General features: G+C 42.2%; 8 protein-coding genes and 2 long non-coding RNA genes across 22 annotated transcripts in view; 7 read left to right on the forward strand and 3 right to left on the reverse strand.

The window, feature by feature from the left end:
- Window positions 1–17102, reverse strand: part of LOC148890621 (neuron navigator 1-like) — a 63097-nt gene extending 45995 nt beyond the window's left edge. For 5 of the 10 annotated variants that reach the window (XR_016116621.1, XM_089010182.1, XM_089010184.1 and 2 more), the window contains exon 1: window positions 182–880. Coding sequence is in view for 9 of the 10 variants with exons in the window: in XM_089010182.1 (XP_088866308.1) it covers window positions 182–842 (661 nt within the window). In the remaining variant the exon portion in view is untranslated. Of the gene's footprint in view, window positions 1–181; window positions 881–10372; window positions 10462–12665; window positions 13257–16698 lie in introns of those variants that run through there. The other 5 variants (XM_089010187.1, XM_089010185.1, XM_089010189.1 and 2 more) reach the window with 4 other exon arrangements.
- Window positions 587–10373, forward strand: LOC148890622 (uncharacterized). The gene is made up of 4 exons (XR_016116623.1): window positions 587–728; window positions 871–940; window positions 9246–9309; window positions 10253–10373. It is a non-coding gene; the product is annotated as an uncharacterized LOC148890622 (long non-coding RNA).
- A 5532-nt stretch (window positions 17103–22634) lies between the features above and the next one.
- csrp1b (cysteine and glycine rich protein 1b) lies at window positions 22635–30190 on the forward strand. The gene is made up of 6 exons (XM_089011303.1): window positions 22635–22776; window positions 23629–23738; window positions 26960–27128; window positions 28130–28259; window positions 28342–28435; window positions 29912–30190. The coding sequence occupies exons 2-6, from the start codon at window positions 23630–23632 to the stop codon at window positions 29986–29988; spliced, it is 579 nt and encodes a 192-aa protein (XP_088867429.1). The 5' UTR covers window positions 22635–22776; window position 23629; the 3' UTR covers window positions 29989–30190.
- A 7058-nt stretch (window positions 30191–37248) lies between these two features.
- Window positions 37249–40568, forward strand: tnni1b (troponin I type 1b (skeletal, slow)). Its single transcript, XM_089009614.1, has 6 exons — window positions 37249–37271; window positions 37462–37503; window positions 37619–37750; window positions 38568–38657; window positions 38725–38901; window positions 40342–40568. The coding sequence occupies exons 2-6, from the start codon at window positions 37495–37497 to the stop codon at window positions 40441–40443; spliced, it is 510 nt and encodes a 169-aa protein (XP_088865740.1). The 5' UTR covers window positions 37249–37271; window positions 37462–37494; the 3' UTR covers window positions 40444–40568.
- Window positions 40569–43279: 2711 nt separating this feature from the next.
- Window positions 43280–54601, forward strand: LOC148890625 (troponin T, cardiac muscle isoforms-like). 2 transcript variants are annotated; one of them, XM_089009814.1, is made up of 12 exons: window positions 43280–43394; window positions 43464–43509; window positions 47539–47559; window positions 47643–47661; window positions 48737–48800; window positions 48876–48992; window positions 49071–49148; window positions 50062–50163; window positions 50239–50348; window positions 50417–50507; window positions 52930–52970; window positions 54444–54601. In XM_089009814.1, the coding sequence occupies exons 1-12, from the start codon at window positions 43317–43319 to the stop codon at window positions 54481–54483; spliced, it is 807 nt and encodes a 268-aa protein (XP_088865940.1). In that variant the 5' UTR covers window positions 43280–43316; the 3' UTR covers window positions 54484–54601. The 2 variants fall into 2 exon arrangements, with proteins under 2 accessions (XP_088865940.1, XP_088865941.1); XM_089009815.1 differs by lacking the exons at window positions 43280–43394; window positions 43464–43509 and adding an exon at window positions 44902–46128.
- Window positions 54602–57351: 2750 nt separating this feature from the next.
- On the reverse strand, window positions 57352–69490 carry LOC148890626 (macrophage colony-stimulating factor 1-like). The gene is made up of 5 exons (XM_089009817.1): window positions 69443–69490; window positions 64880–64993; window positions 60159–60221; window positions 58057–58227; window positions 57352–57902 (listed from the first exon to the last, which is right to left on the reverse strand). Exons 1-5 carry the CDS (start codon window positions 69473–69475, stop codon window positions 57678–57680), a joined length of 606 nt encoding a protein of 201 aa, XP_088865943.1. The 5' UTR covers window positions 69476–69490; the 3' UTR covers window positions 57352–57677.
- A 2152-nt stretch (window positions 69491–71642) lies between these two features.
- Window positions 71643–77850, forward strand: optc (opticin). Its single transcript, XM_089010386.1, has 7 exons — window positions 71643–71767; window positions 73575–73793; window positions 74320–74466; window positions 75492–75651; window positions 75736–75938; window positions 76008–76103; window positions 76433–77850. Exons 1-7 carry the CDS (start codon window positions 71765–71767, stop codon window positions 76625–76627), a joined length of 1023 nt encoding a protein of 340 aa, XP_088866512.1. The 5' UTR covers window positions 71643–71764; the 3' UTR covers window positions 76628–77850.
- A 2053-nt stretch (window positions 77851–79903) lies between these two features.
- LOC148890628 (dihydropyridine-sensitive L-type skeletal muscle calcium channel subunit alpha-1-like) lies at window positions 79904–114026 on the forward strand. 2 transcript variants are annotated; one of them, XM_089011301.1, is made up of 39 exons: window positions 79904–80160; window positions 80345–80450; window positions 83644–83783; window positions 85051–85193; window positions 85405–85557; window positions 86265–86470; window positions 86602–86705; window positions 86789–86934; window positions 87504–87582; window positions 89511–89671; window positions 90771–90996; window positions 91867–92074; window positions 92773–92893; window positions 92976–93090; window positions 98977–99079; window positions 99963–100032; window positions 100114–100246; window positions 101615–101744; window positions 101839–101898; window positions 101998–102104; window positions 102520–102607; window positions 102701–102808; window positions 102926–102978; window positions 104071–104217; window positions 104697–104898; window positions 105736–105894; window positions 106678–106788; window positions 107710–107793; window positions 108560–108607; window positions 110281–110304; window positions 110390–110515; window positions 111099–111164; window positions 111275–111366; window positions 111952–112111; window positions 112214–112341; window positions 112718–112814; window positions 113246–113348; window positions 113601–113702; window positions 113835–114026. In XM_089011301.1, exons 1-39 carry the CDS (start codon window positions 79973–79975, stop codon window positions 114005–114007), a joined length of 4770 nt encoding a protein of 1589 aa, XP_088867427.1. In that variant the 5' UTR covers window positions 79904–79972; the 3' UTR covers window positions 114008–114026. The 2 variants fall into 2 exon arrangements, with proteins under 2 accessions (XP_088867427.1, XP_088867428.1); XM_089011302.1 differs by lacking the exons at window positions 111275–111366; window positions 112214–112341; window positions 112718–112814; ... (1 more) ...; window positions 113601–113702; window positions 113835–114026 and having other exon boundaries at window positions 111952–112098.
- On the reverse strand, window positions 79920–80520 carry LOC148890629 (uncharacterized). The gene is made up of 3 exons (XR_016116757.1): window positions 80410–80520; window positions 80092–80167; window positions 79920–80026 (listed from the first exon to the last, which is right to left on the reverse strand). It is a non-coding gene; the product is annotated as an uncharacterized LOC148890629 (long non-coding RNA).
- A 27433-nt stretch (window positions 114027–141459) lies between the features above and the next one.
- klhdc8a (kelch domain containing 8A) overlaps window positions 141460–144179 on the forward strand; it is a 39778-nt gene continuing 37058 nt past the window's right edge. For both annotated transcript variants that reach the window (XM_089010771.1, XM_089010772.1), the window contains exon 1: window positions 141460–141592. The gene's annotated coding sequence lies outside the window, so the exon portion shown is untranslated. The remainder of the gene's footprint in view (window positions 141593–144179) is intronic.

The following is a 144179-nucleotide window of genomic DNA, read 5'->3' on the forward strand; positions in this document are numbered from 1 at the left end:
CCACTACACTCCCATCAACAGAAAAAAATCCCATCCGTTTCATACCCCTGAATCTTTCGTGAGTCAAGTTGCAAAGTTACTGTGGTCGGATCTTTCAAGGCGGCACAAAAGTTAGCTATGTGAAGCACTGCATTACCGGACCACCCTAAGATTTCCTTGAACTTGACCCGGCTTCACTCACCTAACATCTGGCTGAAGAGCAGCTGCTCTAGGTCTCCCAGCACTGTCACCACAAGCTCAGGGTCCACCTTCAGGAAGGGTTTGTCCCCCCCTTCTTCCTCCTGTCCCTTGGATCCCGAATCCCCTCCAGCTCCCATTTTCTTCGGGGCTGCCTTGGCCTTGCTGGAAAGGATCTCATCATCAGACCGACCATCCTCAGGGGCCATGCTGAGGGGCTTCACCTCCGCGTACGGAGCCCGAGGGATCCGACTTTGCTTGCCAGGAGTTGCCGCCAGCGGGGCAAATGGTTTGTGTTTGCCTTGGAAGAGAGAGTGCTCCGATTTGGAGAGGTTCCGAGAAAGGGGGGCGCCACCACCCGACACTTTACCCGTCGGCTTGCCCGTCTTTCTCAAACCACCCACCCCTGGTTTGGCCATGTCATCGCACCACTTGGGCTCGTAAAGATGCAACTTCTTCTCGGCGTCGGTGAGCACGGCCAGGTTGGTCATGGACCTCTGTTTGCGGAGACTGGACGCCACAGGCAGTCTACCCTCGGCGCTACCTGCCCGGTAAACCTTGAGTTCGCCCCGCTGGGTGTTCTGAGACACTCCAGATTTGGGTCTCTTGGCCCCAAAGCTAAGTCCTTTGCCATCTGCTTGGCTGTACGTTTTGGAGCTATCCATGTTGAAATCTCCTTCCTTTGGCTTTCAGACTAGTTCCGACCAGGCTTGCGGCATCGGGTCCAAGAGATGAGCATCAGCGGGCAAAGGAGAAAAATGAGGTTCCACGTCGTAACCTTCTTCCTGACACAAAGAGATCCTGCATGAAAAAAGGGCTTCCGCTTGCAGCAATCTTGAGACCTCCTCCTCCTCGCTTCCTTCCCCTCTCGTTCTCCCGCTGCAGCTGTTGCAGTGCTGCCCAGGCGCTCCCTTCCCTAACGTCCTGATTTTTCCCCCCTTCTTTTTTTCTTCACCCGTTCCTCCAAACGGACCCCTCCTGCGGCAGCAGTGCGCAGCAGCAGAATGACAGCGGCGGCAGACGCAGCGATGCTTGCTCCCCTCCTCCTCTTCTTCCTCCTCCTCCCTCTTTTACCTCCCGCTGCCCTCCCTTCTGGTCTTCATCGCTTTTTCCCCTGCATTTGCACATTCTCGCCCTTTCTAACTGTGAAAGACAGGAAAAATAATGGCAGCAAGCTGATGCAACGTAGCATGTAGCTTCTGGTTGGTCAAAAGCCTTTGTTCTTCCAAATGCCGCCACCCAAGCACCATTGTCTCGCCTCTTGAGGCGGTTTCTCAGCATTCAGCCTTCATGAGCTGACGCTGTTGCCTGTTGATATTGATTCGTCAATTAGGGGCAGGACACATATGGAATTTTCATGATCTATATTGTAGAAATGTACCGAATGTTGATAGTTTTGTACACCGCCTGTGTTTTTCCTCCTATGATAAAAAAGTCATAGAATTGAGGGAGAATTACAATATCCAAACACAAGATGGAAAAAAAGATTCTTGTTGAAAATGATACATACACTGATAACTCAGTGTATTTCAGTATACTCTTACGAACTCTTTAGCTCACAAACTTTTTGCCTCATGAACATTAAATTTGTGCGAATATAATCTTGGCATACATACTAGTTTTCGGTGCACGAACAAAACCACGGTGGCTGGCGGATTAGTTTTCATCACCACGTTTCTTTGAGTGCAGACGTGGTTTGTTATCGAGTGGAGTACTTTTGCAATCATGGGACCGAAAAAGACCCCACCGCAGGCTCGCATTAAGCCGAAGAGGACACAGAATATATAAAAGACATAAAATGACGGTCGAGCAGAAGAAGGAGATCATCGAAAAACACGAACGAGGTGTGGGTTTGTGTGACTTAGTGTCCCAGTACCAGTACGCTAAGTCGACCATTGCTACGTGTGGCTAAGGGTGTTTCTGTAAGCAATGGTCTCAGGCAATAGAAGAGGTTGAAAAACTTCTGTTCTCTTCTATTATCGCCAAGAAAGCACGGCAACTTCACTCGGATATCATCAAGAGGCAACTACATCGACCATCACAAAAGTAAAAAAAAATGACTTTATTATAAAGTACAGTTTATTTATTGAATTACAATACAATAGCACATTTGTTCTACAGAAAATAAGGTATATTTTGTGTAGTTTTAAGGCTTATTTAGTAGAAAATTATGTTTTATGGGGACCTGGCAACAGATTTTTAATGGTTTCTTATGGGAAATAAATGTTTGGCAGACAAACTTTTCGCCTCACACACACTTTTGGGGTAACCAATTAAATTCGTAAGCTGAGGTATCACTGTACAAACATAATGCACACTAAATCCACCAGCGACAGAAACCTTACCAGGGGTCGGGAACCTATGGCTCGCGAGCCATATATGGCTCTTTTGATGATTGCATATGGCTCGCCGATAAAACTAAATACATATTCTCGCTTTTTTGCCGTTCATTTCCTGTTGGGGCTGCAGTTGGCGGAAAGCGCAATTTTGATTGGATGACACTGACCTAGGTTGGCGGAAAGCGCAGGTTTGATTGGATGATACTGGCCGTCAGTTGAAGCAGGTAAACGCCCCTTTAAATCAAACCGACAGTAAAAAAAAAAAAAAAAAAAAAAAAAAAAAAAGACGAGTACGCTCCAGCTTGAATGCATCGGAGGATTTGCGATTCTAATTTGCAATGAAACAATACCATCGATGAAGCAGTCGAATGTCAGTGATATTTTAACAAGCCCCATGTTAACGTTTAGCATCAATATACTTCTGCGAGAAATATATTGCAGATGGCAAGTGTAGAAGCTAATGAGCCGTGTGCAGGCGAGCTAGCAGTAACTTTGCCTATGGACCCGGCATGTTGACTTTTATTCCGATCGTTTGCCTGGATTTTTACCAATCACGAGGAACGGAAAACCATTCATGTTAACGGTGAGTACGGTCACAAAGTTATTTCAAATACATTCTGACATTTTGTTGAAAAGTGGCCGCACGTGCGTGCGTGTTTGCGTGCGTGCGGGTGTGTGTGTGTGTGTGTGTGTGTGTGTGTGTGTGTGTGTGTGTGTGTGTGTGTGTGTGTGTGTGTGTGTGTGTGTGTGTGTGTGCGCGCGCGCGCGCTCGCGTGTGTGTGGCTCTCACTGAAAAACATTTCTATATATTTCACTTTTATGGCTCTCTTAGTCAAAAAGATTCCCGACCCCTGCCTTACACCATTCCCTTTTGAATGTTTAGTCTTACGGAATCAAAATAGTCCCACGATGGGGAAATTTGCATTCTAGGTTATGTGAGAGTCCTGCTGAGCCTTCCTAATTTGGTCTGAATGCATTTGTTTTCGACCAACTTCTAGGATCTGAGACTATGACACAATATTACGACACACATTTCCGAAATGTAGGATCGGGTAATGCTAATGTTACGAAAATGCCCATACCAACTCTAAATTCTAAGTCACTTATAGTCTCACACACACACACCAAAAGACACAGCAACAACTGTTGAGGCTTCAGTCACTGGAACAACTGGAACAACTGCATTCAAACCTTAATGCTAATCCAGATCCTTCGTCTAAATTACAACACTTGAATGTGCTGAAATGTTCACTGAGGATTTGTTGTTTTTTATTCCTTCTTCTAAAATAAGTAAATAAAGGGAAATATTTAAAAATGTCCGCTGTTGGAGTCTGAGCAAGTGACAAGTGCCAATGAAAGCAAGTTAACGCGCCCATAACCGCACATAAAACAGTGCATACGAAACATGTAATTATTTACTTGCAAGTGTGCACACACACAACACACAAAGCAGACACACACACACATGCTGTCTTTTTATTGACACGTGAGACTAATCCGACTTGAAAATATTCCATCTTTCAGATATCATAACATTCCACATGTCACAGCGAATCGAGGGGGACTGACAAGAAATGCACTATGGGAACCCCCCCCCCTGTCTCTTCAACCCAAGATCTCATCACACACACAAACCGCAGCACAAAAATGCATATACTGTACAGCGTCCAGTTTGAAGTAAATGCTACTCCTTGAAAATCTCAGACGATATGAAAAAAAGGTAGTTTGGATTTTGTTGACAGATAAATAAACTGTTATATCTTGGCCTTTAAAAGTGTATTTGAACAGGTTCCACATGTTGGAAGTGCTTTAGTATTGTGGGAGGGAAAAACATTGCCAGAGGTCTGACCAGCGCTTCAACAATTGAAAATATGACGTCGATCACCATTCCCAAATTAGTTCAGGTTTTGTTTTTTTCTTCTTGGGTGACTTTTTTGTGACTGATGAAGCTGGAAAGCTTCAGGTGTTGTTAAAGCGCTATATAAACCAATATGTATGTATTGTATTTCCAGTTTATATCACTCCAGACCCAAATAATTTAGGAATTAAGTATTTCATTCTGATGAAAGAAGAGAGTCGAAGATTTCTAACGCTGCATTGAATGTTTATGTAGTCCTAAAACTCAATATTCTGTGGGTCCTGGAATTCGTGTGACAATGACAAAAACCCTGGCACTGGAGTGGACACATTTTTCACATCGTCTGGCAGTGAATGAGTTAAGGTAAAGTGGAAAAACAACAACAACTCAGTGGGCTTCAAATATTTTCAAGCTTACAAACTGCTCCTGGGATTTTTCATCATGGATGTCGTAGTACTTAGAAGTCAAAGTCAATGTGTTTCAAGGGCGTCGTCCATGATGTCAACCGAGTCCATGGAGCAAAGCTAAAGTCCAAGACTGACACAACAGGCTCCGAATCCACACCAGTGCTTTTCTGAAAATATGACAACCTAAGTAGAGACACGGATGACTGCATTTGTTCTGGCAATTAGTTTCTGGGACCAGGTTCAATTCTCTTCCAACTTGGTCTGACGAGCCCACGATTGGCACAATAGTCTGATTGTTCTGAAGGACAGAATGTAAAATAATCTTTGGCTGACTAATTTCCATCATGCTATTTTCCGCAGCGTATTTGTGTTGTTTGTTTGGGGGATGAGCTCTCGCTATCACGAGGAAGGAAGTCATGTTACGCTTCATTTGAGTCTGTAAGGACACCAACACAACAATCGCCTGGAACCTTGTTGACAACATTATCAATGTTGCCCCAAGCAATTTGTCCATAAACAACAATGTTTGTGAACTCGTTGAATAAAAACTAGTCATGAACATGTTTCACCTCTTTTGCACTGATAATTAATGATCACGACCACTATTAACTCATTCACTGCTGGAGATGTGAAAAAATGTGTACACTCCAGTGCCTGAAAAAAAAATTCTTAGAGAATGACTTGAGCCATTAAAAAATAATTATTAATTATCATAATGATTGAGATGTTCCCCAAGGGAGATGGCAGACCAGAGACTAAGTGTGTCTGGCAGGAGTCTGGACCAACGCGTACTATAGTGCTTTGAAGAGCAGATCAGATTTCATGTCGCTTTAGTGTCTCACTGTTTTTTTCCTTTGTTGTTGTTGTTTTTTGTGTGTGTCTCTATTAGATTTACAAAATAAAAGCATCAGCATGTGACATGAGGCTTCATCAAGAAAAAAACAGGTGGCTGCCATGTCTTGTGACTAGCCAATCATAGATTGTGAAAACTGCTCTGATCACAAGCCGCTTGTGTCAAGAGAATTGGCTAGTCATAGATATGCTAGTCACTAGCCAATCATAGTATCGCGAGTTGCTAGTGATAAGCGCATACTGGCCATAGCTAGCACAGTGTATTGGTCCCGAGCTGCATGAACAAATATATTGTGTTGATTTAATAGCAGTTTTGCCAACCCACAATAGCTGAAAGAGAAGAAATGGATTTGGTTGGAGATTTACTCTTAAAGTGATTTTCAATACGTACTTTTCAAGAAAAAATGGACATCATTAAGGAAGGTCGGTCAGTTATTTCCTGGCTAATGCTACCTTCTAGTGGACTTGTAATAAACCCCACCACATTTTTTTCTCGTTTGGATTGATTCAGACATAGCACTACTGAAGGCCTCGCCATGAAATCCACGGCCCGCCACACGATGGCAATTCAGTTCCCTCCCACATTGGAGCAAATGCCCCTTTCCACCTGCGTTTGTTTACCGAAAAAAACTAAAAGAAAGAAAACTCCTCCTTGGTGTGCCAGCATTTTGAGCTACACTTGCGCTGAGTTTGAAGTTAGGTCCCCTAAAATCTCATCTGGTCCAGATCCACATGTTGAAGCCTTGTCTGTAGTTTGTGAGCGCTTGAAACACATTGTTTCTTTGTAGATTTAATTACCCTTAAAGGACAACCGACATCAGTTTTTTGTGTCCTAACTGACATCAGAAAAACGTTTTATAGCATCTAAAATACCCAAAACACGCAGTATGATATTTTTATTCAAATGCAAAACACCAATAAAAATTACTTAATGTGTCCAAAATCTGCCAAAAATTGAGCTGCGAATTGGGCATTTTCAGAAAGTCCCGCCCCCAGTTCATGATGTTACGCCAAGACGTCTTGCATTGCTGGAGAATCAAAACAATGGCTTCAGATTCGGAGAGTATGCTTTCTTGTTACACATCCAGTTATGAATATGATTCATATCGTTCTGAAGAGGAAAGCATACATGTTTGCAATCGATTAAAGAATTTATTCCGTGCCATTTTGAGGTAACATTGTGAGGAAATGTATCACCCAAAAAGAGGCAGACAATGGCGTCCAAGCTCCTCTGCGGAATTAATCAGCCCGTTTCCACAGGCTGAAAAATTCCTTCCATGGAGCTTGGTCGCCCTCTTCTGGCGGCTTTTTGGTGCAACACGAGGTTTTCAGACCAAACAAGTACAGCAAAATTCATTGACGTAATGGAAGGACTGCTACAATGTGTCTTTTTTCGGTCAGGGGCGTTCCTTCAGTGACGTCACGTACGGGCTCGTCACCAACTCAAAAACAAGACTTCCTGAATATTCAGTGTGAGTCTTAAAACATAAAATATAGCTATATGCGTTGGAATCTTAAAATACGCTCAGTAGAAGTCATTTGAAGCCATTTTACAAATTATGGACACTTGTCCGGAGAGGCCGGTTGTCCTTTAACTCATAAACATATTTTCAACAACACAAATAGGCCCTTTGGTTTTAAGCCACAATGTCGTCAATTTGGGCATCATCCGAGCAGCTGAGCAGTTTTAAAATCTGATGGACGTAGCGCAGCTGTCGAAGAGTCCGTCCCTAGAAACATGACGATGCACTGTGATGGTTGCTTGGAGAGTGAAGGAAAGCCAGATGTCGGATTTAATGTTTTCCATAAAGTGAACTTGTGTGTGTGTTTTGCCACGGTCCTCCTTCCTTCCTTCCTTCCTTCACCGCTTGCCTTCATTTGGTCTGGACTTCATCAATGATTTAGCATGTTTACGTGTTCCATCGCTTCATTTCAGCAGATGTACTGATTTTGATGCTTGTTAACTCATTCACTGCCAATTTATTCGTGAACTGAAAATATGATGTAGAGTGCCATTCTTGAAATTTTTCGGGTTTTGTTTTTTTCTAGACCTCTGGCATTTTCCCCATTTCAAAAGGGCGCAGCATTTCCATGTTAGCGCTTTGTACCAGCTCCAGCTGTTGTCCAAGTGCTATATAAACCAATGTGTATTGTGATGTCATGGGAGGCTAGCTCTCAGTGGGGCAGGACAAGGAGTACAATGGGCGACAGGTTTGAATGCAAACAAAGATTTTAATAAGGGGTTTCAGGGGGAAATCACAGGCAAAAAAGGCAAGAATAGTGTCCCTTCCAATTCTTAAATTATAACAAAGTCTCTTTTGAGGTGAAACTGAATATGGGGTTCCTTTCCATATATTTCTAGGCCCCACCCCTATTGATGTCATTCCTAGGTAGCCTAGCCACCATTAGCAAGGTTCCAAATCCGGTGCTCCGTCCTATGGTCCCAACTGGGGATGAGTCCCATGCAGCAATCCGCGTCTCGGTATTCCTCCACAGAGGACAACAATGGAGCTTGTCTCTCCCCGGTTACAACTCAGAGGCTCTCTGGCCTTAAAAGCCTTGCATGGCAATCAAGCCATGATGAGCCAAAGGTGTGGGGTTTGCACTGCTGCCTTCCACCAGAGGGGGCCAAAACTCTCGCTGGGTGGAGCTATTTTAGGGGAATATATTTCCCCTCCAGGATCCAGCCTCTCGTGACATCACAGGATGTATTGCATTGTATTTTGTACAACCGCCCCCCCTTTCAAGCTCAGATAACTCCAAATCCATATAATTTAGGCATTACCGTATTTATTCGAGTATAACGCGCACATGTGTATAACGCGCATCCTTAATTTTCAATTAATAATCGGTATAAAATTTTGTTTCACTTTTTCTCGGCTCAGACCAAGCAGTCAGTGACAACATGCTTCAATGATAAAAATCATTAAATCACAATGTAAACTCTGGATATTGGTAATTGTGCAAAACACCAATGTTTAATTCAGGTTTCAGTGTGGGCGAGGCGAGGTCAGGGAATGAAGTGTAGCTAAAAAAATGGTTGTCAACAAATAAAAAAATGGAATCCATGTTACCCGGGTCTTTCTAAGAATCGAAACTGAAGGGTGAGAATAGCCATGGAGATGCTGCCCCCTCCTGGAAGGGATAAAGCATTAAATCTATATGAGATTTTTTTTCCCAGGCCTCGTTTATAACACGCATCCAAATGTTTTGTTATTTTTTAGAAAATTGTGCGCGTTATACTCGAATAAATAAGGGAACTCATTTTTTTCTGATGAAAGAAGAGAGTCTAAGGTTTGATGTAGTCCTAAAACTCAATATTCCTTGGGTCATAGAATTCGAGTGACAATGATAAAAACCCTGGCACTGGAGTGGACACAATTTTGCAATTTTGTATGGCAGTGAATGAGTTAATATGCTCCTGAGGACGGGAAATTCCGTGTATGTTAATACATGCACAAGCGAGAGGCAAAAAAGGGGCTAAGCACAGTTATTTTGACAATTTTTCAGCTCCAATTATGACATTTCTCAAGTTTTACACAGTGTGGAAATTGACTTGAGTGGCGACCTAATAGGCCCCCAGACACCAAAAAACTATGTTTGTGTTAACAGTGGAGGAAAAAGTCAAGACTCTAAGGAACCAGTGGAGATGTGGAACAGTTGATGCACAAAACAGGTGTGGGTCGTGCACAGTAGCGTCAAGCCTTTATTGCCAGTTGTTCTACTGTGACATCATGCAACCCGTGTGCCATGCAAAAGCTCAGCTGGAAAGATGCCCAACAACCACATTGAACTTTGCACACAAACTTTGTTTCTGCTCATGCTTTTAGAGCAGGGGTCAGGAACCTATGGCTCGTGAGCCATATATGGCTCTTTTGATGATTGCATATGGCTCGCCGATAAATCTAAATACGTACATTCTCACTTTTTTCTGTTCATTTTCTGTTGGGGCTGCAGTTGGCGGAAAGCGCAATTTTGATTGGATGATACTAGCCGTCAGTTGAAACAGGTAAACGCCCCTTTAAATGAGCCCGACGAGTAAAACCAAAGTACACTTCTGCTTGAATGCACCGGAGGATTCACCTTTGTGGAGAGAAAAGGTTCTGATTCTAATTTGCAATGAAACAATACCATCGATGAAACAGTCAAATGTCAGTGACATTTTCACAAGCCCAATGTTAACGTTAGCATCAATATACTTCTGTGAGAAGTATGTTGTATGTTGCAAGTGTGGAAGCTAATGAGCCGTGTGCAGGCTAGCTAGCGATAACTTCGCCTATGGTCCCGGCAAGTTGACTTTCATTCCGATCGTTTGGCTGGATTTTTACCAATCATAAGGAACGGAAAACCATTCATGTTAACGGTGAGTATGATCACAAAGTTATTTTAAATAATACATTCTGCCATTTTGTTGAAAAGTGGGCGTGCGTGCGTCTGTGTGCGTGTGTGCGCGTGTGTGTGCGCGTGCGCTCGCGTGTTGTGGCTCTCACTGAAAAACATTTCTAAATATTTTATTTTTATGGCTCTCTTAGTCAAAAAGGTTCCCGACCCCTGTTTTAGAGGATGCAAAACCACTAGAGGGAGACAAATTCTGTTTTGTTTTTTGTACTTCGTTATAGATGTCCCTATGAAGTTGAATGGTGGTTTTTGCTTCTGGCCTTGAGTACAACTGGCATAGAATCACTTGCAACTCGACTGAAGATATTTACCGAGACATCACATGACCGGATGGGACTCACCAAGATTGTCACAGCAGACCTCCATGGAATCGGAGGAACAGTCGCTCAAGTCCTCAAAGGTGCCCCTTTGATCCTCCTGATCCCGACACCTACAGTAAAATAACATTTTTAAAGGATGCCATTTTGCATATGTTTTAAAAAAATTCCTTCATAAAATGTAATAAATGTTCAAGGTGGCCCGGTAGCCAAGTGCTTCGCATATCGACTTCATGGTGCAGAGGTACATAATAATAATAATAATACATTTCATTCATACGCGACTTTCAAAAAACTCAAGGTCACTTTACAGTCACAGGATACGTTTTTCTGTGGGTGAGCAGCGACCGCCCCACGTATACATATAATCAGTGGCGGTCCGTTCATTTCACACCTAGGCCTTCAGTGAAGTCCTGCTTAGTCTGACTTGAACAAATAGCCCTTGTAATACCATAATTTATGACACAATGGCTGGAGATATCATTTACAAAAGCACACGCACACAGTACTGGGCGTGGTATCACCTTAATCTTCTACAACACAAGCCATTTTCCGGAGCAATTACACATCAATAAATCTGCATCAGCAATTAGAATTTGTCACTATACGTGATACTGCAAACACTTAAAAATAAAAGGAAATTTAAAATCATTTATCCACAAAGTTTTATGAAGTCCACCAAGAATATGCAATCTTTAACAAGATTTTACGCTAAATTACAAAATGTCAGTTTAATATAAGAAAAACAACAAAACGTTTGCAAAACGAACTATTTGTTGAAAATAAAAGTAAACAAATATTTTGCATTTGTTCTTGAGAATAGGCTTACCTACATGCGACAGCGAGTTGTCCTGTCCTTCAGCCATTCCGGGTTAAAAAAGCGAGTAGATATACTTGGTTTTTCTGCTAAAGTTTCCGGGGTTCCGGGCTGAGGTAAAGTGAGTATCCAATCACAGTACGCGTACGTCATGTTCAACGCGAGGCCCTCTAGCTGGCCTTACTGTGCCAACTCGTGATCTGATTGGCTATCGCAACTGTAGATCAACTACATGTGCCCGTTCATGTACAGCGCACAGACGCCCTCACTGTTGATTCTGAAGGCATAGGTCAGATTTCATACAGCCTGGCGACACAAACTAGCTGAATTCTGATTGGATTAAAAACTCTGACCTAAAACTACAACACGGAAAGGAGCATAACCAAATAGATATAATATAACATCAAGAAAACAGTAGGTAGAATAATTATATATATATTTAGAAAAAATATTTTTTAAATGAAATTGACTTTTATTATAATTCTGATAATGATGTCTGATTATGTTAGGCCAGCAGAGAAGGCCTTGCTGGCCCTGACGGCCCACCACTGCATATACTGTTCATATATACATACAGTGTATGCATATATACACATACTCTACATATAAACTGTAATGTCATGAGAGGCTGGCTCTCAGCGGGACAGGACAAGGAGCGCAATGGGTGACAGGTTTGAATGCAAACAAAGGTTTTAATGAACGGTTTCAGGGGGAATTCACAAGCAACATAGGCAAGAATAGTGTCTCTTCCAATACTTAAATCATAGTAAAGTCTCTTCTGAGGTGAAACTGAAGACAGAGTTCTTTTCCATGTGTTTCTAGGCCTCACCCCTCTTGATGTCCTTCTCAGGTAGCCTATCCACCTGTAGCAAGGGCCCAAATCCAATGTTCTGCCGTATGGTCACAATTCGCGATGAGTTCCATGCGGCAATCAGTTTCTCCACAGAGCACAGCAATGGAGCTTGTCTCCCCCGGCCTCCACACTCAGAGGCTCTCTGCCTTAAAAGCCTTGCTTGCCAATCAAGCCGTGATCAGCCACAGGTGTGGGGTTTGAATTGCTGCCTTCCACCAGATGGCGCCAAAACTCTCTCTGGGTGAAGCCATTTTAGGGGAATGTATTTGCCCTCCAGAACCCAGCCTCTAGTGACATCACAATACATATATGCATATATACATATACGGTGCATATATAAATATATATACATATACTGTACATATATGCATATATACATATACAGTACATATATAAATATATACATATACATATATAAATATACGGTACATAGGGTAAACATATATATACAGTAAAGTCTCATTATATCAATTTTCTCCTTGCGGTCATAGAAATAGTATTATAATAAGCGGCACTATCGATATAACGAGACTTTAGCTTTATATATATATATATATATATATATATATATATATACATACATACATACATACAAACATAAAAATAGTTAACTGTTGTAACAATAATCTGGAATTTTTCACCTTTACCTAAATGGGGCAACAGCAGCCACGTTGACGCTTCCAGGAAGTTTGGAAGGCCTCCTTCCCTGATCAGCGATGCTCCTCACATCTCCATGGAAGCTCCTTCCTCCCCTCAAAGATTCCACATTCCGATTGTCTCCTTTCACGTGATGTTTCTGGGAACACGCAGCATCGTCCACACTGTGAGCATTGTCCACATTTCTCTGGCGGTATTTGCCAAAGGTCCAGTTCTTGTTGGTGTTCCTTCTAATCTGAGAGTGTCGAATAGTTCCTGTGTGAATGTCCAAGGTGTCCTTTGAACGAAAACTTTCCCTCTTGGGAATGCGAGGGCTGGTGTATGCTGAGCATGTTCCATCACTCCGCTGTGTCGCTGCTGACGGGCTTCTTATGCTGGAACTTTGGTGTAGCAGATTCCTCAGAGAGGAACCTCTCAGCAACAAATCAGAGGATCCAGAGGAATGGGACGGAAGTTGTTTTGTGGAATGTTGTAAGTGCGTGTTGGGATTTTGGAGGACACCGTATGGCATTTTGGGGTTGGCTTTCGAGAGAGGCATCCTGCGTCGACGCTAACCACTTTCTGCTCTAAGATGGCTATGCCTGCAGAGATAAAACGTATTCATTACATTCAGAATCATCCACATTTTTTGATTGGGGATACAGTGGGATCATCATTAGCACTAAAACGTTGAGAGATTTGGGTTTAGATCTCAAGTCAAGCCTTTGGATGTCGTGTTTGCATGTCCTGTCCTGTGCTAGCACAAGATTCACCTTTGTCCAATCAGATGTCAATTGACGTGTAAAAATGTCTAAACTTCCGAAGACATTGTGGAACGGGCTTGCTAACTGAATTAGTTGCTCAGTGAAGAATGAAGATCCACCATGTGCTCATTAAATCCTTCAATCACAAAGATGTTATAAAATGGAATTACAGTAAAGTCTCGTTATATCGATATCGGATATATCGATAGTCCCGGTTATATCGATACTATTTCTATGCACGCACGGAGAAAATTACATGCAAACAGGGTCGGATATATCGATAGTCCCGGTTATATCGATATTTTTTCGGACTCCCTTGAATATCGATATAACGAGACTTTACTGTACTTTGTTTTGCTGTTTGCATGCACGTTGTCTGCGATGAATTCATTTTTGTTTTAATGTGCGAGCTTGACCCATTTACATTTCTAACGGCATCCCATTTACTTAACTTTAAAACGTATGCTGATTTTGACTCATACTTCAAAAGACTGGACAAAGTGGCAGCATGTCAAATGGTGGCTGTTGGAATATTTTGGGACAAAGTGGCAGCATGTCAAAGAAAAAAATGGCACCAGAATTATTATTTACTCATAAAAAGGATGATGGTCTCCCCACTAATGGCGGCAGTGCAAAACGTGGCGTCTGGACCACGGACGGAACATTTCTGACCACAGACTTGCTGACGGAATGGGACAATAAAAGACAGCCACGGGCCAAGTAGTGTGGATGCTTTGAAAGAGTCAGAGCCACAGAGATGTGACATTCTATGTACCGAGAGCTGTCTACACCAAATTTTGAATTTTGCTGGGTATTCTGGTTTACCATCAGGTTCCAACCACAGCTGGCAGGTTCATTGGCGACTAAATCACGGTCCACAAAGGGTCGCTTTCATTGATTGAAAAACAATTTTAAAAAAACAATAAATAAATAATAGATAAATAAATAAACACATAAATAAATAGAAAACAAACAAATACATGAATACATAGATGAATAAATAAGCAAATAAAAACATTCCGAGTAGAGTGAACGGCGGCGCGAATGGCTGCCGGTGCTCACCCGCACAAAAAAATTGCGTGACTGTAAAGTGTCCTTGAGAGTTTTGAAAGGCGCTTATAAATGAAATGTATTATTATTATTATTAATCTTCTTCTTTGTTTTAATTAATAATTTTGTATAATATATATATATATATATAATAAATACATTAAAATCACAATTAAATACATAAATAAGTAAATGAATAAGCAAACAAACACACATAAAATAATATATTGAAAGTAAATAAATAGATACGTGAATCAATAAATACAAAATACAAATAAAAATTAATTACATAATTAAATACATAAATAAATGAGAAAATAAACACATGAATACAAAAATCTAAATGAATAACAAATAAATAAGCAAACAAAACCACATAAATATAACAAAATACATTAAAAATAAATAAATACAGAAATAGGTACGTAAATAAATGCATCCATAAATACATAATAAATAGATAAATAGATAACGCTGAACACAGGGGCCCCCCAGGGGTGTGTGTTGAGCCCCCTCCTCTTCACTCTGCTCACACATGACATCATCACCCAGCTCCACCGTCTTCATAAAGTTTGCGGATGACACAACTGTGGTTGGCCTCATCAACAACGATGAGGAGAAAGCCTACAGGGACGAGGTCAGCCGCCTGGCCACGTGGTGCAAGGACAACAATCTCCGTCTGAATGTGGAGAAGACGAAGGAGATCGTTGTGGACTTCAGGAGAGTGCGCCCCCAGCATGCTACACTCATCATCGACAGTGCTGCAGTGGAGAGAGTGAGCAGCACCAAGTTCCTGGGAGTGCACATATCCCAAGACCTGTCCTGGAGCTACAACACGTCATCACTGGCCAAGAAATCCCACCAGCGCCTGTACTTCCTCCGCAAGCTCAAAAGAGTTGTAGCCCCGACCCCCATCACGACCTCCTTCTACCGCGGTACCATCGAGAGCATCCTGACCAGCTGTATCACCGTGTGGTACGGAGCCTGCACAGTGTCCTGCCGTAAGACTCTGCAGCGCATCGTGAGGACAGCTGAGAAGATCATCTGTGTCTCTCTTCCCCCCCTTCAGGACATTTACAACACCCGCCTCACCCGCAGAGCCATCAGGATCGCTGGCGATCCCACCTACCCCTCCCACAGCCTCTTCAGCTTGCTGCCATCGGGTAGGAGACTGCGGAGTCTCCGAGCCTAGACCAGCAGGCTCAAGGACAGTTTCTGCCACCAGGCAGTCCGGAGACTCAACTCCCTCCCAGCCCTGCCCACCCTGCCCCTTCCCACTGCCACACTCACCGAACTATGAGTACACGCTACATGCTGTACTATCATCCTGAACTCTATTTTTTAGTTCTTTCTCATTTTTTTCTGCAAGACCTCACTTCAACCCTTTCTTGTTTGTTTTTGCATTACTACATTACATCACTTTATATACGTCACTTCCTCACTTTACATATGTCACTACCTCACTTTACATACGTCACTACCTCACTTTCCAGATGACAATACCTCACTTTACATTCAGAAATTACATGTATTGTCTGTTGTCAATTGTATGTCTTTTTAGCGCCGTTATAAGTGCCTTGCATGCCTTGCACGCTGGGTCCGAGAGGACATTAATTTCATCTGTGCTGTATGTCATGCATATTAGCATATTTGACAATAAAGCTGACTTTGACTTTGACTTCGATAAATAAATAAATAAATACATAAATACATATACGTAAATACTTGGACTACGATCCACTCACTGCAGCTCATCATGCTTCAGAGGAGTGACTCCATTTTCTCAATGCTATAAAAAGCTCTTGTTATAAAATATAAATGACCAAACTTAACAGAAACATTTTTGATGGTATTTTCCTTTTTTGTCACCAACATAAAGTGAGGCTGTATTCCAATTTGGATTTTTATTTTTGCCTTTTATATCAGGTATTAGTTTTATGACATACAGTCTTGCAAAGTATTCTTGTTTTTGTGGGCAAAAGCTATTTCACAAAAGTCATTGACAATAAAACAATGATTGCAATAGCGGTAATTCAAAATGGTGGTAAAATTAATAATTTAACATCGGTCAAAATATGAAAAGCAGATTATTAGTGATTTATATTAATGCCCGCCAAGAAGCCCAAATAATATATCAAAATTAAGCATCATAATTTTTGCAAAAGGCAGATTATTTTGAAGGTCAAATATGCAAATGAAGAAAAAATATATATCAATCAGTCGGACTCACCCTTTCAGCTCACCTCTTCCTCTCTTATCTCTCCTCATCTTCCAGTTAAATGGCAAGCAGGAGAGAAGCCGCCGAACGCCACATCCTCCTTGCGCCTGCTGCCTTTTTTCACGCCTCACGCCTCGCCTCCCATCGTCTTCCTCTTCCCTTTGGATGAATCCACCAAGCGCTTGTCACTTGCTTCTCTGTCTCTCTCTAGCTGTTTCTGTCTTTGTCTGTCTCTCCCCTTATTTAATAGATGAGTCCAGGCAGCGCTAAAGTGAGGGTGAGCGCTGTCCGAAAGGGTTGGCTAAAAATAGAAGTCTTGAGTTTGTCGCTGTCTCTTCGTGTGATGTCTAAAGCGAGCGGGAGGAGGACACAGACCGGGTCAAATCACGCCGCCGCAACATCTTGTAGCGAGAAGAGTGGAAGCTGTTTTACAGCTGTGAAATAAGGGGACAGAATCTGGGAGGGGGGGGGGTAAAACTCATTCCATTGTGAGACAGCAAAGTTATAATCTTATAAGAGAAAATCCACAATATTACTCCAAAAAATCATGTTGACACGTTACAAGAAGCCATGTTACTGTCACATCCTGATTGGCGTCAGGTGCGCGCCCCTCCCCTCCCTGCTCTCCGGGCTCACTCACCTGATTCCAATCCCATTGATTGTGCCTTCTGGCTATAAAAGCAACCCGGTTCCTCTGGGTTTTCGCCGATGTATTCATCTTTTCATGACACTGCCACCCAGTAGTACGCAGGTTGGTCCGGCTCTGCTGTCGTACCTCTCTGTTCGGATGCCTTACCTTCTGTTTTTCCCTGCGAGTGTCAGTAAAAACCCTTTTTGAACTATATTGTCTCCATCGAGTATTTTGGTTCCAGCTCCCCTCTTTTTTTATTGAAAAGAAAGATAAGTCCCCCCCCCGCACTACGCGCTGAGGTGCTGCACTGGGGACACGCATCCAGGGTCGCTTGTCACCCCGGGGTCAACAGGACGATGCACCTCATCGCCCAGCGGTTCTGGTGGCCGGACTACAGGAGGGACGTCGCGGACAACGTGAAGGCATGCCCCGCCTGCACCTGTGGGAAGGTCTCCCAGCAACCCCGGCGGGACTTCTCCAGCCACTACCAGTCCCCTCCCGACCCTGGTCCCAAATCTCCCTGGACTTCGTCACGGGCCTCCCCCCTTCCCGTGGCAAGACGGCCGTCCTCACTGTGGTGGACCGCTTCTACAAGTCGGCCTACTTCATTCCGTTAACCAGGTTGTCGTCCGCCATCGAGACGGCCCAGCTCCTGGTTAGCCACGTTGTCCGTCTCCACGGGATTCCGGCGGACATCGTGTCGGACCGGGGACCGTAGTTCGTGTTCAAGGTATGGAAACGTTTCTGTCGGTCCATCGGGGCATCGGCAAGCTTGTCGTCTGGCTAGCACCCTCAATCCAACGCCCAGACGGAGCGCAAGAACCAGGATATGGAAGCAGCTCTACGGTGCGTGTGCCTCCATCGTCCAGCGGATCGCAGTCGCCGCCAGGCACCAGTCTACCAGGTCAGGCAGGAAGTGTGGCTGTCCACCAGGGATCTCCGGTTGGCCGGGACATCGACCAAACTGGTTCCACGGTTCGCGGGTCCCGTCCCCATAGAGGCCGTCCTCAGCCCGGTCTCGGTCAGGCTTTGGCTGCCACCCACGTTGAAGGTACATCCGGTCTTCCACGTATCCCCCCTCAAGCCGGTGGAAACCAGCTCTCTAGCTCCGGCACCCACCCCCGCCCCCTCCCCGGATGGTGGATGGCGACCCAGTCTACACGGTGCGGGAGATATTGGACTCACGGCGCATGGGCAGGTGCTTGCAATACCTGGTAGACTGGGAGGGCTACAGGTCGGAAGAACATCAGTGGGTCCCCCGCTCCTGGATCCTCGACCCATCACTCACCCGAGCGTTCCACTCGGTTCACCCCTCCAAACCGGGTGGGCCGCCAGGGGGCGTCCGTTGAGGGGGGGTACTGTCACCTGATCGGTGTCAGGTGTGCGCCCCTCCCCTCCCTGCTCTCCGGGCTCCCTCACCTGATTCCGATCCCATTGATTGTGCCCTCTGGCTATAAAAGCCACCCGGTTCCGCTCGGTTTTCGCCGGTGTATTCATCCTTTCATGACACTGTCACCCTGCAGTACGCAGGTTTGTCCCGCTCGGCTGTCGTACCTATCTGTTCACTTGCCTTACCTTCTGTTTTTCCATGCGTGTCTCAGTAAAAACCTCATAGAGTATTTTGGTTCCAGCTCCCTTCTTTTTTTCCGTCCGCCGAGATCTGTCGCCTCCCCTTGTGCGGACGTGACAGTTACGAATGATTACTTAACTTCTATACAATAGTTTTAAAATAATAAGGGAGAAAATAGGTGGACAAGATTTTCAAGAACATATTGCAGTGAAACTTCACTTCTTTTAACTGGATTGTGACAAGCCCCTCCGTAAGATCTTAACTTACTGGATTTCATTGCTAGGCCTTCAGTAGTGGTGTTGTAAAAATGTGCAAATAGCTCAACAAAGTTTGAGAAATACTGTACTGGAGGAGAAATGTTCTAGAAAAACGTTTTATTTATCTAGCTATCCAGCTACCTAGTTCACTATCAAGCTCGCTACCTAGCGAGCTTCCTAGCGAGCTTCCTTGCTACCTACTTGCTATCTAGCTAGCTAGCTAGCTACTATCTATTCGCTATCTATTATATCTATTACTATATATTAGCTATCTATTAGCTATACCATTTCCTTTTTTTAGTCTTCTTTCAAAGGTATAAAGGATAACTGACTTGTCAGCCGCTGTCTCTTCCAAACGTAGTTGTTGTGACAGCAAATATTTTGTAAATGCTGCCTATCTTCAGTCATTGACGGGTTTTAATGTTAGCAAATACAGTGGCGATCCGTGCATTTCACACCTAGGCCTTCAGTGAAGTCCTGCTTAGTCCGCTTGAACAAATATCCCTCGTAATACCATAATTTATGACACAACGGCTGGAGATATCATTTACAAAAGCACACGCACGCAGTACTGGGCGTGGCATCACCTTAATCGTCTACAACACAGGCTATTTTCCGGAGCAATTTCACATCAATAAATCTGCATCAGCAATTAGAACTTGTCACTATACGTGATACTGCAAACACTTAAAAATAAAAGGAAATTTAAAATCATTTGTCCACAAAGTTTTATGAAGTCCACCAAGAATATGCAATCTTTAACGAGATTTTACGCTAAATTACAAAATGTCAGTTTAATATAAGAAAAACAACAAGACGTTCACAAAACGAACTATTTGTTGAAAATAAAAGTAAACAAATCTTTTTCATTTGTTCTTGAGAATAAGCTTACCGACATGCGACAGCGAGTTGTCCTCTCCTTCAGCCATTGTGGGTTAAAAAAACGAGTAGACATACTTGGTTTTTCTGCTAAAGTTTCCGGGTCTGATCTGTTGTCAGCTTGGTTGATTTGCATAGCACTGCCTCCGCTGAGGGCTGAGGTAAAGTGAGTATCCAATCACAGGACGCGTACGTCATGTTCAACGCAAGGCCCTCTAGCTGGCCTTACTGTGCCAACTCGTGATCTGATTGGCTATCGCAACTGTATATCAACTACATGTGCCCGTTCATGTACAGCGCACAGACCCCCTCACTGTTGATTCTGAAGGCATAGGTCAGATTTCATACAGCCTGGCGACACAAACTAGCTGAATTCTGATGGGATTAAAAACTCTGACCTAAAACTACAACACTGAGGAGCATAACCAAATGGATATAATATAACATCAAGAAAACAGTATGTAGAATAATTATATATATATTTAGAAAAAATTATTTTTTAATGAAATTGACTTTTATTATAATTATGACAATGATGTCTGATTATGTTAGGCAAGCAGAGAAGGCCTTGCTGGCCCTGACGGCCCACCACTGTGCAAATATAATATTCTGGATTTAAATGGGCTGAGGAGCTTCATGTGCACAAAAGTAGTGCTTGGAGTGTCTTATGGTGTCTAGCTGCCTATCTAGCTAGCTACCTATTAGCCAGCTCGCTAGCTTGTTATGTAGCTGGCTATCTATTAGCTAGCTAGCTTGCTATCTATTCGAGTGACTTTCAGGTTGAGTGAACACTGGAGCGAACACTTATCTTGTGACTGTTAAGTGACCTTGAGAGTTTTGCAAGGCGCTTATAAATGAAATGTATTATTATTTATTACGATTATTATTCTGACTATTATTACGATTATTATTTGAGTATTATTATTATTATTATTCTGTGTGTCTTAGTCTGAATCAATCCAGAATGAAAAAAAGTGTGGTGTGATTTACTGCAAGTCCACTCGAGGCTACCATTAGCCAGGGAATAACTCACCAACCTTTCCTAATGATGTCCATTTTTTCTTGAAAAGTCCATCTTGAAAATGGCTTTAACAGTAAATCTTTAAACCAAATCAATATCTTCTCCTCCTTCACCCGTTGTAGGTTGACAAAACCACTATTAAACAATGAATTTTCTTATGCAGCACGCTACTGATACAGTGTGCTACCTCTACCCAGTATGCTCTTATGACTAGCCGCTAGTAGTGATGTGTCGTTCGCGAACGAGCCAGTTCTTGGAGCCGGATCGCTGAAGTGAACGAAGAGAGCCCGCGACAAACAAGGAGCCGGAAATGGGAGCCATTTTTTTGGCCAGTCTTCGGTCAAAGCCGCATGTCATTGGTCAAGATCCGTGGTAGAGGAGGGAGGGTGGAATTACAGACACACAAATAATCATACCGGAATCATATATGACAAAGAATGCTGCTAGACATCCCAAAGCACGACATCCTACTTGTCACTTACATGCCACTTGATTCAAAATTTCAAAGTGGGGATATGTCTGCTGGATTGTTTTGAGTTCAATGAAAGACACATTTCAGAGAATTTAGCAGAGGAGCTGGGAGGTACTACAGGATGCATGCACTGTTTTGGAGCAATTTAAGCAGGTCACTGGAGATCAGTGTAGACAAGTACAGTGGACAAATGTTATCACATTATGATATTATTATTATTATTCAATTATTATTATTTTACTAGTTCATATTATAGCATTATTAATATGAAAAGCAAATTAGTGACAGGTGATCATCAGACCAGAGTAACCACAGGGAAAATGAAAGTTAGTGTATACTCTCTGCACATCAATAAAGCCATATAAATAAAGTTATTTGATATAGTGTATTTTTTACATGTGTAATTTATTTTTCACACAATTTTACATGATTTTTGGTAGTTAATTCAAGCAACCAAAAAAACTGAGGAGCCATTTAGGAGCCAAAACAGCCGAATCTTTTTCGTGAGCCGAGCCAAAAGAACCGGCTCTCTGAAAAGAGCCGGAATTCCCATCACTCGCGACTCGTGATACTATGATTGGCTAGTGACTAGTCAAGTGTGAAACAGTTAGGAAGGGAATCTGTACTGCAAATCTATTGATTGAGATCCTGCCCCGAACCCGAAGGGAGGACTTCAATTTCATCCAGATCTTGCACATGGGTGAAGGAAGAACGGAGCAGGAGGTGGACAAGAAGAAGTGATACAGGAGCTGATCTTGATCTTGATTCTATGACTTACAGTCATGAGCTTTGGCTTGTGACCAAAATGTTATTCTTCTACAAATTTCTCTTTGAGATGAAATGAGAATGTTGGTCTACTAAGAGGGACTCAGAGACAAGTGAGGTGTATTGGGGGGCCTTGTTAGTATGTATCCATTATGGACTGCAAATTTCCCCATTGCGGGACGAATAAAGGTATTCTGATTCTGATTCTGATTCTGGGGACTCCTCCCTGGTGAGCTGTTCCGTGTAGGTGCTTCTGAGAGGAGGCCCCATGGACAATTAAGGAATTGCAAGGGAGACCTTGGGATGACCCAGAAAGAGCTGGATGAGGTGGATCGTAAGAAGGGAATGTTTCCGTGCTTTAGACTCATGAACACACACTCATCTAACTCCTCCCACTGATCACATCAGTGTGCTACGAGCTGCTCACTATTTGCCCTCATCATCACAGTGGCGATCTTGACTGGACGTGAACTACCAGAGACAACATTCATTCAGGTACATATATTTTTTAAATCTCAAAATACACTAAATGTAGGGATATTTTTGCCTTTGATGTGTAATTCATGTAAAATGGAAAAACTTTACATTACAGTTAAAGAATGTTTTTTTTTTACTCTGCTAAGTTTTGGTCAAGGCGTTTGTTCAGAGTAAATTTGCCAATTGGAAATAACAGAAGGTAATAAAAGCCTGGTTTGAATTCTGCTTTTCTTTAAAAAAAAAAAAGCTCTTCAAAGACAAGAAAACGTTATCTTCAACTAATGTTGCCGGAAAGGAATGTCCTGTTTACAAAGACCGATCCAGAAGATTTAGGCCATTGATATTCTGTCATTTGAGCCGCTAGGAGTGGCTTCAAGGTACTCGACTGAGACTTTCTTCGCATATTTCCACGTTGAAACTGTTTCTTCTCCACGTGATGGACAAAATCCGACTTCAACGGACAGTTAGGTCGGCGGAAAATAATCATTGGCACAGCCCTACCCACTCTCGAGGACTTGCACACTGCAAGAATCCAAACAAGGGCGCGGAAAATCCTACTGGACCCTAGGCACCATGTCGACCACCTTCTCCAGCGCCTCCCCTAGCTCAGGCAGGCACTACCGATCCATGCGCACCAAATCCAGCAGACATTTAAACAGCTTCTTCCCCCGTCGCCAGTAATTCTCCCAAATAGAACTGTATATGGCCTCAACTTTTCTTACGATGATACTAGTGCAGCGTCTTCTACCCGAGTCAAATTCCTTGTGTGTTCTACATACATGGCCAATAAAGATTATTCTGATTCTGATGGTGTTCTGTGGTTATACTGAGACACTCAATGAAGGTTTAACTTGCATGTACCGCACACAGGATGCCTTTCGGAGGAGGGAACAAGTGTGGCTGCTGCCAGAAGACGGTCTACTTTGCAGAAGAAGTACAATGCGAAGGAAAGAGCTGGCATAAATCCTGCTTCCTCTGCAGTAAGTCCATCGACTTAAAAAAAGAAGAGACCTGTCAAGTGTCAATGTGGAATGCGGAGGATTCTGGCAAGCAAATTGGTGCGTTGACGCATCGGTGCCTTATATGGATGCGCTGTAAACATGTGACAAAGTTGTCCTTTTATGGATAATAAGGGGGGAAGGCGCACACACTCAGCCTGGAGCTTAGTGTTTATCTATGACACACAGTTGTTTGCTTTTTTGAAGGCCACAAGACGTTTGGAGCCATTTTCGCTGGGCATGACCTAGTTTGAGGTTGAGAGACATAATTCATTTCTTGGCATAATCGGGGTATTTATCAAGTAGTGTCAACAGAAGAAAAATCAAGATGGCGTCATCCAAATAAAATCCAGTCTTCTTCTTCTTTTCTTTTCGGCTTTTCCCTTGACGGGGTCGCCACAGCAAATCAGTGTCCTCCATCTTTAGAGGTTTGATCCGCATGTTTGTTTTGGCTAAGCTTTTACGTCGGATGCCATTCTTGACACAACCCTCTGTATTTATCCGGACTTGGGACCGGCACAAGAAGACTTATGTCCCTTTATGGCTACAGAACAAGCAACTCACTTAGTAAAAGGCTCCCAAACACAAAATGTCTTATGACAACTCTAATATGAAGACTGTAATACATATCAGATATCTGTTTTTTTGTGGATACTAGTGGTGGAAAAATGAGGCCTTTTGAAGCAAATGAGGCTTTCCATCCAAATATAATTAACAATAATATAATTATATAAAAATAAGATCTCTATTTGCTATCTACCTGTCTATGTATCTATCTAGCTGGCTATCGATGAGAAGGTTTCTTCAGCCGTCATCTGTACAAAAGTGAAGGTTTCGGACGTTTCGCCTCCTATCCAAGAGGCTTCGTCAGCGAACTAAAGTCTGACTGGTCGTATCGGCCCCATTTATATATCCCTAATGTCCAGACATGGTGGCGCCGGACACAGCTATGATAGGTCCCTACTCTCAGGTTGCCCCCCCCCCCCCCAACCTGAGAGTAGCCCCCCCCAACCTGAGAGTAGGGACCTATCATAGCTGTGTCCGGCGCCACCATGTCTGGACATTAGGGATATATAAATGGGGCCGATACGACCAGTCAGACTTTAGTTCGCTGACGAAGCCTCTTGGATAGGAGGCGAAACGTCCGAAACCTTCACTTTTGTACAGATGACGGCTGAAGAAACCTTCTCATCGATGGACCACTCCTGTACGACTGAGAGCTTACACAGACGTATCTAGCTGGCTAGCTATCTAGCTAACTATCTATTAGATATCTATTAGCAAGAGTGACTGTAAAGTGTCCTTGATATTTTTGAAAGCCGCTTATAAATGAAATGTATTATTGTTATTATTATTACAATAACTATAACTATAATAATAATTATTATTATATTATTATTATTATTATTATTATTATTATTATTATTATTATTATTATTATTATTATTAATTTGCTTTCTGGCCAATGCATCATGAGGCCTCATTTGTTCTACTGCGCCCGATTTCGGTTTGCCCGACGAAGAGGCTCCACGGGTTCAACAACCATCCTTCTCACGTAGATCCACTGTGAACCATTTCGGGGTTGGCCTCCCCTGGGCTGATAACAAACCCGTTATATGTGCAAAATAAATGTCATGACAGGGAGAGTGATTGAAATGCTACCATGGATTTGATGGGGGTCAAAATGGACGGAAGAAGATTAGGGCAGAAGAAGAAAAATCAAATCAAGATGGCAGGTTCTTACTTTAAGTCACACATGAAAGTGAGTATCCTCACTTTAACTCATTCAGTGCCAGACCATGTGCAAAAACGTGTCGACTTCAGTGCCAGGGTTTTTGTCATTTTCACTCAAATTCCAGGACCTGCAGAATATTGAGTTTTAGGACAACATAAACATTTAACGCACCGTTAGATACCTTAGACTCTCTTTTTTCATCTGAAAAAAAGTTTGTTTCTAAATTATATGGTCTGGAGTGATATCAGCTTGAAATGAGGGTGTGTGGCGCACACAATACTAACTAAGAATGTGAGACAACCCAAAAGACACGGACAGTCATTCAACTCACCATACAAGTTCCAGCTTGATGTCATCAAAATCCAGCAAGTAGCCATTTTGTCATTCAACGGATTATGAGGGCCACCCTAAACAGAAATGAATTTTAAATCCGAGTCTTTCAAGCACAAAGTTGTCATTCTAAGATCAAAATGTTGGGCTAAAAGTAAATTTCATTCCAAGAACCATAGTCATTGCTTGTTGTCCATGTTAAGGGCTTTGTTCCAGCTTCAGCTGTTCTTAAAGGACACCGACGTCTCCGGACAAGTTTTGTCCGTAATTTGTAAAATGGCTTCAAATGACTTCTACTTAGCGTATTTTACAAAGATTCCACCGCATATAGCTATATTTTAGGTTTTGAGACTCACGCTGAATATTCCGGAAGTGTTGTTTTTGAGTTGGTGACGAGTCCGTACGTGACGTCACTGAAGGAACGCCCCTGACCAAAAAAGGACACATTGTAGCAGTCCTTCCAACCCCTTCAATATATTTTGCTGTACTCGTTTGGTCTGAAAACGTCATGTTGCACCAAAAAGAGCCAGAAGAGGGCGACCAAGCTCCATGTAAGGAATTTATCAGCCTATGGAAACGGACTGATTAATTCCTCACACAGAGCTTGATCGCCATTATTTGCCTCTTTTTTGGTGATACATTTCCCCCCCAATGTTGCCTCAAAATGGCACGGAATAAAGTCTTTAATTGATTGCAAACATGTATGTGTTCCTCTTGAAAACTATTTGAATCATATTCATAAATGGATGTGTAACAAGAAAGCATATTCTCCGAAACTGAAGCTATTGTTTGGATTCTCCAGCAATGCAAGACGTCTTGGCGTAACGTCACGAAATGGGGGCGGGACTTTCTGAAAATGCCCAATTCGCAGCTCAATTTTTTGGAGATTTTGGACACTTTAAGTCATTTTTATTGGTGTTTTGCATTTGAATAAAAATATCATAATGCGTATTTTGGGTATTTTAGATGCTATAAAAGTTTTTCTAATATCAGTTAGGAAACAAAAAAGTGACGTTGGTTGTCCTTCAAAGCGCAATATAAACCAATATGTATTGTATTGAATAAGCCTTCAATCGGAATTTGACTCCTGGATCTTCTTCAGTGTAAATACATTTTTTAACAACCCTCTCATCGCAAGTGGTGTGTAAGAAGAACCTGGACAGCACGACGGTGGCGGTGCATGTGGACGAGATCTACTGCAAATCGTGCTATGGCAAGAAGTACGGGCCAAAAGGTTACGGCTTCGGCGGGGGAGCAGGGACCCTCAGCATGGACGCGGGAGAGGGTCTTGGAATTAAGCCTCCAGTGTAAGAGCAAAACGAAATGCATTGGGTGTATTCTTGTTTTTGTGTAATGAATAAGAAGCTATTGTTTGTATTTGGAGGGGTTCTAAATTGATCTTAACTCATTCACTGCCGGACGTGCGAAAATGTGTCCCTCCAGTGCCAGTGTTTTTGTCATTGTCACTTGAATTCCAGGACCCACAGAATATTGAGTTTTAGGATGACATAAACATTTGGTACAGCATTAGAAACCTTAGACTTTCTTCATTCATCAGAAAAAAAGAGTTAATTCCTAAATAATATTGGTCTGGAGTTATATGAGCTTGAAATGAGGGCAGCTGTCCAAAATACAATGCAATACATACATACATACATACATACATACATACATACATACATACATACATACATACATACATACATACATACATACATACATACATACATACATGCATGCCTTATCTGCACCCAAGCATGAAAAAAAATTACAAAAAAAACAAAGCCCGAACAAATTCGGGAATGGCGCTCTACGTCATATTTTCAATTCCCGAATACATTTGTGAATGGGTTAACTTAATTTAACATAACAAATTATAAAGTAGCAATATTAAGAGAGAAATTGCAATAATAATATTAATAATACATTTAATTTATAAACGGCTTTCAAAACTCTCAAGGACATGTTACAGTCAAAGGATAAGTTTTTCTGCGGGTGAGCAGTGGCGGCCACACGCGAATAAAAGTTACATAAGATAGGACCAATGATCAGAAAATCAAAACATAAAAAATAACAATATAATTACAATAAAATTCACATTTCATATAAAAAAGTACTTTTAAATTTTCATTGTAAAAGTAAAACACAAATACTTGAAAATGTATCTGACAGATTATAGGAGTAAGAAAATGGCATTCATTATTTCAACAATTTCATGACAATTGAGTCATATAATAAAAAAAAAAAAAAAATTAAAATACTAATATTTAGACGATTCTCTAAATATGACCCACTATTTTCTTGACAGAGAAACTCCGCACCATCCCACCAACAACCCCAATGCCTCCACGTTCGCCAAGAAAGCTGGCAGCTCCGATATTTGTCCACGCTGTAGCAAAACGGTCTATGCGGCGGAGAAGGTTATCGGGGGCGGTAATGTAAGAACAAAAAAAAAAAACTTATATTTTATGACAATTAAAATGTTCGGTAGAAGAGTTGACAATTTGTTTCTTTCCCAAGTCATGGCATAAGGCTTGCTTCCGTTGCGCGAAATGCGGCAAAGGATTGGAGTCCACTACCGTCGCAGACAGAGACGGCGAGATCTTCTGTAAAGGTATTACGACATTACTAGTCCATTCTCTGAGTTTTTCCTCTTTGTATATTTTGCGTGGCGGGCGGAATACAAAAGATAATTTTGAATTTAGCTCAAAAACTGCTTGTCAAAATATGGATTGGATTAATATTTATTAGTCTCGCAGTGAAGAAACCTACATTTCACAGCAGCAAAGTGGTGAACGTAAGAGGAAAGGAAGAAGTAGAAAAACAAAATACAGTCTCGCGGCGCCATCTTGAAGTCCAAACAACAACAAAAAGCTAAATACAGTGATACCTCAATTTACGAATTTAATTCGTTCCCATGTGTGTGTAAGGCGAAAGGTTCGTCGGCCAAACATTTATTTCCCATAAGAAATGATTAAAAATGAGAGTAATCTGTTACCAGGTCCCCATAAAACATAATTTTTGACAAAAAAAGCATTACAACTACACAAAATATACCTTATTTTATGTATAATAAACGTGCTATTGGATTGTAATTAAAGAAATAAATTGTGCTGTATAATAAAGTTGTCTTATTGACCTTTGTGATGGCCGTTAATGTAGTTGTCTCTTAATGATATCCGAGTGAAGTTGCCGTGCTTTGTCGGTGATAATACCGTCACTCACACTGTGCCCTGCTAGCTGCTTTTCGTTAATCCAAATCAACAGAAGTTTTGCAACCTCTTCTATGGCCTGAGACCGTTTCATAGACAAAACAGAAGCACCCCTAGCCACACGTAGCAATGTTCGACTTGGCGTACTGATACTGGGACACTAAGACACACAAACGCACACCTTGTTCGTGTTTTTCAATGATCTCCTTCTGCTCGACCGTAATTTTCTTTTGTGACCCCACCACTAGCCCGTGGTGGGGTCTTTTTCGGTCACATTATAGAAAAAGTACTCCACTCAATAACAAACCACATCTGCACTCAAAGGGGGGGGGGAACGCGTCCACCAGCCGCCATGGTGCGGTTTGACCATGTTGTTTGGTGTACATCCCACGAAAACTAGTTTGCCAGCCAGCGTGACGCTGTGTGGTTTGGTTCGTATGCCAAGATTATATTCTCGCAAATTTAATGTTCGTAAGGCAAAAGGTTCGTGAGCGAAAGCGTTCGTAAGCTGAGGTATTACTGTAACTAATAATGTGAGACAACTCAAAAGACACAGACAGTAATTCAATCTTAAGCACTTTCTTCAGCGGCTCTGTTGCATGAAGCAGTTCTACATGAAACAGGAGAACATCAAAGCATCTTTTCAACAGTGGATCAGGGACGTCATGGTGAAATGTGCACGTCTACTACAAGATAAATGTCGAAAGCAAACACGAAGCTGTAGCATTCCATTGGAAAAACCAGATTGTCTCACATCTACGATCCCATGTAAATCTGCTTCAATTCCAAGCCCATTCCAGGCACAAAAAAGCACAAACCTTATACGTCTGTCAATGTTTTGAATGGATGTGTACTAGTGACCTGCTATGTGTTCACAGGTTGCTATGCCAAGAACTTCGGACCTAAAGGTTTTGGTTTTGGTCAGGGTGCAGGAGCGCTGGCTCATTCCCAGTGAACTTCAGTTTGTCGACATCATCAGCTCAACTGCTTCTTTCCGTTCATCACACGACATCATCAGACAACTACACTAAGAAAAAGCACATTTTGATTGTCACAAGTGTACCCAAATATTGTAAATATTCATGTAAATAATGAAGTCATGCAAACCCCCAACCTCAAAGCAGGGATATATATATATATATATATATATATATATATATATATATATATATATATATATATATATATATATATATATATATATAGGGCGGGTGGTTAGCACACCGGCTTCACAGTACAGAGGTCGCCGGTTCGCGTCCCGGTCTGGCCTCCCTGTGTGGAGTTTGCATGTTCTCCCCGGACCCGCGTCGGTTTTCTCCGGGTCCTCCGGTTTCCTCCCACACTCCAAAAACATGCATGGCAGGCGGATTGACCACTCCAAATTGTCCCTAGGTGTGAGTGTGAGAGTGACTGTTGTATGTCTTTGTGTGGCCTGCGATTGGCTGGCAACCAATTCAGGGTGTCCCCCGCCTCGTGCCCGAAGACAGCTGAGATAGGCTCCAGCAACCCCCGCGACCCTAATGAGGAATAAGCGGTACGGAAAATGAGATGAGAGATATATAATGTATCATGAACTAGTTTTTTTTTTATATATATATATATATATATATGCGTGTGTGTGTATGTATGTGTGTATGTATGTGTGTGTGTAGATATAAATAGAACTACCAGCAAATTTGTAGTTCACACATGAAACTATTTGGATGAGGAGCGAAACGTCCGACACCTTCAAAGAAGTACAGATGACGGCTGAAGAAACCTTTTCATCGATGGACCACTCCTGTACGACTGAGAGCTTACACAGATGGATTTCCCTCTAAAGATTACCCTCTCGATAGTATGACTTCATTTTTGTCATCCCATGAATATGTTTACTATTTTCTTCCTTTTTTCAAAGTGACCCAAATACTCTCATGTCATAATGGACCGGTCGCAATGAACCTATACAACCTCGGCAAACAAGTAGTGACGGGAAAATGATGCTTCACTTGGTTTGATGAACCGTTGTGTTTTTCTCCTCTAGATGTCACTGTTAGTTGAAAGATTTCTGTAATATTCATTCAATCCTCCATGAAGCGTCTCCAGCTGGTCCAGAATGCTGCTGCTTGTCGCTTGACTGGTACTCGTAAGAGGGAGCAAATAACTCCTACTCTTTGGCATTCGACTCAGCATGATTCAGATTTGATCTTTATTTTACCCCCTTGGTGCATTCTACTATCTTTGTGACTCTTTTATTTACTGTATAGGATCGTGGTCCGTGTTAGGTGCTTTGTTCCCAACATACCAATCAAACACAACTGCTTCATGATGCATATTGAAGCTTCATTTTCCCCATCACGAAGCAGCGAATAAAAAAACTACAGCTTTTGAAAAATTACCAATTTGATCACTATTTCTTTCAAAGTGAATATAACTTCACTACCAGCATGTGTATGAGAAGAATAAGAGCAAACCTCAATAGATCAGCCGCCACATACAAGCTCACTTGAATTGGATAGATTTTGACATCGCCGCCGCTTTATTGAAATGCCGCTTTATTGAAATGCAAAGAGATGCATGCTTGGTGAAATGCAAAATAAAGATCCAGTGCCCCCATCACTGCTGCCAGCATCGTTTGACCAACATTGTGTCCTTTTCTTATACATATAGCAGAATAGAAAATATGCCAAGTGTATCATACTCAACCCGGAATAACTCAACTAGATAGAAAGCGAGCTAGCTAACTAATAAATTTTGACATTTTGATAAATAGCGAGCTTGCTAGATAGCTAATATGTTTCCTGACTCAAATAGCTAACTAATAGATAGTGAGCTAGCTAGCTAATAGATAGAAGGAAAAACACATAAGTAATCTTCCTTTCCTTTTGGCTTTTCCCCTCAGGGGTCGCCACAGCGAATCAATGTCCTCCATCTGTACCGGTTTTGTGCATCCTCTTCTCTCACACCAGCTACCTTCATGTCCTCTTTGACCACATCCATAAACCTCCTCTTCGGTCTTCCTCTCGGTCTCCTGCCTGGCAGTTCAAGGCTCAGCATCCTTCTCCCGATATCAGAATCAGAATCATCTTTATTGCCAAGTATGTAGGACACACAAGGAATTTGTTTCCGGTAGAACACGCTGCACTAGTATCGTTGTCAAAAAAAACTGCTAAGTGGCACTATACAGTTCCATTTTGGCTACTGTTGAAAGAGTTCAAAGAGTTAATGGCTTGGGGGAAGAAGCTGTTTAAATGTCTGCTGGATTTGGTGCGCATGGATCGGTAGCGCCTGCCTGAGGGGAGTAGCTGGAAAAGGTGGTGGGCAGGGTGCGGAGGGTCCAGTAGGATTTTCCGCGCCCTAGTTTGGATTCTTGCAGTGTGCAAGTCCTCGAAAGTGGGTAGGGCGGTGCCAATGATTTTTTCCGCCGTCCTAACTGTCCGTTGAAGTCGGATTTTGTCCATTTTTGTGGCGGTCCCGAACCAAACGGTGATGGAAGAACACAGGATGGATTCGATGACAGCCGTGTAGAAATGTTGCAGCACCTCCTGTGGCAGGCCATGCTTCTTTAGCAGCCTCAGGAAGTACATTCTCTGTTGGGCCTTTTTCAGGATAGAGTTGGTGTTGACCTCCCACTTCATGTCCTGGGAGACTGTGATTCCCAGGAACTTGAAGGTCTCAACGGTTGACACCAGGCAGTTGGATAGTGTGAGGGGTAGCTGTGATGATGGATGTTTCCTGAAGTCCACGATCATCTCAACTGTCTTGAGCGTGTTCAGCTCCAGGTTGTGACGGCTGCACCAGAGCTCCAGCTGCTCCACTTGTTGTCGGTACGCAGACTCATCGCCGTCTTTGATGAGACTGATGACCGTGGTGTCGTCTGCGAACTTTATGAATTTGACAGCTGGGTGCGTTGAGGTGCAGTCGTTCGTGTAGAGAGAGAAGAGCAATGGAGAGAGGACGCATCCCTGCGGGGCTCCAGTGCTCGTGGTTCGTGTTGTGGATGATATATTTCCCAGTCTGACCTGTTGTGTCCGTCCTGTCAGGAAGCTGAGGGTCCACTGGCAGATCGTGGGGGACACACCAAGCTGGAGAAGTTTGGGGATGAGGAGTTCTGGGATGATGGTATTGAACGCAGAGCTGTAGTCCACAAACAGGATCCTTGCGTAGGTTCCTGTGTTGTCAAGGTGGTCGAGGATGTGGTGCAGTCCGATGTTGACTGCATCCTCCACAGACCTGTTTGCCCGGTAGGCAAACTGAAGAGGATCTAGCAGAGGTCCGGTGATGTTCTTTAGGTGGTTCAGCACGAGGCGTTCAAAGGACTTCATGACCACAGACGTCAGAGCGACAGGTCTATAGTCGTTCAATCCCGAGGGTGCTGGTTTCTTTGGAACTGGGACGATAGTAGACTGTTTGAAGCAGGATGGGACTTCACATAGTCGCTCTCTCTCCTCTGGACATGTCCAAACCATCTCAGTCTGGCCTCTCTGACTTTCTCTCCAAAGCCTCTAATATGAGTTGTCCCACTAATGTACTCATTCCTGATCCTATCCAACCTGGTCACTCCCAAAGAAAACATCAACATCTTCAGCTCTGCTACCTCCAGCTCTGCTTCCTGTCTTTTCTTCAGTGGCACTGTCTCCAGTCCAAACATCATGGCTGGTCTCACCACTGTTTTCTACACTTTTCCTTTCATCCTAGCTGAAACCCTTCGATCGCACATCACACCTGACATTTTTCTCCAGCCGCTCCAGCCTGCCTGGATACGCTTCTTCACCTCTTTTACACACTCTCCATTGCTCTGGACAGTTGACCCCAAGTACTTAAAATCCTCCACCTTCTTTATCTCTTTTCCCTGTAGCATCACTCTTGCACTTGGATCCCTCTCATTCACACACATACATTCCGTCTTGTTGCGACTGATCTTCATTCCTCTCCTTTCCAGGGCATATCTCCACATCTCTAATTTCTCCGCCACCTGTTCCCTGTTCTCGCTACAGATCACGATGTCATCTGCAAACATCATGGTCCAAGGAGATTCTTGTCTAACATCGTCTGTCAGCCTGTCCATCACCATAGCAAAGAAGAAGGGGCTCAGAGCTGACCCCTGGTGGAGCCCCACCTCCACCTTGAATTCCTCCGTCACACCGACAGCACACCTCAGAACTGTCTTACAGTCATGATACATGTCTTGCACCGCTCTGACATACTTTTCCGTCACTCCAGACTTCCTCATGCAATGCCACAGCTCTTCTCTGGGCACCCTGTCATACGCTTTCTCCAGATCTACAAAGACACAATGCAATTCCTTCTGACCTTCTCTGTACTTCTCTATCAGCATTCTTAAAGCAAACACTGCATCTGTCGTACTCTTTTGTTGGCATGAAGCCATACTGCTGCTCACAAATGTTCACTTCTGCTGTTAGTCGAGCTTCAACTACTCTTTCCCAGAGTTTCATTGTATTTATTCCTCTGTAGTTAGTACAACTCTGCACATCTCCTTTGTTCTTAAAAATGGGCATGAGTACACTTCGTCTCCATTCTTCAGGCATCTGTTCACCATCTAAGATCTTGTTGAATAACCCAGTCAGGAAAACCACCGCCACCTCACTAAGACACTTCCATACCTCGATTGGTAAATCATCAGGCCCGAGTGCCTTTCCCCCCTTCATCCTCTTCAGCGCCCTCCCCACTTCATCCTTGCTAATGCTTGCTACGTCTTGGTCCACAACAGTCACGTCTTCTACTCTTTGTTCCTTCTCATTTTCCTCATTCATCAATTCTTCAAAGTACTCTTTCCATCTTGCCATCACACTACTGGCACCTGTTAATGTAATGTTAACATTGCCATCTCTATCCTTGATCACCCGAACACACATAAATAATGCGATGGTGAATCGTTGATTGTTGCACCACGACTACTATTTGGTACTCGCTGACACAAATTTCCAGTAGACAAATCAGCCCATTTCCAACGGAGCTTTGTTGTCAACGCTACATTGGTGTCATTGACGGCTCGAATTGATATGTGAGGACTCCTTTAATCGATTGCAAACATTTATGCTTTCCTCTTCAGAACTATTTGAATCATATTCATAACTGGATGAGGAACAAGAAAGCATCTTCTCCGAATCTGAACTCCCTGGGTCCATTATTTGGTTTCTTGAGCAAGACAAGACGACCTGGCGTGACGTCACGAACTGGGGGCGGGACTTTCTGAAAATCCCCAGTTTCGAGCTGAATTGTGGCAGTTTTGGGACACTTTAAGTGATTTTATTGGTGTTTTGCATTTGACTAAAAATATCAGGCTGCGTGTTTTGGGTATTTTAGATATAACGTTTATAAAACGTTTTTCTGATGTCAGTTAGGAAACAAAAAAAAAATGTGTCGGTTGTCCTTTAAGTATGCCTTTCTTGATACTTGCACTATGTACAGTTTTTTATGAAACGATTTTGCACATTTACAGTATACAGTCGACATTTTAGTTTGCTATGCTTAGAATATCTTGTTTCTATCCATTCACCCCCCCCCCACCCCATCCTCTTTCAAATTGCTGCTGTGGACTGCAAATTTCCCCATTGTGGGACGAATAAAGGTTTTCTGATTCTGATTCTGATTCTGAAAGGTGTGTATAATAATAATACATTTAATTTCCAAGCGCCTTTCAGAACACCCAAGGACACTTTACAATTAAAAGAACAATACACAGAACAATAAAACCATAAATGATAAATAATAAAATAAACTAAACCGTGAATGAAAACTAAACCGTAAGTGATCCGAAAAGTGGTCCTCAGAAAAACATGAAAATGTGAATGTGTGTATGCGCGCGCGTGTGTGTGCGTGTGTGTGTGCGTGTGTGTGTGTGTGTGTGTGTGTGTGTGTGTGTGTGTGTGTGTGTGTGTGTGTGTGTGTGTGTGTGTGTGTGTGTGTGTGTGTGTGTGTGTGTGTGTGTGTGTGTGTGTGCATTCAAATACTAGAGTGAAAGAGGAGGGACAAAGGCGCCTGTGAGATAAATATCCCCTCTGCTCTCCTTCCCCACATCACTTGCTGTGTCACTTCATCTTCCAAATAAGGTATGTAAGGGCTAAGCAATTATATACTTCTTAGGTCAGTTTAACAGGGCATTTGATTAAGATTGTTTGTTAATATTAAAATATTTCAGTCAAAAAACATCCAACTGTTTACTTGTTGCATTTCATTGTGACGATGGAGTTCGGGATTGTCTCAATGTCCTTATAACTCATTAACTCATTCACTGCTGATGACGAATTTATTCGGGAATTAAAAACTATAACGTAGAGCGCCATTCCCAAATTTGTTCAGGTGTTGTTTTTTTCATGCTTGGGTGTCAATAAAGCACTGGGCAGACCAATGGCAATGCTTTTCCCTTCCACGTGGGGACAGCATTTCCCTTTTTTCCATATTCCCTATTTGTTCCAGCTTCGGCTGTTGTTAAAGCGCTATATAAACCAATATGTATGTATTGATTGCATTGTATTTTGGATAGCCCCATTTCAAGCTCAGATAACTCCAGATCCACATAACCTTGCAAAACTCTTTTTTTCTGATGAAAGAAGAGAGTCTCAGGTTTTTTTACGCTCCTTTGAATGTTTATGTAGTCCTAAAAGTCAACATTCTGTGTGTCCTGGAATTTGAGTTACAATGACCAAAACCCTGGCATTGGAGCAGACACATTTTTGCACATCGTAAGGCATCGAATTAGTTTTTTTGGGGTGATTGAGTTATCTATGTCATCTAATGTCCTCGTGAGTGACTTTTTACAAAGCTTGAAGCATTCCTAGGAGAAGGAATATTGGTTAAAATTGGTAGTAATTGAATCCATGTTGTTGTGTCATGTCTGCCATCACTTGGCTGTTTTTGGCTAAGGTGAGAATGCAAAGCCAAGAGGGGCTGCTCCAGGGAGGGGGCAGGGGGAAGTTGACAGTTTGATGTTATCCAGCAGGCCTTTTTTTACAAATAACACACACTAATGCGAGCTTAGCATATACATAAAAAACAACTAAATAAACAAACAAAAGAATCGCACATACACTAAGATGTGAGTAATTCAATAAATACTTGTTGGGGAGACAATGGGGGGGGGGCAATTCCATTCCAGGAAAAGCCAGACACTCATCAATGCGGTGGAATGTTGCTGGAGTGGAAAGGGTATTAAGATCCCTTTGGGGCCCCTCACCCCAAAAGGTGTTATTTTTGTCTTTCAGGGTCAACTCAGATTGTCAAGATGCCGGAGAAAGTGTAAGTGTCGTGTTTGACGTCTTTCAACTGTGTTTATTTTGAGATTATGATTAGCAAAAATCTCTGTCATGATGCTATCTATTCTTGTTGTCATTTCCGATGCTTCCATGATAGGCCCGAGGTAAGACTTTCAAAGCTGCGTTGGATGTGTTCAAACGCACCGATTTGCTTATGCTCTTGATTTCTGCAGAGGAAATCGAAAATTTCGGCTTCTCGCAAGCTCATGCTGAAGGTGAGGGTTCAATCACGCAAATTTGAAAGAAGTCAAGGATTTCCGATTGAGTTTTTCTGTTGTTAAAGCACTATATAAATCAATATGTATTGTATTGTATTGTATTGTATTGTAGAGTTTGATGGTGGCCAAGGCCAAAGAGGATCTCGAACAAGAGCTGGTGGAGAAAGAGAAGCAGAAGGAAAAGTACCTGGAGGAAAAAGCGCCCATGTTAAACATCAACTCAATGAGCCTGGAGGAGCTGCTGGTACTGTAGTACAAATGTGTCAAGATCCTTTTCCATTATTTTTAGTTTTGTCTTTAACTCAAGAAGAAGATTTGGGGTTTGAAAATATGACGTGGAGCGCCATTCCTGAATGTATTTATTTATTTATTTATTTATTTTTGAGTGCCGATGAACTGCTGGTCACACCTCTGGCCATGTTTTTTCCCTTCCACAAGAGGGCAGCATTTCCCTTTGTTCCCCTTTTACCGTTTTGTTCCAGCTTCAGCTGTTGCTAAACCGGTATATAAACCAATATGTATGTATTGCATTGTATTTTGGACAGCTGCCCCCATTTCAATATCATATAACCCACATCATTTCGGAATTCACTCTTTTTTTCTGGTGAAAGATGAGAGTCTAAGGTTTCTTACGCTGCATTGAATTTTTATGTCACCCTAAAACTCAATATTCTGTGGGTCCTGGAATTGGAAAGAGTGACAAAAACCCTGGCACCAGAGTGGACACATTTTTGCCCATCTGGCATTGAAAGAGTTAAAATTGGCGAGCCATCCCACAATGTTTCCAGGATGGAGCTGGGATCGAATGCACGATCTCTGCACTGTGAGGTCAACATGCTAACCACTGAACATGTCAAATAGAAGTGTCAAACACATCGGTAAATCTGGTTCCAGGAGCTCCATTTTGGCGTGGAATTATGAAGTTAGAAGTTTTCTTGAGATTCAGTAAATTTTTCCGCAAATTTCAAAAGAATCCAAAGACAAAACTGATTTAATGGCAATTTTGTGTCATGTCACACACCTACTGAATACCAAAATACGTCTTTCTAATGTCTTTGTAGAAGCTATGTGAAGAACTACACTCCAAAATCGACGTGGTAGATGAGGAACGATACGACATCGAGGCCAAAGTCATGCACAACACCAGAGAGGTAAACGCCACACAGACGTTATCAATCGTGATCTGTAGTTCATACTTCTTCTACTGTTCTGGTTTAGATCAAAGATCTGAACATTAAAGTTCTGGACCTACGAGGGAAGTTCAAGCGACCCAACCTTCGGAGGGTGAGGGTCTCGGCCGACGCCATCTTACGTTCGCTGTTGGGCTCCAAGCACAAGGTCTCCCTGGATCTGCGAGCTAACCTCAAGTCGGTCAAAAAGGAAGACACGGAGAAGGTCAGTGGACGAGAAAAAAATATATGCCGTATTTTCACGACCTAAGGGCGCACCGTGTGAAAAGGCGCAGTCTCACTTATGTGTGCCATTTCTGTATTTAACTTGGACATTGAGCGCACCGGCTGATAGGGCGCAAGTTTTATATACCGGTACATATCCTCTACTGCCATACGTACGTCCGCCTCACAACAACACACAGGCATACAAGTGTGCGTATTTAAAAAACAGATCTGGAGCAAAACAGACTTTGGTAGTACTTTATTTATTAATTACAAAGGAAGAACATTTTGGAATCATCACTCAATAGGCGTCGGCATGGTAAAAAATAGCACATTACCGGTACCGACTTTTCCGAAAGCTCGAACCGCCGTGCCAGCAGACACGTTAGCCCAAGCATCCACAATCCATTGGCAAACTGTGGCGTAACATCCAGCCCTTTTCGTTTGCCTTAATAATGACGCCTTCTGGAAATGTCTCTTTAGGCAAAGTCTTTCTTTTAAAAAATCACAATCGGGAGTTTCCCTCCGTTAGCATGGCAGCCAAGCACAACAGGAAACAAAGCATTTTCGCGAGCTTTTCAGAATAATTCCCCGGCTGTTGCTGCGCTACCGCAGGACTACGGTAGCCCGGTGAATTATTCTGAAAAGCTCGCATAAATGCTTTGTTTCCGGATGGAAAAATGGCACAATTTCATAAAACGCCAGCACCAAGACGGACCTCCTTGGAAAAGTTCAATTTTTATCTAATACGTCCGCACTACAGGGCGCACCGCACATTTTGAAAAAAATCTGAGACGTCTATATGCGCCTTATGGTCGTGAAAATACGGTAATAATAATGTCAGAGATATTCGGTCAGACACTGTGAACAAAGGCTCGAACACAAGAAGATTGTCTTTTACTGCCGGCAGGGGACGTAGCCATTAATGAGCGACGCCCAACCTCTGCAGCCCTCTGCCAAGCTATTTATTGAGACTATATGCAAATTTAAGTGAACCATTAGTAAAACATAGTCTTATTGATTTGAATACCACGGCCCAGGACGTCCAAAGCACTATAAAACAAGAGAACATATACATTTTAATTGTATTTCCATTCCATGAACTGATAGGTTTGTAACCTGGCTAATGACGTCTAGATGTGTCGGAGGGACAAGTCCTCAATCACTCCTCTGAAGGAGTTGACCAAGTCCTAACTTGTGTCCTGTGAAAGAGGTGACCAAGTACTAAATTAGTCCAAGGCTAGATCTCCTACATGAAGATGACAGGTTACCGGGTTGTGTCTGTTCACCTCAGAGTGACCCCAGCTTTCTCTGGGCTTCCATTGTGGGCTTGGTGTTCGTCGGCTAACTAACCTTGAAACTTTTAGATATGATAACTTCTATTCTGTCTATTGTCTATCAAATAATGAACAAATTCCCTGGCTGACTGTGTCTTGTTCAGGAGAAGACAACAGAGGTGAGCGACTGGAGGAAGAACGTGGAGGCCATGTCGGGCATGGAAGGCCGCAAAAAGATGTTTGACGCTCAGGGTCCTCCTCAGTAGATCTTGTCACTGAATTTTCAGTTCATCGGAAGACAACACAAAAATACTCAACTAAAGATGTGTCAGCATTTCTGTTAGTATAGTCTCTTCCATTGCCTTCCCAATAAACACGTAACACAAACTGAGCTTGTGTTTATGTCAAGTCATTCACACTCCACGACAAAAACCAGAGTTGTTCACAATATACAGTTGCTCATTTGTCTCGTATACACTGCGTAGAATTGATGAAAAGGTTTCTTCAGCCATCAAAGAGTCTGTCAGATTAATTTCGGTCTTGAGGCTGACTTTCAAAATCAAAGAGAACTTCAGGAAAATCTGGAAAAAAATAGGAGTCTGTCACAACAATGCTAGTCAATGTATCACAGTATGTAACAATAGGATTGTGGTTTTTTTGCAAAACGGTCACAGCAATGCCAGTCAATGGATCATGGTGTGGTTTTTAGCGAAATGTGTGTTATTTTTTCTTCTTTATTATTAGCATTCCGACCAAATGTAGGTCAGTTTTCTTCTTGACCACATGGAGGTGGTGTTAACTCACTATTTAGATAGAGTGATGCTTAGATAATTGTTCTTCTGGAAGGATTCTTTTTCTGCAGATGAACGTTAGAGTTCTAGCAGATCTCCCCGAGCTCAGTCTCGTCTAATTTCTCATTTTAAACCAGCTAGATCAGGAAAAGGAATAATCCTAGTGGTCTCCAAGTTTGATTTTTTTCCACTTACAGATAATGGAGACCAATGTGGACCTTGAAAGCAACCATCCAGACCACCCTGACAAGTTGTCGAGATATTGTTGCTTTCTTTACGTTTGTTTTTTATTAATACTCTGTTGATAGTGGAACCTTATATAGACGGGTAAACTTTACAAATCATGTCCAAGCTACTGTGTTTAGTGCCACATGTGGGTTAGGCTCAAGCGGAGGAACCACTTCACAGAGAAACAGTCGAAAAAGGACGCACAACCACACAGTAAGGTTGCAAAGCCTTCTCTGCTGGCCTAAAAATATCTGAATTACGAACTGATGTTAACTATATTAGGTCCATATATTCTTATTAAATAATTCTAAATTGTCTTTCAGATTCCTTTCATGACTTTTCCCCTGTTGCGCTGGTTCCGTTTTTGTATTTAAGCATTTAAACAATCCCATTTCAGCCATCATTTGTTACCATGGTCAGTTCTTCGGGTCCTGTTGCATCTAATGTGTCAATCAAACGGTTGCTCTAACCAATCAAATTTCGAGTTGACAACCCAAAAGGGGTACCAAGGTCTTCTTGAAGGCGCTGGGCAAAGTCAGAGTTTTTGTAAACTATGATTGGCTAGTCACTAGCCAATCATAGTTTGCGAAAACTGCTCTGGTCACAAGACACTAGCATCAAAGGCATACTGGCCAGAGCTAGCTAGCACACTGTATCGGTAGCAAGCTGCATAAGAAAATATATTGTGTTTATTTAATAGCAGTTTTGTCAACCCACAATGGCTGGAAGAGGAAAATAAATTGATTTGGTTGGAGATTGACTGTGAAAGCCATTTTCAAGATGGACTTTTCAAGAAGTTTTCAAGAAGACAGGTCGCTCAGTCATTTCCTGGCTAATGGTACACTCTAGTGCAGAGGTCCCCAAGCCCCGGGTCGCGGACCGGTACCGGTCCGTGGGTCATTTGGTGCCGGGCCGCGCAGAAAGAATAAATAATTTACATAAAATCAAAAATGAAAAATTACCAGATTACATCCATCTGTGACTTACTCTTGACGCATGTCAAAACGCGTGTCTTGCTCACGTGATACATACCGCTAAAATTAGCCCACCGTAAGCTAGCAAAATGAGTAATAAACAAACATCTTTGGAAAGTTTATTTATCCACCGGTCCGTGAAAATATTGCCGGTCCGTGGCGCAAAAAAGGTTGGGGACCACTACTCCAGTGGACTTGTAGTAAATCACACCACACTTTTTTTCAGTCTGGATTGATTCAGACGTAGCACTACTGAAGGCCTAGCGATGAAATCCACGGCCTGCCACTGCAAAAAAAGAGTCTAGCCCATTTTACATTGGATTGGATTGGATTGGATTGGATTTGCCTTTCTTAGTCTCACAGTGGAGAAATTTACATTTCACAGCAGCAAAGTGATGAAAGGAATGAAAGTAGAAAAACAAAATACATGAGCTGCTGGAAAGGCAGCCACTCTCGGGGCGCCGTCTTGAAGTCAAAAGAACAAAAAAAGTAAATAACAAATAATATGACAGCATAGAGACAATATGACAAAACAAAGACACAGAGAGACATTCATTCTTCAGGACTTGCTGTACCCTCTTTGTGATGAGTTCTAGATGAAAGAGGAGAGGATCAAAGCATCTTTCCACCAGTGGATCAGGGACATGTCACATCCTCAGTTTTTATACGAGCAAACCTCGCACATAACAATGGTGTGTCGATAACCTAAATCAGTGTGTAAAAGGGGTTGCATCATCTGCACTTTTCTCTGGTACTCGCGAAATGTTCTTGTATGCAGCTGTGTTTGAGCGTTGATCAAAGGTTGAAGATGGTCCGTCGAGGGGGGCTTCACCATTGGATCATGGCTCCACTTTTGGTAGTGATTACACAACCGTGGCACTGGTTCAGGAGCCAAGGCCACAATAAATGTCTTCTTGCGAATCAAAGGAGCGAGCCAGGGGAGGACCGAGAGCCCACTGGAGTAGGTTTACACGTCTGGCTAAGCCCATCTTCTAATCTCCCCTCGACCCCCTATCGTGCCCACGTCCAGTTTTTTTTGTCGTGTAAAAATAGTCAAAGCGCATTCAGTGAGAATGGACTTTTCACTGCCTGTCGCCATCTGTTTGCAGGTATGCGCCCGCCGCCATTGTGCCGCCATGTGATCCCATGCTCGCTTTAAAAGCTTCTGAAGGATGGACAGCGGGGAACCTTTCTCATACTCCACCTCATCTCCAGAAGCGACCGGTGAGTCTGCAGTTGATGTGTTTAGGTTGTATTCATCAGCATACATAACTTTTTTGGGGCTTTGTAAAGGTGCTTTGTTGTGCAATATGTCGGATAACGAGGAGGCCTCGTATGAGTGAGTACATTGAAAGATGGCGATGCAGTGGCATGAGGGAGACATGGGTGACTAATGCATTGTTTTGTGTGTGTTGTCTTGCAGGGAACATCGTAAGTTGATTGGCTCATAGTAAATACACAATACTGCATGTCCTTACCAGAACTCATTCACTGCCATTCCCGACGTATTCGGGAATTTAAAATATGACGTAAAGTGCCATTCCCGAATTTGTTCGAATTTTGGTTTTTCTTGCGGGCGATGCTGATAAAGGGCTGGCCAGACCTCTGGCAATGATGTTTCACTTCCAAGAGGGGGCAGAATTTCCTTTTTTTCCATGTTAGCGCGTTGCTCCAGTTGTTAAAGCACTATATAAACCAATATGTATGTATTGCATTGTATTTTAGATAGCCGCCCTCATTTCAAGCTCATATAACTCCAGAACTATATGATTTAGGAATTAACTTTTTTTCTGATGAAAGTAGAGTGTCTAATGATTCTTATGCTGTATTGAATGTTAATGTAGTCCTAAAACTCAATATTCCGTGGGTCCTGAGTGACACTGACAAAAACCCTGGCACTGGAGTGGACACATTTTTGCAAGTCCGGCAGTGAATGAGTTAATATTGTGACAGTGTTCTAATTCTGACTTTAACAACTATGCTTTCAGACTAATGACTCACAACGATGATTATTTGTTTTATATTATATTATAATAATAATAATACATTCCATTTCTAAGCGCCTTTCAAAAATCACTTTACAATCACAGGATCCGTTTTTCTATGGGTGAGCAGCGGCAGCCATTTGCGCCAGCGTTCACTCCACCCGGAGTAACACATCAACAAAGTTATTAAAGGAAGAGGAAAGAAAAGAAAGAAGTAGACAAACAAAATACAGGAGCAGCTGGAAAGCCACTCTCGCAGTGCCATCTTAAAGTCTATTAGACCAATGCTAATTTCATACATTCAATTGTAAGGGAATGCACATAGAATGATACTTAGATACGTCCATAAATTTTCTAAACTGCTTCATCCTCACAAGGGTGGCGGACATGCTGGAGCCTATCCCAGTCATCATCAGGCACTAGGCAGTAGCTGGTTTCCCGCCAATCACTGGGCACACGGACACCCATTTCTACTTACGATCACAGCTCAGAACAATTTAGAGCGCTCCATTAAACTGCCACGCATGTATGTGGAAAATAGATTTTATATATATATATATATATATATATATATATATATATATATATATATATAAAATAAAAAAATACATTCTTAATTTATATTAGGCAAATAATAATAATGTTCCATAGTGTTTATGATCAAATATGCGGATCAAACCTCTGAAGATGGAGGACACTGATTCACCATGGTGAACACTTGAAGGGAAAAGCTGATAAGAAAAGAAGAAGAACTGTTTATGATCATTAAAATGTGCAGTGTTAACTACTGGAGTGAAATTGCAATAGCATGATGTCAAGTGCTCTCACGCATTGACTGTACTGTAGCTTGTACGGCCTCATTATGTCACATTTGCAACTTCCGTTTCCTGATCTTTGGTTCTCAACATGTTGGCACAATTCCTTCAAAGTGCTGCTCAGTGATTTGCGCTAGCATGTTGGGGGCTTTTGAGACGGCAAAGCTTCCCCTTGCCAGTCATCTGCGTCTGATTTTCCTGCCACTTTATTTGCCGCTTTGCCTACGTAAGCCCGACGCTTAGCGCGCCACGTGCAAAGCCGCCGGCTTCTCTGTGCTCCTTTGCTCTTTTGTATTTTTGTCCTGCTGCCACTGCATAAGCAGCTGTGCCTGTCCACCGTGCTGACCTTTATCCCCTCGTGGATGCATCCTCTTGGTTTTCATCCGCCATGTCGCATACTTTTCAGCATTAAAATAAAGCAGTGACGTTCAGTGCTTATAGTGGCTTGAAAAGTATTTGGCACTCTTTTTGACCTTTTTCTCCAATTCAATCTTTAAAAATCAAAAATATATACATACAGGTAACATCCGACTTACGACCGAGTTCCGTTCCGACCAAACGGCGCAAGTCAAAATGGTCGTAAGTCGAAGTCCATTCAAAATGTTGAATAGACTCGGAAGCTAAATGACTCGCAAACTCCCCCCCTCTGGTGCCATCACATGGTCTATTGCTGTGTGAGAGTGAGATGCTATCTGGCTGTCCAAAATTGTCGTACGCGTTGCCAACATGCGAGCGCGTTGCATTGCCAGGCGTAGAGATAAAATTTTAAAAATAGGGTCGGGAGGGCGTGGTCATAAGTACGGGTTGTCGTAAGTCAAGCTGGTCGTAAATCCGATGTTACCTGTATTTTAATTTGAAGAATCCCTACCACGTGGAAAGTGACAAAATTTCGGATTGCCCGATATAGAAGCATCGTGGTTCATGAAGTTGGATACAAACTAACAGTTTTCAATTTTATTTGACTCTTTAGTTATAAGCATTGTTGTCGGTAAAAATGGGTTTGCATTTTAGATTTGTTTTTATTCATTTCTTCTCAATGTCATCATCATCACCAAATAATGATGTCCTTTGCTGCTTTGTTTGCTGCTTACTCTTCATGCTTGCTTTGCACAGAAGAGGAAGAGGAGGGAACTGCAGAAGATGAAGGGGTAGATGGAGGTAGTTTCGCTGCAGCACTATATTTCTTCTAACACGTACACCGTGGGAAGAACCGTGGGCGGGGCATGTGGGTGTATACACATTGATTTTGTGTACTAATATTAAAATATGGCAGATAAGTATTCTTCACTTCTTATAAGATGCATCAAAGACGAGATAATGACAAATGTATGAAGCACATGCTAATTATATATCTCCAAACGATTTATTTATTTTATTTTGATCAGAAATCATATTACACGTTGACAAAAATTATGACGGGGTAGAAAAATAGATACCACTCCAGCTTAGAGCATTGATTTTCAACCTTTTTTGAGCGAGGTCACGTTTTTTTACGATGGATTTTTTTGTGGCACACCACGCACCGACTCGGCAGAATTGGACAATCAGCGACGTGTTGCCACACGGACAAATATTAAATTACACTCCAAGTCTTTACACCAGGCACACCAGACAATGGCATAATATTGGCAGACAAATATTAATAAATGTTCTTTTTATTTAAGATTTTTCAATGTCATTCAACAATTTCTCTCGGCAAACGTGGCGGTCTTTCACAGCGCAAAAATCACGGTGATATGTGAAAAGACAAACGTACTTGGGCCATATAATCTTATTACTATACTATCCCCTTGTGGATAAATCCGGAACACCAGAAATAATCATGATGCACAAACTGGATCATTCTTTTTTTTTTACTTTACATTAAAAAAAAATGTATATTTACTTGATATTAACGTATTAAAAAGTACATATTTAATTGTTGAAAACATAAATGTTTTTTAACTTCAGTATTCGTGTTGTCATTTAAACTCAATTTAAAAACAATGAACTTGTGTCATATAGATACAAATAAATGCCTCATGCAAATGCTGACTCTCCATCTATGATTTTGCGTCTATCTATTTTTGCAGAGATGTTTTTCCCTGGTTATTTTTAATGGCGTGCGCTTATACACACACGCACATCTTCATTCCATGACAGCCCTTGTCGACATGGCAGCTGCTTGCTTCTTTTCTCACTATACTGTTGTCTTCCCATCCCATCATCCGGGAAAAAAAAAAAACCTCTTTGTTTAAATGTGAAACATACAACACGCAAAAGGCAACTGCAATGTAATGTCTGTTTTAATAAAATCACCCCCTAAAGCTAGCAATTATCAAGTTTTGATTGTATTTTCATTGGCACTGGCAGCGCTTCATCATCAAAGCAACTCAATTCATTCTGTGCCTGAGAACTAGCAGATCCAGGCAGATGGTGCATGCAGAAAAAACAATATGGTACATGCAGGACTGGCAAACTCCTTCATTAACATGAGGACAATTCTACAAACTTTGCATTGAGCGCAACTAAACCTTATGAAATGTTTTAACCCCTTGTCTTTCGTGATGCTTGTGCTCCGTTCACTAGATGGAGACGAAAACGAGGACGGTAAGAAACGCTCACAATATAACGCACAATGTTTTTTTTAATTGATAATATTTATTTATTTTTATTTTTTTTGCATGGAAAAGATGCTAAGATGAAGTCAAGGTAGGAGATGTTTTATTCAATTATATGATTGAAATTGTATTACTATTAGTTTTTTATTTTACTTGTTTTTTTTTCTTCATTGTTTTTCTTCTTACCGGACCTTGCATATGCAGACATGCAAGAATTGTAAAACGTTTTGTTGACGTTGTGTGATCTATGTTCTGTTTTGATGTCCGGAACAGATTATGTCCAATGTACTTCAACATTTGACCATGTTTTCCCTTTTCTAATTGTTTTAAAAAAAGTTTAATAACAAAAAAAATGTATTACGCTACAGTGATACCTCAGCTTACAAACTTCATTGGTTCCGAGAAAGTGTGTGTCAGGTGAAACGTGTGTCTTCCAAACATTAATTTCCCATAGGAAACCATTAAAAATGAGAATAATCCGTTCCCAGGTCCCAATAAAACATAATTTTCTACGAAATAAGACTTGAAATTACACAAAAATATATCTTATTTTATGTATAATAAATGTGCTCTTGGATTGTAATTAAATAAATAAACTGTACTATATAATAAAGTCATTTTATTTACCTTTGTGATGGTCGATGTAGTTGCCTCTTGATGACATCCGAGTGAAGTTGCAGTGCTTTCTCAGTGATACTATTACCCTCACTCACACTGCCCCCTGCTAGCTGCTTTTCGTGAATCCTAATCAACATAAGTTTTTCAGCTTCTTCTATTGCCTGAGACCGTTGCGTAGACAACACAGAAACACCCTTAGCCACACATAGCAATGGTCGACTTAGCGTACTGGTACCCCGCCGAAAACTAGTCCGCCAGACATTGTGGCGCTCCGTGTGTTTCACGAAAACTAGTTCATATGCCAAAATTATATTCTCGCAAATTTAATGTTTGTAAGGCGAAAAGTTCGTTCACTAAAGCATTCGTAAGGCGAGGTATCACTGTATGTATTCTAAATATATTGTTATAGATTGTTGGCTATTTATTCCATATATTATTACAAAATACATATATAAAAATGCAATAGATAACACATTTTAAGACTTTCTTATACTGTATATTCCACTTTTTTTGTTGTTGTTGTAGTAATGATGATCATTTGTGTTCAGGCCCGGTTTTGTTACCAGTTTGTCTACCCCCAAAATCCCGGAGGGGGAAAAAGTGGATTTTGATGTGAGTTGAGTTTAATGATGGCTTTTCCAGGTCACGAGTGATTAATTGACGGCTCACAAATGCATATCATCTCAGGACATCCACCGCAAGCGCATGGAGAAAGACCTGACGGAGCTCCAGACATTGATCGAGGATCACTTTGAGAAGCGCAAGAAGGAGGAAGAGGAGCTCCTCAGCCTCACCGGCCGCATCGTGAGGCTCCCCGTTGCCTCCGGGTGACATCATCAACCAGCGACAAGCTTTCATTTCTCCTATTTTGTGATCCTTTAGGAAAAGCGCAGGTCCGAGAGAGCCGAGCAGATGAAGATCAGAGCGGCGAGGGAAAGAGAACGACAAAGCAAAATGGCCGTAAGTTGAGTCTTTCGTGATATGTTTTAACTCATTCACTGCCAAACGATGTGCTAAAAATGTGTCCACTCCAGTGCCAGGGTTTTTGTCATTTTCACTCAAATTGCAGGACCCACAGAATATTGAGTTTTAGGACTACATAAACATTCAATGCAGCGTAAGAAACCTTAGACTCTCTGCTTTCATCAGAAAAAAAAAAGTTAATTGCTAAAGTATATGGGTCTGGAGTCATAATAATAATAATAATAATAATAATAATAATAATAATAATAAATTTCATTCATAAGCATTTTTCAACTCTCAAGGTCACTTTACAGTCACAGGATATATTTTTTTTCTGTGGGTGGGCAGCGGCAGCCGTACGCGCCAGCGTTTACTCAACCCGTAGTAACTCAAATAGATTGAAAGCTAGCTAGCTAGCTAATAAATAGCTAGCTAGCTAATAAGCTAGCTAGCTGGCTTCACTCAACCCGGAAGTAACTCAAATAGATCGAAAGCTAGCTAGCTAGATAATAGCTTGAAATGAGGGTGGCTGTACAAAATACAATACAATACCATCCATACATATTGGTTTACATAGCGCTTTAACAACAGCTAAAGCTGGAAAAAAAAGCGCTAGCATGAAAGAATGGGAATTGATGTGAAAGACAAAAAACACTGCCAGAGGTCCTGCCAGAGCTTTATTGGCACCCCCGCAAGAAAAACCAAAACCCGAATAAATTCGGGAATAGCAGCGAATGAGTTAAAAAACTAATTTCTTTGATGTTGTTTGTTTTGGAAATAACCTCCAGAGTCAACCATAAACCAAAAAACTATCAGTGCTAAAAAATGCAAAAAAAAAAATTTCATAGTTAAGCATTTTAACTAACTTATGAATATGTGGTTTATTTTTTTTTTTTTTTTTTTTACTCAGGAGGAGAAAGCAAGGAAGGAGGAAGAAGAAGCCAAAAAGAAAGCTGTTGATGACGCCAGGAAGAAGTTGATCCTGAGCAACCTGAGCTTCACTGGCTATAAAGTAGCACAACATCATTATCATTATTTTTGATGTGTATTTGACGTTTCTCATAATTTTTTTTCGGTTGGGTATCAGCAAACACAGACGGGAACCAAGCGACAAACGGAGAGAGAGAAGAAGAAAAAGATACTCAACGACCGCCGCAAGGAGTTGGATATTGATCACCTGAGGGAGGACAAACTCAGGTGGAAATCAAGAAATAAATCAGTCCATCAAGCAATCAATCAATATACGTGTGTCGGGGTCTATGCAGGGAAAAGGCCAAAGAATTGATGGATTGGATACAGCAGCTGGAGTCAGAGAAGTTTGAACTTCAGTACAAATACATGAAGCAGAAATATGAGGTGAGGCAACAAGAGTCCAACATTCAAAGTACAAAATGGTGTACTTTGTAAAATGACTTACTTTGTGCATTTTGTATCTGATACATGTGAGATCTTTTATAGTCAGGAAACAATGCTGCAACACGTAACGACACCGGCGCGGGGAGATACGGGTGCCCCGTCGTCGAATTGTATTAGTATTTTTATTTTTTGTCATCTTCTGCGACGTTATTCTGTACTACACTTCCCCCATGTGGCCAAATCATGAACAACAGAAGTAGTGAGCAAATTTGCTTTATTATTTCCAAATCTATTTAATCGTGCCATTGATTATTTTTAAAAATCTGCTATTTTCTCTTTAAAAAATCGTATTTTTATTTTATTGGTTATTTTGGAGAAAGTAGGGGCGTAATAATCTCCATTCATTTTATTGGTAAAAGACGAGTTGACGGACGGGTGACATACGATATAAACACGGTCAAATTAAACCCAAATCTTATGGCACCATTATAATAAATGACGGTATTTTCTACCTCATAAATTAAGAAAACTAGTCTTTGTAAAATAATGTTTACATTGTGCATTGACTAAACAGAACCATCCCGACTACTCCATATTAGTGCCTTGTTAAACTGACATTGACAATAAATGTTCCGTTATCTTGGTCTTATGATTGGAATTGTCAATCAGCATATAAGTATTACTCACTATGTATTTTTTGATCATGTATTTATTTTTGATCGTTTATTTAAGAACACTGCAGATTAAAAAATACATTACACATAAATACAAAAAAATATATACAGTAAACAGTATCTTCATGCATCATGTAAATGTGTATAGTTGACGTGATATAATTGGCTTCGTAAAGTACATTCATCTTAATAACTGTATCACTGATGATGATTTTACACGATGTATTGCAATAGGTTATATATAATCAAATATATTCATAAAATATCGTCGTCGAAACACACAAGCGGAATAAACAACAAAAGAACAAGAATTTCCAGCGGTCAAACCCGGAGGCGTAGAAACCGAAACAAATAATCGTAATTCCGGCCGTAAAAAAATATCAAACTTTCCAATGCAGCCAGACCAGCTTGACATGGCTACAGTCCAACAGAAAAATGAAAGAAGCAAAGACACCGCTGTAATTGTAAGACTTAAACGTTGCTCACGTTGTTTTAACTGCGAACAGCAAACAATTGTTATTGCGATGCAGCAAAACACAAAGCGCTGCGGACCTAAAGCAGAGCAAACAAGTGATTGAATCTAAATGATTACTTCATGCAGCTTTCAAAATAAATAAATAAAAAACACTGAAGCCGAGACAATCGTAATTTACCTGTGGGCCATGCTGACAACCAAGTCATTGTTTGTTTGTTTGTTTGTTTTTCAATTGAAACAAACTGCGACGCCGCTTTGACCAGTTGAAGCAAACGCTAACCTGTCATTGTAGCTCCGCCCCTCTTCAAGCCCCAGGCCAGATCAATCCAACAAAGTAAAGTGAACGCCACACAAATGTGAACTGTGGTTTTTGTTGACCCTGATCAATCAATACCGGGCCGTGGAGCGGTACACAAGACTTATTTTTTTTGTAATATTTTATTTATTATATAGCAGTTTTAAAATGTTCTACATACAGTACAATTAGACCTCAGTTTTCGAATGTCTCTGTTCTTGACCAAACCGGTTTTTGCACAAAAACTTCGAGTTTTTTTATGCAGTTGTTAAAGAGCAATATAAATCACTATATATTGTATTGAAAATGAGTCGAACGGTCTTTAATTTTGAAACGTATTTTATTTTGACATGACCGGATTCTCCTCTCAGTTACGTCTCCTCATTTAGTGCCAAATTTTAACCCAGGTAAATTCCAAATGAGTACACTGTACTCAGTACAGTGTGTTCATTTGGAATCCACTGTGTACCCAGTACAGTGTTTACTCCATTTTATGACCAATTAAATTTTCCAGTTGGGTGTATTTTAAACATCGACATTGTCAAATGACCGATCTATAGAATTCTGTATTTTGTTGCATCTTGACAGACTGCCCCAGTCATAGGTTTTTTATACGCAGTCATTGACACATTTGCTGGGTGGGGAAACCACTTTTTGTTATTTGTCACTCCAAAAATGTCTGCTTAGCCACAATAACTAACAGGAAGCACAACTGGGAAATCAGCAAAATTTAGCATCTGGTACATGACAGATAGCAATATTCTGATATAACTAACATGAATTTAAGCAGCTTCTTCCCCCAAGCCATTAACTCTTTGAACAGTAGCCCAAATGGAATTGTATAGTGCCTCTTTGCAATTTTTTTGCTGATGATACTAGTGCAGCGTGTTCGACCGGAAACAAATTCCTTGTGTGCTCTACATACTTGGCAATAAAGATGATTCTGATTCTGATTCTGATGAAACTGTACACATTCAGGTGACTGTGCTGAGGAACCGTGTCAGTGACCATCAGAAAATGTAAGTCGAGTCAATATTTCTACTTTTCACGCAAATAATGAGTCACGATTTCGAGATGCTGATTGGATCATTTGATAATTTCATGGCCAAATAAACAGTGTGGGGGTTTTAACAAGGTAGTGAGCCTCATCACAGCTGCGATGGACAGCTGACACTCTGCTAAGTGGGGGGTACATGGGGGCAAGAGTGGACCACAAGTGGCAGACAGAGGGGGTCAAGTACAACAGCTGAGAGATCTTGAGTGCAACCTGATCATTTGGTGACCCCAACACCATCCAAATCATGCTCGACTCCCCCTGCAGACACCGCCGACTCACCTCATTGTGTCATTGTTGGATCTGAACGAGTATTAGATTAAAAATGACGCTGACTTATTAGCCGCTAACTATTAACAACTGTTAACTCATTCACTGCCATTCACAAATTTATTCGGGAAATGAAAATATGACGTAGTACGCCATTCCCAAATTTGTTTGTTATTTTCATTCTTGGGTGCCGATAAAGTGCTGCCCAAACCTCTAGCAATGGTTTTTTTACCTTCCACAAGGGGGTAGCATTTCCCTTTTTTCCATGTTAGTGCTTTGTTCCAGCTTTAGCTGTTGTTAAAGCGCTAAAGAAACCAATATGTATGTATTGCATTGTATTTTGGACAGCCGCCCTCATTTCAAGCTCATATAACTCTAGAGCTATATCATTTAGGAATTCACTTTTTTCTGATGAAACAAGAGAGTAAGATTTTTTACGCTGCATTGAATGTTTATGTCGTCCTAAAACTCAAACGTCTATGAGTCCTGGTGTCACGGTATGCAAGGTGGTGAGGGTGGTGGATCCCAAAAAAAGCAGGCAGGAGGGAGCAGCAGGTTGTAAGTGACAAATTGTATTAAAATAAAGTCGGCAGGAACAAAATCTAAAACATCAAAATCATCTGAACAGAAAAATACAAAGTATCAAAGAAACCCCAGAGTAAAAGTCTGCCAAGATGAAAAAAACTTGATAGGGTGCAGCAAACACAAACACAGCATACACTACAATGCAGTACACAATGCAATGACCTGACACCGAATGGTCGTGCCGGGAGTCCTTTTAACTGCCACTGATAAAGACAACCATCACCTGTGCAACTGAGGGCGGGGCCGACAGCACTACCCGTTGGTCGCCAACCAGAACTTGACAGTCTGCCACTGATCGGAACGACCAACACCTGTGCAGGTGCAGGCGGGGCCGACAGCGCCACCCGTTGTTCGCCAACTAAATCGTGACACCTGGGATTTGAGTGACTAACAAAAACCCTGGCACTGGAGTGGACCCATTTTTGCACGTCTGGCAGTGAAGGAGTTAATCACATTGATACATTAAATGTTATTTAGGTGGCATATTTAGTCAAAAACATCCCCCCCCCCCATTTCACTTTTGTTGCTAAGCAGAATTGGCCAGACAATGTTGATGTGTGCTGATTTGAACTTTGTTTGTCAGTTCAAAGGTCAGCAGTAGCAAGCGAGGCCTGAGGAAGTAACAACACAAGAAGAGTCTTCATGTTTCTTCATCGGTCGCCTTACTTTCTAAAAATAATAAATCATTTTCATGATTGCCTTCCAAGTCAAATTTCAGCATAAATAAAAGTGTCAAAATGACATAGTTTGTGTCTGCGTGTGTTTCTTTAACGTGTGAGAAGTAAAAAAAGGCTCTCATGACATATCATCGTCAACGTCATTCCTCTTAATAATTATTGTTGGAATTCAGCATCGCCCAGTTTAATGAGTGCCAATCAGTTTTTCTTTTGATATCTGCTCTCCTGTAACTTAACCGTTGGGTGTTGTACAGACTATGTGGACGACTACGTTGTAGGTTTACTGAATGTGCATTTCCTCTATTTTCAAATTTAATGTAATTTCATATAAAGGCTCTATATGACACAAGTTAGGTATCATCAACACAAATATGCACACATTTGTGATAATTTGTATTAACAAATTATCGTGTCCACCATGAATAATAAAGGCACACAACATTTGTTTCATTTGAGGTTTTCATATGAGAACCCTAAACGACTGGGTCTAACTCAGTTGAGGATTACTGTCCTGTGGTTGGTACAGGATTACTCATGGGACATGGGATCACAGTACAAACATGCCATCTGCCATGTTTGAATGCCATATGAAAGGGGAAATTATATAGCAGTTTTAAAATGTCCTACATACAGTACAATTAGACGTCAGTTTTCGGACATCTCTGTTCTCATGCTCTTGTTAAAGAGCACTTAATTGTATTGAAAATGAGTCGTACGGTCTTTAATTTTGAAACGTTTTTTATTTTGAAATGACCGGATTCTCCTCTATGTTACGTTTCCTCATTTGGTGCCAACATTTAAAGGACAACCGACACCATTTTTTGTTTACTAACTGACATCATTATAGCATCTAAAATACCCAAAACACGCGGGCTGATATTTTTAGTCAAATGCATAACGCCAATAAAAATGACTTGAAGTGTCCCAAATCTGCCACAAAATGAGCTCGGAACTGGGCATACCATATTTTCACGACGATAAGGCGCATATAAACGTCTCAGATTTTTTTGAAAATGTGCGGTGCGCCCTGTAGTGCGGACGTATTAGAGGCCACCATGAGGCGGACGTGGTAGAGAACATGAGGGGGGATGTGTGGGCGTGGTTTGTGTATACAAGAACAGGTATGTGCTTTATGCAGAACATTGCTGTTTTAACAACTCAGAAAATGGCAAAGAGACATGGTTATGAAGCTCAGTTTAAACTGAAGGCTTTCCAAGGAGGTCCGTCTTGGTGCTGGCGTTTTATGAAACTGTGCCATTTTTCCATCCGGGCCAGGACTACGGTAGCCCAGCAACGTCCGGCGAATTCTGAAAACTGGCGAAAAGGCTTCGTTTCCTGTTGTGCTTGGCTGCCATGCTAACGGAGAGAAACTCCCGCCGATGGTTTGTCAATGGATTGTGGATGCTTGGGGTAACGTGTCTGCTGGCACGGTGGTTCGAGCTTTCGGAAAAGCCGGCATAATTTCCGAGGAGCCGCACAGCACAGAAAGTGACTGACCGTGAGGAAAGCGAACCTGCCACGTTGGTTTAGCGCAGCTGTGTCGATTCTGAGACAGAGGATGAGGACTTTTATGGGTTTGATTACTGACTGTTACCGGTAATGTGCTTGTTTTTACCATGCCGACGCCTATTGAGTGATGATTACAAAATGTTCTTACTTTGTAATTAATAAATAAAGCACTACCAAACTCAGTTTTGCTCCCGATCTGTTTTTATAAATACGCACACTTGTATGCCGGTGTGTTGTTGTGAGGCGGACGTACGTATGGCAGTAGAGGATATGTACCGGTATATAAAACTTGCGTCCTTTCATCCGGTGCACCCAATGTGTATGTGAAATACAGAAATGGCACACATAAATGAGACTGCGCCTTTTCACACGGTGCACTCTTTGGTCGTGAAAATACGGTATTGAGAAAGTCCCGCCCCCTTGTTAGTGACGTCACGACGAGATACTCCTTCACAAACTGCCTTGCTCCAGAATCAAAACAATTGCTTCAGAGAGTTCAGATTTGGAGAAAATGCTTTCTTGTTACTCATCCATTTATGAATATGATTCAAATAGTTCTGCACAAAACCGGGATAGATGGTGGACATTGATTCGCTGTGGCGACCCCTGAGGGGAAAAGCCGCAAGGAAAAGAAGATTCAAATAGTTCTGAAGAGGAAAGCATAAATGTTTGCAATCTGTATTTTCCAGTGTATAAGGCGCACCCCAAGTGTGCATGGAAAAAACACTGTACATAGCATCACAAAGTATGTAGAAAGCAGGTACAAAAACGAGTCTTAAAGCTGAGCTGTACAAGTGGAAAACAATGTTTCAGCCAAAAAGAACTGTGCAAAAAAGTACCAAATATACACTGTGTATATATAAGAATATACGCAACCGTGTTTATTCTACAAAATGAACGTGTATTTAAAAGGAGGAAGAGTATCGCCTTTGGCCGCCACGGGGCGCTCTCACCCATTCATTTCAATGCGCAGGCCATTCTCACATTCATTTCCATGGAGTCGCAGTACCACCTCTGGCCGCCAAGGAGCGCGCTCCCCCTTTCATTTTAATGGCCAGGCCTCTTTCCCATTCATTTGCAAATTTCCCCATTGTGCGACGAATAAAGGTTTTCTGATTCTGATTCTACCAGGGACTGCAGTACCGCCTTTGGCCATTCATTTCAAAGGCCAGGCTATGGAGGCCCAGTATCGTATTCATACGTTCATATATTAACTATATTAACACAAGTTAGTATAAATCATGAAGAGTTACGCCGCCTGAGCTGGTGTGATCAAGCGAATTTATTATGCAAATGGTGCATTAAACGTACAGTGTTTTTTCCCTGCAAACATATCTTTGACGGTTCTAATGAAGAAGGCATGTTTATAGGCGAACCGACGCCATTTTTTTGTTTCCTAACTGACATCAGAAAAACGTTATATAGCTAAGGTCCAAAATGAGTGTGAAGCAACAAAATGAACGGATCCGATGCAACCAGAGCAGCTCTGTCCGAGACAAAAGGAGAAAGGGAAGAAGCTGTTTAAATGTCTGCTGGATTTGGTGCGCATGAATCAGTAGCACCTGCCTCAGGAGAGTGGTGGGCAGTGTGCGGAGGTTCAGTTCATGCGGAAATTTAGAGGAACTGCATTTTTATGACTTGTCAGCATGATTTAATTGCTTACCTGTGGTGCTTGTAAATGCAATTTGAGTGCTATTTAAATAATCTGCGACAGAATATTCAGATTGACAATTCCAGTCCACAGGACAAGTGCTTAAGGTCATCAGTCTCATGTACATCTGGATCACTTGTCGAGCTTTTTTCAGAGCTTCCTTTGGTGAGCTTTCTGACAACTTTGCTAATCTGGAAGGATTTTCCTAAAAAAAACACAAAGGCACACACACACACACACACACACACACACACACACACACACTCACACACACACACGCACACACACACACACACACATGATGTCTTTTTTTTTCTCGAATCCTGGAAATAGTCTTTTTGATTGTATGAAATTCTTACCTCAAGCTCTTCGTTTATTTCTGATATGCATCCATGAGAGTAAAGATGGTGAATGGTTTTTTCCAGGGTGTTGACATATCTTCTGTTGTCTGAATTCCTACCGTAATGGAATTGTGTTCTCAGAAGCTCGAGTACTTGCGGAAGGGCTGCTTTCACATAACAAACTTTACTCTGCAAACACGTGATGAACAAATACGCATCACAAAAAAAGTTTCGATCAAGGCACTTTGAAAGCATTTTGTTAGGATATCTGAACTGTAGACCAATACGAGTTCAATCAAACGGACTGTCAAAAGAAAAATCAACTCCTCATTGCATTTTATCTGTCACTGAACAAGTGGTCGTTTTGCCTCGCTCGATAAATTGTGCTGGGGAGGGGGGGCTTCACACAGAAATGTTGCACTTTGAGCAGTCTTTGTTGTGAGCTCAAGAACATGATAACAAATAAAATGTATTGTCTATTCACCAAAACTGTTTTTGAGCTTCTGGGTGATATTAGGACTGAATTTGGAGACAGTCATAAGAGGGAGGCATGTGATACCACTTATGACAAAACGCTTCTCGGCTCTCTATTTCACCATTCTGGGTCATTGCACCCGCACAATTGTGTTTGGTCTCAATAGTCTCACTGTAGCTATATATATATATATATATATATATATATATATATATATACAGTGAGACCTCAACTTACGAACTTAATTGGTTCCCAGAATGAGTGTGTAAGGCGAAAAGTGTGTATCTCAAAAAGAAATTCCCATAGGAAACCATTAAAATGGGAATAATCCGTCCCCGGGTATCCATAAAATATACTTTTCGACTAAATAAGCCTTAAAATTACACACAACCTACCTTATCCTATGTATAATAAATGTGATATTGTATTGTAATGAAAGAAATACACTGCACAATATAATAAAGTCACTTTATTTACATTTGTGATGGTCATTGATGGCTCTTAATTGACACCTGTTGCTTTCTGACTTGTAAGGTCTTACGAAACTGAGGTATCACATTATCATTCATCATGTTGATGATTCTCATAGTCTTTTCTGGATGGAACTGTTCAATAAAAGCCTGCACATCAACTATTGAATGGCCTGCTTCTGCTTGTCCTCTTGAAGGCAAATCAAATTCTCTGTGTTGATGACCTCAATATGGTCAGCAACAAGCTCCTCGATGTCATCTGCATTCACTTCGAGTCCTGTAGGTTCTGGCAGAGATTTTACGACAACAAAAAGCGCGAGTCCGATGATTCCACGGACGTGGAATAAAACGCGACAAAAAAAGGAAGGCGGGGCGAATAAAATGGCACACTCGCGTCTAACAATCACCTCATGCAGAGCAAACTATTGGATTTGCCAGCACAAGACATAGTGATGCACTTTCATCGTAATCAAGTCACTGGTGAGGTGACAGTTACTCGTTGAAATGAAATGAAATTGAAGTGTCGCACGTGACAATTTAGCGTGACTATTGACACGCTGTTCCGGTGTGTGTGTAAACACTAGCTCTGATTGGCTTACCATGACACATGACTCTACCCTGTAGCCAATCACAATCACTTCAGGGGGTGCGTTCAAGTGTAGCAACACAGAAACGTTGGCAAGTGTTTGTCCCTGCTCATTCAGTTAGACAATGCTTTCCAAACATCCTAGAGTCACAAGAAGTTGTCCGCTATTCTCGAACCCATCCAAGTTTTGGATGACAAATAAACAGAGCAGAGTAGACGTGTACAGCTGGTAGTTTCTTCAATTTATTCATAGTAACGAACCACAACTGAGGCTGAACACAAGCCTGTGGTGTTTATTTTCCGGCGCCATAATATTAAAATTATCAGCAAAAAGCTCTAAGTAGGCGATCGATGTGTGCATTCAATGAGAGGGGGTGTGGAAAGTAGCGCCGGCTGGAGCGCTGTTCGGTCGTGTGCTTCCGCCGAAGATCACTCCGCCAGATCCGAAGGTCGTGTGCTTGATGGACCGGCCGTGGTGGATGTGTATTATGAAAATAGTGCTTATTATAAGGCTTAATTTTCATAAATTTGACGTTCGTATGATGAAACGTTTGTATTATAAAAGGTTTAATCGGTCATGTCCACTTACCAAATTCAAACGTTCAGTAAACTGATAAATTATAATACACCCATGGTCCAACTGATTGTCAATCTGGAAAGGGATAAATGGATGTTAGTACTCGACGCCCTGAAAATCATTTCACAAACCCAAACTTGAATAGATACGAATAAATAAATTCTGCTTTATCTTGAAAGAACAGCTGGTAAATAAACTTGCTAATAGTTTCCAACTCATCACTGACATCATGCTATCCTTTGACAGCACGGATTAACAGAAAAGTGTTGTTTTTGACAATGTACAAAGTACGTTATACTACTTTAAGATGTATTTTCATTCTTCTTCTTGTCTTTGATTGGCATCGTGAAAGTCTTGTAGATTATAATCATCCTCACCAGTCGATTGAGGATCCAAAGGTGCTCCTGGGTTACAGAGTGTCGGCATGGACCAGGAACGCCACCCATGACCAGGTGATAGCACAGGATGGGAAAGAAGCAGAGATGCCAAGCCTAAAGGAGGAAAGGAAAAACCATCAGTACCATACGAGCTGTCTCATCAAATATAACCATGTATCAGTGGCCAGCCGTCAGGGCCTGCAAGGGCTTCTGTACTGGCCTAAAAATATCTGAATCACAGACTAATGTGAATTATATTTTGTCCATGAATTCTTATGAAATAATTCCAAATTGTCTTTCAGCTTCCTTTTCCCCTGTTACGGTGCTTCCAGATGTGTGTTTTCGTATTTAAGCATTTAACCAATCCCAAAACTTGACTTCTTGAAAGAAGTCCAGATGACGGCTGAAGAAACCTGTTCCTTCATGGACCCCTCCTGTACCACTCATAGCCTACATTGGATTTGGATTTGGATTGGATTCGCCTTTATTAGTCTCGCAGTGGAGAAATTTACATTTCACAGCAGCAAAGTGACATCATAGGAAGCAAATAACATGGCTTGGAAGTTGCATGCAAGGACGGGGGGGGGGGGGGGTATCTCAGTGGTAGAGTGGTGGTTAACCTAACATAAATGTCAAAATGTCCTTGAATTATAAATCCCAGTTGCATCAGTCGATGATTGAGAGAACAATGTAAAGTGCTTTAAGTACCCAATGTAGAAAACCACTCTAGAAACAAGAGCCAATTCGCCATTGTCCATCATACCACACGCATGTTTGAGGAAATAAAATGCAGGCAGACGCAAGCCAAAGTTTGAAGCAACATTTCAACAGAGGAAGCATTGCTGGACTTTTGTGTTTTTGTGCTTAGATCTGATTGAAATGAATAAACCATTGCAAAATGCTATTGAACGGCTGTCAATGGATCACATGTTGGATTTGCTACACTCTATACTGGTCTCCAACCAACCGCAGAACATTTCGAAACAAACAACCATCCCCACCTTTGGCTTGACATGTCGTGCATGGTTTTCAGAATGTTGATTACCTGGAGAAAAGCCACACAGCCACAGACAGATCAACGTAACTCCACAGAGGATAGCCACAGCCTAGATTTGAACTCACGGCATCAGAACTGTGAGGCAGACATGCGAACCAGTGCCGCCAGCTTCAATTATATCGAACACAGTATAATTGGCCCACAGCAAAATGGTGGCGAGTGAACATTGTTAGTGGTTAGATTTAATCTTTTAACAATTTTGAACGGAATGAAGTATTTACCTTATTGCGCAACGAACTGTTAACGCTAATATTAGCTTGTAATAATCTAACCTAACATGAGTAATTTTGGGAAATCTCTCACCATAAAAAAATCACATAGAACTCTGCACAGAACACATTTTCCGCCACTCATAACAAATTTGGGAATGGCGCTATTCCTGAATAAATTCCTGAATGTCAGTGAAAGAAATCAATAGTTCCTTCATGACGATGACCATAATCTCTGAATCAACTCTGGCTGGCTAGCAATCTATTAGCTGTCTAAAAGCTATCTAGCTAGCTTTCTATCTATTTAAGTTAGCAGCTAGCTAGCTATTTGCTACCTATTAGCTATCTGGTTGACTAGCTAGCTAGCTATTAGCTATAGAGCAATCAGACTAGCTAGCTAGCTATTAGTTATCTATTAGCTAGCTAGCTAGCTTTCTATCTATTTGGGTTACTTCCGGGTTGAGTGAACGCTGGCACGTGCGGCTGCCGCTACTTGTACAAAGTAGTTATACTACTTTAAGATGTATTTTCATTCTTCTTCTTGTCTTTGATTGGCATCGTGAAAGTCTTGTAGATTATAATCATCCTCACCAGTCGATTGAGGATCCAAAGGTGCTCCTGGGTTACAGAGTGTCGGCATGGACCAGGAACGCCACCCATGACCAGGTGATAGCACAGGATGGGAAAGAAGCAGAGATGCCAAGCCTAAAGGAGGAAAGGAAAAACCATCAGTACCATACGAGCTGTCTCATCAAATATAACCATGTATCAGTGGCCAGCCGTCAGGGCCTGCAAGGGCTTCTGTACTGGCCTAAAAATATCTGAATCACAGACTAATGTGAATTATATTTTGTCCATGAATTCTTATGAAATAATTCCAAATTGTCTTTCAGCTTCCTTTTCCCCTGTTACGGTGCTTCCAGATGTGTGTTTTCGTATTTAAGCATTTAACCAATCCCAAAACTTGACTTCTTGAAAGAAGTCCAGATGACGGCTGAAGAAACCTGTTCCTTCATGGACCCCTCCTGTACCACTCATAGCCTACATTGGATTTGGATTTGGATTGGATTCGCCTTTATTAGTCTCGCAGTGGAGAAATTTACATTTCACAGCAGCAAAGTGACATCATAGGAAGCAAATAACATGGCTTGGAAGTTGCATGCAAGGACGGGGGGGGGGGGGGGGGTATCTCAGTGGTAGAGTGGTGGTTAACCTAACATAATGTCAAAATGTCCTTGAATTATAAGTCCCAGTTGCATCAGTCGATGATTGAGAGAACAATGTAAAGTGCTTTAAGTACCCAATGTAGAAAACCACTCTAGAAACAAGAGCCAATTCGCCATTGTCCATCATACCACACGCATGTTTGAGGAAATAAAATGCAGGCAGACGCAAGCCAAAGTTTGAAGCAACATTTCAACAGAGGAAGCATTGCTGGACTTTTGTGTTTTTGTGCTTAGATCTGATTGAAATGAATAAACCATTGCAAAATGCTGTTGAACGGCTGTCAATGGATCACATGTTGGATTTGCTACACTCTATACTGGTCTCCAACCAACCGCAGAACATTTCGAAACAAACAACCATCCCCACCTTTGGCTTGACATGTCGTGCATGGTTTTCAGAATGTTGATTACCTGGAGAAAAGCCACACAGCCACAGACAGATCAACGTAACTCCACAGAGGATAGCCACAGCCTAGATTTGAACTCAGGGCATCAGAACTGTGAGGCAGACATGCAAACCAGTGCCGCCAGCTTCAATTATATCGAACACAGTATAATTGGCCCACAGCAAAATGGTGGCGAGTGAACATTGTTAGTGGTTAGTTTTAATCTTTTAACAATTTTGAACAGAATGAAGTATTTACCTTATTGACGACTAACATATTAGCTTGTAATAATCTAACCTAACATGAGTAATTTTGGGAAATCTCTCACCATAAAAAAATCACATAGAACTCTGCACAGAACACATTTTCCGCCACTCATAACAAATTTGGGAATGGCGCTATTCCTGAATAAATTCCTGAATGTCAGTGAAAGAAATCAATAGTTCCTTCATGACGATGACCATAATCTCTGAATCAACTCTGGCTGGCTAGCAATCTATTAGCTGTCTAAAAGCTATCTAGCTAGCTTTCTATCTATTTAAGTTAGCAGCTAGCTAGCTATTTGCTACCTATTAGCTATCTGGTTGACTAGCTAGCTAGCTATTAGCTATAGAGCAATCAGACTAGCTAGCTAGCTATTAGATATCTATTAGCTAGCTAGCTAGCTTTCTATCTATTTGGGTTACTTCCGGGTTGAGTGAACGCTGGCACGTGTGGCTCGTTACGACGAAAACTCGAGTGCAAGGACTGGCAGAACTCGAAGCGTACGGAATATCTTGGCATATAGGGATAGGACCCGATATATATCACGGCGTGACAGGCTTGGATGGATCATAGAGTCTTTACTGGATATTCATTTGCATCAAATCAATTAACAAACAGGGTATAGAGTGGAGGTTAAGATAACTAAATGACAGCAGTACCTGGCAACACGGAAGTGGAAACGGCAATGACCAAAAATACTCCGACGGAGACGGTAGTGAGCGACAGACAGATATAGGCAGAAGCGCATTCAATCAGTGAATGACAATCAGCTGTGGGAACCCAGGTGAATGATGATTGGAGGGGCCGTCTCCCAAGATTGGCGGAGGAGGTAGACAGTGAAGGAGGCGGAAGGCGCGCCCCGGATGGCAAAAAAACGAGATGTGACAGTGGCTGCACGCTACTCACCCACAGAAAAACGGTAATCACTGTAGACTGTAAAGTGACCTTGACAGTTTTGAAATGGCGCTTAGAAATGAAATTATTATATTATTATTATTATTATTATTATTATTATTATTATTATTATTATTATTATTATTATTATTATTATTATTTCATTTTACAATCAAACTGCCATATTTGACCAATGGGTTATTATGGATGCAGGCTTTATCTGATACAAAGTACGTTATACTACTTTAAGATGTATTTTCATTCTTCTTCTTGTCTTTGATTGGCATCGTGAAAGTCTTGTAGATTATAATCATCCTCACCAGTCGATTGAGGATCCAAAGGTGCTCCTGGGTTACAGAGTGTCGGCATGGACCAGGAACGCCACCCATGACCAGGTGATAGCACAGGATGGGAAAGAAGCAGAGATGCCAAGCCTAAAGGAGGAAAGGAAAAACCATCAGTACCATACGAGCTGTCTCATCAAATATAACCATGTATCAGTGGCCAGCCGTCAGGGCCTGCAAGGGCTTCTGTACTGGCCTAAAAATATCTGAATCACAGACTAATGTGAATTATATTTTGTCCATGAATTCTTATGAAATAATTCCAAATTGTCTTTCAGCTTCCTTTTCCCCTGTTACGGTGCTTCCAGATGTGTGTTTTCGTATTTAAGCATTTAACCAATCCCAAAACTTGACTTCTTGAAAGAAGTCCAGATGACGGCTGAAGAAACCTGTTCCTTCATGGACCCCTCCTGTACCACTCATAGCCTACATTGGATTTGGATTTGGATTGGATTCGCCTTTATTAGTCTCGCAGTGGAGAAATTTACATTTCACAGCAGCAAAGTGACATCATAGGAAGCAAATAACATGGCTTGGAAGTCATTGGCATGCAAGGACGAGGGGGGGGGGGGGGTATCTCAGTGGTAGAGTGGTGGTTAACCTAACATGAATGTCAAAATGTCCTTGAATTATAAGTCCCAGTTGCATCAGTCGATGATTGAGAGAACAATGTAAAGTGCTTTAAGTACCCAATGTAGAAAACCACTCTAGAAACAAGAGCCAATTCGCCATTGTCCATCATACCACACGCATGTTTGAGGAAATAAAATGCAGGCAGACGCAAGCCAAAGTTTGAAGCAACATTTCAACAGAGGAAGCATTGCTGGACTTTTGTGTTTTTGTGCTTAGATCTGATTGAAATGAATAAACCATTGCAAAATGCTGTTGAACGGCTGTCAATGGATCACATGTTGGATTTGCTACACTCTATACTGGTCTCCAACCAACCGCAGAACATTTCGAAACAAACAACCATCCCCACCTTTGGCTTGACATGTCGTGCATGGTTTTCAGAATGTTGATTACCTGGAGAAAAGCCACACAGCCACAGACAGATCAACGTAACTCCACAGAGGATAGCCACAGCCTAGATTTGAACTCAGGGCATCAGAACTGTGAGGCAGACATGCAAACCAGTGCCGCCAGCTTCAATTATATCGAACACAGTATAATTGGCCCACAGCAAAATGGTGGCGAGTGAACATTGTTAGTGGTTAGTTTTAATCTTTTAACAATTTTGAACAGAATGAAGTATTTACCTTATTGCGCAACTATTAGCTTGTAATAATCTAACCTAACATGAGTAATTTTGGGAAATCTCTCACCATAAAAAAATCACATAGAACTCTGCACAGAACACATTTTCCGCCACTCATAACAAATTTGGGAATGGCGCTATTCCTGAATAAATTCCTGAATGTCAGTGAAAGAAATCAATAGTTCCTTCATGACGATGACCATAATCTCTGAATCAACTCTGGCTGGCTAGCAATCTATTAGCTGTCTAAAAGCTATCTAGCTAGCTTTCTATCTATTTAAGTTAGCAGCTAGCTAGCTATTTGCTACCTATTAGCTATCTGGTTGACTAGCTAGCTAGCTATTAGCTATAGAGCAATCAGACTAGCTAGCTAGCTATTAGATATCTATTAGCTAGCTAGCTAGCTTTCTATCTATTTGGGTTACTTCCGGGTTGAGTGAACGCTGGCACGTGTGGCTGTTACGACGCTCGAGTGCAAGGAGGCAGAACTCGAGCGACGGAATCTTGGCAATAGGGAAGGACCCGAAATACACGGCGTGACAGGCTTGGATGGATCAAGAGTCTTTACTGGAACATGCATCAAATAATAACAAACAGGGAAGAGTGGAGGAAGATAACTAAATGACAGCAGACCTGGCAACACGGAAGTGGAAACGGCAATGACCAAAAATACTCCGACGGAGACGGTAGTGAGCGACAGACAGATATAGGCAGAAGGCACAATCAGTGAATGACAATCAGCTGTGGGAACCCAGGTGAATGATGATTGGAGGGGCCGTCTCCCAAGATTGGCGGAGGAGGTGACAGGAGGGGCGGGGCGCGCCCCGGATGGCAACGAGATGTGACAGTGGCTGCCGCTACTCACCCACAGAAAAACTTCCTGTGACTGTAAAGTGACCTTGACAGTTTTGAAAGGCGCTTAGAAATGAAATTATTATTATTATTATTATTATTATTATTATTATTATTATTATTATTATTATTATTATTATTATTATTATTATTATTTCATTTTACAATCAAACTGCCATATTTGACCAATGGGTTATTATGGATGCAGGCTTTATCTGAGGCTTAAATTGAAACGGATCCAGCAAGTTAATTGTCAAGCACGCATGAGAAAGTGATATTGACCACAAACCGCAGAACAAAACAAAAAGCAGACAACAAATCCGCAGCAGTCCTCTCGTCATTTAACTTTCAATTCCAAAACATCTCTTGGCTTATTAAGTTCACTTCGTGCTTGGGAACGTGCCAGTCCAAGTCAAGAGGAACATCACAATACAAGTTGAAAGAGAAAACAGAAAAAGCCCCACAGCAGGATACAAAAAAAACACAGCTAATGAACATAGGCATTGTCAACAGTGCGCCAAAATGAAAATGAGCAGGGTGAAAATAGCCGAACTTTTAAAACTATACAAGAAGTCACGCCTTGCCGGTTTCATACAATTGGATGTGGGCCTCTTTGAACTCTTTGACTGACACCATCTTCTTGTGCATAGATAAAAAGTGATAAAATGTACAAACACCCCAAAACCAATTGCCAGAGGACATTAACATCGCAAAGAGAACATCTCTGTAAGCTCTCAGTCGTACAGGAGTGGTCCATCGATGAAAAGGTTTCTTCAGCCGTCAACATTAGTTCACTGACGAAGCCTCTTGGATGAGAAGCGAGATGTCCGACACCTTCAAAAAAGTACAGATGACGGCTGAAGAAACCTTTTCATCGATCGTGAAGAGAAGCTATATGGAGATGCTGAAATAACAGTCTTCTGCTAACGACTCTGCATCTGCGTCTGGATAATGTCGTCAGCATGGTGCTGCACTATATCCTGGAGCACCTTGACAGCACACAACAGTCATCTGTCTCATCAAATACCAGTTTGCGTACCAAAAACAAGTGAAGCAGCTGGACCGCCGGTGCAGCCAACACAGCCTCAAACTCAACACACTCTAGATGGTGCAGATGATCGTAAACTTCAGGAAACATCCTTCGCCACAGCTGCCACTCTCACTAGCCAACTGCCCGGTCTCCCAGGACATGAAGTTGGAGGTCAATACAAACTCCGTCTTGAAAACGGTCCAACAGAGGATAGACGTCCTGAGGCTACCGAGGAAGCATGGCCTACCTCCCGCAGGAGCTGCTACCACAGTTCGACACAGTAATCATCCAATAAATCCTGTGTTCTTCCATCCCGGTTTAGTTTGGGGCCACCACACAAAAAGGACAAAATCCGACTTCTACGGAGAGTTCGGACGGCGGGGGAAAAATCATTGCACACTACTCATAATCGAAGATTTGCACACTGCAAGAACCAAGACAAGGACACGGAAACCATGTTAGGCACCATGTTAAGAGCGAGATTAGGAACACTGATTTTCCCCACAATTTTTGATCGACAGCAGCAAATTTGAGTGGGGTGGGATTGAAAAGAAAATCAAAGTCTCGCATGCACAACATAATGTGAAAAACACCTGTAAACAGAACAGAATGAAGTATCAAATATACAATTAGATATAGGGATCTATGCATCCTGTAACTTGATAACGTGATAAACAGTACACTGTAGTAACCTCTGTCCCTGAAAGGGTTAAAGTATTCCAGATTATGCTACATTAGAACCAGATTAGTCAACAGTGATTCACACATTCAAAAAATCCAGATGTACCTTTTATAGTAGACAACTGACCATCATTAAAAAAATTATAAAAACCTTAATGTGATATGAAATTAAATTAACACTTAGAATAGAATAGGATATTTGTCAACCCCGTCCGTTTTCCCCCCCAAATCACACATCACAATATTCCCATGTGCTATATTTTGAGGGGGGAAAATACATCATGTGAGGCTCGTCCATCAAATGCCAGGCTCTAGTTTTCTTTTTAACCCTCCCCCCCCACCAGACCCCTGTTAAATAGCACAAAATGAACATGTGAGGCTGGAGGACTCATTAATGTCAGTCACACATGAGGCAAATGTATTGTACTCTTGTAATGTAACTGGGCCTATACGGACACATCAGAATGTGTAATATAAAAAGCAATAGTGTGTTGGAGGTGCGTTGGAGGAACGAAATAAAACCAAACGAACAAATGCTAACTAACTAAATAACGTCTAATGACATGAACCTTCTAACATTTTTTTTACTTACAATCTACTTGTGTATGTATCGGTAGTCAAGTCCTTTTGCTTCAACCCCAAATCGCTTTACTCTGTACAGTATGTTCAAGGATGTGTATTTTCTTCATTTTTTTTTCTTAATAAGACGATTGCTTACCTTGGTTGCAAAGTCTACAGCGTGCGCGTACATCTGGCTGAGGTGAAAGGACAAACCAGTTTCAGCATCATTTGCCTAACGGTGAGGCCTCGGATCTTGGATTGTCCTTTTGGAATCTCTATCCAGATGTTTGAGTCTTGTTTGAGACCTGAAGAGACACTGAGGCTCCGCAAAGACCGCGTGGGTGGGAGGGTACTTCATAAAATATTACCGCCTCTCAAACCTTTCTCACTCTCTCACTTACAAATGACGCAAGTCAGCAAATGCGACAAAGTACTGATCATGAAGAAGCCTGTTTTAAATTCACATTTGATGCAATGCCACTCTTGATATTTGGACCGATTGGGATTCCAAAATTCAGTTATACCTCAGTTTCTGAACTTAATTGGTTCCCAGAAAGTGTTTGTAAGGCAAAAAGTTCGCCTGGCAAACATTTATTTTCCATAAAAAACCATTAAAATCAGAATAATCTGTTCCCAGGTCTCCATAAAAGATTATTTTCTACTAAATAAACCTTAAAATGACACAAAGGCTACTTTATTTTATGTATAATACATGTGCAAATGTATTTTAATTGTAATTGTAATGCCTCTTGATGATATTCGAGTGAAATTGCCATGCTTTGTCGGCGGTTCACACACTGTACCCTGCTAGCTGCTTTTCATTCGATTTTCAACGTCTTCTGTTGCCTGAAACCGTTGCTTAGACAACACAGAAACAACCTTAGCCACACATAGCAATGGTCGACTTAGCGTACTGGTACTTGGACGCTAAATCACACAAACACTCACTTCGTTGGTGTTTTTCGATAAACTCCTTCTTCTGCTCGACCGTAATTTTCTTTAATGTCTTCTTAGGCTTAACACTAGCCTGTCGTGGGGTCTTTTTCGGTCCCATAATAGCAAAAGTACTCCACACGATAACAACCCACGTCTGCACTCAAAGAAAGGAGTTGTGGACAACTAGTCCGCCAGCCACCGTGGCGATGTTCGACCGTGTGGTTTGATGTTCATCCACCGAAAACTAGTCCACCAGCCACCGTGGCGCTGTGTGGTTTGGTTTGTTTGCCAAAAACTAGTGCATATGCCAAGATTATATTCCTGCAAATTTAATGTTCTTAAGGTGAAAAGTTTGTGAGCTAAAGCGTTCTGAAACCGAGGTATCACTGTACTGCAATGGAGGGTTACTACTTTGGATGAGCTCAGATTAAAAAAAATGAAACAAAAAAAACCTTAATATCTCAACTTTCCAATTTTGAACCTAAACGTCATATGCAACGTGACCCAGTGAGTGATATCGGATGTCCGCCAGGCACCGAAAGAAAGAAGAATAAGAGCTTTGATATTAAGTCATATGCTCCATTGTTAGTTCCCACGCCTGTATTTTGTTGTGACTACAGTCCTGACAATATCTGGCTGTCATTGAACAGTATTGCTCCTTCAAAGCTGCGTTACGTCACGAACTGTGTTTTCACATCTCAGCAGTATAAATTGCAGCTTGTTTTATTTAATTAAACTCATATTCTGGTTTTAAAAAGTGATACCGAGCAATGAATAGAATCCTGACTAGTCTTGATCAAATTGCTTTGCAGTTTGTATATATGGATAATAAACAAAAAAGAACCAAGATTAAAAAAAGTAAGATTGGGAGGATGTATTTCTGTCTGTCATTCTGTTTATCAGCCTGATGGTCTCTCTCTTTCTGTCTGTATGTCGTTCTGTTTATCTGTCTCTCAATCTGCCTCCCTTTCTCTCTCTCTGTCTGTCTCTCTGTCTATCTGTCAGCCTATCTCTCTCTATGTGTCTAACTGTCAGTCAGTCAGTCAGTCAGTCAGTCAGTCTGTCTGTCTGTCTGTCTGTCTGTCTGTCTGTCTGTCTGTCTGTCTGTCTGTCTTTCTCTCTCTCTCTCTCTCTCTCTCTCTCTCTCTCTCTCTCTCTCTCTCTCTCTCTCTCTCTCTTTCTCTCTCTCTTTCTCTCTCTCTGTCTGGTTGTCTGTAATTCTGTCCGTCAGCCTGTCTGTCTCTCTGGACCATTGTTATTTCCACTCATTTCCTTGAATCTGTGTGTCTGTCAAGAACATGTCGACATTTGAGAAATGACCTGGATAGCCCTCCTTTCATTGGCTAAGTCATCAAGCCCCGCCGCATTCCCACACTCCCTCCGCCCCCTTGTCTTCATAATGAAGCATTGTTTCCCCCCCTTGCCAACAAGGCACGTGCAGATTCTGGGACCAGTGCGAGGTATCCTCAAGGGGTGAAGAGGAAAGGAAATCAGAGCAGGTGAACAACTGGACGTTTCAAGATCACGTACCGGGGGGGATAAAATGGTAAGGTCACCATTTCCCTAACAGATAAATGAACCCAATAAAAAAATAATGAAATCATACTGTAAATATGTCATACATGTTAGTCTTTAATTTGTTAAAACTCTTTTCCTCTTGAATTTTTCAATCTGTATTGGAATGTTAATCATTATACATGAGCAGACTTTGAGGATTAAGTACTTCACAAAAATTGGCCGAACAAATGAAAAACATTGCTGGAGGTGGCCGATTGCCAGCTACTGTTGAGGAGTGGACATGTAAAAATCATGGAACTGTGTTAACTCATTCACTGGAAGATGATGTGCAAAATTCTCTCCACACCAGTGCCAGGGTTTTTGTCATTGTCCCTCAAATTCTAGGACGCATAGAATATTGAGTTTTAGGATGACATAAACATTCAATACAGCGATGAGAAGGTTTCTTCAGCCGTCATCTGTACAAAAGTGAAGTCACTTTTGTACAGATGACGGCTGAAGAAACCTTCTCATCGATGGACCACTCCTGTACGACTGAGAGCTTACACAGACATTCAATACAGCGTTAGAAACCTCTTATTTCATCAGAAAAAAGAGTTCATTCCTAAAGTATATGGGTCTGGAGTTATATGAGCTTGAAATGGGGGAAGCTGTGCAAAATACAATGCAATACATACATATTGGAATACATGTATATAGCGCCTTAACAACAACTGAAGCTGGAACAAAGCGCTAACATGGACAAAAAAGGGAAATGCTACACCCTTGTGGAAGGAAAAAAACATTGCCAGGGGCCATGGCCAGCGCATTAACTCCACCCAAACATGAAAAAACAAAACCCAAACAAATTCGGGAAAGATGCTCTACGTCGTATTTTCAATTCCCAAATAAATTCCTGAATGGCACTGAATGAGTTAAGTATTCTTGTCGAATTAACTGCTCTTGCCCGGGTATAAATTATTTGCTCTAGGCATAGCATGTATATTCTAAACTAGTGGTTCTTAATCTCATTGGAGGCACAGAACCCCACCAGTTTCATATGCTCAGTCACTGAACCCTTCTTTCAATGACTACCCACTAACTGCAGACTCGACTGAGGGGTGGACCTCTGCGGCGGAGGATCCACCGAACTCCTGAGAGTGACTCACCGAACCCCTAGGGTTCGATCGAACCCAGGTTGAGAACCACTGTTCTAAACATATCTCGCCTGTCTTATATAATAAATCAATAAACCCATGTATTGGAGATACATGTAGATTGGAAAATGAGTTGCAAAACAGGGTATTCTGCTTTCATTTTATAATAAGTCCCACATTCCCAATATTGCAATAGATTGTGTAGTTTGTGTGCAAGAGACCAAGACTGTTCTCCCGGTCATAATACAAGACTAGATCTTCAATCGGGCTACTAAGCATATATTGTGTCAGTCCAAGTTTGGCTTGAGTCTCTCCTGCAGTCAAACAACATTCACAGGTTCATGTCACTTTCCAAGTAAACATTCCTCTGGCATTCTGACCAAACAGTTAAAAATACCCTTTTTAGGCTCAGAAGAAAGACAAAAAAACATGCAGTCACTTTGTCCTTTGAAGTTGTGGTCAGTAGGGGGATTGAATTGTAAACTAACTTTATAGACAACATTTATGGTGGACGATGAGGACTTGGACCAAAAGGTGCAGGAGTGATTTTGTGGCTGAGAGTAGGGGTTGTAAGTAAGGCAGGCGGCAAGTCTTTGGTGGGACTGTTGACTTCCACCGTTGAGATCTGACTGATACTGTTCTTAACAGTAAACACAAAGAGTCTATTCAGGACATTAACCCCCATTAATTTGTATGCAGGTGATCTGCAGGTTGAAGATGAGGATGTCTTTGGCATCCCCGGTGGCGCTGTTTGCCTTGGCCCTGGTCTTCCTCACCCCCTGCCCTGGCTTGACAGCCCCCCTAGAGGAAGTAGATCGTTTTGACCTAAACTACGACCTGAACAGCGTAACAGACTGGGGCAAAGTGGAACCCAATATTTATGGTGATAATTATGATTATGAGGACTTGGACCAAGAAGTAAGTGCAAAGTATCATTGTAGTTAAATGACGATATTCATGAATAGGGGTAGACAAAGGTACCATATACCTCACTCAATAATATAATACTATAATTAATATAAGCGGCCCGGTGGAACGCAGTGCAGAGGTACCGGGTTGAAACACAGCTTTGGCTTCCTTGTGTGGCGTTTGCATATTTTTCCTGTGTCTGCATGAGGTTTCTCTGAGTATTCCGGGTTCCTCCCGCATTCCCGCATGGATAGCTGATTGAAAACACTAAAACACGGGTTTCAAAATCAAGGCCCGGACAAAATATCTTTAATTAGTTTTTGATTGAGATATTTTTAGGCCAGCGGAGAAGGCGTTGCAGGCCCTGACAGCCCGCCACTGATAAATACATATTTTGCCAAAACACCACATATGCAGAGAGGTACTAAATACAGAACATAGCCAAAAATTAAAAGAATGTTATTTTCCTGTACCGTATATGAAAATATTGAACCACACAGACAGATCACTGAACACAATTATATTTGATTGACAGATCAAAGCTGAGACCGTCTCGGCAAACGATCACAGATTGACAAAAGTAAACCACCTCGAGGGAAGAGGGACTCTGCCTACTTTTTTGCCTCCTCCGGTGACATTGGACTTCAAAGGATCTGGCCTATTTGGACCTGAGACGGGAATGGTATTATTTCAAAACACAGTTGAATTGTTCTCAACTGTAATTGACGTGTCATCAGCGATCATGTTAAAGCGTTACATAAATGTATTGTATTGTATTGTATTAATAATAATAATAATAATAATAATAATACATTTCACTTTAAGCGCCTTTCAAAGCTCTCAAGGACACTTTACAGTCACAGACAAGCATTAATTGATTGATTGATTGATTGGATTGGATTTGCTTTAATTAGTCTCGCAGTGGAGAAATTTACATTTCACAGCAGCAAAGTTATGAAAGAAATGAAAGTAGAAAAGCAAAACACAGGAGCTGCATAGGTACTATAATAAATAAAATACAATCATAAATAGAATACAATAAATAAAATACAGTTATAAATAGAAACAAGAAAAAGAGCTACACAGAAAATGTGATTCTAAATAGGTGGGTTTTGAAATGGTATTTGAAGGTGGGAAGAGAATAAATGTTACGAATGTTGGGAGGAAGTGAGTTCCAGAATTAAGGGGGCAGAGCAGCTGAAAGCTCTTTCCCCCAGCGTGCTGAGACGGGCAGGGGGGCACACAGAGGTGGAGGGTGGAGAAGGATCTGAGGGAACGAGAGGGAATAAAAAATTGAAGAAGGTCAGATAAGTATGGGGGGGGCAATGTTATGGATAGCTTTAAATGTATAAAAAAATAATTTTAAAGTTGATTCTATACTTGAGCAGGAGCCAGTAGAGCTCTTGGAGGACGGGGGTGATGTGGTGAAAGGATGTGGTTCTGGTGATGATCCGGGCTGCAGAATTCTGGACGAGTTGAAGTTTGTGGAGAATCTTCTAAGGGACATCTAGCAGAAGTGAATTGTAATAGTCAATCCGGGAGGTGACAAGACTATGAACGAGGATAGTAGTGGTGTGAGGGGTGAGAGACGGGCAAAAACGATTGATCTTGCGTAGGTGGAAGTACGCAGATCGGGTGGGAGTGGAAAGATAGTGTGATGACACCTAAGCTTTTGACCTGTATCTGGCTGTATTCTAAATCTGTTCAGGAATGCCGACCTGCCTTCTGTGTGTCTGTATCGGAGGAAGTGTGTACTGTGACGACACGGGCCTGAATCAGATACCACCACTGCCAAAAGAAACCAGCCATTTTTACGGACGCTTCAACAGCATTCGACACATCAAGAACATCGACTTCATAAACCTCAGTGGGGAAAAAGTTTAACCAAAATACATCTGATGTGAAAGCAATGACACATTTTTTGAAAGCTAATTGCCATATTGATTTACAGGTAAGCTTCAATCGATTGACCTGACTGGAAACCAAATTTCGGAAATGGATGAAAATGTATTTGGCTCGCAACAGCAGCTCCGGGATTTATTGCTAGCAGGGAACAACCTGCAAGCCTTGCCACAATTACCGGTTACTCTGAAGAATATTGATCTACGAAACAACAGATTGAACAGCCGAGGGATCCATTCAGACTCTTTCAAGGTAGATACGAGGCAGACACACCAATGTCAAATATATTCTTTTGTGAACATATGTTTTTCATTTTCACAGGATATGAGTCAACTGGAATTTCTCTATCTATCTGATAATAACTTGGATTATATTCCAACACCGCTGCCATTAAGTCTCCGAGTTTTACACCTTCAGGTAATTGTACAGAAGGAATCACCTTTTTGTAGAGCTATTTTTGAGGTTACAGACCATTGGTTTTGTACTGCGTATGATGTCACGTCATCTGTTCGAATCAAACATTGATTCCCAAAAATGGTGAAATATCCACTCTATTCAAATGCCGAACAAATTTAGGACTGCAACCATAATTAAATTGAATAGCTGCTTTTAATAATGAAGGCACCACCGGCCCAACTGGTTTTGACCTTGAGAGCTCACAAGTCAGAGGAAAGACACAATGACAACTAGCGGGTACTCTTGTAAAGCTGTGAAAACAATAACATCTCTTTGTAACTTGTGATTAGGGCAACAACATCCAATCCCTGCACGAAGACACCTTCTGCGACAGCCATGATCGTTACTTCATCCGGCGCAACCTAGAGGATATTCGCCTGGATGGCAATCCTTTGAACATCAATCTGTTTCCTCAGGCCTACGTCTGTTTACCTCGTCTGCCTGTAGGAAGTCATCAATGGTCGTCGGGAAAAAAGTATGTATAGATTAAAAAAAAAAAAAAAAGAAAGGACAGAAACTTCCTATTGCAGCTGACAATGTGCCATGTGAGTGAAGTCCTCCGGCATGACTGTAGAGTTGTTTCAAACATACTGTTTATTATCCCTTGGTAGAAGGTTTCACAATTCAGCCTTTTGTTGATGCGACAAATTATTACGAAGAGAACCTTAACCTTAAAGGACAGCCGACACCATGTTTTGTTTCCTAACTGACATCAGAAAAAACGTTTTATAGCATCGAAAATACCCAAAAAATGCAGGCTGATATTTTTAGTCAAATGCAAAACACCAATAAAAATGAGTTAAAGTGTCCCAAAACTAGTCCAAAATGACCTCGGAGATTGCAAGTTTCAGAAGATCCCGCCACCTTGTTCGTGACATCACGCTAGGACGTCTTGCCTTGCTCTAGAATCAAAACAATGGCTTCAGATTCATAGAAGATGCTTTCTTGTTACTCATCCAGTTACGAATATGATTCAAATAGTTCTGAAGAGGAAAGCATAAATGTTTGCAATCGATTAAAGAAGTACTTGCGTATCAATTCGAGCCATCAGGACTCCAATGTAGCGTCCCAGAAAATGCACAAGATGGCGCCCAAGCTCCCTTGGAAACGGGCTGATTTGTCTGCTGGGAATTTGTGTCAACTAGTATCAAATAGTAGTCTTGGTGCAACACACAACGATTCACCATCGCGTAATTTGTGTGTTTTCCTTCTAATTTCGTCATCAACAAGGATCAACACGATGTTTTCAGACCAAACAAAGTACCCAAAATGCATTGCGTGTCGCTTTCTCGGTCAGGTGCGTTCCTGGCGTGACGGCACGTCAGGATTCGTCACCAACTAAAAAACAAGACTTCCTGAATAGTCAGCGCGAGTCTTAAACCGTAAAATATAGCTATATGCCGTGGAATCTTTGTAAAATATGTTCAGTAGAAGTCATTTGAAGTGATTTTACAAATTATGGACACAACTTGTTTGGGGGCGTCGGTTGTCCTTTAAAGTTCTGTCACTGTTTGTATCTCATCTAGTTTTCATCATTGTTTTTATCTGAATCCATGAGTCTTGATAATGCATATACCGGTCAATGAATGCAATAAATACTGGTGTTAAGATTAGTTGTGACCATTTCAAATATGCTCCGAATTTTAAAAAGGCAGAATCATATCTGTAAATTGATTGTTTCAAATGAATAAAGGTGTTGAACATGGAATTTGTCAATCTAAGCATGTTCTTGTTGATTTGCAAATTCATATAACAGGACACAATGATGCAAATGTGTATCAAGTTTCTGCAGTTGTATTAGGATTCTATTTAAACGACATGTCAAGCTCCTGAGCTGCTGCAGTTTGACGATCATGTTACGTAGCTGCAGCTGTCTAAAGACAAACTCCATCTGGTGCAACCATCCAAGGCCGTCCGTCCTCCTCAGAAGTGGAGACACGCTTCAGGCATGCTGATGACGCAACCCAATGGAGGGCTCATAACATCGCATAAGAAAACCTTTATTAGTCTCACAATGGACAAATTCACAATTCACAGCAGCAAAGTTATGAAAGGAAAAAAATTGTGTGTTTCGACCTTTTTGTCTATTTGAGTTATTCGTGGTTGAACAGGGTCACCATTGCTGGCCACCTACCTAGCTATCTATTTGCTATCTATTAGTTGTCTAAATAGCTAGCTGACTAGCTATCTATTAGTCATCTATTAGCTAGCTAGCTGACTTGATCTATTTGAGTTATTCCCGGTTGAACGGGGTCACCGTTGCTGGCTACCTAGCTATATATCTATTTGCTATCTATTAACTGTCTAACTAGCTATCTAGCTAGCTATCTATCAGTTATCTACTATCAAGCTACTTGATCCGACGTAACAGACTTTAGCCGACATTACGAGTCCATCTCTACTCGCAATCCCATCATGGATTTGTACCATTGCATTGAAGATTACATCGAAGCGCCAAACTCCTTGGAAACTTTAAGGACAACCGATGCCTCCGGACAAGTTGTGTCCATAATTTGCAAAATCGCTTGAAATGACTTCTACTGAGCGTATTTTACAAAGATTCCACCGCATATAGCTATATTTTACGTTTTAAGACTTGCGCTGAGTATTCCGGAAGTCTTGTTTTTGAGTTGGTGACGAGTCCTCACCCTACGTCACTGAAGGAACGCCCCTCACCGAGAAATGACATACCTTGCATCTCATCAATGCATTTTGCGGTACTTTGTTTGGTCTGAAAACTTGGTGTTGATCCGTGTTGATGGCGAAATTGGAAGGAAAACACATAAATAATGCGATGGTGAATCGTTGTGCGTTGCGCAAAGACTTCTACAGTGTATTTGATGTTCGCTTACAAAACGTCCCAGGAGACAATTTACACGGAGCTTTGTCACCCTCTTCTGCCTTTTTTGGGTTCTGTGAGTACTAAAGAGTTTGTCACTACACTTCTCTCCAGATGCATCAAAATGACCGGAATAAATTATTTAATCGATTGCAAACATGTATGCTTTCCTCTTCCGAACTATTTGAATCATATTCATAACTGGATGAGTAACAAGAAAGCATCTTTTCCGAATCTGAAGCCATTGTTTTGATTCTCCAGCAAGGCAAGACGTGTTGGGTTGACACCACGAACAAGTGGGCGGGACCTTCTGAAACTGGCTGTTTCTGGGTTCAATTTGAAGTAGTTTTTGGACACTTTAAGTCATTTTTATTGGTGTTTTGCATTTGACTAAAAATATCATACTGCGTGTTTTGGGTATTTTAGATGCTATAAAACGTTTTTCTGATGTCAGTTAGGAAACAAAAAAGTGATGTTGGTTGTCCTTTAAACCGAAGAGTCACGTTGACCCCCCTCTTCCCAGTTTTTGGGATAATTCTGTAGCAGAGAATTGTTGCAATACTTTCATTCTCTAATTAGAGGTTGTTTTGTTTGCACTGGGCTCTGCATGTTGTTGCATTGTGTGAATGTGGAATTCAAAGCAGGGTTTGCTCACTCTTACGATGAAATTCATTCTTTCTTATGTGATTGATTTTGTTTTACCAATGGGTGCATTGTGCCAAAATGACGAGTACTTCCAACTCTGCCAGAGTGGGGCACTTCCAAACAATAAGCTTCCTTCCAGACTATATCTGTCCGTACTCTAGGTCATGTCACCTCACTGCCAAGTTCATTGTCTATATTTATTCTCTTCACCAAGCAGCTGTTGAGTCATGCCGCCCTCTACAAGTAGAAGGGACCTGCTATTCCCCAGACACAAAAATGAGTGGGAGCGCCGCTTGAACTTGTGGAATATCATTTTTTATTTGAAGTAAGAACCAAATTGTTTGCCATGGCAGACAGTAACGGTCCCCCTCTATCGTCCTTCATCATGGATGAAGAAACCCTGAAAAGAAAACAAAAGGAGAAGTTAAAGAAACTGATGGCCACTGGCGGAAATCCAAGGCCTACTCGCTCTCTCCTCTTCTTGACACTCAGGAATCCCTTCCGTCGGGCTTGCATCAGTATTGTGGAATGGAAGTATCCTCTTTGAAAGGCAAATGGACCAAAGAAAAAGGATGACATCTAATTATAGAAGTGGAATGTTACTTGTATTTGTTGTCTTTGAATGCAAATGTATGATTGTTTAGAATACAATGATGAACAGGAAAGGAAAAGAATTGTGCTCAGTAATGGTTGGCATTTTCCTAGACGTGACTTTCAGACCTTTTGAAATCATAATCCTTCTGGCAATTTTTGCTAATTGTGTAGCCCTTGCTGTGTACTTACCCATGCCTGAGGAAGACAGCAACATCACCAACAGCAATCTGGTGCGTCTCGATTTTTAGGCTTGCTCCATTGTGTGTCAACTCATTGATACTTTTGCACATCCCATGTGGTCCGTTAGCTGCGATAGCTTTCATCTCTCATTCAACACTGAACTCATCTCGAATTTACCTCAGGCTGTAAAAATAGTCATGGTAGCACGGTGATCAGTTGCATTGCATGTTTGCGGTGCGACGGTGCAGGATTCCATTCTGGCTTTGGACTTCCTGTGTGGAGTTAGCATGTTCTCCAGCCTGTATGGGTTTTCTTTTGGTACTCTGTTTCCTCCCACATTACAAAAGCATTTATGGCAGAATGATGACCCTCAATAGGGGTTATGTCACTGACTGTTTTATCCCCATGAAGGGCAGTGGGATAAGTCAGTCAGTTTTGCGCATCGAAAATAGACCGGTGTCATGCTAGCAGTATAAAACCAGCGAGTGCATGCCTACATTGAAATGGGAGAAGTCATAAAAACATTCCAATACGGTGTATGTATTAGTAAATGACATGAACAAACAGGATAAAAGATTTGTGAAATTAGCAAAATAAAACAAATAAACAGGGCATAGCAGTGCACAGTGTGAATGAATTCACGAGCAAAGCAATCCTCAATGTAATAGGAGTTTATACTAGTTCATGATATATTATATATCTCTCATCTCATTTTCCATACCGCTTATTCCTCATTAGGGTCGCGGGGGCTGCTGGAGCCTATCTCAGCTGTCTTCGGGCACGAGGCGGGGGACACCCTGAATTGGTTGCCAGCCAATCGCAGGGTATATTATATATGTATAAGCAAATAATAATTGACAAGTGAATTTTAATATTTGCAATGTTTTAAGATGATGTACACTGTACAAATCTCATCAATGGCGATGTCTTATCATTTTGCTTTCATCATTGAAATCCAATTCATATTTTGGGCACACTGTTTTTCAATGAAAAGAACTTCCAATGAGCAATTTTCACCCAAGATAAACCTTCCTTAAAGGTTGTTATAAATTGCAACCCCATTTTGAATCTGTAACCCTATTTTGAAATCGTTGCCCAACTTTGAAACTCGACGTTGAAACCTGAATCCTTCTTTGGAACCTATTTTCACCCCATAAACCCAATTTGATTCCATACCTCTGAAACCCTGTCAACACATCCATACATTCTTTTCAAACCTAAACAACACTAACAATACTTTGAGACCCTCCTGTAAAAACGACGTAAAAATTCTGGCCCTACTTTGAAACCGTACAATGAAAACAATCTCATAGGCCCTACTTTCTAAACCTTTTTAGAAACCCGAAAGTACTTTGAGACTATCCATCCTTCCATTTTCCGATCTTCTTATCTCAACCCACCTATATATTTATAGAGTACTTTAAAACAGGCATTGATGTATCCACAGCCCGTCTACTCACACAATGGCTGTTTACACACACACAAGATGCAAGGATGGCCAGTACCACAACCAAACAACAGAAAGCGTGGTGGGTCACATTGTATCTTTAGACTGTGCGCCATTGATAGCATCCAGTGAAGCTCGAGGCGCGGGAACTTTGTGACTGTTTCATATACTCAAGATAAGAAACAGCGAAAATCAACTGTAGTTCAAGTAAGATTGCTCTGAAAAAACAATTGCGTGTACGGTATGTGCAGTATGTGGTATGTAGTTACCAACAATCGTCTGCATTGTAACAAAAAGTCAATGATGCCCTTACTCAATGTTAACATTCTGGCAAAATAACCTGAACTCCTGTGACTTAACTTCCTGTACATCTCTCATCTTGTTAAATGGGCTTTTATATCATTTTAACTGTCCTTATACAGTACAATATGTTATGGCAAATGTTGCCAAGTTGACATCCATTGCTGCCTAGGATAATTCTGTGGTGTCTCATTTTGTTCCTTGCACTCCTGTGCGTTAATGTCAGGGGGTTTCATTAACATGTGCCAACTGTCGGCATGTACAGCCCTTTCATAAGGGTTGTCATTAAGGGCTACATAAATCAATGTGACTTGGCTTGCAGAATCTCTGAGCCATTTCCTTGATTACCATCGGTCTGTGTAGGCTCTCGGGCAGACAGGAATGATCCATCGATGAAAAAGTTGCTACCATGAACTAACTGCCAGCCAATTGCAGGGCACTCAAAAACAAAGAAAACAGTCATATTCCCCCTTGTGATCAAAACAAAAGGTTCCATGTATGACTTGGACAAGTCTGAAGGCTAGCAGAACACACAGTAAATGGGTTTGACTCCATCTGTCCCAAGCTCCAGAAAAAGAAAACAAAAACAATAAAATACAATTTAATGCCACATTTCCTTTTATCTTTGGTAAATATTTTGGAAAATATTGGCCTCCAACTGAGTTAGCTAGTAGTTTAGTGGGTTTATATTTTTTTATAACCACCATAGCTTTGTTTACATCAGTGCTGGGAGCGGGACAAAGAATCCAAAAAAAGATTGAACAGTTTGCTATATACATAATAGTTTTCAAAGGTTAAAAAAAAATGTTAAAAACGCTTATAAACAACAGATTGACTTCGTACACTACAGCTATCCAGCTAGCTATCTCACTAGCTATTTGCTATCTAGCTCCCTGGCCGGCTATCTAGCGAGCTATTGGCTAAAGAGCTATCTAGCTCGCTGGCTAGCTATCTAGCTGTCTATTTATTTGCTGTCTATTAGCTAGCTATCTGGCTGGCTACCTAGCTTGCTACCTAGCTGGCTATCTATTTGCTATCTATTTGCTGTCTATTAGCTATCTATCTTGCTAGCTGGCTATCTATTACCTATCTAGGCAGTTAGCTAGCTATTAAATATCTCACTAGCTATCTATTAGCTCTCTAGCTAACTTTCGATCTATTTGAGTTACTTCCCAGATGAGTGAACGCTGGCGCGTGTGGCTGCCGCTGCTCACCCACAGAAAAACTGATCCTGTGACTGTAAAGTGCCATTGAGAGTTTTGAAAGGCGCTTATAAATTAAATGTATTATTCTTATTCTTATTCTTATTCTTATTCTTATTCTTATTGCATTTTTTAATCAATAACACAAGGATAACTAACAGTCATAGTTAATCAACTATACTGTATTGTGGAAAACGGTCTTTACGAGATGTCAACTAATACTTTGTCAATGTCGTTGAAATTGTGATTCTTTTTTGAGTTGTGTCACGATGTATCATGGTTGTTGTCTTGCAGGAAAGCCTGGAATATATTTTCCTCCTCATCTTCTCTGTGGAATGTTTCCTGAAGATAATTGCCTACGGATTTCTTTTTCATGCTGACGCGTATTTAAGAAACTGCTGGAATATTTTAGACTTTGTTTGTGTATCGGTTGGGTAAGTTTGTGTTTTAGATGAGTGCACTTAACCTGAATATTATCCTTTGGATTTTTCAGTTTTTCTTTTTTTTTTTTTTGTTATTTGAATGTTTTGGAAAGTGCTGTCTAAATTATTTGTTCACTATGAATGTTTTAATTGTGTACAGTGATACCTTGGTTTAAGAACCCCTTGGCTTATGAACTTTTCGGTTTACAAACGTTAAATTGATGAATATTTTACCTTGGCATACGAACTATTTTTGGGGATACACACAGAGCGCCACAATGAGTGATGTGTCGTTCGCAAACGAGCCCGTTCTCCTAACAAGTAAATGGCAGCTGACTGTTTTTGTCCTCTATTTCCCGCCCCCAGTCTTCGGTTAAAGCCTCGTGATTGGCCAAGTACGCAGCAGTGACGGGGTGGGGGTTACAAACAGAGAGAGAGATTGAGGCCGTTCTCCCAAAAAGAAGATGGCAGCCGATTTTTTTTTTGTCCTCTATTCGCCGCCACCAGTCTTCTGTTAAAGCCACGTGATTGGTCAAGAATTCGGCAGTGAGGGGGGGGGATTAAACGTTGAAGAGACAGGCAGACGACAGAGTGTGAGAAAATGGATAGAAAACAATGAAATTTGGACTCGTTTCAAGTTTGACAAAACCAGTGTAGACTGCAAGGTTAAAATATCCCATCAATAAGGCTCCACAAATAACCCACACAAACCATCTGTACACTTGATGCAAAAAGCTATCAACCCAGCAAACAGAACACAATTGATGAGGAACAAAGTAAAATTATCGCAGAAAAAGCCCCGAGGGATCATTCCTCAAGATGGTGAAAGAAGAAGGCTACGTTCCTCGTCAAGTGTTTAATGCTAATGAAACCGGTCACTCCATTCCATCAAGCCATCAACGACCATCACAAAGGTAAATAAAATGACTTTATTAAACAGTAGTTTATTTCTTGAATTATAATACCATAGCACATTTATTATACATAAAATAAGGTTCATTTTATGTAGTTTTAAGGCTTAGAAAATTAGAAAGTAGAAAATTATGTTTAATGGGGACCTTGGGAGGGATTATTCTCATTTTAATGGTTTCCTCTGGGAAATTAATTTTTGGGATACACACTTTTCGTCTTACACACTGTACGTAAGGAAAGGTATCACTGTAGTTATTTGGTTGATTTAACTGCGGACTCTACATACATGGGTTTTTGGATATCAACCTAACTCTCATTATTCCAATTGTTAAGATGATCCTTGATTAAACATTTGTTTCTATTTCAGACTATTTACTGTGGCTGTGGATGCTATTAATCACATCAGTGGAATAGAGCCCGTCGTCGGAGAAAAAGGGGGTGGTTTTGATATGAAAGCTCTGAGGGCATTTAGAGTTCTTCGACCACTGAGGCTTGTGTCGGGAGTGCCAAGTAAGAAAATACTTTTTCAAACCAGGCTGATGTCTCAATTAATAGGCAAATTATCCATACTTTTCAGAGTAATTTTTATTCAACACTCATCCAAAAACTCATGGAATTTCTTAAATGCTGTATTTTTTGGTGTATAAGACAATGGTTCGATATCCTGTGTATGAAAACCAACACATTGTTTCATTCAAAAGTGCATTTTGTTCATCCTTAGGTCTGCAAGTGGTCATGAATTCCATCCTGAAGTCCATGCTGCCCTTGTTTCACATAACTCTCCTGGTCTTTTTCATGGTTACCATCTACTCCATAATGGCCCTTGAGCTATTCAAATGTAAAATGCATAAAACATGCTATTACACAGGCACTGGTATGTTGGGTCATTTATTTTCATTTTACTTGTTATATTACAAGCATCAATGTTTTATATTTCAGAATAATTATTTTAACTCGTTTACTGCAATTCTTGAATGTATTCATCAACTGAAAATAGGCGAGCGCCATTGCCGAATCTGTTTGAGGTTTTTTTTTCATGTTTTGGTGCTGATAAAGCGCTGGTCATACCTCTGGTAATTTTATTTCTCTTCCACAAGGGGCAGCATTTCCCTTTTTTTCCGTGTTAGTGATTTGTTCCAGCTTCAGCTGTTGTTAAAGTGCTATATAAACCACTATGTATAACATTGTATTTTGAACAGCCACCCTCATTTCAAGCTCATATAACTGCAGACCCAAATCCTTTAGCAAGTAACTCTTAATTTCTGATGAAAGAAGAGAGTCTAAGGTTTCTAACACTCCATTGAATGTTGATGTAGTCCTAAAACTCAATATTCTGTGGGTCCTGGAATTCAAGGGACAATGAAAAAAACCTGGCACTCGTGTGGACACATTTCAGCATGTCTGGCAGTGAATATGTTAAAATAATTTATAAGATCCCTGCTATCTTTGTATGTTTTTAGTAATTTTGGTAATTTGTGCATAAAATGTTCAGTGTAGATTGAGTTTCATTGACCCTTGAGAACGCTTTTGTATAAAATGAACGCAATGACCTCAAAATTTGTCCATTTCCTCCATCCTCAGACATTGTTGCTACAGTGGAGAATGAAAAGCCTGCCCCATGTGCCCAGGCAGGTAACGGGCGGCGCTGCACCATCAACGGCACAGAGTGTCGAGCCGGCTGGCCTGGTCCAAACCACGGCATCACTCACTTTGACAATTTGGGATTCTCCATGTTGACTGTGTACCAATGTATTACTACACAAGGGTGGACTGATGTCTTATACTGGGTGAGAGTTGTCATTATTGTGATGTCAAAGCAGACTAGTTTGATGTTGTGGTGACCGAGTAAGTTGTGTTAACATTTTTGCCTCAAGTATGACACAAAGCAGGGATGTGTAACATAAACATCGATTAACAGGTGAATGATGCGATTGGAATGGAATGGCCATGGATCTTTTTCACCACACTCATCCTGGTCGGGTCTTACTTTGTGCTCAACCTGGTTCTTGGAGTGCTTAGTGGGTAGGAACATGTTTCCATTATGTTCTTTGGGAATTTTAGTTCACTAATTTCAAAGATTTTCCTCCCGTGTTCTTGATCACCAGTGAGTTCACCAAAGAACGAGAGAAGGCCAAGTCCCGAGGTGAGTTTCAGAAGCTGAGAGAGACCCAGCAGCTGGATGAAGACCTGAAGGGTTATATGGAGTGGATCACCCAAGCCGAAGTCATCGATAATGACAATGAAGGACAGAGTAAGGCCCACAGAACTAAGCAGAGGAATTGAATACCGTAGTAACCCAATACAGGACACATAGCCAAACCAAACTTGTCAATTTTGGGCTCGAGATGTGTTCTAAATTGAAATCACCTTGTTGTTTTAGTTGCTGTAGGGCAGGGGTGTCAAAGTTATTTTTGCTGCGGGCCACATTGTAGTTATGGTTTCCTCTTGAGGGCCGTTATGAATTTGGGGAACCCATTAGAATGTTTAAATCCCTTCAAATATTACATATAGAGCACACAGCAAATTAATGAATAACTCGTTTTCAAATCTGAAGTCAAGAATAATGACTTTTATTGTGGTTGACATCCAAAAATATGAAATTTTGGCTCAGATTTTAGCAATCATCATGGAATTTAACAAGTTTGATTTGCTTTCGCGGGCCGAAAAAAATGATATGGTGGGCCGGATTTGGCCCGCGGGCCTTGACTTTGACACCTGTGCTGTAGGGCTTTTATACTTTGTATCTTGATATAACAAACCTTTGTTGATGCCATACTGTATTTTGCAGTCAGAGTCACAACACTAACTGTGTCTACTCAGGTTTGCTACCCAACGAAAATGGAGGATCTCAGGAAAGTGGTGGACAAATGGACACAATGCAGTTAATATTTTATTACTAGTATGTTTTACTTTCTTATTCTCGTCAGTGGCGGTTGGTGGTATTTTCTCCAAGATGGGCTCTCTATCTTTTGGGTGAACAGTTTAGATATAAATACATTTATAATTGATTTTATGTTGTTATATACACTACAGTATTCAGTTCTGCTCTTCATAGTAAGGTCTACATGGAACGGTAGAATATGTCCTGGTCATATAAATAAATAAATTAATTAATTGAAAGACAGACCTAACAGGAATCAAAGATGAGAATGCAAATGGCTATTGTGAATACTTTCTTTCAGAAGAGACAGGAACATAGGGTGACCTATAAGAGTGGAGGCAGAAGTACACAGGTAGACTACATTTTGTGTCAACGGCGCCATCTAAAGGAAATCAGTGACTGCAAAGTAGTGGTTGGTGAGAGTGTAGCCAGACAGCATAGGTTGGTGGTGTGTAGGATGACGCTGGCAGTGAGGAAGATGAAGAAACCAAAGGCTGAAGTGATGACAAAATGGTGGAAGTTGAAAAAGGAAGAGTGTTGCATGACATGTAGGAAGGAGGTAAGACAAGCACTGGGTGGGCAAGAGGTCCTTCCAGATGACTGGCAAACTACAGTGAACATAATCAGAGACACAGGTCGGAAAGTACTTGGTGTATCAAGTGGAAGAAAGGTAAATAAGGAGACTTGGTGGTGGAATGGGGAGGTGCAGGAGTGTATACAGAGAAAGAGGTTAGCAAAGAAGAAGTGGGACACTGAGAGGACGGTCGAGAGTAGACAGCAGTACAAGGAGATGCAGCGCACGGTTAAAGTAAAGGTGGCAAAGGCCAAACAAGAGGCCTATGATGACTTGTATGCTCGGCTGGACAGCAAGGAAGGTGAGACTGATCTTTACAGGCTGGCGAGACAGAGAGACAAAGATGGTAAGGACCTGCAGCAGGTTCGGGTAATTAAGGATAGAGATGGCAATGTATTTAACAGGTGCCAGTAGTGTGATGGCAAGATGGAAAGAGTACTTTGAAGAATTGATGAATGAGGAAAATGAGAAGGAACAAAGAGTAGAAGACGTGACTGTTGTGGACCAAGACGTAACAAGCATTAGCAAGGATGAAGTGAGGAGGGCGCTGAAGAGGATGAAGGGGGGAAAGGCACTCGGGCCTGATGATTTACCAATCGAGGTATGGAAATGTCTTGGAGATGTGGCGGTGGTGTTCCTGACTGGGTTATTCAACAAGATCTTAGATGGTGAACAGATGCCTGAAGAATGGAGACGAAGTGTACTTGTGCCCATTTTTAAGAACAAAGGAGATGTGCAGAGTTGTACTAATTACAGAGGAATAAAGTTGATGAGCCTTACAATGAAACTCTGGGAAAAAGTATTTGAAGCTAGACTAAGAGCAGAAGTGAAGAGGATGCACAAAACCGGGATAGATGGAGGACATTGATTCGCTGTGGCGACCCCTGAGGGGAAAAGCCGAAAGGAAAGGAAGAAGAAGAAAGACAGACCCCACCAGACAAGATCAAACAAGACTAGACTAGGCCAGACCAGATCAGACCAGGCAAGACCAGGCAAGACCAGGCAAGACCAGACAAGACCAGACAAGACCAGACAAGACCAGGCAAGACCAGACAAGACCAGACAAGACCAGACAAGACCAGAGTAAACCAGACAAGACCAGACCAGATAGAATTACCATAAGAGACAAATTTCCTGCACTTATATGAATATGAAGGGCAACTGCAGAGCACACACACAAAGACAACAAAGAAACACTCAATGTTTGAAGTCCCTCAGGGTCCTCGGATTCAACACCCAATGATCTACTCGCTAACTTCAAAGTTTGCTGCTCATCGATATTAACCAGCCGCCACTGACTCCATAATTGTTTTTTCAGCTGCATTTTTATCTTTTTGTTGTAACTACATTTTCCTTCTTCTCGTTTGCACAGTAAACTTGCTCGCAAGTGGAACCGCTGGTTACGCCGTAAATGCCGGGTATACATCAAGTCTAACCTTTTCTACTGGTGGGTGATCATGCTGGTCTTCTTCAATACGTTAGCCATTGCAACTGAACATCACAAACAGTCCGAAAGGCTCTCAAACTGGCAAGGTCAGACCGATACTTTCTTGATTTTTCTGCATGGAGCGAGTTGGCCAATGAAACACATCCAATGATTACTCATTGCTCAGCAGACTTGTGAACAGCATGAGATGTTGTCATTGAAGCTAAAGGGGACATGATGAGTAATGGAGATGTAGATTTTTTTGTTGTTCTTGTGGTGTATCCACGAGTGTTGTTCACTTTAGTGTCAATGAATTGTTTGATATGGCGATATAACCCGTGCATCCTTCGACTTAAATGCCCTAACTTTCATTTCTTGAGATCACCGTAGCGTTAACTTTTTACATTTCCTATAAATGTCATCTGAAAGCCAAACATCCTGAACTTTTTGTGAGTAGTTTACTGTATATACAAACTGTAGGCTTCAGTAAGTTTGTCTATTCAATTGCTAAAATTATATTCAATTTACAGTGAATGCTAATTTAGCAATTTCTACTGTTTAAGAAGCTATCGCATTTTGATGGAAAGAAAAACGTTTTTTTAAACTTTGGCTTTAATAATAATAATAATAATAATAATACATTTGATTTATAAGCGCCTTTCAAAACTCTCAAGGTCACTTTACAGTCACAGGATCAGTTTTTCTGTGGGTGAGCAGCGGCAGTCACACGGGCCAGTGTTCACTCAACCCGGAAGTAAATAGAAAGAAACCTAGCTAGCAAGCTAGTAGATAGCTGATAGATAGCCAACAGATAGCTAGCTAGATAGCTAGTCACCTAGATAGCTCTATAGCTAATAGCTAGCCAGCTAGTTAGTTAGCTAATACACTGAATGCCACTATTAAACACACTGATAGAAAGCTAGCTAGCTTTAACCAATCATCATTTGCCTATGGAGTTCTATTAATATTATTATTTATTACATGATTATTTTTTATGTGTTTCACCTCATAATCTGATATTTTCATTGTTTATAATCGATTCATTTAAGGTTTAAATGAATGGTTTACCTTTACAACCCTGTTTTTTTAACATAGTATTTGAAATCTCGCAAAATAATTCTTAATCCTTGTTTATCTTGTATCTTCTTATCACCCTCCCGACACCAATTTGATACTGTGGCCTGAAACGTCATCCACCATGACCAGACAATGCCAACAATCTACTCCTGTCTATGTTTTCCCTGGAAATGTTTCTGAAGATGTACGCTCTTGGCTTATCTTCATATTTCATGTCACTCTTCAATCGTTTTGACTGCTTTGTGGTGTCCACCGGCATTATGGAGCTCATCCTTGTCCAAATGAACATTATGTCCGTCATGGGCATCTCGGTGCTGCGTTGCATACGTCTGCTCCGTTTGCTCAAAGTCACCAGGTAAATCTTGTTGTGCTTTATTTTTTAATATTTTTTTCAAGACTAAAACACTTTCAAGACCGTCATAAGATGTTCAACATGAGTTGATACATTATCCTTTTGAGGATCGTAGGCATGTTGTAGCCTATCTCAGCTGTCTTTGGGTAGTTGGCAGAGTACACTCCAAACTGATTGCCAAGAGTCAGGCACACATAGACGAATACCGTATTTTCCGGTGTATAAGGAGCACCGGAGTATAAGGCGCAGGGTCATCTTTAAAAGAAAACAAAGGCTTTTGGGTGCGCCTTATACACCGGAAAATACGGTAACCATCCATGCCTACAATCGCACAAAGGGACGGTTTAGAGTGCTCAATCAACCTGCCATGCATGTTTTCGAAATGTGGGACCATCTGGAATACCCAGAGAAAACCCATACGGGCACGGTGAGAACATGCAAACTGCTAACAGTTGAATCAAAACCTGCACCTTGACACAGTGAGGTAGACATGCTAACCAGTCCATGCGCACCAAATCCAGCAGACATTTAAACTGTTTCTTCCGCGTCGCCCATAAATCTCTAAACATTAACCCAAATATAACTGTATAGTTCCTCTTTGCAATTTTTCTTATGATGATACTAGTGCAGCGTGTTCTACCGGAGACAAATTCCTTGTGTGTTCTACATACTTGGCAATAAAGATGATTTTGATTCTGAACCAATCGAAAGATGCAATGCAATTTTACATAGACAATAAAAAGATTCATGGGGTCAATGAAATGCAGTGTAGAAACTCTTTAATAAGGAAATGAGCAAATACAATGCGTGGTGGTAAGTGACTTTTTTCAAACACAAATAATTGCATTGTTGATCTGTGGTTGTTTTCTCTAGATACTGGACATCTCTGAGTAACCTGGTGGCTTCCCTCTTAAACTCAGTCCGTTCCATTGCCTGCTTGCTGCTGTTGCTCTTCCTTTTTATTGTCATCTTCTCGCTGCTGGGTATGCAGGTTTTTGGAGGAAAATTCAACTTTTCCAACCAAGCGAAACCTCGCAGTACTTTTGACAGCTTCCCTCAAGCCCTGATAACTGTTTTCCAGGTACACAAAGAATACTTTGAGTCTATTCAAGTGGTTCTGTGCTTCGGGAATTGAAAATATGACATGGAGCACCACTCCCGAAGTTGGCAGTGTCGGAAACTCATGACAAAAAGTTAGCGGACACCAGGGCAGACAACTCTGAAAAGTTGCCTGCCCCATTTTTCACAACGTGCAGCACAATAAGACGAATCATCGCACAAAAAAATAAAAACATTGTTGCAAAGTATAAAGGATAGTTTTTTAATTAAGGAAGTACCTAGCACAAATGGTCCCTTGCTTAATTTATGGTAAACATCCCTTGCTGAACATTTTGCTCCAGTTGTCGTTTGTCGTCATGGTGCACAATGCAATGTTTACGTTGCGTTGTCTACTGAAAACTACGCGGACTTGTCTTTCTAAGTGTACTTGAAAGTTTTGAAAGGCGCTTAGAAAGAGGAGTCCACGTGGCTTGTAGTGGTTTGCTTGGAGATTTTGCTTTATTGAATAAAACAAACGTTTGATTTGAAAAAAAATCTTCTTTTTTTTTTTTCTCTTGAAGAAGTTGTCGGCCCCTCGGGCCGAGACGTTTTGAAAGTTGTCCGCCGAACGTAAAAGTTTTACGCGCCGGGCCTCTGGGCAGACGTTATTTCAAACACTGGTTTTGGTCGTTTTTGCTGGCCGGCTTATAATTTCATTCACACCCCTAAACTCTCTTTCAGATTCTAACCGGAGAAGATTGGAATACCGTCATGTATGATGGTATCATGGCACATGGAGGACCCAGCATGCCTGGAATCCTCGTCAGCATCTATTTCATCATCTTGTTTGTCTGTGGAAATTGTATCCTTTAAATTCGCCTGCATTCCTTCTTCCTAATATTCCAATTCACGTTGTATTATTCTTTGACGGCAAAATGATTCAGTCATTCTTTTAAACGTGTTCTTGGCCATTGCAGTTGATAATCTAGCTGAGGCAGAGTCTTTAACTTTGGCTCAGAAGGAGAAGGCAGAAGATAAGAAGCGAAAGAAAGCGCTCAGGTTCATTTTCCATCATTTCCATCATCTACAAAATGGATTTATAGACGTGCAATTTGACTGCTGGAGGGGGGCACAATTTTTCATCAGTTTTATTGGAGAGCCACATAGTCTGCAAACTTAATACGAACGCTAATAGACAATGACAACATTTGTTGGTGTTTTAATAGTAGTGCACTGCAAGATACCATCGTTTTTCTGGTGTTACATTCAGAATTTTTGTTGTGTTACAAAAGAAAACAAACTGGTACTGGTGGATAAGACGTACCAGAATATAAAGCGCACCACCAATGAATGGTGTAATTTCAAACTTTTTCCTGATATAGGGCTCACCGGACTATAAGTCATACTTTCAATGAATGAAAAAAAGTTTCCAAATGTAATATATAAATATAGAAAAGCTTCCAAATATAAGGTGGCCATTCCGTGTCGGGTCATTGAATGTGTTTGCTTCACCCTGTCAGGTTTGTTTCACCTTGGTGTCATGAGCGAGTTGACAGCGGGGCGGGGCCTCCGCTCCTGACGTCTGCCAGCTGCTGTCAATTCCCTCATCACCGACTGTTGGACATTTAAACCCGACGCTGGCCCTTATCCAGCGTCGGAAGATACGTACCTTGAACTTTAATTCAGTACGTGAGTTGCTTCGCCCGAGAATTGTCGAGCCACGATCGCGTCTGTTTGTATGCACCGCATCGTATGCTGTTTTGCACCCTCGTGTGCCTTTTATTTGGTTAGTTAGTGTGGTTGGGTGGATTGCCGCCGCCCGCCCACTAGCCTTGCTGTTTTGGTCACTTTTGTTTTGCAAACCTTTTACCGGGTCCGTGTCATCTTGAATCCGCGCTTTCTGTTAATAAATCTTCTGCCTGCACCAACGCCTCTGTCACCTGCTTGGCAATCCACCACCACTCCCTACGTTCCCACTCGTCAGCTGCCACTGTCGTTGTCGGAACGTGACAGAATCTTCCGACCACCATGGATTCCGCAGACAGTAACCGTATCTTCTCCATCCTCGCAGCTCGGTCAATTGGTGCCGGCCCTCGCGGAGGTTCGCCACGACATCACCCGATTGGCTCAACGGGTAGAGAGACTTGAGACCAGTGGCGCCTCCGCCTCGGTGGCCGCCCCGTGCCAAACTATGAGCCGCGAGCCCAACATCCCACACCCCGCCCGTTACGGAGGGGAGCCCGGACGTTGTGCGCAATTCCTGCTGCAGTGCTCCATAGTGTTCGACCAACAACCCTCCGTGTACACCACCAACGTGGCAAAAGTGTCGTACGTTACCAGCCTGCTTGCCGGCCCGGCAGCCGCTTGGGCGTTGGCCGTCTGGGAATCGCGGCCGGAGCTTCGAGCCTCCTTCCCGAACTTCATCGCCGAGCTGTTCCATCACCCGGTGAGTGGGCGGGAAGCAGAAGGCCAGCTGTGGATCTGCCACCAGGGCACCCGATCGGCGGCTGAATATTCCATCGCCTTCCGTGTCCTGGCCGCCACCGGCGGGTACGATGACCGTGCCCTACGGGGGATGTTTCGGCGCGGGCTCAATGCGGCGCTGAAAGACAAACTGGCAAGCCGCGACGAATGCTCCAGCCTTCGCGAGCTGATCTCCCTCACGCTGCAGCTGGACAACCGCATGCGGGAGAGGACCCGGGAGCGTGCTGCCTTGACAAACTCCGAGCCGCCGGCGGGAATCCCAGGGGGCGGTGCCCGGACCTCTCTGCGCGGGGGATACACGGCTGCGGAGCCTATGGAGGTGGGGGCCGAAAGGCCCGCTCCGCGGCACCCGGAGCGACGCAACACCGGCCCGACTTGCCAGCTCTGCGGTAAATCGGGACACCGAAAGCCCTCCAGTGACCGTAAGTCGCCCCGTCCTCCCAAACTACGGGTCCCGTGAAGGTCCACGGGGGGGTTCGCGTCGCGCAGACTGGAGCTGGACGGCGTAATCCATGGCCCCACCAGAACCATGCCCGTTAGGGCCCTAGTGGATTCGGGGGACGACGGCTGTTTTATAGATCCGTGCGTCGTTTCCGCGTTGGGCTGTCGGGCGGTCGAGCTGGGGGGGCGAGTCGAAGCATACTCGATCTCAATGGTCGGTTACTCACCGAGGTTAAACATGAAACAGCGCCGCTTCGACTCGAACTCTCGGGCAACCACGTAGAATACCGACGGTTTTTCGTGATGCCTTCCCGTTCGGTTCCCATTGTACTCGGTTTACCCTGGCTGGGGACCCACAATCCGGCCATCTCGTGAGACGGACCTACCATTCAGGGGTGGAGCCCCCTCTGCTACGCACACTGCCTCAGGTCGGCCGCGGGCGGGTCGTCATCACCTCACAGCCCCCCCCCCCGAGGTCATTAGCTTAGAAGGGGTCCCGCCCTGTTACCACGACCTACGACAGGCGTTCAGCAAGGACAGCGCCGTATCCTTGCCACCGCACCGTCCCTATGATTGCGCCATTGACCTCCATCCCAATGCTCCGTTTCCTAGTTCTCGACTTTACCAGGTTTCCCAACCTGAACAACAAGCTCTACGGGATTACATCGACTCCTCACTCGCGGCCCGGCTCATTCGGCCATCGTGGTCACCCTTGGGAGCAGGGTTCTTTTTTATTGCCAAGAAGGACAAATCGCTGCGTCCGTGCGTGGACTATCGTGGACTCAACGAAATAACTATCAAGAACAAATACCCTCTCCCATTGATTGATTCCGCCTTCGCGTCCCCCCAGGCCGCGACCGTATTTACGAGACTGGACCTCCGGAGCGCGTACCATCTCATTTGGGTTAAAGAGGGGGATGAGTGGAAGACCACATTTAAGTCACCCCTGGGACACTTCGAGTACTTGGTGATGCCATTTGGCCTCACCAATGCACCCGCTGTGTTCCAGAATCTTATTAATGTCGTCTTGAAGGATTTTCTGAATATTTTGTGTTTTGTACATGGATGAGATTTAAATTTTTTCAGAATCCCTCGAGGCACATCGCCAGCATGTCCGGCTTGTTCTGCATTGGCTGCTGCAAAACCGACTATACATCAAAGCCGAGAAATGCGGATTCCACACCTCCTCCTTATCCTTCCTGGACTTCATCGTGGAGCAATGGCAGATCCGGGCTGACCCCGCCAAGACCGAAGCGGTGGTAGAATGGCCCACGCCCACCTCTCGCAAGCAGCTACAACGCTTCCTGGGCTTCGCCAATCTTTACCGCCGCTTCATCCGTGGCTACAGCCGGAAGGCCCTCCCGCTCACCCAACTCACCTCCACTAAGACCCCGTTTAGGTGGACGGAAGAAGCGGACGCCGCGTTCCGCCTGCTTAAACGGGCATTCACTCACCCCCCAGTTCTCCGTCACCCGGATCCGAACGCCGCATTCATTGTGGAGGTTGACGCCTCGGATTCGGGAGTTGGGGCGGTACTCTCCCAGAGCTCCTCAGTCGACCAGGAGCTCCACCCCTGCGCCTTCTTCTCCCGCCGCCTCAGCCCCGCAGAGGCCAACTACGACGTGGGCAACCGGGAGCTGCTCGCCGTCATGTTGGCTCTTCAGGAATGGAGGCACTGGCTCGAAGGGGCGAAAGAGCCGTTCACAGTGTTCACCGACCATAAAAACTTGGCTGTCATCCAGGCCGCCAAAAGGCTGAACGCACGCCAGGCACGGTGGGCACTCTTCTTAACCCGCTTCTCCTTCACCCTCACTTACTGTCCAGGGACCAAAAACACCAAGCCCAATGCCCTGTCGCGGATCCACGAGCCAGGAGGCCAGGAAGACCTCGTGGAGCCCATCCTGCCCGGCCGCCAGATCGTGGGGGCGCTCCAGTGGGAAGTAGAACGGAGGGTCCTGGAGGCATTAAGAGGTACCTCGGCTCCCGATAACTGTCCCACAGGCAAACTGTTTGTTCCCCAATCGCTGCGCTCAGAGGTGCTGCAGTGGGGGCACACCTCCAAGGTGGCTTGTCACCCCGGGGTGAGCCGCACCGAGCACCTCGTCTCTCAGCGATTCTAGTGGCCGCGGCGACATAGCAGACTTCGTTAAGGTCTGCCCGTCGTGCGCCTGTGGGAAAGCTTCCCATCAGCCTCCGGGAGGACTGCTCCGCCCCCTACCGGTTCCACCGCGCCCTTGGTCCCACATATCATTGGACTTCATCACCGGTCTCCCCCCATCCCGTGGTAAGACGGTCATCCTCACGATAGTGGACCGATTTTCCAAATCGGCCCACTTCGTGCCGTTGACCAAGTTGCCGTCTGCGATCGAGACAGCAAGACTTTTGGTCAACCACCTCGTCCGTCTCCACGGGATACCCATGGATATCGTGTCGGACCGCAGGCCCCAGTTCGTGTCCCGGGTCTGGAAGCTTTTCTGCAGGTCCATGGGGGCGTCGGCCAGCCTGTCTTCCGGTTACCACCCACAGGCCAACGGTCAGACTGAGAGGAAGAACCAGGACCTGGAGGCGGCCCTGCGCTGCATTTGCCTCCATCGTCCTTCGGCCTGGTCCATCCATCTCCCGTGGGTGGAATATGCCCACAACACCCTGGTCTCCTCAGCCACAGTTCGGTCACGATTCATGTCGGCCTATGGCTACCAGCCGCCGCTCTTTCCCACACAGGAAGGGGAGGTGAGGGTCCCATCGATTCAACACCATCTTCGGCGGGCCCATCGCGTATGGAGGGGGACCAGGGCAGCCCTGTTGCGCACGGCGGCCCAGAACCAGAAGGTTGCGGATCGCCGTCGCCGTCCCGCGCCGGCTTACCAGGTGGGCCAGAAGGTCTGGCTGTCCTCTAGGGACCTACGGCTGGCCGGGACTACTCCCAAACTGGGGCCACGATTCGCGGGCTCCTTCGCCGTGGAGGCCATCATCAACCCGGTCGCGGTCCGACTCCGGCTGCCCACCTCCATGAAAGTCCACCCGGTTTTCCATGTATCACTCATCAACCGGTGGAATCCTGTCCCTTGGCCCCCCCTCCTGCCCAACCTCCCCATCCCCCCCGCAGATGGTGGACGGAGGACCGGTCTACACAGTGCGGGAGATCCTGGATTCGCGGCGCAGGGGAAAAGGCATCCAGTACCTGGTCAACTGGGAGGGCTACGGACCAGAAGATCGTCAATGGGTCCCCCGAGCCTGGATCCTGGACCCGTCGCTCCTGAGGACATTCCATGAGGCTTACCCGTCCAAACCGGGTGGGCCGCCAGTAGGCCCTCTTCACAGCGACTGTTGACGGAGCTGCTGTCAATTCCCTCTTCACCGACTGTTGGACATTTAAAACCGACGCTGGCACTTACCCTGCGTCTCGCGCCTGGCCCGTACCTTAAACTTTAATTCAGTACGTGAGTTGCTTCGCCCGAGAATTGTCTAGCCACGATCGCATCTGTTTGTATGCACCGCATTGTATGCTGTTTTGCACCCCCGTGTGCCTTTTATTTTGTTAGTTAGTGTGGTTGGGTGGATTGCCGCCGCCCGCCCACTAGCCTTGCTGTTTTGGTCACTTTTGTTTTGCAAACCTTTTACCGGGTCCGTGTCATCTTGGATCCGCGCTTTCTGTTAATAAATCTTCTGCCTGCACCAACGCCTCTGTCACCTGCTTGGCAATCCACCACCACTCCCTACGTTCCCACTCGTCAGCTGCCACTGTCGTTGTCGGAACGTGACACTTGGCAGATTTTTACGCATGGTTTTCTTTGATACTTTGACTTTCTGTTCGGATGACTTTGATGTTTTAGATTTTGTTCCTGCTGACTTTATTTTAATACAATTTGTCAAATACAACCTGCTGCTTCTTTCTGCCTGCTTGTTTGGGATCCAAAACCATCACCTCCATGCAAACCATGACAGTGTTCCGACAAAAGACGCAATAAACATTTGTCATCAAAAACAACTAACCAATCATGTTAATTTCCTGACCGATAGGTCCAATCTGCCAAGCAAGACTTCCGAGGAGAAAGCAAATCTTGCAAAGAAGTTAGCTGAGCAGAGAGCGAAGGGTGTTGAGGGGATCCCCACAACTGCCAAAGTAAGGGATTTTTTTTTTTCAATTTTGTTTTTCATACCTGTCAACCTTGGCTAATAGCTGCCCTTATAAATGATTACAATTCCCGTATAAAAGTTGTAGTACGCCGTACATTATTTGAAATGATAATAAACGCTAACACATGCGGAAATACAGTTTACTGCGCATGCACGCATTATGCTTTTATCATCAACCGTACGCAGCGCTAAAAAAATATATACATATGATCGAGTATTACTTTTGCTCCCCTTATTAATGATTGCAATTCCCCTTATTAAGAGACAATAAACCTTACAAACACAACCCGACGCATAATTATTTACTTATAGCAAGAATAAAAACAGAGATAGAATAAAAACAAAGGTAATTTGTTTAAATGTCCAGCAGTTTTAAAGTGGATCTTTAGATTGTAAAATCAACTTGCAGCAACTTTTACATCCTTTTTAAACGGAACGCAGAAAGAAAACCGAAGAACTTTTGTTGAGTCTCTCCCACTCTTTTTGGTGGCGACCCGATAATACAACTATAACCGATCCTAGTTTTTCTCTTCTTACTTGGTGGTTCTCCCATGCTTACTTCTACGTTACAACTAGTTGATTCCGCGATTGCAACACAAATGCCGGACTTCAAATGCAGAAACAGAAATACAAAATCAAACGAAAACAATGTGACGCGCATGCGCATATCATGCTTCATCGACAAAGACTCGATAACTCGCTATTTTTTTTTCATCGTATTGTTATACGGCATACACAATTCAAAATGATGACAAAAACGTATAAAATACAGGGAAAACGTAGAGGTTGACAGATATGGTTTTATATGTCACATTTTCTAAATAAATCAGAAGGATTTCAATGCATTCAATCAAATTCTCAACTTTCAGCTCAAAATTGACGAGTTTGAGTCAAATGTGAATGAAATTAAAGACCCTTTCCCTCCAGCGGACTTTCCTGGTAAACACAAAGTTTCAATATATTGATTTCAAACTCTAAATATGAGCAATACATGGTCATTCCTGTCTTCGTGGTCATTAGGTGATGATGAAGAAGAGGATCCTGAAATCCCGGAAAGCCCGAGACCGCGTCCAATGGCTGATCTTCAGTTAAAGGAAGAAGCCGTACCAATGCCGGAAGCCAGTTCATTTTTCCTCTTTGGACCACAAAACAAGTACGGACGGTTGATTGGCGTTGTTCTTGTGTTTTTCTTTTTATTTTAGAAGTGGGAAGAGAAAATTATTATAGATCTACTTTCTAAAAATAATAATACATTGTATTTATAAGCGCATACAGAGGTGGTGATTATGTATAATAAATGTGCGATTGTAATGAAAAAAATAAACTGTAGTATATAATAAAGTAGTTGTATTTACCTTTGTGAGGGTAGTTGTTGCCTCTTGATGATATCCGAATGATGTTACCGTGCTTTCTCGGCAATAATACTCACACTCACCCTGTTCCCTGCTTGCTGCTTTTCATTAATCCAAATCAACAGAAGTTTTTCAACCTCTTCTATTGCCTGAGACCGTAGCAATGGTCGACTTAGCGTACTGGTACTGGAACGCTAAGTCACACAAACGCACACCTCGTTGGTGTTTTTCGATGATCTCCTTCTTCTGCTCGAGCGTAATTTTTTTTGTCTTCTTCGGCTTAACACTAGCCTGTGGTGGGGTCCCATAATAGCAAAAGAATTCCACTCGATAACAAACCACATCTTCACTCAAAGAAAACTAGTCCACCAGACACCGTGGCACTGTTTGACCGTGTGGTTTGGTTTGTCCGCCGAAAACTTTGCCATTTGTTTCGTCTCCTTGTAAAAATGAAAATTGTAAAGAGCAATACATTGGGGAAAGTAAACACATTCTCCAAACATCGCAGGGATAATACTAGTGGGCCTCAATCGGCAGTACATATGCACTTAAAAGCCAGCAACCACTCATTTGACGACAATGAGATTAAATTCTTAGCGAAAGAAAATAGATTGTTTGAAAGGGGAGTAAAAGAAGCTTTTTTCATAAAACAGCAAAATCCTTCACTAAATCACCATGGTGGGGTGAGGTTGAATTTGGATCGTTCGTCCAACAGACTTCTTAGGCAACATAGGCTTAGTTACGCTGATGAGGTGATACTAGGGCAAATGGGGAAATCAGGCCATGCGTAGATCTCATACTCAAGCAGGACAAAAGAAGTAATGAATCCGGACAATAGAAGTAATCAGTGTAGCTGCAGGGAGTGATCATCTCCCCTCCCCCCTTCCAACTTGAGAGCAAGGACCAATCATAGCAGAGTCTGGCAGAGTCTGACGAATCCTCTTGGATAAGAAGTGAAACGTCCGACACCTTCAAAGAAGTACAGATGACAGCTGAAGAAACCTTTGAATTGACTAATACTAATCAGAAGAATACTCATAATCATAATCATCATCATATTAATTTCTGTGCTTTGCTTAAAGCACCCAGTGGTACATTGAATAGAATTGTTGCAAATGTGCAGGTTTCATCTGAAATTGAGAATTCATCAAATTTTCTTTTTTTTTTAGATTCCGGAAACTGTGCCATCGCATCATCAATGCAACCACGTTCACCAACATCATCCTGCTTTTCATCCTGCTGTCATCCGTTTCCTTAGCGGCCGAGGATCCCATCGACCCAATGTCCTTCAGGAACCAGGTACCAACCAAAATGCACGTCGTCAATTTAAACCAAAGAAAACTCAATGGTCTTTTCACACTGTATTGCCGTTTTCAATTTGTGTTAAACTCAGGTGTTGGCTTATGCTGATATCGTCTTCACTTCAGTGTTTACGGCAGAGATTGTCCTAAAGGTATAAAAAACAACTCTCTATTCTTCATATTAGAAAAAAAAATGGTTCTACATTTTAAAATGCTCCGATCCATCATTTGTTGCGTTCTTTTGGTTTCAGATGACAACGTACGGTGCCTTTCTTCACAAAGGGTCTTTCTGCAGGAACTCTTTTAACATTTTGGATCTACTGGTTGTCAGTGTATCGTTGCTCTCCATGGGAATGGAGTAAGTGGATTCCAAACAGTCTTCACTGTGTTCTTAATGATGTTCATATTTCATTCCCATTTTAGATCCAAATTTCATGTGTTCGACTGGGCTTTTCTGACATGTCCGAAAACAACCAAGCATACTGTAACATTCAAACTGATCATATTGCTCTGTTCCGGAATGCTAAGTGGTTAGCTATGTTTTGAGATGTCAATGTATTTTTTGTGTATATTTTTGTTGTAAATTATAAAATTCATGAATAACAGTAAATATCCCGTTTTCAAATGAAATGTAGTACGATTACATTTTTAACGATTAAAATATATACACGTTTTAATTGGCTCCTCCACATTAGTTTATGAATACAGAAACAACAGGTGATTTCGTAATCAAGCGCTATTCCGAAGTAAGGCCATGTGATTTTTCACCCTAGATCCAGTGCCATCTCAGTGGTGAAAATTCTCAGGGTGCTGAGGGTACTTCGACCGCTGAGGGCTATCAATCGAGCAAAGGGTCTCAAGGTAGCTAACGTGTACTGTGTATGATCACCTTGGGTTCGGATTGTGGGTTCATGCGTTTTGGAAGTATTGAGATATCTGTCATTTGATTTGTAGCACGTGGTCCAGTGCGTGTTTGTCGCTGTCAAGACCATCGGAAACATTGTGCTGGTTACCATGCTACTTGACTTTATGTTTGCCTGTATTGGAGTTCAACTTTTCAAGGTAAGCATGTTACAATTCATCCAAGCAAACATTGACTGTAGTTTAACTTGAGATTCTGTATGTCAAAACTATCTAAATTCACCGTCCGCTAAAAATCCCTTGGACACGATTTACCAGGGGAAGTTCTATTCCTGCACAGACCCGGACAAAATGAATGAGGAAGAATGCAGGTATGCACATCCATGTTTAAAATACAGTATTTTACAGAATGTACGATGAACACTCAAAAGCCTTAATTTTCTTCAAAAGATGACCTTGAGCCTTATAATTAATTAATGAATACATTTTATTTATAAGCGCCTTTCAAAACTCTCAAGGTCACTTTACAGTCACAGGATAAGTCTTTCTGTGGGTGAGCAGCGGCAGCCACACGCGCCAGCGTTCACTCAACCCAGAAGTAACTCGGCTAGAAAGCTAGCTAGCTAATAGATAGACAATAAAATAGATAATATTAATAGATAGACAATAAAAACGAAATGAAACGATCATTACCTGCAACACAGTATGGCAGAAGAGATGGGTGAAGTCACATGAGTTTAGTCTGGTGATTAACTGTGCAACAGAAAAGCACTTGAAGCAAATGTGCTTCAAAGTTCCACTCGACAAAACGTGAATTAAATAATCGCTCAAAAAGTAATCTGGACTCAAAAGGAATCAGGGAACTAATTAGATAACACTAGACAGTACAAAAGGGGAAACAAAATAAGATATTGTCATGAAAATGTGCGTTAATCCAGACCATCAGAGAAATGCGACTCACCATAAATCTTGTCCAGATTGTCACTTCCGTCATAATTTAATAATCTTAATGCACAACTCCATTACACACACACACATATATATATATATATATATATATATATATATATATATATATATATATATATATATATATATATATATATACAGTAAAGTCTCGTTATTGGATTGGATTGGATTGGATTTGCCTTTATTAGTCTCGCAGTGGAGAAATTTACATTTCACAGCAGCAAAGTTATGAAAGAAATGAAATGGTGGTTATATCGATATTCAAGGGAGTCAGAAAAAATATCGATATAACCGGGACTATCGATATATCCGACCCTGTTTGCATGTAATTTTCTCCGTGCGTGCATAGAAATAGTATCGATATAACCGGGACTATCGATATATCCGATATCGATATAACGAGACTTTACTGTATATATATATATATATATATATTGCTGCTTGATGATTTGATTCGGCTACTGTATCTCTTTCCCTTGAACTTTGTTTCTCAGAGGTTGGTATATACAGTATCAGGAAGGAGCACTTCATGACATGGAGGTCCGCAAGCGGCAATGGACCAATTCAGAACTCAATTTTGATAACATCTTCAGTGGAATGCTGGCGCTCTTCACCATTTCGACATTTGAAGGATGGCCAAAGTGAGTCATGAGCACCATTTTACAATCGAGCTTTCTCAGATGCTGAAACCAAGGATGCAATTCTCAGAAATTACACGGAAATGCTTACAGGACTGCGATTTCACAGAAACAAATCATTTGAAAAATTAACGTGGTGGGTGAAGGTTTAATTTAGACCCTGCTTACAACAGACTTCTTAAGCCGATACCATATAGGCTTAGTCATGCTAATGAGGTGAAACCAGTGCCAGGGATAGAACGTTAAAGGTAATCATATTGGTTAATGAGGTGAATCCAGAGCCAGGGATAGAGCTATAGAGGTAATCAGAGTGGAGAGGTAATCAATCAGATTGGCTAATGAGGTGAAACCAGAGCCAGGGATAGTTGAAATGCACATGGTTAGAAGTTTCTCATCACTGAAATAAACCAACTTTTTTTATCTCTTTGAATGTGTGTGTGTGTATGTGTCTGTTTGCATTTCCTGTTTTTCCCCCCGATGAGGATTCTTTACAAAGCCATTGATTCCAACGTGGAAGATCAAGGGCCATTGTACAACAACCGAGTTGCCATCTCCATTTTCTTTATCATCTACCTCATCCTGATTGCCTTTTTCATGATGAATATCTTTGTGGGCTTCGTTATCGTCACCTTCCAGGAACAAGGAGAACAAGAGTATAAAAATTGTGAGCTGGACAAAAACCAGGTACTGTATGTTTAACAGACTCAAGGGTCCCTATACTAAATTGGCACTTCCGAATTGATGTTTGATATTAAAATTGGCTTATTTCAGAGTACAGAAATGCTGTAAAATGACATGATGTCAATTTTTTCTTGAAAAGTCCATTTTGAAAATAGCTTTAACAGTATATCTGCAACCAAATCAATTTTTTCTCCGCCTTCAGCCATTGTGGGTTGACAAAACTGCTATTAAATCAACACAATTTATTTGCTCGCTACCGATACAGTGTGCTAGCTCTGGCTACTATGCTCTTGTCCTAGCGCCTTGTGATCAGGGCAGTTTTTGCAAACAATGATTGGCTACTGACTAGCTAATCATAGTTGGCAAAAACTCTGATGTTGACCAGCGCCTTCAAGAAGGTGTCGCTACCCCTAATGGGTTGCCAACTCGAAATCCGATTGGTGAGAGCAATCGTTTGATCGACACATTTGATGGTCCAGGGCCCACACAACTGATTGTGAAGGTGTCCACGTCGATTTCTGACCCTGGTAACAAATGATGGCTGAAACGTGATTGGTTAAATGCTTAAATACGAAAACACACACCTGGAAGCATTAGTACAGAGGAAAGTAGTGAAAGGAAACTAAAAGACAATTTGGAATTATTTCATAAGAATTCATTGACAAAATATAATTCACATCAGTCCGTGATTCAGATATTTGTAGGTCAGCAGAGAAGGCTTTGCAGGCCTTGACGGTCCGCCACTGCTAGAATGACACTGTGACCTCCCTGAGCTTATTCATTACAGTATGTTAGTGTGGACTATGTAAGATTTTCTCTCCCCTTGTTGAAATTCTCCAGCGCCAATGTGTGCAGTACGCTCTGAAGGCCCGGCCTCTACGGTGTTATATTCCCAAGAACCCTTTCCAATATCAAGTGTGGTACATCGTCACCTCCTGCTACTTTGAATACTTGATGTTCCTTCTTATCATGCTCAACACCATGTGTCTCGGAATGCAGGTATGTTACGCAGCACACACACACCGTCCTTTTGTGAACACAAGCCTTCTCTTATTGTGTAGGAGTCACAAACCATTCAGAATGCTACTTTTTGGAATTTTAAATATTTAACTCATTCACTGCCATTCACCAATTTATTCGGGAATTGAAAATGTGACATAGAGCGGCAATTTGTTCGGGTTTTGATTTTTCTTGTTTGGGTGTCGATAAAGCACTGGTCACACCTCTGGCAATGCTTTCTCCCTTCCAGAAGGGGCAGCATTTCCTTTTGTTCCATGGAAGTGCTTTGTTGCTGTAACAGCTGTTGTTAAAGCACCATATATACCAATATGGATGTATTGCATTGCATTGCATTTTTGACAGCCGCCCTTATTTCAAGCTCATATAACTCCAGACCCATATAATCTTGGAATTAACACTTTTTTTTCTGATGAAAGAAGAGAGTCTAAGGTTTCTTACGCTATATAGAATGTTTATGTAGTCTTAAAAGTCAATATTCTGTGGGTCCTGGAATTCGAGTGACAATGACAAAAACCCTGGCACTGGAGTGGACACGTTTTTGCACAGCGTCTGGCAGAAGAAACCGTTTAAATGTCTGCTGGATTTGGTGCGCATGGAGCGCTAGCGCCTGCCTGAGGGGAGTCGCTGGAAAACGTGGTGGGCAGGGTGCGGAGCGTCCAGTTGGATTTTTTTACGCTCCCTTGTTCTGATTCTTGCAGTGTGCAAGTCCCCGAGAGTGGGTAGGAAGGTGCCAATGATTTTTTTTTGTACTTTGACCCACAGCACTGTGACCAGTCAGAACATGTGAAAGACCTTTCTGGGATGCTGAATGTAATTTTTACTGTGCTGTTCACGGTGGAGATGATCCTGAAACTGATGGCCTTCAAAGCTAAGGTTGGTAATCATGCACATCACATTGGGGATAACAGTTTCACTGTAATTTCTCTTTCAGAATAACATCTTATATTGTACATCTTACTTAAAAAAACATTTCAATAATTGAAGCGCTTTACATTACAAGTTTGACAAGCATTGTGTGTGTTGGCAGTGACTTAACTGACTTTGTAATAATCACCATAAGAAGATACAATTAGCAAACAATTATTTAAAAAAGAGACAAGAAGTTGTCCATTGCCATAGTTGAAGTATCAAAATAAACAAATTATTAAAAAGCTTAATCTAAACAGGAAAGAGCATTTGTTCCAAATTTCAGGATCCAACTTAAGTAAAATGGTGACACAACACATGGACACAGACAGTCCGACTCTATTCACAGTTGATGAAAAGGTTCAGCCATCATCTGTATTTTTTTGGAAGGTGTCGGACGTTTTGTTTCTCATCCAAAGAGCTTCGTCAGCGAACTAAAGTTGTCCCGATAACACTGATCGATATATATCCCTAATGTTAAAACAGATTCAACAGATATCAGACAGTATATTGTCGGTGTTCAAATACCTGACATGTTTCGGCGTCTACTTCCGCCTTCGTCAGAGTACAGAGTACTTACAAACAATACACTGTCTGTAAGATAAGAATCTGGTTTAAATTAGATATCAAGTAGACAGGATGAACTTAATACAACTATATCCCTAATGGACAGAAGTGGCCGCGCTCTAAGGTTGGGGGAGCAGTAGACTGCTCCTTGGCGCTAATCTGATGACTGATCTCTTAACCTTATTAGCATCATGCTAATGAGGTGACACCAGAGCTAATGAGGCAATCAGAGCCAGGTATAGCACATTAGAGGTCATCAGACAGAACAAAAGAAGTAATCGGTGATTCACTGATTATCCGAACATTGTGGTTTTCCAACAGGGTTACTTTGGAGACCCCTGGAATGTTTTTGACTTTGTCATCGTCATTGGAAGTGTCATCGATGTTATTCTGAGTGAAATTGATGTGAGTATCATTAGCCCCAACCCTTTCTTATTTTCTCTGAATGCCAGAGTTTACTACTACCCGCTACTTCATTGCACTTTTTTTTAAATGGAATTCTATTACAAAACAGTACACACACTCCCCTACTTACGAACATTCGAGTTACAAACAACGGTACTTACGAACATTTTGTAATATTCTCTCCAGTTGTACATGAACAGTACCTTTATTTATAGAGCATATATTTTTATTAATGTTTATTTTTCAGTACAAACCAATATAGGTTACTTATACAAGCCTTTGACATACTTATATAAGCCTTAAACATACATTGCATACAAAATATAGCACTGAAGCAACTTGCGAACAAATTCACCTTACAAACAACTGTTCGAAACGTATCTCGTTCATAGGTTGGGGAGCGTCTCTATTTATATAAGTCCACTGTAATGGTAAACGGGCTTCAATTGTCAAGCGTGGGGGACCCGGAAAAAACTCACACGGGCCCGTGGAGAATATGCAAACTCCGTGTAGGGAGGCCGGACCGGGTCTTGAACTCACGACCTCTGCACTATAAAGTCGGTCCATCGCATAAAGCAGTTCGGAAAATCAATGAATGCATGCGTGATTGAATGAACGAATGAATTTGACAATTTAGCCTACATTCCACTTATCTGATATTCCATATTCTGGCAATAATATGGCACAAAATGAAATTGTTTGAGAAACTCCAACCTCCTTTCATTGAATGATATTTCTTTCATCTCTCCACCCCCTTTTTATGCAGGCGGCACTGGTGTCATCTGGAGGGCTTTACTGTCTCCAAGGCTGTGATGTAATTATCTTATTACTGTATTTTCTGCTGTATAAGGTGCACCCAAAAGCCTTGATTTTCTTCAAAAGATCACGCTGCGCCTTGTACGCAAGCGCACCTTATATGTGAAGCCCTATTGAGCCACAACAGGTCTCGCAACAACTGTTATCAGCCACCAACCTACCCAACCCTGTAGAAGTAGTGCGTAACTGTAGCGCCTTATAATGTGGTGTGTCTGATATTTGGAGACCTTTTAGATATTTATATATAATATTTGGAAAACTTTTTTCACTCATTGAAAGTGCACCTTATAGTATATATAGATGTACAGTAAAGTCTCGTTATATCGATATTCAAGGGAGTCCGAAAAAATATCGATATAACCGGGACTATCGATATATCCGATCCTGCGCCGAACTGCATTAAACAAAAGCCGCCAAAAGAGGGCAGCCAAGCGCCATATAAGAAACAGAGCTGGCCATTAACTCCCTTTTTTTTGGGTGAGAGATGTTCCCCCAATGTTGCCTCAAAATGGCACATATAATTCTTTAATGATTGTAAACATGTATGCTTTAATTTTCAGAACTACAGTGTATTTGAAACATATTCATAACTGGATGTGTAACAAGAAAGCATATTATCCGAATCTGAAGCCATTGTTTGGATTCACAAGCAATGCAAGACGTCTTGGCGTGAAGTCATTTTTATTTGCATTTGAATAAAAAGTGACATCGGCTGTCCTTTAATACACAGTATGGAATGTTAATAATTTTCAAAATCATCGCGCTTCAGCAGACAAAACAAGAAACATTGTTGCAAAAAACGATTGCATTCATATACAGTACAGTGGGCATGTACATAACACAACAGGGAAACTGAAACGCTTACATCTTACTGTATTATGTATACAATTTAAAAAAGTCATCAATCTTCTTCTGCTTCCCATTTTAACCTTTTAACACAAACACTTCAATCTCGTCTGCTACACACGAGCTAGCGTCTGAAAATGAAAATGGCTCTGCTACACGGGTGCTGGGCACGTAACCAAGTCACCTGACCAAGTCGACCAATGGCGCGACTGATGGCGTGACACGTAACCAAGACACGTGACCAAGTTGACCAATGGCGCGACCGATGGCGTGTCACGTGACAAAGTCACACGGCCAAGTCGACCAATAGCGCGACCGATGGCGGCTCATGTGACCAAGTCGACCAATGGCGCGACCGATGGCGGCTCACGTACCAAGACACGTGACCAAGTTGACCAATGGCGCGACGGATATATCGATATAAACAACAAAAATGGCCGGCGGGGGATGAAAAGGAGCACCGTAATAACCGGATTATCGTAATAACCGGGTATCGTACTAAACGGTACTAATTATACATAAAAAGACTAGAAATGTGCAAGGGAAATGAAAGTAGTATCGTAATAAGCGGTACTATCGATATAACCGATATCGATATAACGAGACTTTACTGTATTTTAAAAAATACACCATTCATTCGGGGTGCGCCTTATCCTCCGGAAGAGATATTAAATTCATTGTATTGCAAGACTGTCACATACATCCATTCTATACGAATCTATTTCAATATTAGGTTGTATTTTCATGAATATATCACTTCTTAACACAATGAACCACAAACTGATGTGATGAAATAAATAATGATAAGAAACATTTTCTTTCCAGGAAGATCCGATGCAAGCAATTGCGGTGAGTTGACATGACATGATTGTGAGAACGGAAGAGTTTTGTTGGCCCTTGTGACTTTCATGTTGTTGTTTTTCCTTCTCAATAGTCTGCGGAGAATATGAGTGTGTCAATCACGTTCTTCAGACTGTTTCGTGTTATGCGTCTGGTGAAACTTTTGAATCGTTCTGAAGGAATAAGGAATCTGCTGTGGACCTTTATCAAATCGCTTCAGGTCTGTTTTATTCTGTTGCTAACGCAAAATAACTCATTCACTGCCATTCACTCATCTCTTCGGGATTTGAAAATATGACGTAGAGCGCCATTCCCGAATTTGTTCGGGTTTTGGTTTTTCTTGTTTGGGTGTTGATAAAGCACTGGTCAGACCTCTGGCAATGTTTCCCTTCCACAAGGGGGCAGCATGTCCCTTTTGTCCATGTTAGCGCTTTGTTTCAGCTTCAGCTATTGTTAAATCGCCATATATACCAAAATGTATTTTTGCATTGTATTGTGGACAGCCGCCCTCATTTGAAGCTCTTATGTCTCCAGACCCACACTATTTAGGACAGTCTAAGGTTTCTTATGCTGCATTGAATGTTTATGTTGTCCTAAAACTCAATATTCTGTGGGCCCTGCAATGTCAATGATAATGGCAAAACCCTGGCGCTGGAGTGGACAGATTTTCGCACATCTGGCAGTGAATGAGTTAAATTAAAAACACCTCCAGTTGTGAGGAAAATACCTTAATATGCTCTGTGCAAATAATATGTTGAATACGTTCTTTGCTTTGCATTTTTCTTTTGTCATTTTGATTGTAGGCTCTTCCCTACGTGGCCCTGCTCATTCTAATGCTGTTCTTTATATATGCTGTTGTAGGAATGCAGGTACGTACAGACAGTCATTGCACAGACAGGTGTTGTCTTGTATTACAGTATACACACCACGCCGTTGCTCCCCAACATGATCTTTCACTCGAATTGCATTTTCTCTGCAGATATTTGGTAAAATTGCTTTGGTTGATGGAACCTACATCAACAGGAACAATAACTTCCAGACATTTCCACAGTCTGTTTTGCTATTATTCAGGTTGGTGTTGAGAGTTCAGAGCGAAAGTAGGAAAACATTTCAGATTGAAATGATGAACCAGATACTTAAATACCATCATATGATGAATTATCATGAGGAATAGCTAGCGAGCTAGCTGGAGAAATAGATAGCTCGCGAGGTACATAGATAGAGAGCTCGATAGATAGAGAGCTAGATAGGTATAGAGCTAGCTAGATAGAGAGCTAGCTAGATAGTGAGCTAACTAAATAAATAGCTAGCTAGAAAGTGAGCTAGCTAGATAGAGAGCTAGCTAATAGACAGCTAGCTAGATAGAAGGCTAGCCAGATAGAGAACTAGCTAGATTGAAAGCGAGACGGCTAGCTCGGTAGAGAGCTAGAAAGCTAGAGAGCTAGAGAGCTAGAGAGCTAGACAGCTATCTAGGTAGCTAGCTACATGATGATGGGTGGATGGATCGATAGATGGGTAGGTAGGTAGGTAGGTAGGTAGGTAGGTAGGTAGGTAGGCAGGTAGGTAGGTAGGTAGGTAGGTAGGTAGGTAGGTAGGTAGGTAGGTAGGTAGGTAGGTAGGTCAGTCGATCAATAATTATTATTTTTTGCTTTGAAGATGTGCAACCGGTGAAGCATGGCATGAGGTGATGCTAGCAAGTATGTATGGAAAGAAATGTGATGCCAAATCCGATTTCCTTCCTGGAGAAGAGTTCACATGCGGATCCAACTTTGCCATCATTTATTTTCTGAGTTTCTACATGCTCTGTGCTTTTCTGGTAAGATCACACGAGTGGGGTAACCACGCATCAAAGTATGTCGGATTAGCTTGACTTAATTTTCGCCACCTCTTATGGCAACAATGCTCATCTCCTCGACAGATCATAAACCTGTTTGTGGCCGTCATTATGGATAATTTTGATTATCTGACCCGCGATTGGTCCATTCTGGGCCCACAGCACTTGGATGAATTCAAAAAAATCTGGGCAGAATATGATCCAGAGGCCACGTAAGTATTTGGGTGTCCTTGCATGCTGACTGATGTTTTTTATTTTTTATCAAATAATGATTTTAAGCAACCTCATTGTTTCTTCGTACCAAAACCCGAATCGCTGTACAGTTATTTTATCCATTCATGCATTACAAGCATGTCTGAGATTGGAACCAGAATCATCAAATAAATCAGATGTATCCAATTCTAATTTGTAAACCTCTATAAATGTGGATACACACTGAAAATTTTACAAGCATCTTAAATTTAATGACCGTTATACGAGTTTTTTAACGCACTGTCAATTATTGTATCATTTCATGGATGTTGTCAAAGAGGACACTGATTCTTACATTTGAACTTCTATTTTTCTTGCCTTTCTTCCACCCCCTAGGGGGCGGATTAAGCATTTGGATGTTGTGACACTTCTACGGCGAATTCCTCCTCCTTTGGGCTTTGGCAAGTTTTGTCCTCATCGAATTGCCTGCAAGGTGCACACATTGAGAGCAGACACAAACATCACCTCGAATGGACAAAAAAACGATTTAATCAAGTGTTTTATTTTGGGGAATAGCAAGTCCTTGCTTGCGTCATTGTGGTTCCGTCCACGCTCACTCTCTCTCTCTTGCTCTCTTTCTCTGTCTCTTTGCGTCTCTCGCTGTCTGTCTTTCTGTCTGCCTCTCTCTCAATCTCTCTCGCTCTTTTTCTGTCTCTGTTGTTTTTGTGGGTGTCTGTGTCTCTGTCTGAGAGAGACAGAGATACCCACAACAAAAAAACAGACAAAAAGAGAGAGAGGGAGCGACAGAGACACAGACACACAAAAGACAGAGATAGAGAGAGAGGCAGACAGAAAGACAGACAAAGACACAAAATATATATATATATATATATATATATTCTTTTTCTTTTCTTTTTGTTGCAGAGGCTGGTCTCTATGAACATGCCCCTCAACAGTGATGGAACCGTCACCTTCAACGCGACGCTGTTTGCACTGGTTAGAACTGCACTGAAAATAAAGACAGAAGGTTTGCAATTTTGTTTTCTCTTTCTTTGAATTTACCAGAACTATTTGAAATAAATGTTGGCTATAAGTCAACAGTTTGGAACGCCGTCGATGTACTGGACTAAACATTTGGTCGGCAACAGTCAGAAAAGTGAAAAAAAGTGTTTCTGTGGTCAAGTGGAAAAGCACACTGCAAGGCTCTTTTTGGTAGGGGGCTTCATGTTAATCCAATATTCATTCATGATTGAATGGCATTTTGACTTTTCTTGTCCAGGTAATTTTGAACAAGCCAACGAGGAGTTGCGAGCTATTATTAAGCAGATCTGGAAGCGTACCAGTATGAAACTGCTGGACCAAGTCATTCCGCCCATAGGAGGTTAGCATGCAAAGCTAATCCTTCTAGAGTTCCTTTCAAAAGCCTGATTAAAACCATGTTTGACCGCGCTAATGAGAATTCTTCTTGAATGACAGTATTTCTTGCTTATTTCTTTCCTCTCTTTTCTATCAGATGATGAGGTGACAGTGGGAAAATTTTATGCAACATTCTTAATCCAGGATTACTTCAGAAAAATGAAGAAAAGACAAGAGGAATATTACGGTTTCCATCCATCAAAGAAAAATGCAACAAATGAAATACAGGCAAGCACTTCATTCAATTGGATACTTTTTTTCAGTGAATGAATCTACGTCATATTTTCACTTCCCGCATAAATTCGTGAATGGCAGTGAATGAGTTAACATGCTAGATTTGCTTTTGCCGGCCGAATAAAATGATGTGGCAGGCCAGATCTGGCCCCCCAGGGCTTGACTTTGACACCCGTGCCCTCAAGCAAAGAGTCTGTATACTATTCCAAGTGGGAAATGCTTTTGTTGGAATGTTAGGAGTCACTACATTATTTGCCCTCCTATTGATTTGATTGACTAAACTAGCATCACCTTTGTGTCCATTCAAACATATTTAAAAGCCATATAAATCCCAAAGAAAATCTGCCTTGATGCCATAACTAGCGGTACTGATCTATCTATCAGGCAGGACTTCGAAACATAGAAGAGGAGGGCGCTTCAGAGCTGCATCGGACCATCTCGGGCGATCTACTAAATGAGGATGAGATGGACAAAGTGACTGACGAAGTTGTTGAAGAAATCTTCAGGGTAAATCGACGAAATGTTATCATGAATAGGTCAATCATTGAAATATATATTTTTTAAAAAGTCAATAATTGAAATATATACAGTGATACCTCGGCTTACGAACGCTTTCGCTCACGAACTTTTTGATTTACGAACATTAAATTTGCGAGAATATAATGTTGGCATACAAACTATTTTTCGGAAAACACACGGAGCGCCACAATGAGTGATGTGTCATTGGCGAACGAGCCGGTTCTTGGAGCTCCTAACAAGGAGCTGGTAATGGCAGCCAACTTTTTTTGTTCTCTATTCCCCGCCCTCAGTCTTCGGCTAAAGCTACATGTGATTGGTCAACATTCGTGGTAGAGGAGGGAGGGGACACACGCAGCAGGACACACGCAGCAGTGAGGGGGGAAGGGGTCACAGAAACACAGAGCTGCACATGAACAGGAAAGGCAGACGACAGAGCTTGAAACAAAAAAACAAACGTAAAAAAAAAACAAAAGTGAAAAGGTGAGGACATGAATAGAAAACACGGTGAAATTTGAACTTGTTTCAACTTTATTGATAGTTCAAAGGCAGAGTGAAGACTGCAAGGTTAAAATATCCCATCAATCAGGCTCCACAAATAACCCGCACAAGCCATCTGTACAATTTTAAGAGAAAAGACAAGCAAGGGAACCAGCTATTCATGAAGTTTCTAGTGTGTCTGCCTGCATCTGTTGGTGTTGCAATATCACAACTGTCAAGATGTACAACCCAGAGCTCCTTGAGACACTTGATGCAAAAAGCTATCCATTCCATCAAGCCATCAATGACCACCACAAAGGTAAATAAAATGACTTTATTATATAGTACATTTTATTTTTTTATTACAATACCATAGCACATTTATTATACAAAAAAATAAGGTATATGTGTAGTTTCAAGGCTTATTTAGTTGAAAAGTATGTTTTATGGAGACCTGGAAACGGATTATTCTCATTTTAATGGTTTGCTATGGGAAATTAATATTTGGAATACACAGTTTTCACCTTACACACACTTTCTGGGAACCAATTAAGTTCATAAGCCAAGGTATCACTCTATTAAAAAAAAAGTCTATCTCAAGACTCGTGGGGCTAAATAGTATATACAATAGTAGAGCACCTAGTGTTTTTAGATAAAGGTACGCATGTACAAATGTACTGGATAAACATAAACATGTCTACTGTATATACACGTGTAAATCTATGAAAATGTTGAAATGAAAAGCTTGTGAAATACTTCTATCGAACTTGAAATGTATGTTTGTTTCAACATGCATTAATTACCGTATTTTTTGGATTATACATCGCTCCGGATTATAGGTCGCACCAGCCAAAAAATGCATAATTAAGAAGAAAAAACATATATAGATCGCACTGGAGGATAAGTTGCATTTTTGGGGAAATTTTATTTGATAAAATCCTACACCAAACAACATACGTCATCTTGAAAAGCAATTTAAAATAAATTAATTAAATTAAAATAAAATAGAGAACATCAGGCTCAGTTTCACTTCTTTTTTTTCCAACATAACTCCGCAGCTCTCGCTCTACGCAACTCCGATGGACACACCTCCTTTTTGGTAACCCAGAACAGGCTTTTACAAGAGTACCACAATATCAGCACAGGCCTAGAGCGCACTCTTGCGGTTTAATGTGACAATAACATGTGAAATGATATACAGTAATTAAAAAAAAAGCATATATAAATCGCACCCCCGACCAAACTATGAAAAAAACTGCGATGTATAATCCGAAAAATACGGTATGTATATATAGTTATTTGTTAGTCGTATGTGTGTCTAACTATATAAAAAAAAACAGAAGATATGTTGGAAGTGTTTGTTTGTTATTTTTCAAAACAGAGGCAAGGTGGTCTTTTTGGAAACCATTCGGATCCCTTTGCTATGGAGACTGATCTAACCAGTGGCAACCAAGCTGCAATTCAACGGCCACTGCAAATGGCAGAAGGAATCCTAAACAACACAAATGGTGTGTAGTCTTGCATGTTTTAAAAATTGACAGCACAACACAATTCTTTTCATTTAAAAAATGGCATTGTCAGCTTGCCTTAGATCAATTTGAGCGCTAAATATTGTATCGGGACATCAAAACAACCTCCTTGGTTGCTTACACAGTACATGTGGCCATGCAGGGCTGTCTAAATTCCTTCCTTGCTCGTCCGCTGTTCCTGAAATGTATTTACTAGTTGGTCATTTCTGATTTTTTTTTGTTTGTTTTTATCCCCAAATGTTATTTTAACCTCTGATTTTCATGTTTGTACAGATACAGCTGGAAGAAATGGCCCACATTCATCAACTTAAAAGGCAGAAGAAAAATGAAGCAACTTGTAGCGATGCAATGCAAGGCCTGCCTTTCTGCGGATTCTACAGTCAACCGCTTGATGATAAGCCGACAAGTACCAAGTTGGGACAATTTGAAAAATGCATTTCTTCGGGCGGTTTGAATCCTAGAGTGAAAACCACTGTGACTTAAAGTCAAGTCAAAGTCAGCTTTATTGTCAAATATGCTAGTATGCATGACATACAGCACAGATGAAATTAATGTCCTTTCGGACCCAGTGTGCAAGGCACTTATAATGTGGCTAAAAAAGACAGACAATTGACAACAGACAATAGATGTCATTTCTAAATGTAAAATGGGCTAGTGTCGTGTGTAAAGTGACGTAGTGCAGTAATGCAAAAACAAAAACAAAAAGTTTGAAGTGAGGTCTTGCAGGAAAAAAATTGAAGAAAATCGAGTTCAGGATGATAGTACAGCATGTAGCGTGTACTCAGAGTTTGGTGAGTGTGGCAGTGGGAAGGGGCGGGGGGTGGGGGGGGCAGGGCTGGGAAGGAGTTGAATCTCCTGACTGCCTGATGGCAGAAACTATCCTTGAGTCTGCTGGTCTTGGGTCGGAGACTCCGCAGTACCCTACCCGATGGCAACTTAAAGGACAACCGACACCTCCTGACAAGTTGCGTCCATAATTTGTAAAATCACTTCAAATGAATTATACTGACCGCATTTTACAAAGATTCCACCGCATATAGCTATATTTTACTTTTTAAAAGTCACGCTGAATATTCATGAAGTCTTGTCTTTGAGTTGATGTCGATACCAGAAGTGACATCACATTTGGTACGCCCCTGACCGAGAAAGCGACACACTATGTATTTTGGGTACTTTTTCCATCTGAAAACACTGTGTTGATCGCGAAATTAGAAGGACAACTCCATAAATAATGTGATGGTGAATCGTTGTGTGGCAGCCAATTGCGGTAACACGCATGAAGAAGGTGTAAGTTTACACAAATTCCCAACGGACAATCCAGCCATTTCCAATGGAGCAGAGCAGTCGAGCACCAGCGGAGGCGAACGAGGAAGCTAACCAGAGTTAGCGATTCGGCGCTTGGATAGCAGAAGTTAGATGCATGTTTACTAATTTAGTCACACTGCATGCTAACTGTGAGCTCACTTTGTGAAAGAGAGCAACCGCCATATTAGTGAAGCAAACCGATCGGACAAACATCCACTTTCCACAGTGTCATTTGTTACTCTGTAGCGCTGTCAGAGCTCTCTCTCGTCTCAACATCTCTGATGTTCGTGTGCTGCGCAAATTGTACTACTATCTCTTTTGTGTGTGCGTAAAACCCGCCCCTCTGTCTTCTACCACGGATTTTAACCAATCACGGGCGGCTTTACGGCTCTTGTAAGCGGCTCCCTATAATGGACGAAACGCAGCTTGTGCGCCATCTTTTGCATTTTCTGGGCTGCTACATCGGAGTCCAGATCTCCTTCACCGGTTTCATCGCTTTCAGACGGCTTGGATTGATACGGAAGGACTTCTTTAATCGGTTTCAAACACATAAAACGACCAGCACCTGCGAGGCTGCAGGCAGGGCTGACGTCGCTACCCGTTGGTCGCCAATCTGATCGGGACGACCAGCACCTGTGCAGGTGCAGGCGGGGCCGAAAGCGCCCTCCGTTGGTCGCCAACCAGATCATTACAGTCATTTTGAAGTACGTACTAGTTTTGGGACACTTTAATTCATTTTATTGCTGTTTTGCATTTGACTAAAAATATCAGCCAGTGTGTTTTGGGTATTTTAGACGCTATAAAATATTTTTTCTGATGTCACATAGGAAACAAAAAAATTGTGTCGGTTTTCCTTTAAAAGTCCTTTTTGTGTTCAATGGCCCAATGTAAACATAAAGTTAGGACGGCGGAAAAAATTATTGGCACCGCCCTACCCACTCTCAAGGACGTGCACACTGCAAGAATCCAAACTAGGGCGCGGAAAGTCATACTGGACCCTCCGCACTCTGCCCACCACCTTTTCCAGCTACTCCCCTCAGGCAGACGCTACCGATCCATGCGCACCAAATCCAGCAGACATTTAAACAGCTTCTTCCCCCAAGCCATTAACTCTTTGAACAGTAGACCAAATGGAACTGTACAGTGCCTCTGCAATTTTTTTGCTGATGATACTCGTGCAGCGTGTTCAACCGGAAACAAATTCCTTGCGTGTTCTACATACTTGGCAATAAAGATGATTCTGATTCTGATTCTGATATTGAAGTCAAAGTAACAAACAAACAATAACATTGAACTCACCAGGACATGAAGACATGATAACTCACGTGTGTGCAGAAAATGAGGACAACAGTGGGGTGTAAGATAGCATAACACAAGTCAATAGCGCAATAAAAGCACAAGTATTGACAACTATTATTGATTGTGGCTCGTGGGGCAGGCGCATGTGAATCTAGTGTCATGCCACTAGAGAGCAGTCACCACATAACAACAAAACAAAACTGGGGAGAGCAGTTGAAGGCTTTTGGATCAGGCTACTTCGATCACAAATGTACAGTATAAATAAATACACAACATATTAACATATAGAGCATTTGAATGTATATTGAACCTGAAAGTCAATTTGTCTGGAAATGTTAGGGATTTTGGTATCAACGGCGATGATAAGAAAGAAAAAATGCATGCAAGGCACTCTCACTCATGTCGTCATGTGACACTTATCTAAAATAGTAGCAAATTCAACTGAATACCGTATTTTCCGGTGTATAAGGCGCTTCCAAAAGCCTTGATTTTCTTCAAAATATGACCCTGCGCCTTATGTCTTGCAACTTCTTTCAGCAGCTACCGACTCAATTTTCCGAAGTAGAAGAAGTAGCGCATAACCCAAGCCTCTACTGTAGCGCCTTATAACGTGCTGTGCCTTATACATTATTTGGACAAGTTTTATATATTTGCATATTATATTTGGAAAACGTTTTTGTCATTTATCGGGGGGGTGCCTTAAACTCCGCTGCGTCTATGTAGATGGAAAAAAATTGACAATACAGTGATCCCTCGCTACTTTGCGGTTCACTTATCGCGGCTTCAGTGCATCGCAGATTTTTTTTCAGGAGAAAAAATGCATTTTTTTTATTAATGCCATGCAAATGTGCAAACAAACAAAGTAAAAGAAACAACACTGCAAACAACACTGCAAACAAAGCAGACATGGAGCATTCTGCTTGATTCTAGAAATCGGGCTATGTCGGTTTATAAAAATCTTCTCGCTAAAAAAAAGAAAGTGCCAACAACTATCGACAACAATGTTCTTCTCTCAGAGAAAGACTCGTTCAGTAGAAAAAGACGATACAGCGCAGCGGAGTCAAGACGAATACGCGCAGCAGCAAAATATTATTTTACAACACCGTTCTTTAAACTATTAAAAAAGAGGTTGTATTTTTTGTTTCATTCCGCAGTATGTACAGTTTTGCATTATAAAATTAAAAAAAAAAACGCTGACTCCATTGTACTTCGTGGATTTCACCTAGCACGGGCTATTTTTAGACCGTATCTCCCGCAATAAACAAGGGTTCACTGTACACCATTCATTGGAGGTGTGCCTTATACACAGGAAAGTACGGTACAGTAAAGTCTCGTTATATCGATATTCAAGGGAGTCCGAAAAAATATCGATATAACCGGGACTATCGATATATCCGACCCTGTTTGCATGTAATTTTCTCAGTGCGTGCATAGAAATAGTATCGATATAACCGGGACTATCGATATATCCGATATCGATATAACGAGACTTTACTGTACTTGAAAAAGGGAAAAGGGAAGTGGTTATAGATGAAAGACAATTCAAGCTGTTATTTTTGACATGGAAAGTGAATTTAAAGAGGTTGCAGATTTTTTTTTTGTTTGATTTTTAATTACCGTATTTATTTAAAGACAATACACAAAGTACAGTGCTGTGTATACCGAAGTACAAGCCAAAAACTTGCTTTGTCCTTTTTTGTATGGCGATGTTCTTTTCTAATGTGATGAAATGTAGCCGTGGAAATCATTAGCTGCTTCCTCTTGTAATTCTCTGTTGGCATTGACATTTTCCAGGTGACGGATACATTTGGCCTTTCGGGATGAGACCACGTTGGATCCTTGCAATTTCATTACAGGAAATTAATTGAGCCATGACATTTTTTCCCTCTTCTTAACTCCCAAATATACTTTGTCTAAAAAAGACTTCAATCCGCAAACGTTGGGAAGAATGACATGCCAACAACCAAACTCAAGCGTTATGTCTGGAGTGCGATGATTAATGATCAATCAATGATGATTGAAAATGGGACGATCTTTCCATCGTTGGTGACTTGACATTTGGGTGTGCCTCAAATGAACACCCCCACTTTAGCGGCGATCCATCAAGATGTTTTATTGCTTAGGCCACTTTGAGGGGCTTGTGTGTGTGTGTGTGCATGTGCGTGTGTGTGTGTGTGTGTGCGTGTGTGTGTGCGTGTGTGTGTGTGTGTGTGTGTGTGTGTGTGTGTGTGTGTGTGTGTGTGTGTGTGTGTGTGTGTGTGTGTGTGTGTGTGTGTGTGTGTGTGTGTGTGTGTGTGTGTGTTTATATATTCAGGTCACGCAATGTTTAACAAACCAAAAACATTAAAATTCTATTATTTCAACGATTATTCACATCATTGACTTTCATTTGACAGATCAAATTGCCATTTTTGATTCGTAATAACACTTGGTGTAAGGTCCCCAATAATCAGGTGTACCTGATAAGGATTGTGTGTGAATTATTTCAACACGTTTATATATATTGAAATTCAGTCCCCATTACGGGCGTAAAATTGTTTTTTTTCTGAAGGCCCCAAAAGACACGGTTCAAATATGCATACCTGATTTTTTTAGAGCTGTCAGTCATTTGGAAAGGGTGGTCCCCCTAAGTCAGGGGTGGGCATACTTTTTGACTCGCGGGCCACAATGGGTTCTAAGAGGAGCATTTGGAGGGAGTGTTTGGGCCGGATATACTAAAGCATTAAATATATTGTGTGCAAACCTCATAGCACAGTAAGAACACTACAACCCAATTTATTAACTGTCTTTCAAATGTGAAAAATAGCCCTTATCAGTTAATAAATTTGTCTTGAGGAATATGCAAGATCTGGCATTTACATCCTATTTCGCAGATACTGGGAGGAAGAAATGGAAATAGATTAAAATATCCTACGCACTGTGATTTATCAATATTGTGTCTGTCTTTAATAAGTTTCAATCGAAGGTGCAAAGTTAAAGAAATCAACATTTATGGAAAAATGGAATCAGGTTCAACATTCAAACATATTCCATTCATCCATTTTCCGTACCGCTTATTCCTCATTAGGGTCGCGGGGGGTGCGGGAGCCTATCTCAGCTGTCTTCGGGCACGAGGCGGGGGACACCCTGAATTGGTTGCCAGCCAATCGCAGGGCACACAAAGACATACAACAGTCACTCTCACACTCACACCTAGGGACAATTTGGAGTGGTCAAGCTGCCTGCCATGCATGTTTTTGGATTGTGGGAGGAAACCGGAGGACCCGGAGAAAACCCACGCGGGTCCAGGGAGAACATGCAAACTCCACACAGGGAGGCCGGACCGGGACGCGAACCTCTGCACTGTGAAGCCGGTGTGCTAACCACTCGACTACCGGGCCGCCCCCATTTGCATATCATTTTCCAAAATAGATGCACAGAACCTCAACCCAGAAGAAAGATTCAAAAGAAGCTCACAAAATTGGTGACGCTACAAAATGTAAATTTACATTAAACCGTGACTGTAAAGTGTACTTGGGAGTTATGAAAAGTGTTCAGTGGCTTGTAGTAGGCAACACACAAATTGCATTGTGCACCATGGCGATGAACAACAACTGGCGCAAAATCTACAGCCACCGATATTTACAGTAAATTAAGCAAGGTGGTATTTGTTGTAGCTACAGCCTTATTTTAAAAGATAAACCTTACACTTCACGACAATGTTGTTTCAAGTTGTGAAAAATGAAGTAGGCAGCTTTTCAGAGTTGTCTGCCCAGTTGTCTGCTAACTTTTTGTCTTGAATTTCAGACACTGTTTTTACAATAGTTTGGACAAATTTGGCGGGCCGGATTAAAAAGCCTAACGGCCCATATGTGGCCTGCGGGCCATAGTTTGCCCATGCTGCCCTAAGTGATGATCTGAAAAGTGGTCCCCAGAAAACATGAAAACGCGTATATGTGTATGTGTGTGTGTGAATCTTAGGTTCATTATCTGGCAGGCATGTGTGACATCTTAAATGAAACATCTTTCAAATGATTGTGCCCAGCAAAAGCCAACCCAGACAACAGAGTTCATGTGTACTCGACATTGATGACGAGTCACGAATCGACAGCCACGGTGACTCATACGTCTTAATTAAGGAGCAAAGCGGCAACGTTTTCCTAATGGTGATGGGAGACAAGACCGTCACCGAATGCAAATTAGAACACACAATCATTCATGGATGGATGAATGCATGGAAACTTGCATTTAGGGAGCATACTTGGTTTGTGCTTCTAAACTCCTAATAGCCACTTTTGTGTACGTCTATGCACCAAGACACAGCCCAGGATTACTTACTATATCTTTAAATTATTCATTCTCAGACATGCAAAAATGTATCCACTCCAGGGTTTTTTTCAGTGTCACTCAAATTCCAGGACCCACAGAATATTGAGTTTTAGGACGACATGAACATTCAATACAGCATATGAAACCTTAGACCGGGGGTTGGCAACCCGCGGCTCCAGAGCCCATACCTGTCAACCTTGGCTAATAGCTGCCCTTATAAATGATTGAAATTCCTGTTTAAAAGCTGTAGTACGCCGTACATTATTTGAAATGCTAAAAAAAATGCTAATACAAGCAAAAATGCAGACGTCTTACCGCGCATGCGCACGTGATGCTTTCATCAATCCGACCACACGCATTACGTTTGAGGATTACCTTTGTTGCTTTGCCGTGCCAATAGTTCGGTGGCATTATTGTCGTTAGCGACCAGCAGTTGAGACGAGCTGGATTTGAGCCAAAAGTGTCTGTTATGCGAAGAAGAGGGAGGAAGGATAGCCTGGAGAGCACTGTTACCTGTGGTCTGCTGAAAACCAACATCTACCACGACTTCAAATAAAGACAACTCAAACTATCCTTCCTGGTTCTGGCTGAGTGAAATTTTATCATCTTTCCACCTGCTTGCTGTCTCACCGCACAACAATTGGTGGCAGTGGTGAGATCGTTTCACCCTGCATGAAGAAGGTGGGATCGTTACACCTTGCTGAACTGGAGAAGGATAAGAGGAAGCCGAGATGAAGAAGGTGGGACGAGGAAGAAGTCGTGTAGCACGGGCCAACCAAACTGGACTGAAGAGTTCTGAAGGGGATCAAGGAAACCAGAAGCTTGAGTTGCCCCAAGAAGGTGCCGTTCTTCTTTTCCATGAGGCATCTGACAGTTGCCAATCCAAGGATGGAACTGAGCAGAGTGAGATGGAACCACTGGTGAAGCCTAAGACTCAGACAGTGAGTAAAAGCAGAGCTCAATTTGATGAGAAATTGGAGGAGATGTTTATTGAACAGATCAACCAATTAAGAGATCACATGCACCACAACAAGCAAGAATGGACATTTGATAGTCGATCGAGTCAACATTATCCTTCTCTAAAACCACAGACCCAAAACGCTGACCCTCGAACATCCAGGCCAACAAACCTTCCTCCCGTACAAGAAACTCCCATGTTGGGTTACCTAACATCCCCAACCTCCACAGTTTCATCATCTAAGACAAGCTGCAATTCCCATGGTTTCTGAACCCAGAATTCCAGAAAGAAACGAAAGATGCAGAACGTCAGAAGCTGGAAGAGGATCTCCAGCGAGAATAACAGCAATAATTTATCAGGGAGAGATTGGCACCCTGGACACAAGGTGTGAATATTGTTGCATACGGGACCAAGTGAGCTACTGGCAAAGTGGCAGGGCCCATACGCTGTGACTAGGAGAATAGGACCTGTCACATATGACATTCTCTGCCCTGACAACAAATGTTATTGCTGATTACACAAAGATGGCGCCCCCCTGTGTGGCTGCCTCCACAGCAGCTCTTTCCCTTTCTTGTCTACTTTTTCACTTCTTTACTTATCCGTTTTTGTTTTGCCTGATCTCGCTCCATAAACCTACGGAGAGGAGATGGGCATCTTTTCTTTTGCTCTTCTTTTCTTTTGCTCATCGCCGTTATTTTTTACTTTTTCATCGCTCCTGTGAACGGGGAATCCACGCGCACGCGGAATCCCATTGTTTACAGTCGAGACCAGCTACTAGCGTGGCGGGCTAATAGCGGACTAGCGGCCGCCGCACCAGACATCCCCGATGAATTGAAGAGGAGGAAACGAGGATGTCGGGCCGGGAAAGATCGCCGCAAAAGAACGAGGAAATACCGACACGTTCTCCCGTCCGTCATCATGGGGAACGTGAGATCGCTCCCAAATAAAATGGACGAGCTGGCGGCGCTAACGCGACATCAGAGGGAGTACCGGGAAGCCAGCTTGCTACTCGTCACGGAGACATGGCTTTCGGCAATCACTCCGGACGCCCACGCAGAGTTGGAGGGCTTCCAACTCGTACGAGCGGACAGAAATGAAGGCAGCGGTAAGCAGAAAGGAGGGGGGATTGCTGTATTTGTGAATGACAAATGGTGCAATCCTGGGCACATCACGGTGAAGGAAAAACTTTGCACTCGGGACATCGAGCTGCTAGCCGTTAGCCTTCGGCCGCATTACCTGCCACGGGAATTCTCACACGTCATAGCCGTGACGACGTACATTCCCCCTACGGCAAATGGCGGCGCTGCCTCCGATGCCCTCATATCTGTTGTAAACAAGCTGCAAACCCAGTCCCCCAACGCCTTGTTTATCATCTCAGGGGACTTCAATCACATTTCCCTGAAATTCTCCCTCCCAACATTCACACAGTATGTAACTTGTGCCACCAGAGACAATAACATATTGGACCTATTTTATTCAAACGCCAAGGATGCATACAAACCCTCCCCCCTCCCCCCTCTCGGAAGAGCAGACCACAATATGGTTTATCTCCAGCCTGTGTACAAACCCCTTGTCCAGAGGCAACCAGCTGTGACCCGCACGATCAAAAGATGGTCCACAGAAGCTGAAGAAGCTCTGCGGGACTGTTTTGATTCAACCAGGTGGGAGCTCTTTACTGAGATTCATGGGGAAGACATTGACTCACTCACCAACACCATCACAGACTACATTAACTTTTGTGAACAAAACACCGTACCCACCAGGACTGTGCGGTGTTTTGCCAACAACAAACCATGGATTAATCCCGACATAAAAGTCCTCCTGAAGGAGAAGAAAAGGGCTTTTGTGTCGGGCAACAGAGAGGAACTGAAGGCCGTGCAGATCCAACTGAGGAGGAAGATCAGAGAGGGGAAGAAGGCCTACAGGATGAAAATGGAGGAGCAGCTGCAAGCCAGCAATGTCGCTGGTGTCTGGAAGGGCCTGAAAAACATCTCAGGCCACAAAAGCCCAGTGACATTGAACGAAAAAGACAAGGACTGGGCAGATGAACTCAACCGCTTTTTCAATCGGTTTGACAAGACGCCAGCCGCCCCCGGCCCACCGTCAACTTCACCTGTAGCTGCACCTGCACCAACTCTCACTGTGGCCTTACCCTCCCTGCCCCCTCTCACGACCAGCTTTCCACAACCAACATCTGCCCTCCCAACCGTTGCCACACCCTCAGCCGCCACTCTGCCTCCTGGTTCCTGCCTGTCTGTCACAACTGCGCAGGTGAGGAACCAACTGAGGAGGATGAAGGTGAGGAAGGCAGCAGGTCCGGATGACATCAGTTCCCGACTCCTCAAGACCTGCTCCGACCAGCTGTGTGACATTGTCCAGCACTTGTTCAACCTGAGCCTGAAGCTGGGCAGAGTTCCACAGCTGTGGAAAACGTCATGCCTGGTCCCAGTGCCCAAGATTGCCAACCCCAAAGAGCTCAACAGCTACAGACCGGTGGCGCTGACGTCTCACCTGATGAAGACGCTGGAGAGACTCGTCCTCGCCCACCTGCGACCGCTGGCAAGCTCATCGCTGGACCCGCTGCAGTTTGCCTACCAGCCCAGCATCGGTGTGGAGGATGCCATCATCTACCTCCTCCATACGGCGTTGCTGCACCTGGAGAATGCTGGGAGCACGGTGAGGATCACATTCTTCGATTTCTCCAGTGCCTTCAACACCATCCAGCCCAGTCTACTGGGGGACAAGCTGCAGCATGCCGGAGTCGACCATCACCTCACATCCTGGATTACAGACTACCTCACAAACAGGCCACAGTACGTGAGGGTAAAGAACTGTGAGTCGGACAGGCTTCTCTGCAGCACCGGAGCGCCGCAGGGAACAGTCCTGGCTCCATTCCTCTTCACCCTCTACACCTCGGACTTCAACTACAACACCCCAACCTGCCACCTTCAGAAGTTCTCTGACGACTCAGCTATTGTCGGCCTCATTACAGAGGGAGACGATAGGGAGTACAGGGGACTGACAAAGGACTTTGTGGACTGGTGCCAGCAGAATCACCTCCAGATCAACACTGGCAAAACCAAGGAGCTGGTGGTGGATTTCTGCAGGAAACAATCGTCACCTGCACCATTGAACATCCAGGGTTCGGACATTGAGAGGGTGACCTCCTACAAGTACCTGGGTGTTACTCTCAACAATAAACTGGACTGGACAACAAACACGGATGCCCTAATCAAAAAGGGACAGAGTCGCCTCTTCCTCCTCAGGAAACTGAGGTCTTTTGGAGTTCAGGGGTCACTCCTAAAGACTTTCTATGACTCTGTGGTGGCATCAGCCATCCACTATGGCATTGTCTGCTGGTCAGGCAGCATCACCACCCGGGACAGAAAAAGACTGGAGCGCTTTGTCAAGCGGGCCAGTTCTGTCGTGGGCTGCTCGCTGGACTCTCTTGAGGAGGTGGGCAACAGACGGACGCTAGCTAAACTAAAAGCTATGACGGACAGCCCCTCCCACCCCCTCCTGCCCATCCTGACAGCTCTGGGTAGCTCCTTTAGCCAGAGACTATTACACCCGCGCTGCAAGAAGGAGAGGTACCGCCGCTCGTTCCTACCGACTGCTGTCAGGCTTCACAATTCCCAATGATCACATGTGAAAAAAAAAAAAAAAAAAAAAAAAAAAAAAAAAACTGGACACTTGTAAATATGGGTTGTTGCAATATATCTAAATGCATCTCTTGATTCTGCACTATGTACAGTCTTGTTTATAGAACGGTTTTTGCACATCTACATTTGCACAGTATACAGTTGACATTTTTATTTTGTTATGCTTAGAATATCTTGTTTTCTATCCTTTCACTCCCACCCCAACCCCATCCCTCTTCAATTGCTGCTGTGGACTGCAAATTTCCCCATTGCGGGACGAATAAAGGTATTCTGATTCTGATTCTGATTCTGATTATTTGACAAGAATGTCTGAACTCTGAGGAGAGGGGGTGAATGATGTCATGATGCCAAAAGAAATGTTAAATCATTTTGTGTTTTCTGGATTTTGTATGGGAGAAAGGTGCGCATTTCTCCCCATTCAAAACAGTAGAGTTGGGCGACCACTAATTGATTGAAGGTGATTGCAACCACCTGGGAATGGCCAATTGCCGCTGGGACCTGATTGGCCAGAAGCTCAGGTGAAGCACCTTTAAAACCAGACTGAGCCAGTCACTTCGAGGAGGAAGAACAGCGAGAAAAGACAGCCTGGAGAGCAGTGTTACCTGTGGTCAGCCGAAAACTGATATCCATTGAGACTTCAAATAAAGAAAACTCACAATACCCTTCCTGCATCTGGCTGAGTGAACTTTTATCATCTTTCCACCTGCTTGCTGTCTCGCCGCACAACAGTGTCTTTGTAAGATCAGTTTACAATTGTATTGTTTTCCCCTGTATAAAAATTGTATTACGCCATACATTATTTGAAATGATAAAAAAAACCATATAAAATACGGGGGAAACGTATAAGTTGACAAGTATGAGAGCCGCATGTGGCTCTTTAGCGTCTGCCGCCTTTGAATAATAACTTAATACTGTCCACTAGTGGATGAAGTCGTCAACATGGAGCTGCACATAGACCTGAAATACCGTGGTTCAGGGGCAGGGACCGAAACTGGGATCTTGTTCCTGTTCTTGAGCTATCATCATCATTTACTAATGTCGAACTCTGTCGGTATGATTTTGAAAAACCTCAAAACAGCAAATTGCTTGAGCAGCCAGATGGAGATACCTGATTCAGGTGTCAGTAAAGGACTTTGGGACATGACCGTACTCAGTAATGCACATTCATGTTCATGCAAGAGTAATCCGTTTCTTATTTTAAAAAAAAACTTGCTTGCCTTCTCTCTCTGTCTTTGTCCATTGAACATTTTAATTCTTATCTGAAAGAGGCAAATAAAGGGGCAAAGAACAGATGATGAAAGAATCAGGGATGCAAGGACGCAAGGCGGGAAGAATACTAAATACGAAAGGGTTTTGAAAACAATCAAGACACTATAAAGTCAAGCTCGCACACACATGCACATTCTCATGCGCAAACGCTACGTGGTGCTTTAGTGGCCCCTCCGGAGCTGTTGGAATGGAATATATTTGTACCCCAGGCCTAAACAGTGAGCATTATGGGGCGACGTGGGGAATGTTAAAGCCTGGAGGGAGGCCATTAACCTTGGACGAAGACTTGAAGAGTTGAAACATCTTTCAAAAGTTTGGCTTCACACGGTGGATACGCGACTTGATGCTTTTAGCATTTGCTGGACAGGATTTGTTCAGTCGTGATATGTCGACAGATCATAGACATACTATGCATGCGTATGTATTCTTGTTATGTTAGAATTCGTTATGTTTTGTTTTTAAAATGTATGTATCTTTTAATGGGTGCTCTGATGATACAGTGATACCTCAGCTTATGAACTTAATTGGTTCCCAGAAAGTGAGTCTAAGGCAAAAATTCGTCTGCCAAACATGTATTTCCCATAAGAAACCATTAAAAATGAGAATAATCCGTTACCAGGACCCCATAAAACATAATTTTCTACTAAATAAGCCTTACAGGACATCACTTTTTTGTTTCCTAACTGACATCAGAGAAAACGTTTTATAGCATCTAAAATACCCAAAACACGCAGTATGATATTTTTATTCAAATGCAAAACACCAATAAAAATGACTGAAAGTGTCCAAAATCTGCAAAAAATTGAGCTGCGAATTGAGCATTTTCAGAAAGTCCCGCCCCCAGTTTGTGACATCACGTCAAGACGTCTTGCATTGCTGGAGAATCAAAACAATGGCTTCAAATTCGGAGAATATGCTTTCTTGTTACACATCCAGTTATGAATATGATTCAAATAGTTCTGAAGAGGAAAGCATACATGTTTGCAAACGATTAAAGAATTTATTCCGTGCCATTTTGAGGCAACATTGGGGGGAAATGTATCACCAAAAAAGAGGCAGAAAAAGCTCCTGTGAGGAATTAATCAGCCCGTTTCCACAGGCTCATAAATTCTTTACATGGAGCTTGGTCGCCCTCTTCTGGCGACTTTTTGGTGCAACACGAGGTTTTCAGACCAAACAAGTACAGCAAAATACATTGACGTGATGGAAGGACTGCTACAATGTGTCCTTTTTTCGGTCACGGGCGTTCCTTCAGTGACGTCACATACGGACTCGTCATCGACTCAAAAACAAGACTTTCGTAATATTCAGCGCGAGTCTTAAAACGTAAAATATAGCTATATGCGGTGGAATCTTTTTAAAATACGCTCAGTAGAAGTCATTTGAAGCCATTTTACAAATTATGGACACAACTTGTCCAGAGACGTCGGTTGTCCCTTAAAACTACACAAAATATACCTTATTTCATGGATAATAAATGTGCTAATGAAAGAAATAAACTGTACTATATAATAAAGTCGTTTTATTTATCTTTGTGAAAAATAAAACTTTAGCGCGTCGTTGATGTAGTTACCTCTTGATGATATCCGAGTGAAGTTGCCGTGCTTTCTCAGCGATAATACCCTCACTACAGTGTCCCCTTCTAGCTGCTTTTCGTTAATTCAAATCAACAAGTTTGACAACAACAATGGTCGACTTAGCATACTGGTACTGGGACGCTAAGTAACACAAATGCACACCGTGTTTGTGTTTGTCGATGATCTTCTTCTTCTGCTCGACAGTAATTTTCTTTTGTGTCCTCGACGGCTTAACACTAGCACTGTGATGGGGTCTTTTTCGGTCCCATAATAGCAAAAAGACATCACTTGATAGCAAACCACGTCTGCATCAAAGGGGGTGAGGAAAACTAGTCTGCATGCCACTGTGGCACCATTCGACCGTGTGGTTTGGTTCATCCGCCGAAAAGCAGTTTGTATGCCAAGATTATATTCTCGCGAATGTAATGGTCGTGATGCGAAAAGTTGGTGAGCTAAAGCGTTCGTAAGCCGAGATATCACTGTAATATAAAGATTAACCGGTCCTTTTTAAAATGACTTTTTAGTGGCCGTATTTGGCTCTGTGTGTATGCGTGTACGTTGCGGCACGGGCATGCTGGGGTTGTGATGCTCGACGAAGCCCACTGTGACCCAGCAAAGACAGACAAGCAATTCCCTGCCGTGCCAGAAGAAATGTGTGAATTTGACTCTGGTCTGGTCCAATATTGATCCAAGAATGCTTCCATTGGAACATGGATGACTTGGACTGGGGTTTTCATTTCAAGCTTATTTCACACTGCTTCTTTATTTGTGCGTGGATGCGCAAACATTTGAGTGTGTGAGAGAGAGAGGCTGTGGTAGAGCCAAAGGGGACTCATGTGTGAAATTGTGTGATGGTTTGTCCATTGCGCTTCATTTAGCCAGACGTCAGCCATCTCTCATTGCTGACAAGTTCCTTAAGTGCTCCAAAACACGCCTCAGGGTGGGGTGGCAACGAAGCCCCGACGCTATACAATGACGAGTGTGTGTTTGTGTGTGTGTGTGTGTGTGTGTGTGTGTGTGTGTGTGTGTGTGTGTGTGTGTGTGTGTGTGTGTGTGTGTGTGTGTGTGTTCGGGAGGGCTTCAAGTGAGACTAATAAAGCCGGCAGCTGCCATGGAAACCAGGGGTACAGACCTCATTCTAGCTTTCTAGGGAACCATCAGGATTTAAACCATGGTCCCCAAAAATGGGGACTGTATACGCAAGCAACGCACAATGAAACGTGGCGACACACACACAGCATACAGACGGTCAACATACCCGCAAAAATGTTCGAATGTACCATAATGTCGTATGTGTACGGTCTCAGATGTACAGGAGAGGTCCATAAATGAAAATGTTTCTTCAGCCGTCCTGGCTGATTATGTTCTACGACTGGCCTGATTGCGCCATACCCGAGCAGATGGGGCAATCAGGCCAGTCGTAGACCATAGTCAGTCAGGACAATCGAAGTAATCAGTGTAGCCTCAGGGACTAGTCCTCTGCTCTACCCAACCTGAGAGCAGGGACTTATCATAGCCGAGGTCTGGCAACGCCACCTCTGTCCATTATGGATATATAGGGCCAGAGCTACCAGAAAAAAAATTAGTTAGCTGACGAATCCTCTTGGATGACAAGCGAAACGTCCGACACCTTCAAAGAAGTATAGATGACGGCTGAAGAAACCTTTTCATTGATGTACCATGACGTCGTAACTCCAATGTTCGTAAGTTGGGGAGTGTCTGTATACAGACAATTCTAGGCGGTGGTAAGGGGCAATTCCACACACACACGATCCGCCATCCCTTTCGTGTATTAGGATTGTGTTTATGCCATTTGCATGAGTTGTTTAGCCATGCGTGGGGAGGAACAATTCATGATAAGCAAACCAAAACAGTTTGCATGGGTGCACAAGAGTTGAATCACACCCTGGATTCATCCTTTTTTCTCTATCAAATTGGTTATCTCTTCATCGTCATGTACGTTGGTGGTATGTCGTCAAGATCTGACGCGTTCACATGCAGATGGAAGGATGCCTCCATGATGTGTCATGTGCCTCTTTACATCCTTCCCCACCTGCAACCTGCACACGTTCTACCTCCCCCATGGCGCAATCTCAAATATTCTTTTTCTCCACTCTGGTTTCTCCTCCTCCCTTTCTATGTATCACCGACACGAGATAGAACCCAAAAAAATGTTACACGGGATCAAGCGAATAAGAGGAAAAGACACCGAAAGGACTCAAAAAGTGGAATGAATTTGACTTTACACTCATACGTTTATTTCATGGAATATCCCAAAAGATGAAGATGAGGAAAGTGGAGAAGATGGAAGATGGATTTGTAAATGGACCAGAGTAATCAAATTCAGAAGACAGGATTCGCATGAGGAGGGTATGCATGCATGCGCACACACACACACACACACACACACACACACACACACACACACACACACACACACACACACACACACACACACACACACACACACACACATAAATTCCTGTTTCAGTGGTTTTTGTGAGGTCCGGATAACTCAGATAAGGAGTGAGGACCACCGTTGCTGATAAGTTTACAGACGAACTAGTGTTAGATTTGAACACTAAATGTCACCCCATTTCACACTTCAACTTCTTTAAAAACAAAGCAATAAAAAGTGGAGTTAAAAATAAAAACAGCAGGAGTGAGGTTTCTGAATGGCTACATTCAAAGTCCTCACCCCTGTAGTGACTTTGGTTAAAATATCGTTTTACTTTTTGTGGTATGAACTTTTTCGTCTCATTAAACACGCACAATCACACACACATAAACACACACAAAGTGTGTGTGTTCAAGAGAACACAACAAAAAATCATTTTGGGTGAATTTGTGAGGACCTCTCTGAAAAGTTAACTTATGCATATATAGACCCTCTAGAAGCCCGTAGAATGAAAAACGTGTGAGGACCAGCCAAAAGGTCCTCATTTGTCAAAAATGTCCTCACTACGTATGGTATAAAATGTTAATGGTCCTCACAAGAGTCGTCATACAAACACACACACACACACACATATATATATATATATATATATATATATATATATATATATATATATATATATATATATATATATATATATATATATATATATATACATGTATGAGCACAAACACATTAACTCATTCACAGCCAGACGATGTGCAAAAAATGTGTCCAGTCCAGTGCCAGGGTTTTTGCCATTGTCACTCCTGGACCCACAGAATATTGACTTTTAAGACGACATAAACATTCAATGCAGCCTTCGAAACCTTTGACACTCTTCTTTCATCAGAAAAAAAAGAGTTAATTCCTACATTATATGGCTCTGTCGCTGGAAAAGGTGGTGGGCAGGGTGCAGAGGGTCCAGTCGGATTTTCCGCGCCCTTGTTTGGATTCTTGCAGCGTGCAAGTCGTCGAGACTTAACACACACTCTCACACACGTGTATAAAGGGATGCCTTCTCACTCTTTTGTGCTCTTTGTTTTTGTTGTGGCGCTCCTGTATCTCATTATTCATCCTCATTCTGCTCTTCACCTTCCCGCCCAACTGCCGCCGCCCCCCTTCCCGTCCTCCTCCTTTCCTCTCCTTTCCTCCTACTCCAGCAGCTGGGCTCCTTCCAGTCCAATCTTGTTGTCCTTAGACGCACATCGCTACCCTTTGTGCCTGAGTGCGGAGAGCCGGTCGTTTTGAAGGCATCCATTGAGCGGAGTGTCATGCTCGCGTTCCAGGTGAGTGTTTTCCATCTTGATTTGACTTTTCACCATTTTGGTTTTTGTTTGCATTTAACTTTGATTTCAAAATATGCATGTTGTATGTTTTTACATTATCAACATGGCTTTAATAGTTTTTTTTCTTTAACACAATTGCCTTCCTCAAAAATGATGATTATGTTGGTATTGTTGGAATTAACTCATTCACTGCCATTTACCATTCTCTTCGGGAGTTGAAAATATGACATAGAGCGCCATTCCTGAATTTGTTCCGATGTGTTTTTTTTAATTGTTTGGGTGCTGATAAAGCGCTGACCATGGCCTCTGACCATGTTTTTGCCCTTCCACAAGGGGGCAGTATTTCCTTTTTCTCAGTATTAGTGCCTTGTTCCAGCTTCCGCTATTGTTAAAGCGCTACATCAACTAAAATGTATATATTGCATTGTATTTTGAACAGCCGCCCTCATTTCAAGCTCATATAACTCCAGAGCCATATAATTTAGGAATTAACTCTTTCTTTTCAGATGAAAGAAGAGAGTCTGAGGTTTTTAACGCTGTATTGAATGTTGATGTCGTCCTAAAATTGAATATTCTGTGGGTCCTGCAATTTGAGTAACAATGACAAAAACCCTGGCACTGCCCTTGCACCCTGGCACTCGTCTGGCAGTCAAGGAGTTATTTTTTACTAATTCCAAACTCCCTGCAGTTGTTTTGTAAATGAATATGCACCAAGCATTTTTAGTGACAAAGTATTGAAGCGTCTGTCTGTAAATGGAAGTTGGTGTGCCAGCTTGAATTGAACTTTAGGGTTCCTGATTTAGTATGAGATCTATTTCTGTTCACTCTTAAACCCGGCAGGGAAATATTTAAATCCGCAGAGGAATGTGAACATGTGTGGGTGAGAGAGAATGAGCCAATGAGAAAAGTGTTCAAGCGCTACCGTTATTCATTCGTAAACAGAGCACGTACGGAGCTGAGCCGAGTGCACCATGTGACTGCGAGTGCATTCACATACGCACCTATAAACAAAGTGGACAAGGTACAATTTTGTCGTATCTCATTCAACAGCCAGAAAATACCCCCTTTTCACCTTTTTGCCCTAATTCACAGCCAGACGATGTGCAAAAAATATGTCCACTCCAGTGCTAGGGTTTTTGTCATTGTCACTCAAATTCCAGGACCCACAGAATATTGAGTTTTAGGACGACATGAACATTCAATACAATGTAAAAAACCTTAGATTATCTTCTTTCATCAGAAAAAAAGAGTTAATTCCTAAATGATATGGGTCTGGAGTTATATGAGCTTGAAATGGGGGCAACTGAACAAAATACAGTGTAATACATATGGATTTATATTGCACTTTAATTACTAAAGGACATGGCTCTGGAGATATATGAGCTTGACATGAGGGCGGCTGTCCAAAATACAATGCAATATATACATATTGGTTTATGTAGCGCTTTAAGGACAGCTGAAGCTGGAACAAAGCGCTAGCATGGAAAAACGAAATGCTGTCCCCTTGTAGGAGGGAAAAACATGGCCAGAGGTATGACCAGCTCTTTATCGTCTATTTAAATGTCTGCTGGATTTGGTGCGCATGGATCGGGTGCGCCTGCCTGAGGGGAGTCACTGGAAAAGGTGGTGGGCAGCGTGCGCAGGGTCCAGTTTGAATTTCTATGTATCGCATATATATTTTACAGTTATATATGTATATTTACTGCCTTTTTCGTGTCTGAGTTTATTTCTACGGCCGTTTCCATTTTGCTCCTTTATCATCAGCACCTTCATGTTACTCCACTCTAAATAAAGATATATGATCTATTATTAGGCAATCTGGTGAGACAATTGGACACTAAGTCCACAAAAGTGTGAGATGGGCTACAAGAGATGAAGGCCAGATGCCAGCTATGTGTCACGCTACGTTTGTAATGAATGTGTATTCACACTGGAGACGTTGAGGAGTGTTCCCTGATTAGATGTGAGTCCTTAAGTGTTTCTTTCCACCTCCTCCTCCTCCTCCTCCTCCTCATCATCATCATTATCACAGCACGAAGTGCCCAAACTCAAACAATGTTCCATAATTTGCAGCTACTACTTCTCTTAGGGGGGCAGAACATTTTTGAAGCTTGTTGGATGGACTAATTAGAGTCTCCATCGTTTTGAGTAATGCTTCAGCGAGAGTTCTGTGGAGCATTTGGCTGTACGTGAAGTATTAGGTCATTCATTGCCATTCACGAATTTATTCAGGAATTGGAAATATGACGCACGGCGTCATTCCTGAATTGGTTCGGTTTTTATTTTTTCATGCTTGGGTGCCGATAAAGCGCTGGCCATTGCCTATGGTAATTTTTCCCCTTCCACAAGAGGGCAGCATTTCCCTCTTTTCCACATAAGTGCTTTGTTCCAGCTTCAGCTATTGTGCAAGCGCTATATCAACCAATATGTATTGCATTGTATTTTGGACAGTCACCCTCATTTCAAGTTCATATAACTCCAGACCCATATCATTTAGGAATTAACTCTTTTTTCTGATGACAGAAGAGAGTTTAAGTTTTCTAACGCTGCATTGCATGTTTATGTCATCCTAAAAGTCAATATTCTGTGTGTCCTGAAATTTGAGTGAGAATGACAAAATACCTGGCACTGGAATGGACACTTTTTTTCCACATCGTCTGGCAGTGAATGAGTTAATTGGATTTTTCAATGTATGTTTGGCCACACGCATGAGCAAGAGCAAGAGCTGAGATTTATTTGCAGATATACAGTAACGCATGTGAATAATTCTGGGATAATTGTCTTTTTAATAGTATTATGCCAGCACAGGAGTATGCGCGTGTGTGTGTGTGTGCGTGTGTGTGTGTGTGTGTGTGTGTGTGTGTGTGTGTGTGTGTGTGTGTGTGTGTGTGTGTGTGTGTGTGTGTGTGTGTGCGGGTGTGTGTCTGTGTGTGTGTGTGTGTGTGTGCGTGTGTGTGTGTGTGTGTGTGTGTGTGTGTGTGTGTGCGCGTGCGTGTGTGTGTGTGTGTGTGTGTGTGTGTGTGTGTGTGTGTGTGTGTGTGTGTGTGTGTGTGTGTGTGCGTGTGCGTGTGCGTGTGTGTGTGTGTGTGTGTGTGTGTGTGTGCGTGTGCGCGTGCGTGTGTGTGTGTGTGTGTGTGTGTGTGTGTGTGTGTGTGTGTGTGTGTGTGTGTGTGTGTGTGTGTGTGCGTGTGCGTGTGTGTGCGTAAGGAAGATGTCGGGCGGCGGGGTTATCGTCGAGTGAGTGGTTAGCACAAAGCCGAAGCCTGTGGAGAAGACAGAGCACTCCTGTTTGTTAAGTCAATAGGTTCTTTGTTCTCCGTGCACGGAGGACAGTTGGCCACACCGACTGTGACTCCATCCTTCTCCACAGTCTACCTGATCCCCCAACAGCATCTCTGTCTCCCGTTCCAGCACAGATCACTTCGCAATCTGTCACTCTCCATGAACCACGTACTTACAGTGCACATATTTCAATGATATGTGTACGTCTCTGTCTATCTTTCATTTGCCTAATACAGTGACACCTCGGCTTACGAACGCTTTAGCTCACAAACTTTTCACCTTACAAACATTAAATTTGCGAGATATAATCTTGGCAAACTAGTTTTCTGCGGACGGACTAAACCACACAGCGCCGCGGTGGCTCGCGGACTAGTTTTCCACACCCCCTTTCTTTGAGTGCAGACGTGGTCTGTTATCGAGTGGAGTATTTTTGCTATTATGGGACCAAAAAAGACGCACCACAGGCTAGTGTAAAACCGAAGAAGACACATAAGAAAATTAAGTTTGAGCAGAAGAAGGAAATCCTCGAAAAACACCAACGAGGTGTGCGTTTGTGTGACTTTGCATCCCAGTACCAGTATGCTAAGTCGACCATTGCTACGTGTGGCCAACGGTGTTCTGTGTTGTCTAAGCAACGGTCTCAGGCAATAGAAGATGTTGAATAAGTTCTGTTGATTTGTATTAATGAAAAACAGATAGCAGGGGACATTGTGAGTGAGGGTATTATCGCCGACAAAGCACGGAAACTTCACTCGGATATCATCAGGAGGGAACTCCATCAATGACCATCACAAAGGTCAATAAAATGACTTTATTATACATATTTCTTTCATTCCACTCCAATAGCACATTTATTATACATAAGATAAGGTATATTTTGTGTAGTTTTAAAGCTTATTTAGTAGAAAATTATGTTTTATTGAGGCCGGGGAAGGGATTATTGTATTTTTAATGGTTTCTTATGGGAAATAAATGTTTGGCAGACAAACCATTCACCCTACACACACTTTCTGGGAACCAATTAAGTTCGTAAGCTGAGGTATCAGTGTACTCTTATCTCGAGACTTTATTAGCGTGTTCGACTGGGAGGGTTTGTTTTTTTTAAACCTTGGACAGAGAACGTTTTGTTTGAAAAGATGGAGTAGAAGACAGCTCAAGGGAATGAGCAAAGATAAGGGGGGGGTCGGGGTTGATGTGAGACGGAGTAAGAATGAAACAGTTTCAGATTTTCTTCAGGTACCTGAAAGAAGTCCAGGGATGGCATTATGGAGGAACTGCCAACTTGATGTGTGAGTACATCAGAACAAAAAGAATCAAGGAACAAGAGGAGATGAGATATTGTTTTAACAATATTTGGTCTCAGAATGACACTGAGAAAAGATTCATGCTATGAAGGTGTCGGATCTTTCGCTCCTCATCCGAATTGCTTTTTTTACTCCCCTTTCAAACCATCTATTTTCTTTAGCTACGATTTTAAAGAGTTACTAGCATAATTTTACTTAGTTGATGAAGTCTTCGGATGAGAAGCAAAATGTTAGACACCTTCCAAGAAGTACAGATGACGGCTGAAGAAACATTTCCCTTGATGGACCACTCCTGTAACACACAGACGTAAAAAAAATTACATTTCATAGCTTTTTTTCTGATCAGAATTAAAATCAGTATCATATTTATTGCCAAGTATGTAGAACAGGAATTTGTCTCTGTTAGAATATGCTGCACTAGTATCATCATAAGAAAAATTGAGGCACTATATACTGTTCTATTTGGGTTCGTGTTTAGAGAGTGAATGGCGACGGGGGAAGAAGCTGTTTAAATAACTGCTGGATTTGGTGTGCATGGATCGCTAGCACCTGCCTGAGCGAGGGGAGTCGCTGGAAAAGGTGGTGGGCAAGGTGTGGAGGGTCCAGTCGGATTTTCCACGCCCTTGTTTGGATTCTTGTAGTGTGCAATGTGCAAGTCCTCGAGAGTGGGTAGGGCGGTGACAATGATCTTAATGTGATTTCATTTTAAGCTTAGCTTGTTTCATTTCTCTGTTTGAGAAGTTCCCATGTTGTTAAGATTTCTCTCACGTTGAATCATTTGTAAATTAGCGTGCTATGGGCCATTTCCAAATTAGCTTCCCTATGCTGATTTGTCGCTGCCATCAGAGTGCTCTGCCTGCCTTCCTCCCCAGTTCAGTTGCTTCCCCTGCGTTCATGTTGACTCATCAATTTTCAGCCAATTAATAATCCAGAAAATCCGCAGGCTGTTGTTTTCATCTCCGCATGCCTCCGATATTGGCCGCAAGTTAAAAATAGACCTGAAGTGTGACTTTAGCGGGACAGTCGAGTTGGATGACTGACTTTTGCTGGAAATCCTCTGCAGGGTTGTTAAAAAGTGCAGTGCTAAACTCTACTGCAACTTTATGTGCGCAAAGTAAACGTTGACTTCTGCTAACTCTGCCTAGCGACTCGTTGCCGTGTTTTATGGCTTTCTATTCCTATGTGATTGATTCGACCATGTCACATAGGGTCTAAAGCCGTTGGATACGGAGTGGCAAGTCTTCAAACTGGATGACAAAATGAGGTGTGGGTTCAAGAACGCCTTCTACGGCGAGCCGATGCTATATGTGCACGCAGAATCAGAATCAGACATAAAATAAAAAACAAGATATAAGCATAATAAAAAATGTCATAAAACTGGAGTGTATGCTGTAACTGTGCAAACATGTTTCATAAAAAAACTGTACATAGTGCAAGTATAAAAAAATCATATTTGATATACTGTATGTAGCTGTATTGCATTAACATCGTGGCTGTGCTATTTACAGTTGTCAGAGATATTCGGTCGAACACAGGAAGATTGTTTTTTACTGCCGGCAGGGGACATAGCCATTCATGACCGACGCCCAACTTCTGCAGCTATTTATTGAGAGGATATGCAAATTGAAGTGATACATTTGTCAAACATAGTCTTCTTGATTTGAATTCCACACCCCTGGACGTCCCAAGCACCAACATCCATAAACCAACAGAACAGAGACAATTTATTTAGTTGTCCTTCTCATGAACTGATAGATTTGTAACCTGGCTAATGACTTGTTTGTGTGAAGGAGTTTACCAAGTCCTAAATTATGTCCTGTGAAGGAGTTGACCAAGTACTAAATCACTCCAAGGCCAGATCTCCTACATGAAGATGACAGGTTAACAGGCTGTATCTATTCACCTCAGATTGACCCCAGGTTTCTCTGTGCTTCCACTGTGGGCTTTGTGTTCCGCGGCTAACTCACCTCGAAGCTTTTAAATATGATAACTTCTATTCTGTCTATTCTCTATCAACAGTACAAGAGTCCAGGTTTTTATCACTCAAACTTTATTGTAGATAAAGTTGAGCAGCAGCATATTCAAATCAATGCCAACCTTTCTTGTCTCCTTCCATTTCAGGGCGCCATTTGCTTCATAGGAAAAAAATCGGAATGCATCCATGGCATATAACATTCTAGTTTTCACTAATTTCTCATAACAGAGATATGTTTTCATTTTATAATTTCTTTTTTCTTTCCATCTTCTCAACAGGTCTTTGTGAGAGCGGCTATTTAGTCTGGAGATGCCCTTCACCTGTCTATGTTTTTGTGGCCTCAACAGCTTCTGCAACAAGAAAAAGATATTGAAAAAGCAGCTCCTAGAAGAGGAAAGTGGAAAGGTCGAAGAATGGAAGGATTCGCATACGTATGTGTAACAGCCATTACTGACCTCACCTTTAACTTTAGAATTGTGACTTTAGAATTGTAAACACGGTTAAGTCAGGATCAAAATCTGAATTGTCATCATATAGTTGTTTTTTTTTTTTCGATTGTGGTTGACTTCCTCACTTGCACACTGCTAGAATTGAAACAAGGGTGCGGGGGGTCCAGTCGGATTCTCCGCACCCTTGTTGTGCCCACCACCTTTCCAGCACCAAAAACACAAACTTAATTGCATCACAGACAAACATGGCTGATAGTTTTAAAGACACAAGCATGTCCGGAGTAACTTCGTAGAAAAACAGAATAAACACAGAAAATCCGACGGGACCCTCCGTACCCTGCCCACCATCTTTTCCAGGGACTCCCCTAGCTCAGGCAGGCGCTACCGATCCATGCACACCAAATCCAGCAGACACTTAAACAGCTTAATCCCCGTCGCTATTTAATCTCTAAACAGTAACCCAAACAGAACTGTATAGTGACTCCATTTTTGTTATGATGATACACATACACATACACGAACACACACACACACACACACACACACACACACACACACATTCATGAACATGCACACGCACATAGACACACACACATGAACACACACACACATGAACACACACTCATGAACATGCACACACATACAAACATGCACATGAACATGCACATGGCAAATATTCACCTGCACACGCACGTGCACATACACTCACACACACGTGAACACACATGCATTCATGAACGTGCACACACACACACACGCACACACACATGAACGCACACACACACATAAACACACACACACACACACACACACCCATGAACATGCACACACACACACAGAAGCATGCACATGCTCACACACATAAACCGTTACAAACATATGCACATGAACACGCACACACACGTGCACATACACACACACACACACACACACACGCACGTACACACACACACACTCACACACACATACCGTAATACTGAGGTGTCATTAGTGTTTGTGATTATGCACGACACGTTCAGTCAGGCAGCGGAGATGTAATTAACCTTTTCCAGCAGGAAGCAGATGCCAGAATGTCGCGCGCACACACACACACACACACACACACACACACACACACACACACACACACACACACGCACACACACACACACACACACACACACACACGCACACGCACACGCACACACACACGCAGACATGCACACACACACACACTCTCGCTGTCAGTGAAACAAAGCCACCGTCCTGGTGTCAAGGAGACAAAGTCCCCAAAAGCAGTGCCTGCCACTCGCTGATAATCCCTCCCCCCCTACCCCCCACCTTACATTTTACATTTAAGGTTTGTAGACCATCTCAGCCATCCATCTCTCTCCTCCCAGCCTCTCGATTCGTCTTTCTGGTTGTCTTTCAGCTTGTTGAAATGTGGACAGCCACGTGCAATTCTCAGTCAAATGACAGTTTGTTGTCCATTATTCCCAGCGCAAGCTTTTGAAATTCAACAAAGCTTGAAGCCATTTCACGACGTCCAGGATTCGGGACGTTCTAAGGATGTTCTAATGAGGAACAGAGCGAGTGAGGGAATGCTGGCGGGAAAATCAGGGGGGAGACTGGAGTGGATACACAAAGGAAAATGGGGGGTTGAAATCTCCACAAAGCAGTCGTGCTAATTGGCTACTGTGGGTAACTTTCCAATGAGAGGGGGGGGATGTGTGCGGTGCTTGGGTGTCAAGACTGGGAGAGTCACGGAAAGAACAAGCTGATCTGTCTGCATTACATTCGTTTAATGCTTGCTCCGTTTCACCTCATTAACTCATTCACTGCCATTCACGGATTTATTCGGGAATGGAAAATATGACGTTGGAGTGCCTTTCCCAAATTCCCAAAAATTCGAGTTTTGGTTTTTTATGCATGGGTGCCGATAGCGCACTGGTCAGACCTCTGGCCATGTTTTTCCCTTCCACAAGGGAGCAGCGTTTCCTTTTTGTCCATGTTAACGCTTTGTTCCAGCTTCAGCTATTGTTTAAGCGCTGTATAAACCATTATGTATAGTACTATATGTAATGCATTGTATTTTGGACAGCCGCCCTCATTTCAAACTCAGATAACTCCAGACCCATATCACTTAGGAATTAACTCTTTTTTTCTGATGAAAGAAGATACTTTAAGGTTTCTAACGCTGTATTGAATGTTGATGTCGTCCTAAAACCGAATATTCTGTGGGCTTTGACTGAGAATGACATAAACCCTGGCATTGGTGCAGATACATTTTTTTGCACATCATCTGGCAGTTAATGAGATAAATATTTGTAGCTGTAACAGTGAGCGATTTGAAATTAGGAACGGGGCACCGCTCCCATGCAAATGTGTGTGCATGTGGGCAGGGGGGTATGGGGGTCCTTTCTCCGCCTCCCTTTATGGATCATAGCAATAGCTCACGGATTATAATTGAAGGACAAAAGGTAAAAATAGACGGCGGCGTATGACTTGTGCCTGAGTGGGATGGGAGAGGAAGGTGTGTACGTGTGAGAGGGAGGTGGCAGTGAAATTAAGTCCTGTCGCATTGGATTTG

Source organism: Hippocampus bargibanti, linkage group LG12 (assembly GCF_051943395.1).
Source record: "Hippocampus bargibanti isolate YZ-2025 linkage group LG12, ASM5194339v1, whole genome shotgun sequence".
Taxonomy (NCBI): Eukaryota; Metazoa; Chordata; class Actinopteri; order Syngnathiformes; family Syngnathidae; genus Hippocampus; species Hippocampus bargibanti.

Bases quoted from the DNA above. Each gene is read 5' to 3' on its own strand.
- csrp1b (XM_089011303.1), top strand. From the start codon at position 23,630: ATGCCTTTCGGAGGAGGGAACAAGTGTGGCTGCTGCCAGAAGACGGTC. The intron at 27,129-28,129 runs GTAAGAGCAAAA...TTTTCTTGACAG, and splicing joins CTTGGAATTAAGCCTCCAGT to AGAAACTCCGCACCATCCCA. The intron at 28,436-29,911 runs GTATTACGACAT...ATGTGTTCACAG, and splicing joins CGGCGAGATCTTCTGTAAAG to GTTGCTATGCCAAGAACTTC.
- tnni1b (XM_089009614.1), top strand. The intron at 38,658-38,724 runs GTAAACGCCACA...GTTCTGGTTTAG, and splicing joins TCATGCACAACACCAGAGAG to ATCAAAGATCTGAACATTAA. The intron at 38,902-40,341 runs GTCAGTGGACGA...TGTCTTGTTCAG, and splicing joins AAAAGGAAGACACGGAGAAG to GAGAAGACAACAGAGGTGAG.
- LOC148890625 (XM_089009814.1), top strand. From the start codon at position 43,317: ATGCTCGCTTTAAAAGCTTCTGAAGGATGGACAGCGGGGAACCTTTCT. The intron at 43,510-47,538 runs GTGAGTACATTG...TCCGTTCACTAG, and splicing joins AACGAGGAGGCCTCGTATGA to ATGGAGACGAAAACGAGGAC. The intron at 50,164-50,238 runs GTAGCACAACAT...GTTGGGTATCAG, and splicing joins TGAGCTTCACTGGCTATAAA to CAAACACAGACGGGAACCAA.
- LOC148890626 (XM_089009817.1), bottom strand. From the start codon at position 69,475: ATGTACGCGCACGCTGTAGACTTTGCAACCAAG. The intron at 64,994-69,442 runs GTAAGCAATCGT...TTCCTCCTTTAG, and splicing joins CTGTAGACTTTGCAACCAAG to GCTTGGCATCTCTGCTTCTT. The intron at 57,903-58,056 runs GTAAGAATTTCA...TGTTTTTTTTAG, and splicing joins AAATAAACGAAGAGCTTGAG to GAAAATCCTTCCAGATTAGC.
- optc (XM_089010386.1), top strand. The intron at 73,794-74,319 runs GTAAGTGCAAAG...TTTGATTGACAG, and splicing joins ATGAGGACTTGGACCAAGAA to ATCAAAGCTGAGACCGTCTC. The intron at 74,467-75,491 runs GTATTATTTCAA...TAAATCTGTTCA, and splicing joins TTGGACCTGAGACGGGAATG to GGAATGCCGACCTGCCTTCT.
- LOC148890628 (XM_089011301.1), top strand. From the start codon at position 79,973: ATGGCAGACAGTAACGGTCCCCCTCTATCGTCCTTCATCATGGATGAA. The intron at 92,075-92,772 runs GTACACAAAGAA...ACTCTCTTTCAG, and splicing joins CCCTGATAACTGTTTTCCAG to ATTCTAACCGGAGAAGATTG. The intron at 101,745-101,838 runs GTACCAACCAAA...TGTTAAACTCAG, and splicing joins CAATGTCCTTCAGGAACCAG to GTGTTGGCTTATGCTGATAT.